Here is a 138,931-nt window from a genome sequence, read left to right on the forward strand (position 1 = left end):
CTCATCGCACACGATCTCTGAACAATTAAAAGCTTTCGTAGGAATGGGTTGGGTTAACATCAACACCGGTGGCGGGGTTACCCACACAATTTGTAGGCAGCAAATATGCAAGGTATTTTTAAAAGTCGTGATACATGAAAACCTTTTAGGAGCATGCAAAATAAGTACCTAAAACACGTGAGAAAATGTTAAAATATTGTAACCAAAACAATAGCTACCAAGAGACTTCACACATATTCTCTCATTTTGGCGAAAAGCTTAGGGGGGCGGTGTTACCCCCGCTTCCCCTATTCGATACGATCTATTCAATTAACTGAATCGTTTGATTAACCCGCGCCCCGTAGGGGGGGGGGGCCGAAACGGCCCCTCCCTGTCCTTTTCGGTCGATATCTCCTAAACGGCTGGAGATATCGCCACCAAACTTTCAGGACCCCTCCGGACATCAATTTTACACATTGTGACCAAAAATTTTTCCAGAGGCTATGATACGTTGGCCACAAATGACGTCAGAGTGACGTCATGTTCTGTCATTTTCGACCGAAAAAAGACCTTCGCGAGAAGACCTGTCAGGACTACAGCTTTGAAGATACAGAAAAATGATCAAGACATAAAAGGTGTAGAATTGACAGGGCTACAAAACTGCTATCTCGAATTTTTGAAATTTTTGAGTTTTGGCCCCTAAAAATCAAAAAAGCATTTTTTTGGATATATTCGCCAAAAAATCCAAAAAGTTTTTTGAGTTTCGAAAAAACCGGAATATATGTGATAGTGCCTACCGTCTTCTATCTACATACCAAATTTCAGATCGATACCTCGTTTTTTGGCCAAGTTATAGCGAAAAAACTGTTCAAAAATGATGACGTCAAATTTTCAAACTCAATTTTTGGCAATTCTAGAACTCGTAGAGCAAAACGAAGACCACCATTAGACTCCCCGTGACGAGCTGAATCGAATCGATGCCCATTTTATGCAAAAATATCAACTTTGAAATTTGACCTAATTTGACCTGACCTTGACCTGACCTTCACCAAAACGTGACCTAGGCTGGCCCCAAAGGCTGCCTAACCCACATAATCGCATTTGTCATGTAAAATGGACCATAAAACAGGTATCACACGACACATTCATATTGTGACCCCCGGTGACCTGACCTCGCTGTGACCTGACCTGGTATCAGTGACCTCAGATAGCAAAGTATGTGTTTGACGAACAATGTACCATCGATGGTTTTCAATAAATTATCAATTTACTCGCTTTCACAGCACATTTCTTGAATTGCCTGTGAACGGTGAAAATCTGACCTTTGACCTGACCTGTGACGTCATCGGTTTGACCTAGGTCAATGAAATTTGGTCACAAGGTAGTTCCCGGGTGGGGCTATCGAACGCCGTTTGAATTTTGAAAATCGGCCGGTAACTTTCCGAGATCTTAGGGGGGGGGGGCCGAAACGGCCCCCCCCCCCCCTACGGGTGGTAGGGTCCGCCGGTAGCCCTACGGGGCGCGGGTTAAACGTGAACCTTTTTTGCCAAAAACACTTCTGTAAACATATTAGCCGTTTTCACGACGGGCTATCCGGCGAATGCACCTGATTTGACCAAATCTGCACCTAATTTCTTTTACAGCAAATATCTTCATTTTATGAATTTATTTCAGTGTTTTAATCGATGATGCTCTCTGATAATATGACAAAGCAGGCATATAAGCAATTAGTGCAACCCTAGCTGATAGCTGCTAAGAGACACACTGAGCCTGATTTGACCAAATCTGCACCTAATCTGTACCAGATGTGCAGGTGCACCAAATGTGTACCAGATGGCCGTCGTGAAAACGGCTATTAGGTACGGTTCTCCAGGGTATTAGTCGTTGGTCGCTCGGCGAGCGGGAGGGCAACCAGTTCCGCCCCTGTATAGCGTGCCCCTTGCTCCGCCCAGTTACGCACGAGCGTACTCCACGCCGCGTAGTAGCGTGGGGAGGGGAGCGTTAGAATGGTGGCATGTGTAGAGGCTAGAACCGGTTTCCACCGCCATGCTACCGCCCAGCGACATGGAGCGGGGTCAGTGACCAGGGCGCAGGGAAAGGTCAAAGGTCAGCTATAACGTAGAGCTTTGTGTCTCCCTCCCCTCGCGTGTAACGACCGCACGACAGCGGCCGGCCGCCAATCAGGCTTGACATGTCAAGGTCACCCGCAGTCAACGGGCTCGGAGGGTTGGTCGAGTGCGCGTCCGTGGCTGGCGACAGTCTCGACCATGTGCTATGGTGCCGATTAGTGATGTCAATTACGGAAAATCGGAATACCGATACCAAACCAAATACCAACCAAAACCGTGGAGAAATACCGAAACCAAACCAACTTGGGAACATGAGGAAAATACCAACTTTTTACCGATTTCTTAGCCTCCTAAACATTAGCAAGGGTTCATGATACCAACAAAATACCAAACACATTAGCATTGAAATACCAAATACCGAGTTGGTATCGGTTTGGCATCGGTATACCAAAAAGTTTGTATCCGATTGACATCTCTAGTGCCAATAGACTAGGGTGGGTTATAAGCTTTTGTTCAGTGCATATGGCTGCTCGGGTGCGTCATCTGATATGATGCTTTGTAATGTGTATGATACGTTGAAAACCTCGCTGGCAGTGGCCGAGAGGAGAAGAGGGGGCGGGGAGACGGGTGCCGCCTCCACATGTCTATTTGCTGCGAGAGCTGAAATTTTGCAAACCTGACCTTTGATTCCAGCCGAATTTGTATGACAGCCGCTGTATTTTAACCCTCGCTCATATTGGTGTTTTGCCAGCGTCTAGCATAAAGGGGAGGGGGTCCGTTGGACCCCTTTGCCGTTCAGACCCTGATCGAGCTAGAGCTTCGCGGAAAAAGAGCGTGTTGCCCGTGACGAGAGGAGGCCGTTGATACACAATTTTGAGGTCCTAGGTCATTTGTTGATATGTCAATATATACTCAAAAGTCGGGAAAATCGGGACCTGTTAGAGCTTCTTAAAGTGAGGCTGTTATAAGGTTTTGCGGGGGTGCTGATCACGAATTTCAAGTTAACTTTTATCACAGATGATGTTTTCGTGCATCTAGTCCAGGTCGGGTCAGGTCACATGTTACGAGGGAACCAAAACTACTTCGTAAATGCTCAAACGGTTTCTGAATGCGAAATCAACTCCAAAATCTACCCTAAAAACATGTAGAACTCGAAGCAGTGAACTAAGGTCATCAAAGGTCAGTGACCTGACTGACCTTCACGTGACCTTGATACCCACTAGAATCCATGGGATCAACATCCTTTCACATGTTTGATCGCTTAAAGCCACAAAAAGACAATAAACGCGCTCATAATGTGAGCCGAAATACGCTAAATCGCGATTCCGGCCAAGCATGGTCTCGGAAAACAGGTCACAAGTCAAAGGTCTTTTGAGTCAGGGTCATAAGAATTTTAAGGGTAGGCGTAATATTGATTAACTTGAGGGTACTGAAAGTTTCGTCGCGAACAGCCGCTTTTTGCGCGAGTTATTTGCGAAAAACTGAGAGTCTGTTCGACACCCTCTTACAAGTGCGAAGGTTAAGGTCAGGCCGTTGACCAATGACGTCAAAAGTGAACCTCTGTTAGGTCCCAAAATGTTGCGACGTCGCAACACCCTTCGTGTCAGGGGACCTTTCACTGGGTAATGAAGCTTATATGATCTACATAATACTATCTCCTAGAGGCCTCACAACTTGAATGAAGTTATCTCGTATTTTTCTTAAGAGTCACCTGAAGTCAGGTCGGTCACGCAACTTCACGATTAGGGTAACTGTGGGGAAAACGCACCCCTGGGTTAAACGCCTCCCCTAGAAAAATCGTATTTCTTATCGACGGATAGGCGTTTTATCCTGTCTTTCAGAACAGTCAGCTGCTTGTTTACGTAGGTCTCTATTTCCGGTTCTGCGTCTTGAGGAGCAGCGTGGGTAGGTGCTGATGTTGGTTTTGGGTGTTGTTTTTGTTGTTTTTACAGAAGATTCCTAAGATTTTGATGCCCTCTTTATATCACAAAATTTGCTATTGTGCACATCACTAAAAACTGCGTTTTATTGCCATTCTGTTGAATTTATTATGCTACGGCGTTAGTGGCGCGTTTTTTGTCAATATTTTGTTGACCGGAAATGGAGTGGATGGGGAAAGACGCCTCCTCGATGCATGGGGCAAGACGCCCCCAGTTTTCTGAAAGGGGGGCGTTTTGCACGGTGGTGAGAGTGCAGGGTAGCGCCCTGTAGGTGGGTGCCGAAAAGGCCTCTCCCCGTCCTTTTTTGCTGATATATCCTAAACGACTGCAGATATCGTCACCAAACTTTCAGGACTCCTCCGGGCATCCATTTTACACATTGCAACAAAATTTTATTCCAAAGGCTATGATAGGTTGACCACAAATGACGTCAGAATGACGTCAAGTTCTGCCATGTTCATCATTTTCTGTTGCTGGATGGGGTGGGGGCGCTTTGCACATGGGTGTGGGCGTATTACCCAGGGTGTGGGGCAAAACGCCCTTTTGTAAGGGTATGCGAAAACCTTTTTGGGGGGTTAAATACCACACGCAGGTGTCTTTTCTTGGTCTCAAAGCGTAGTAAAAAGAATGAGCTACATGATGGTGCCCAAAGGTTTGAGTAATCTGTGTTGGGTTGAGTGTCAGAAGGTTTCGCGCTTAATGGGGGCGTTTTTGACCTATTCACCCTATTAATCAATGGGGAAATATGAAAACTGTTATTTTGGCGCCGGGAGCCGTCTAGAGCTATCTCAAGCGCATTAATTCGTGATATTATTCAATCTTTACGAGCCCCAACATTTACTTTTGCATTCTTGATCTTAGGCGACTTCATGTATGACGTCACTAAGGTCACAGGAGTTTTCACCAAAAAAGTCCCGATCAAATTGAGCTAGCGAGTAGGGAAGCCACCAAAGGACTTGTGAGGACCTACCGAATCAAATAAGCGATACGACCTCCTTGGGCCAGCTTCGTGGACTGAGTGGCTCTGCCCTGATCATGACCTGAGGTGAACACCTTAAATTGACCTCAACAAAAACAAAGCGTATACTATTCGACGCGCTTGAGCATGCAAAACTCGATGGTGCCATTACCTTGGCTCTGTATCCACTATGGTGAAGTTGTTTACCAAAAACCGATCCCGCGACTTGGAGCACTTATTCTGACCTCAGAGTTTATCGTTTGACCTGAGACATTCAACTCGGGCACCAGCTGCTGCATCTCTTACGACACACGCGCTCAGTTTTATCCGGAAGGCGCTAGCTCAATTAGGGGCGAAAAGACGGAGAGGGGTCGTAATCGCCCCCCCCCCCCCGGCCTGGGTATATGCAGAAAACCCAAAAGTCTGTTGAGGGTTAAGCACTGAAGTGCTATATTATGATATGAGAAGATATAGGTCAAAACAAGTATGCACACGAGCGGGTGTGAATAAAATTGTATTTAAGGTGCCTGCCTTTTTAATTATACGTTCGATTTGCTTTAGTTATTGGTAAGAACAGAGGCAACCAGGAAGAGCGCCCCTGAAGAAAAGGTGGCGCACTTGACGGGTGCGATTTTAAGGTCTAAGGTCAGTCGGGGACCTCTAAGTTCGGGTCAAGCGCTCCATGTTAGGGGTAAAAGAATGGGGGCAAAAAAGCATCCCGATTTTGGCAGCATCGTCTTCGTCATGCTGTGTCACGGCACCTATCCACTTCCTCGCCCGAAATATAGTTCCCTTTTTGTATCAGTTCTGGCATAATCCCGCACACTATGCTGCATGTTGTTTGTCATGAAAAACAATGCATGTTCAGCTACGTTCTACGCAGTACGCACTAACCTAACCACCATCTCACCATCCATCACTAACCACCATCCCGTTCTGTGCTCCCTTCCACCCCACACGAATCAGCCGAGATACTAGTCAGTCGGGCTAGCGCTATCCTCCCCTCCCTCCCTGACTGCACAGCGCTGAAACCTAGAGCCGAGACTTCCCGACTCCCGAGCGCGACCTCTGACCCCACGCAGTCCGAAGGGCCAGCCGTTGCCTAAGGGCGCGCCGCCCGCCGGCCACCCGGATAGCCTCTGCTGAGTCTCCCTTTCATACACCGTTTACTACGCGCTCGATTCATTCATGATTCTGTGTTTCCGCGTTCCTCTCGTTAGATGGCTCTACTGATGTCATAGGCGATCCCAGGCAGATTGCGGCCAGAATACCCCAAACGGCAGAAAATGAGGTTTTTGGTGAATATCTCGGAAAGTATTTGGCATACAAGGATGCAATTTTACAGTCTAGTGGTAAATGTGCATACACACAATTCGGGTTCATACTTATGCATTTGAACATAATATAGGACCAGATATATCCAAAAAAGCAAAACCAACAAGACTTTTACTGGAGAACCGTACCTAATGGTCCTCCGTCCTCGGCCCGAAACAGGCATCTGCGGCGAGTTCAAAAGACACGAATAATGTGCGAGATATCATCATATATTTAACATTCAACTTCCCAACTCGGTTGGTTCGATGTAAATTCACTAGTCTACCGAATGCCGATGCATTGTTTCCGTGCACAGTGTTCACCACACAAAGTGCACATGGTACACATTATACGTTCATGTGGTAACTTTACAGAGCAGCAGCACAAAACATAGACCTCTGCATACCTGGGCATACACAGGTCCATGCCTCGAATATGAACAAACATTACACATTGCATACAATATCAAACAAATAGCCTTAGGTATAGTGGTATGAGCTTTTGCGATGTCGCCTTTGAAAACATTGTGCTTGGTAGGGAATGTCATTCATTCATCACAAATGCTTCATTCATTTTAGCGGTTTGAGCGCCTTTCGTTGCAGACCCATTTGGAACGGCTACCTCGCTTTCCGGCCCTGGCTTTGAACCTGAGCTAGACGCATCCTGCTCTGGCTTTGCAGTTGACTCGGGCACGACCGGCTTCGGTTTTGCGGCCGCTCCCTTTGACGCCTGCGGGAAAATCAGCTTCTCCAGTGAGATCATCGGTGACTCGAACGCTAGGGAGAAGATAGCTGCGACTGTGAATATGACCGGCACAGAGCCGATGAAAATATACACCAGAGTGAGCTGATCCAGATACAGTGGAGACTTATTGGTGTAGTAATAGTAGAGCTGAACGTCGATCGAGACCAGATACGACGTGTACGTCAGTCGGCTCAGCGGAATGAACGCCTTCCACGAGAGCAGGCTGTCGACGACTCCTCCGTGCCCGGTGACGCAGGCGAACACCACCCAGGCCACGGCCACGCTCCAGGCCGTGCGGCTGAGCATGGCGTAGATGACGCTGGTGGCCTCCGGCGGCACGGTGGGCTGGTCGTACAGTCCGTACACGATCAGACAGCCGGTGAGCGAGGCCGTCAGCCAGCCAATGGCCACCACCGGGGCCGGAAGGACGATCTTGCGACCGCGGATTTTGTGTAGCACCCAGCCCATGTAGAGGCCGACCAGGTACGGCCCGAAGCGCGTCCACGGCTTCTCGTAACGCATGTTTGAGTCGCCGTCGGTGCCGGGTAGCGCGCCGGTCGGGCCGAGGTTCTCGGTGACTGTCACCATGGCGTTGATGCCGGTGAAGAAACAGACTAGGAAGATGAGCCACAGTTGGCCGAGCACCGGCCAGTGGAAGAGCGGCAGCAGCACCAGCGGCGAGAACAGGAACATCTGCATGTCGTTCGCGAGATACCACGTCTGGCCCAGACACTGCTCCTCCAGGCCGTCGATGTTGTTGACATACAGCATGTTCATCCACCACTTCTGCTGGCAGAGCAGAGGGTTACTCTGGCTGGCGACGCCCCAGAAGGGGCCCGTACCGAGGTGGAGGTAGAGAGTCGAGACGAAGCCGATCACCATCATCATAACGGGAGTCAGACGGATGTAGCGGTGCACGTAGAACATCAATATGTTGAACTTGCCGTTGGTTTTATCAAGTGAACGCATTACAGAGTAGCTAACAAGAAGACCACTCAACAGGAAAAACGTGTCCACGGACACCGTGGCATCGGTGATCGTGAGAAAGCCAAGGTTGCCGAAGAATGACAACAGCTTGGTGATATTCTGGTGTTTGAAAGGTACGAGAAAGAAATACGTGTGGCCGAGAATAACCCAGGTATTTGAGAAGAAGCGGATACCGTGAAGGCAGCCTAGCGTATCCCTCGTAGACGACGTGTCAAGGAGCTTTTTGCCGTTTGTGTAAACTGAAAACGCCAAGAACACCTGACGCAGCGTTCCCGGAAGAACCTCGCGTTCATTCACAGTAGCCAACCAAGACTCTGGCTTTTTCGCGGCTTGTACTGCCACAACATCGATAACCGTTCCCACAATCATCAGCAGGGCCGTGAGGGAACATATGACAATCATGACAATGTCTCCTGCGGTGAATGTGGTCTCCTCGTCCTGCGTATAGCACAGATAGTCCGGTACTGAGACTGTGACCCCGGAGAGGGCGGCGTTCAGGCCCGCGGCCAGCTCGCTGCCGCTGCAGGTCGACGGGATACACATCCCGACGTAGGCGTTCTGGTAAGGAAGGACCGGTAGGATGGGCGCCAGGTCCACGGCGGCCGACTTTACGTTGAGATCAGGGGGTGAGTGGGTCTTCCCATCCGCCTTGGACATGATGGCCAGACAGTATTTACCGGCGAATGAGGCTTGCCTCGACACAGTGTCGGGCTCCAGACGAGTGGTGTAATACCCGGTCGTGTTCAAACATTCATCCCAGTTTCCGAATGGGTTCACGTTGCCCAGCAGCACACCGTCAGGCAGTTTTCCGGTGGCGTCAAACATCTTCAGCGCCCAGATCTCCTTGAAGATGTTGCGCAGGTAGGACAAGCTGCTGGCCTGACACGCCAGACTGGCGTGCTCGTTGGCCACGGGGGTGATGAAGGGCCCGATGGCACGCGCTATGGCCTCGTCCCTTCGCTGGCGGTACTGGACAGAGGTGGAGTCGGATGGCGCCTCCGAACGGGCGACCTCCAGCTCCATGGTCCGTGGCACTCCTGAAATCAGAGCGAGGAGTCTGCTGTTGATTTTGCGGATCTTATACGCTCTAAACAAAAAAAAAAAACAGCGCACGCAGATACCGGGCTCCCAGGTCACGGACACATGAAAATGCTCTATATATGTATAAACGAAAAGTTAATTACCAAACTGTTACAAAGCAAACAACTAATTTGAAACGTCGGCTTCGGAAGACAATGGAGAGCGCACCACAGCATCACTCATGAGCCATAACATTATTCGTCAGCCAGTCATTACCACCGTCAGGACACATCTGAAAATTGAGACCGATTCTTCACTTACGAGCTCTCAACTCACCAGGTCTTTGTGTGGCGTTACGGATCACATCCAGGGGACTCTCCTCGAGCACATTCTTCCTGTCAAACTCCCTCCGAACTTTCAGAACCGTTCCCCAGTGATCCAGCACTCTCCAGTCATCTATACTACCATACTGCAACTCGGAGCTGACCTGAGCGCACCCCAAACCCACCACCAAACATAGGGCGGTGAGGAGAGCGCCTTTCGGACCCATGGCTGCTCCGCGCTGCCGCAGGAGAGGAAGTGAGACACTGCCGGCCGGCGTGCCTTGAACTACCGCCGCCTATCGTGGCTGGCCTATCAGTGTGTGTGGTGACCGCTGCGTGAGATATAATGGCGTGTAAGGTCCGAGCGCGCGTCCGTGAGAGTGGACAAAGGTCCGAACAGTGACGCCATCCGGTTTTAGGCGGAACGCGACGTGACCTGTTGAGTGAGCTAAAAATGGAATTACGACTCAGGACATTGAATACATTGAGCACGTACAGCACAGCCCGCCAGCGAAAAAACAAACAGCTGAATGGCTTTGGTCTTTCCCTAATTACAATGTCTGAACAGAATGCTACCCAGGGTCAGCGGGTCAAGACAGCGAATCAGCTTAGCACATAGCCTAACTGCATCCTTCGCCACTGCATCTACCATCATATCCCCAGCCCGAGGACCGTAGGGTTAGTACTTGTCACAATCGCCCGCCATGGCTGTAAAACAGCGCCGACTGCGCCGTAGGCAAATATTCCTGTCTGCTGGCCACTGATTATGCTAAAAACCGGCTCAAATATACACAGTCTTAAACCTGTACAATCTTTACTGCTGCTGGATCGACAGGTGAGAGTTTTTTTCCACGAATGTCGAAGATAACCGGGAAAAACTCCGTGTGACGTGCAACATGTATTGAAAAGATAGAAAATAACCTTACTTCTACATACATTCTGATCGCGATCAGACAACTACGGGCAAGAGCCTCCAACCACGGAATCATCACATTAGTGGACGGCAATATCAAGTAGAATAATCATTCATATCACAATCAATTAGTCTACTGGCGTGCCACTCTACAGGCCTGCGCAGACGATATATTCGGAAATAGCGGCCATCAATGTGAGCGACAGAAAATTGGGAAAAGGCACTCGTCAAGGCACAAAACAGATGTCAGACTGCAGCCAGGTTCCCAGAAGCAGCAAGCTACTTGGTCGATTGACTAAGATCAGGGGAAAGCTAATCAAACAAATCAGCGAACGATATGTAATAATACTGGGAAAGAATGAGTACACTGAGCTATCACACACCCTAACGCAAGTGCAGGCGGTTATAGTACATTACAAAGTACAAAGTTACAGTGCACACACACAAAACTGTGATAGGACGAGCAGACACGATTATTATGGCATGTTCCAGAATTGAACTGAAGCAAAAATGCTAGAGAATTGAGATACCGGCTTCACACTTTATGCTTACAATAGGACATGGATAAATCACGGAACCTTTAAACGTTTAATCATCCTATAAAAGCAACAGATTTAGAACAAAGTCTAAGCGTAACGTTTCCTTGCAATACAACTATACCTTAAGCAAATTTGCGAGCATATCGATAGTGTCATCTCGATTGCAAATGTTCATGATTTTTTTTTTTTTGTTCAGCTGCGGCCTATTTGAGCATAATCGAAATCAGCCTTTCTTAGTTACATGACGTCAATTGCGTTGATTTAAAATAATTCGATGGCAAATGATAAGGAACAACGTAAAAAGAGGAATCAAACAGTTGTTCAAACAATAAGGCCCTAAAAGTTGAGCGCGTTATTCCGAAGTATCCTGATGTAAACGCGATTTCAATTACCGCCAAGCCATTACAAGGCACTCAAGAAATGCGAAACGTGCCTCATGCCTCAAACTAACGAGGATGCCGTCAATAATGCATAATTAACATTGTGCTTTCCTTCATATCTAACGTGTCATTAACTAAATCAGTAGCCCAATCACTAAGTGCGGACGCGCAAATTTAGAAACCACAAAAACTACGCTGATATAAAAAGTAATACAGACGAGGAACTGATGACTTTCAAGAGCCATGCCAATCAAATCGAACCTCAACTCAGGCGATAAAGCCAGTGAAACACCAATGTGATAGTTTCAGTGGGATGTGACAGCATCAGTACCTACCCCAGCCTATACATCTTGAGCGACCTAGACAAAAAAAAAAACTCTTGACAAGCAATAATTGTAAGTAGCACTAGACTTAAAGCATATACCCTGCATATCGCGTCTAGGCAAAATAGAGCAGCTTTTTAGCTCAGCATCTAGTGATTGGCAAACCACAGGCCTGTTAAAGTTACTGGTTACAAAGCAATCATAAAATCACCTCTCGCGAAACATCCAAATGCCATATTCCGATCACAACCGTTAATTTGTTTGACGGTCTAACGATTGATAACCCGTGCTCGATCAAGTATCTCTGCGTAACATAATATCACTACCTAGTGTCGCCTATAACACTCTCACTACGACCGAAGCAAAGTGTGTAGATGCGCTGACCCACCACCGTTCTCAGAAGTCGACGCCGAAGGCTGCGATGCCGCCTCCCAAGAACCTCCGCTGAAGCATCACCAGGAAGAGGACGACAAACGGCCGGATAGCCAGGCCGAGGGTGCTGTCCCACATCAGGGTACTGCCCGGCACGGGCCGGCACCTCGCCGGACGTCTGAAAACCGGCCACGGGTACCGTTATACCGACACCGGGTACCCTCACAGGAGGGGCCAGTCCAGCCGCTGTAGCCAGATGGTAAACGGTTTAAGGAACTGAAGGCAATTCGCTAGAAAATCACAAGCCGATTGTTGACGACATTATTTGATATCACGAAGACATAATACGAAATAATGCATTTTTATAATTCAGCCGCCTACATTTTTGTTGTCAACGGTATTGAAAATTATGTAGAGGCATATCGGTATAGGTAATAGGTATATGACACAGCCAAGTGCAAATAGGAAAAGCCATCCCATACCAATAAACACAGCACGACTTGTCTTCAACATTTAGTAGCCGCGTGTTAAGCGCACTCCCCACCTGGCGACAACCCATTGCGAGCAGCACACCCCGTGCGTCCCGGGCACCCCGCCGGTTCACTCACCCTAGCAGGCAGCCTCCACCGAGCCAGGGGTGTGTTTGGTGACCGACAGACGTCAGCCGCCGCTGAACGGACGGCAGAGAGCCACGACAGGTCACTAAGACTCCACGACGGGGCATGCGCACAGCGGTGAGGACGGGACGGGTCCCAAGCGCGGGGTGGTGCACCGACAAGCGAGGCGTGTGTAAGAAGGATATACAATATACATTCACTACGCCCTGAGCAGACGACAAAGATAGCTGCAAAACGTTGAGTGGATCGCCAACTTGCTTGCTTAATGCTTATGAATGTGAAATACCCCTATAGCCGAGACGTTGTGCAATCACGAGTGGTGTCAGTGAGGAAGTAGGAAAGCAGCAGTAGGTGCAGGGGAGTCCAATGAGAATAATATGCTTTGTGACGATTACAGGAACGTGTTCGAAGATTGAAGTGTACCTAACTATAAAGCGAGTCAATGTAGCAGAACGATATTGTACTACAGCCACATTCTAAGAATGTAGAAAAACTCACGAGGGAACACATACAACAAAAACAAAAGCTGGCTTTTTAGATACAACACTCACAATCACATAAGCCCAGGACAATCACATCGGCATAAAAACTGTCCCAAAAGGCTTTTAATGATGAATTACCGTTTTCAAAGACCGACACGTTTTTTTGTGGTTCAAAACAAAAGCAAATGCTGATTAAAAACAACGCCGAATTCCTCTAGCATTATCGTGTACGATAAGAGTTGTGGAAATGAATATCTGTCACTTCCAAAGGCTGCCTTGTCATTTCCTTAGCACGGCGACAACGTATCAAAACGCCCAGCCAGCGCGAAAACAAGCCGAACCCCGCATTACTGCCTCTCACAGACCACCCTCGCGACTGTAACCCACCACCTTGACCGCGCTCACTCAGCTGTGCCATGCAGAGCTGTCTGTACAGAGAAATACACCCCTCCGACTCCCTCCTACTCACCGTTTTCCGATCCGCTCCAGATCAGTGGGACTGAGCGCGCCCGGGCGGAGGGCGTACAGCGTCTCGAGCGCCCTCAGCCGGCCGGTGATGACAGCGCCGCACATATAGCCGGGCCACTTGCTGGCAATGTCCGCACCGCAGAACGATACGCTGGAGGAAGAGAAGAGAATATAAGCGTTTAGTGTAAGTAACCGAGATCAAAATTAAACGAAATTGGCGCATCTTTATGATGGTACTGACACAATGGGATACAGCACATTGTTCAAGTTTGCGGCAATTAAATAATGTTTTACCAAACGGTGACACTAGTTCAGTTTTCAGTACATTGTCGACGAAGAGGTGATGTTATATTATGCTACCAGGTAATGCACAGTAAGCTTGATCTTCCCAGGGAAAACTTCTTTGCTGAGCCGGGAGCCCACATGTAGAATTACAAGAGGTCATCCACTCAAGGTCGCAAAGCCCCATGCCCAATCGAAGGCAAGAAGCAATCACTGGAGCATACGAGTCATTAATGACTGGAATTCTCTACCTGCAGAGGTTGTAATGGCCCCATCACTGAACGAGTTTAAATCATTGTTAGACAAGCTATGGGCAAGAGAAAAATACAGGCATCCTCAGTTCAAGCAATGAATTAGCTTGCCTGATGCATCGTCAAAATCAGCCACAAAGTTGATATTCAACCAAACGAAGGAATATCGTGGAGAGAAAGTAAAAGTGAAAGCGAGGAAGTCACAGGCCCTTTGCAGAGGCCTCTTTCCATGGACAGCTTCAACTTCAACTTCAACTAAGATTAAGAAATTCAAGCAAAGAGCGAGCAAAACAGGTGTGAACACATCAAGCAGCTCGTATTCTACAAGGTACAAGGTACAAGGAATTCTACAGAGCAAAGTCTACCGTTTATCATACACGATTTACCACCATCTAGCCACCATCTCAGCGCCAGCAGCAGCCGTCTAGTCTACCGTCCAGCTTCCACCACCGATCATCCACTGTTGGCTCACCTTCCGTGCGGCTTCGTCAGCTCTGGCATCAGGCTGGTGAGACCGGGTCCGAAGGAGCAGCCGGGCGCGCCGCCCCCGTACCGCTCCTCCGACCACACCTGCCGGGCGACAGACCAACGGTCAGAGACAGACAGACAGACAGAGAGACAGATAGAGACAGACAGGGAGACAGAGAGGTGGTCAGGGACCGAGTCCGTAGGAGCAGCCGGGCGCGCCGCCCCCGTACCGTTCCTCCGACCACACCTGCCGGGCGACAGACCAACGGTCACTGAGACAGACAGAGAGGTGATCAGAGACAGAGAGACAGACTGAGAGGTGATCAGAGACAGAGAGACAGACAGAGACCGGGTCCAAACTCCAAAGGAGCAGCCGGGCACCCCGTCTCTCTACCGACCACACCTACAGAACAGACCGGTCAGAGAGACAATGGAGGGAGTCAAACGAGACCGACCAACCAGAGAGTAGCGGCGGTCGGAGAATAGCGGTCAGAGAGGCGACCAGAGAAGCAGCCAGAGAGGCGACGAAGGGGGTCAACGAGCGAGAGCGCTTAGTGGGAGGGTGAAGGGATGGTCGTGTGAGTGGGAGAAGATAATAAAAGGCCCGGTCAGACTTAGTTTGCGAGCGGTGATCGTCTATAGGATACGGGACTGTTCTGAAGAGACCCATAAGTGATGTTGACAAAAAAAATCGCACAGCTGTTGTGCACTGACCGAGAAGTAGACAACTGAATGAAAGAGGCACAATGACCATTGTAATGAGTTTCCCAGTCCCGGTCGGGAATATCTATTCCCGGAAAATCACGACTTCATCGCGTCGTTACCTTTTCTTGGTACTCGATGTAGTGGTTGACGTCCTGCCCAAAGAACGCCACCAGGTGCGCAATCACAGCGTTCTCCCGCTCCTCTTTCTGCAAACGGTGCAAGAAAAATAAGAAAACGCCACATATTCAGCTACTCCGTACATTTCTACACAAAAAGGAAAGCAAGAAGGACTTGTACTAAAAAGCTCGCCTTCTCACTCATGGTACGTCGCAAGCTAAAATTACATCCTCTTGCTTTATTGTACCCCGCCGATCGGGACTGTCTCAATCAATGCCGGCCCACAAGAAAGTTCCTCCACATCAGCTACACAGAATTCGTACATATTCGCTATCCCGTTCGTACAGTTCGTACTCGCCCCCCCCCCCATCCATAACTTACAGTCGCAAATCCATCCACGTCGCCATGCGTACCCACTTCCCTATACGAATCCCTCACCCAATCCCTACCGTGCGAGACTGCCAGTGGAGGCTGAAGCGTCCGGAGATGAAGCCGACCAGTGCCGGGCTGCCTTTGTAGGTGGTGGCGTCCACGACAGCCGAGACGGGTCCCTCCGGCTGTCCGCCGCCGCTGGAGATAGTGGCGCCCGACAGGCCCGACTCGCGCCAAAACGCCTGGCGGTGATGGCGGGAGGAGGGACGCAGGGAGTTAGGGATGGGAGAGTACCTTCGGGAGACGGGAGTGCAGGTGGCGATGTTTTGGGATTTGATAACGACTCAGCTACTCAAGCTATTCAACATCCAAAAACTGTACGATATATTTCGGCATAACACCATAGAACGACAAGACACACCATCAAGGTCACATACAGTTACTTCTCTAGGCCGTGCCAACGTAGTTACGTTTCTAAGGGTGCGAGTTACGTCTCTAAATTCACCTTCCCCTCTCACCTGCTCGAATGTGACGATGAATTTGATGAGGTGTCCAGTGTTGGCGCTCCTGATGATCTCCCGTTTGGGCGGGCTCAGAGGCGGGTCGAATCGGATCCAGGGCAGCTGCACCACCGGTATCGCACAGATCACACGCTGGCCTGGATGGGAAGGAGACGGGGTCAACACTCTGTACCACGGGGAGCTAATGTGGAGACACTGTGGTAAGATACTAACAAGACTATTGTCTGATCTGGTGCTTGTCAAAGACTGCACTTACAGCACCCTCAGATCTAATACGAATTGATCTAATCCGCCATATTTAGCATACGAGACATGTACATTGTAGAACATTGCACAAACAACAACAGTCATGACTAGTCACGCATCCGAGCGCACGGATTCGTCATCCCTCCCCAGTCCCCACGGCCAGGGTTCCGGCGCATCTGCTCACAGTGGAAGAGGTTGCCGGCGGCGGTGGTGACGCTGATGCCGCCGTCCTGCCTCTCGGTGATGCCGGTGACGGGATGATGCAGGTACAGACGGTGGCGGCCAATCCGGTCCGCCAGCAGTTCGCTGATCTGCTGCGTGCCGCCCTACGGGGTTACACAAACACCGTCTTGGGGATAGGTACAGTACATACAACAAGACAGTAACACACCGTCTTAAGGGATAGCTATAGCCACGGTAAAATACTATCCTGCGCGTTACAGAAACGATAAAACACCGCACTGGGGGTTAAAGAAACGGTAAAACACCACCCTGGGGGATTTGGTATAGTCACAGTAAAACACTACCCTACGCAGTACAGAAACGGTAAAACACCGCACTGGGGGATACAGAAACGGTAAAACATCGCACTGGGGGTTAAAGAACCGATCCAACACCGCACTGGGGAATACAGTCACGGTAAAATGCCGCCCTGGGGAATACAGAAACGATAAAATACCACCCTGTGGGATTCAGTAACGGTGAAACACCGCCCTGCGGGATTCAGTGACCGTAAAATGCCGTTCTGAGGTATGTTTAACTATTAGCTGGCATCGTATTCACTATTCAGGATTCATTATTCGAAAGTTGTAGTTCTGACATAGGAATCAGCATAAAGTTGCGCGTATCTTTCTCAGCGTCTAAAATACATCACACACCAGCCTAACTTTCGCAACAACTCCCTATTATCTGACTCGCTGCTACATATTCTCAACTCTATCGCTGACTCGATCTCGACTCTGAGCCCGTGACCCGTTCCCACTGACCTTGACCTTCAGCTCCTGCGCGCCCATCGTTCCTGACAGACCACCGGCGCTCTGGGTCTCCGACAGAAACTCGACGAGACCGACACGGCTGGCCTCACAGCCTGCCAACGAGATGCCGTGGTTGTCACCTCTGTGGTGTGTGTAACGCAGGCAGTTGTACTTGTAACACAGGGCGACGATACGGAGAGAACGTAGCCCTCGAACAGTTCGCTAGGGCACTGGCGATGTGAGTATGAACTGAAAATCTGCTACCAGCCAGGCAGCTGAGAGAGAAGGAACCTCCCCGCTCACCTAACTCGGTTCTGCACAGAGTGGTGACGAGCTCCAGGACGGGCCCCTCGCTCAGGTACTGTCGAGCGTACGCCTCCAGGGTGAAGGAGTTCAGTTCCCGCTCCACGCGCTCCCGGGACGAGCTGCCCGGCGCGCACTGTTCGGCCAGACTGTTGATCTGACCGACAGAGAGAAAGGGATGGATGTAAGACGTTACATGGGGATGCAGACGAGGGAGTGTGGGAGCTGTGCAGGAAATAGTCCCGAACGAAGGGATACTAATAGCACAACAGTTAGAAAATGATGGAATCAGCACTGCAGAAAACACCTTGTGGCATATGACGCTGCAGTCACACCTCCGAAAATAAAACAAGTTCATACGCAAGACATCTTACAGGTTGGTTGACGCCGTGACGGTTCCGGTGCACCGGTCAGTTTTGAAATACACGCCAGCGCCCAGCGGTACGGCTGTCCAGCCCGCCCATCCCCCTGGCGTCGACTGACCTTCCTGTAGAGGCGCGCCAGCTGGACCACGCCCCACCAGGAGCCGATGCTTGGGAGGGAGCCGATCCGCCGCACCCGAGGGCCACTCAGCTGCACCTGTGCCGCGCCCTGCCAGAGAAATCACATAACAACATACACAGGGAGCACTGATAGATGGACTAACGAGGAGAGAAGAAATGCCTTCTCTACAATAATCAACCCTCGCACTTTTAGGGTTGGCGAGTGGGGTCGGATATTGGTTCACTAGTTAGGCTTTTCGTGAATAACTCGCGATAAAGACCGGGGATGACGACGAGTAGTCCCCATCTTCCCGACGTTTGAGTCATTGACATGACCTGGAATGTCAAACAATTTAGGATTTTAAAATTTGGCATCATCGGCTTCCTCTGTTCACGGGAAACCCACTCGCTTTTTCTGCGAAAGTTAAGCTCGAATAGAGAGCAAACGGCTGGGGGCGGGTCCGATCAACTCTCCCTCTATACAAGTATATACGTTAGCGGCTGCGAAAACGCTAATACAGCCCAGCATTTCTGTGAAGTCTTTTCGACCCCTGCCACACTTTGAAGCAGCTGAGCAGCTGCATGCTAATTCCGGTTGCACCAGGCGATCTGTTACAAAAAATGTGACATCTGTTGCAATCATCATCTACCCAGTAATCAGAAAAGATCACTCAGAATGGACGTGAGCCAGTGAATGTCACCCACCTGCATATTGTCGGGGTACACCTCCAGCCCGAGCTCAGAGAGGGTTTCCATAATCTCCTTTTGGGCATGGGCCACCCACTGCCCACCGAGGTCAAACGTGTCAGTGGCACCATCCCTGACACGCATCTGAGTGGCCAGAGTGCGACCGCCAACGCGATCTGGAAAGTAAGACATAATTTCAAACAATTTTCACTTCGACCCAACATTCTGAAAAATGTTATTTTAGGTGAATATTTTCAAAAACAGAAAACTTTGGCTGACCTTCTCGGACTCCACGTTTAAGTGGCTTTGAATCACCAAATCCAACATTATGATGCAGACAAAGTACCATAACACAGCACTTGCCATTGGCCTCAATAACACAGACATTGATGTTTGGATCCCGTTTGAGCAGTTCATGAGCAGCAGTGAGCCCGGCTACTCCAGCGCCGATGATGAGCACCTCACAGCTGACGTCCCCCGGTCCACCAGGCACCTCGGGCCGAGCCGATGCCAGCACCTCTTTGGGGAGGAAGCTGAGTGATGGCTCCCGAGAGCCGACGTGGCTATCACCTGCACTCAGATCCATCACAGCTACTGAAACAGAGATGGGCACAAATATCATTTTCTATTAGGTCTTTTTACATTTGAGAGGATGTGGATGACATTGGTCCAGCAATACAGGCTAATAGTTTATATCCCTTGCTTGAATCCCCTTCCTTGGTAGGTATGGGATGTTGACCAGGTGAGTTGACCAGGGCCCAATCTTACCAATGCCGTAAATGTGATTTGGCAGCACTGGCCGGAGTTTACGGCACTGATATAAATTATATCCTTTTTATTTACAACCAGCTAATGTTGTCCAATGATTTTGATAGCGTGAATGATTATGAATGTTGCCCGAACGAATGAATAAATGAATGTTGAATAGTTTTGAATGTTACCAAATGCTGTGAATGCGCATTCACAGAATTTGATAAGATTGGGCCCGGGTGAGTGCAGAAAATCACTCGACAGTAATATATGCATAAGTTAATTACTGCAAAACAGATTGACACATTGGCATTACGGTACAACCTTACAGGTATTTATATACATAAGGTCCGATCGCCAAAGTGATTATAACAAACATACCACACGATGTATTTTGGCCTCCTGATTTCATATCTGATAGTTATTCATGGCGCAACTAAGTTTTAAAGCACCTGTAAAATATTTACCGTCACCACCGGCCACTACCGCACTCCACCAGCCGTTTGCACCACGTGGAAAGGATCGAATGAATAAACTCCGAGGTTGAGTGAAAACATTACGCTATTCGATTTTGTTACGAAAGTGACGTCATAATAATACTCGTGGCGGAGCAGTGCAGTGCCGAAGGCGATGCCTTAGGAGAGATTACAGACAAGAGTAAATCAAATATTTTTAGGTTAAGTGGTTATGTATCTGGCTTCAGGCCGAAGGCCTGAAGCCTGATGCATGACCACTTAACCTAAAAATATTTGATTTACTCTTGCCTGCAATCTATTCCTGCAAGTAACTTTTTCCCTATCCCCGGTAGGCAAAAATCAGTAGGTTAGGTTAGGTTAGGTTAGGTTAGGTTAGGTTAGGTTAGTTTATGATTTTTATCATTTTTTTCGTCTTTTGTTATTTTGACGTCACTTTCATTGATTATCGTATTTGATTCCCTCCCCACCCATAAACCCCGGTTCCCAACATTTCCCCGAAAATGGCAGCAAAAAACTTCATATGGCAGCGCTGAAACGGCGGCGTTTTTCCCTCGTCGCATTCATTCACGTCGTCGGTGCGTGCACGTGGGTATGTATCGTGTTATGAAGGGGTGTAACAGGTTGTTATTTTTTTGTTTTTTTGATTTTTCCGCCGCACGTAAGCATGATATCTGGATTCAGAATGTCAAATAATGTAAGAATATGCAAAATTTATGCTTGAACAGTCAATCGGACCTTATGTAAATATTTACCACCTTACAATTAGTCAGTGTAACGATTTATACATTGTCATCTACTGAAGTGCGCCTAGCTTTTCAACTGCTACAGTTTGAGTTGACAATAGTCAACGAGACCAAGACTGAGACCGCAAATCAGAACTATAAGGCCTACAGGGCCAGCCGCAATGCATCTTACCTCGTCCTACCTCAACCTCACCAATACTTTAAAATCATCTCCTGCCTGCACCACTCCTGACATAACCACCTGACATATTCCAAAAACCGGTTCACCTTGGGTTCAACAACATTCTCGCGCGTCATGCTGACCAAGGCTATATGCAAAATATAAACAATCCACGGGTCATATCAAAATTACTTCACCTGCTGGATTTTTTTCTCTAAATCTTCACAAAAATTGGAACATTTAAACTTCAACGATGGAAATTTATTTCAAATTCTTTTTATCTTTAGTATAGATTTAACAGAAAATGTTTGAATTCTCATGGTAAGCAAGATAACCCCTGTTCCTTTTTGTGAATGATGGCCAGCAAAAACTTTGATAGAAAATTCCTTCAGTGGCAAAGTTGTGATACCATATTTTTGTTCCAATGATGCATCGAAAAGTTTTGATAGACTTTTGACGTCATTAGAATCTGTCATTTTTATTTTGTTCTTTATAAAACAAGGTTTAAAAAGTTGTCAAACCAATAGTTTTTATTCCAAAAGTGTTAAAACTGAAAATTGTACCGTCGACCTCCTTAAATAATTGATTATACCCAAGATTATACCTATATTTTATTCAAAGGTATGCTGTAAAAAGAATCTTTACACATTACGTAATAGGATTTGATTCAGCACATTTGGACTATTATTGACCAGCCTTAGCTTGAAGCTGGGACAAAAGCCAAACAAGACACAGTTTTCGTGTCGCCGGGGACGAGTGAGGAGGGGTGGGACCACGCGTGCGGATTTTGTGTGTTTCCGACCAGCAGTCTGAGCGGTGTAAATTGAAATCGGAGGGTTACTGGCAAATATCGTATCGTCGGTATCGTCATTCTTCGGTTGTGTGAAGTGTGTTCAAGGGGAGCAAGGCTTTGTGCAAAATGCCTGTGTTCCACACAAAAACGATCGAGAGCATCCTTGAGCCTGTTGCGCAGCAGGTTAGTTATTTTCAGCATTAATTATCGTACCGAATTGGAAATAGCTTTCAGCGTAACTGAATCAAAATCATTATTAAATTTTTAATATGATCTAGTGTTGTAATAATCACAGAGATATAGCTAATGCCTAGTTTTATACTTTTACTTGACCAGCCCAAAGTTGCCTTTCACTTTGCTTTTGTTATAAGTAATTTTTGTAAGTAAGTAAATTTGCTTTTGTTATTTATAAGTATTTGATAAGTAACTTTATCAGTAATGAGTTGAATCATGTAATCATTTATTTTGTTACTCATCATTTTTCAGACTTTGTGACTGGTAAACATTATGGTTATGACAGATGCTGACCTGCCCTGCCTTTTGTACCTCAGGTCTCGCGGTTGGTTATTCTCCATGAGGAGGCTGAAGATGGAAATGCCATGCCTGATCTGGAGCGGCCAGTGCTGGCTGTCTCACGTGCTGTCAACAACCTGGTCAAGGTTAGTGTCCTTCTTCCAAGGGATCCATGGACCATGACCTGATCACACTAAAACTCCTTGCTCCTGGAGGTCATTCACCTGATCCAGGTCAGTCTGATTGGGGTCAGTGGCCAGGTCATGGTCAGTTGCCCCTGGTTGAGGATCTGGTCAATGCTGGTCTCTTGGGTTAATAATCTGGTCAGTGTTAGCCTCCTGGATCCAAATGCCTGGCCAATGTCAGTCTCCTGGGGTCTGTAAGCTGGTCAGTGTCTCTTCTTGGGCTGAGTAGTATGGTCAAGTTGGCAAGGTCAGAGTCCTGGTTACCTACCAGTACCAATAATTGGTCAGTCCTCTGCCTACCAATAATCTGGTCAAGGTCAGTACTGGGGATAGTGGGGTGGGAGTACCTACTTCAAGTAGAATCTTCGTCGTCCGTGTGACATCCAACGGCATTTTCGGCCCGGGTGGCGAAGAATCTTCGTGATGCGTATATTGCGTATAGTTTTCGCCGTCCACGGGACTCCGAATCCGGCCTGTTCTGTCGGCTTGTGACTTATAAAACCGACGTCCTGTGGGAATGCGAATCTCAACTCGCAAAAGCGCAGAAGGCTTTGTTACGAACAGCCGGCAGTCACAACTTAGAGAGCTGCAGGCCGGATCCGACCCGTGGGCCGCAGACTGCCGGCCTCCGATGTAGATTAATTATTGCTTTTTTTTACCTTTTACGATCCCTTTTACAGGACTACACCATCCCTTGACATGGGTGCCATCAATAGCAGGACAGTCTCTTTGTCGTTGACACGTAATGCCACGCCATCGGTTCAGATAGTGGGGTTGTTACTCGCAGCGATTATCAGCGTCAGCTGAAAAGCACACTGCTTCTTCCTTCTCTCATTTGTCTTCGTTAGAATTGGTATCGTCCCGTCGCATTGTATCTAACACACACGTGTCATCCATGCGTTCAATGCCTTTTTTGTCCGTCTTCTCCCGTTACTGCATGGTTCTCTTCCATCAAGGCTCGCTCCTCTGACCCGTGGCCCCGCCGCCCCTCCGGCCTCCCCCTCCCCTACCCTGCCCATTTCTCTCCTGGTCCGTGCCGTCATCTCATATTGCCCCGGTCTGCCTCGCCTCCGGTTTCATTTTCCACTGCGTCCACTAGCGCTAACGGACGTATCGCCGTGCGCTGTAGCCAGATGGTGTGCACTGTGCAGTGTGCAGCCGCCCCCGCCCCCGCCCGCCCGGCGCCCCAGCTCACGCGTGCTCGGCCGGCGCGACTGCCGGGGCGGCGGCTGCGAGTGGGGAGGCCTGGGGTCGCCATATAAGGCTGCCCCGGGCGGTGCCGGCCGGTCGGCGGCTGCGGCAGCTGTGACCGGCCGAGCCGAGCCGGCCACGACCTGATCGGAGCCGGGTTTCGGCCGCCGATACCGGTCCGCCCCGGTCGGTCGGGCTCGGTCACACTGTCGGCCGCCGGCGCACCTGAACGAGCCGACACCCACGACCGGGCGGGCCGCGCGGCGCCCGACGCACTCACGCAGGCGATACGGCGAGCGTCGGCGGTGCTCGGGCGGGTTCTCGGTATGGAGTATGGCCCTGTCACGGCGGCGCTAGTGGGCCGGTGGCTTCCGGCGATAGCGCCGGTGATGACTTCTTGTGAGAGATGACGGATCCCTGCACCTTGGTCCTGGTGTCCATTGATTTTGGTTTGGTTGTGTTTAGGTCACAGGTGCGGTCATGGAGACTGATTTGCCCGATCGAGAGACACGGGTCGAGTTCCCGTAGAGTGTGAGCTTTAGCGGCGCTCCCAGTCGCCCACGGTGCTGAGTGGTCGACCGGTGCGCTGCATGCCAACAGGGGGCGGGCCAGACAGCGGCCATTCGCCCCGGTCTGCACTGCCCCCCTCCCCATACAAACCCCGTCACTGACTAGAGAGGGGCCATTCACCGCAGTCTGCACTGACCCCCCCCCTTCCCAATGCTGACACCGACGGCAAAGGTTATGGGTCGAACACAACCAGCAACACTCTGGGAACACATGTTCACTGCTCATACCATTCAGTGCTCCTTTCAGAGAGGTATCTGTGCACTCGTAGAGAGGTATCTGGCAATTATTCGTAATGAAAAGTACCTAGGTAAATAAGCTACATCGTTCCCTGATGTATGCCGCTGATTTGTTGCATTCCCTCATGCATTGCATATTTCTCTCAGAAGTGTTTTAAAATTACATTTCTCTGTCTTTCTCATCGTTAATCGACCTCCGTCGCGGAGGGATACATGCATACCTACCTGCAGCGTTGCGCCGACTGCGGTCAGCCAGCGCGTGCCACCGCCGCCGCCGATGTGCTCTGGGGTCGTGGACTCGTGACCTTGCCCGTGACCTCGGGCATCGCCTTCCGTCGCTGTGAGTTGCACCCCGCGCGCAGTGACTGAAGGTTTTATGAGGTGCGAACAAGCTGCGGAAATGTTCTGTGGTATTGTCTCGATGTTTCCGAAGACGAAAGTTACACTGATGGGGCTGATATATTACAATTACAGCACGGCTTACCGCGAATTGGTGATGACTTGTGCCCAGGGGTGTATACCTAAAATGCGACACCCACTACGCTCTCCCACCAGCCGGGCAAGGTGGGCACTGGGCATGCCTGAATATCTGGCAGCAGTATCTAACGAATAGCGTTGGCTATATCAAACAACCTGCGGTTACTAACCACTTGGACACCGTCCCAGTAAGCCCGTTTACCTTGTCTTAGTTGTCTTCTCCCTCGCCTTTCCTTTTCCAGCCTCCTGGGGGAGACCAAACAGTGAACAGAGGCCCCATTCAGTGGCGAATGCTGTTTATGAGTCGCTATCGGCCCCGGGATATGCCGAGTGATCGAAACAGGCTGTCATTTGTGGAATGGAATGTTCATGTGATTCAGCGGCCTAAATTATTTACTGTTGGAGGCCTTCTAATACGATAATGACTTTGTGAGTTACGCGTACGACCCTATTTCCTCGCCGTAAACCACGTTAGCCTTTCATGTCAACACACTGCGCGCCTTATTGTACTAAGGTTACATCCAGTTCCACTCTCCCTGTAACACACCTCTCCCTCTCGTTTGTCAGGTGGGCCGAGAGACCATCAACTCGAGCGACGACCCGCTACTGCGTCAGGACATGCCGGCCTCGCTGACACGGGTCGACGACGCCAGCAAACAGCTCGAGGATGCGTCGCACATGCTCAAAATGGACCCGTACTCGCAGCCCGCCAGGTAAGATCCGTGTGGGCTGGGCGATCAGGAATTATCAGGAGGTGTGAAGGGGATGGAGAGGGTGCGTGGATGAATGAGGGGTAGGGGTGGAAAGGACTGGAGGGGGAGGATACAAAGGGCTGAAGTGAGTTTGACCGCGTTTGTGTGGTGACGGGTTTCGCTGACAGTTGGCTGTTCCCACCATTATCTGTACCTACGAGATTCTGCAAAAACGCACCGTGGTGTTTTGTCTTAGATGGCCATTATTGCGTTTCTCTGTATGCACTTTTTCGTTGCCATACAGCACACTAAGAAGAAAGAACGTGAAAGGCCAAAGGCCAAATAATCTCTGAGATGTTAATGGCTTCTTTGTTCTGTCAGCCGCTCCTCTCCTCCGCTGTTTTTCTTTCTTTCTTTCTTCTTTTACGGAACGCTCGGCAAAAGCTCAGCGGTAAAGCGGATATTTTGTTGGCTGCTATTGCTGAGAATATTCCCACAAGGAAAGCCTCGATCATGTGCATCAACTGCACCACCAAGTTTGTATGTAGGTCCTTGCATGTCCCCGTATCTCCCTAGAGGCCTTACCTCACCATTTGGTCGTTGCATAGGCGTAGGAACGTTTTCGAAAGTGGGGGGGCCAGGCTCCCAGAGGTCTAAAACCTAACCTACCCCCAAAATCCAATTTCTCCTCGGATTTCGGCCACTTTGTTTTCGCAAACATGCTCAGAGGTAAAGAAAAAAATCGAGACAAATACAAAAATAAAATTGGTTAAATTTCAGGGAGACTCCCGTCCATAAACTCAAACTGATGAACGCGTTCCCCTGTCCTCCGCAGCCGTTGGCACCCATGCAAATTCCATAGGCATCCAGCAACTTTTTATTACGAGCAAGCGTGAAATGTGTAAAGCGAGTCTTTTCAATATACCTATAAAAATTAGCATGAACGGCCCAGCTAAGCTCAGCCAGGCCTGTAACGTTTTTAAGAGATTTTATATTAGCGACCACTGCAACTGGGCTGATTGACTGTCAGAGGCCGGTGTGGGACTTTTACAGGCCGGTCTGGGCCCTCAGAGGCCAGTTTAACCCTCGCCGGCCCGTACCTATAAGTTTTCTACATACGCGCCGGCCGAGGGGGCGGGGAGCAGGTACGACCCCTCTCGCCATTTCGCCACAGGTGGAGATAGCGCGTCGCGGAAAAACGAGCGTGTGCGCCGTTACGAGACGCAGAGATCGATACCCGATTTTAAGGTCCTAGGTCAACCGGTGACCTGAGGTCAAGTCAAGTGCCTCAAGGCACGGTTCCGTTTTTTGGTGAATAGTTTCGCAAAAAACGGCCGCAGAGCCGCGATTTTGCCAGCATCGTGTTCGCCTCTCTCAGGCTCGTCGAATGATATGCTTTTTGTTTGGGTGAGGTAAACTTAGGGTGTTGACCTCGGGTCACGGTCAGGTCAGCGCCCCCAGGTCACGAAATTGGTCGAATGAGGTCATGTCTCATAGCATTCGATTCGGAAGGTCTTCTTGAGTCCATTGGTGGCTTTTCCGACTCGCTAGCTCAATTTGATCGGTAGTTATTGACGAAAAACTAATATGACCCTTATAAGGTCATAAATGACGTCGCGCAAGGTCAACATTGCAAAAGTGACGGATCAAACCTTGCAAGGAGTGCATGAAATCACGATTCGGTGTGCTTGAGATAGTTGGAGATCGTTCCCGGCGCCAGAAAAAGTTTTCAGTTTATCCCCATTGACTTATACCTAATGGTGAGGTCACGAAAATGACCTGACCTCATATGACCTATAGGAAAATCCGAGACGTACAAGTTGTGAGACTCCTAATGGATACTAGGTCCTGCAAGGTTCATTTCCCTGTGAAATCTCCTCTGGCAGCAAGGGCGTTGCGAAGTTGCGACATCTGAAGACCGTGCAGAGGTTCACTTATGACCTCATAGGTCAGTGACCTGATCTGACCCGAAAATGCGGTTGGTGTCAAAAGATCCGGCTTGATTCAAAGGTCAGATATGCCAAGCTTCAGCTCTCTATCGCCGGCGTGTTCGGAGCTATCGCAAAAAAAAAAAACTATGGAGGGGCGGCACCTCCCCCCCCCCTCGGCCGGCGAGGGTTAAGGCCATCAGAGACCCCAGTACAGGGCCTGCAAAGAGCAGTTTGAGACCTTTAGATGCCGACTTGGGCCATCAGAGGCTAATGTGGGTCCCTACAGGCCAGCATGGGTCCTCAGAGGTCAGTATGGGACCCTAAAATGCCGACATGGGCCGGCGTTGGTCCCCAGAGGCCAGCATAAGGCCCTCAAAAACCAAGATGGGCCTCTGAGGCCAGCATCGGTCTTCAGAATCCAGTGCAAGGACCTCAGAGGCTAATGTGGGTCCTTACAGGCCAGCATGGGCCCTTAGAGGTCAGTGTGGGGCCGTAACAGACCGGCGTGGGCCGGCGTTGGACCCCTAAGGCCAAGATGGACCCTCAGAGGCCGATGCGGACTCTTAGAGACCGGCATCGGGTCTCCAGAATTCAGTGCGGGGCCCTCAGAGGCACCTAAAGGTTAGTCTTGGGACCCCAGAGACAGAAATGAGGCCACCAGAGGCCGATGTGAGGCCCTCAGACGCCGGCTGGGCCCTTGAGGCCGGTTTAGGGGCCCTCAAATGCCGCCAGTGGAGGACCCTCAGAGGTCAATGTGGGTTCTCAGTGGTCAATGTGGGCGCTTGACCGCCACTGAAGGGCCCTCCGAGATCAGTGTAGGACCCTCAAAGGCTGATTTGGGAGCTGTTAATAGCTGGCGTTGGATTCTTGAGCCTCGTGGCAATCGAATAAGTGCCAGAGCCCCATACGCCCATGGGGGCCCATTGTTTGTTTGGGGGGGGGGGGGCAAATGGAGGGGCAGACACAGACATTGCTGGCCCCCAGCCTGTTTGAACCGAGGCGGGGGCACGGTCACCCTGGCCCCCAGCTAGTACGCCTTTGACGAACTATGCCGACCCCAAGCAGATCTGGTCAAGCGTTGGTCGTTTGTATACGCATTCTCCTGCACCGTGCTAGTATTGTCTTATACCTTTTCAGTGCTCTCTGTCCCGCGCATCATTATCAACAAAATGCTGCGGCACTAGGACTCACAGTCTTGTCTCTGATATGGTTTTCTTCATTTAGTGAAGGCAATTGCGGTCAATAACGCTGTAGAAACAAAAGGGAATCTTCACTAAAGGGCAAGCTGAATAGTTGTCAAGTTCTGGTGTTTAGGGTACCGGGTGGTAGGTACAGACAGACACTTAAGTCAGCAAAAAGTGGGGGGGGGGCCAGTTAACATTGCTGGCCCCCCCACCTCCGAAAGTGGGGGGGCCATGGCCCCCCCGGCCCCCCCTGTTCCTACGCCTATGGGTCGTTGCACTGTCTGAGGACGAGCCACCCTATTCCCGAGCGGCGTGTTATTGTAACGGTCGACCGGCGCTACCGCCAGTGACCATTAGGGCGTCTGTAAACAACTGGTCAGCCTTATACGGACGGGGCGGAATGCCGCCAGCCGACCGGCCGAGTGGACCTGCTCTCACCGTGACCTGGCGGCGCCGGCCGGCGGCGGCTTTTTTGGCCCGCCGACCTACTAGTGGCCCGACGTGAGGGCGTGACTGGGGCGGCTATTTTACGGACGGATGTTGTTCTCTTTTCTGCTTGTGCGTCGTTTGTCGTATTGTAATAAGTGTGCGGATTTGAGATTTTTCCGAAGGATGTTGGGTTTCTTGGTGTAGTGTATCGTATGGCCTCATATCCAGTGCTCATTCGTAGAACATACAGTGTCAGAGAGATAAATTGATCGATAATGCTTCGTCATTGTTTAAATATTCAGTCAATTTGTCTATGATCGATGTTTTTGTTTGTTTGTGAATACGATAACCATAATAGACAAATGAGTGGTGAATTATGATTGGAAATTGAGCGCACAGACTATGATAAATCTCCCTGAATTGGCAGTTTGTTCCGAAACATTCAAAATATCATCAAGCTGTGAGCAGTACCGTAAAGTGGGGCTATTTGAGACAGTGGGGCTATTTGAGACAGTATTTAAAATCGCTATAAAATGAAGATCGTTTGATTTTTGTGTGACAATTTTGCTCAGGGAGGTGTGGAATCGAGCAGTTAATCGCCTGAGCAAAAATTAAGCATAAATTTCAAACGGTTTTTATTTTATAACAAATTTAAATAACTACTGTCTCAAATAGCCCCACCTTACGGTAATTTCTTGACCATCTAATAGAATAGTGTATAATGTAAACCCGTAGTAAGAAGACTCGCTAGTTAGGGGCCAGACAATCCCCTGGCGAAATCCCGCTTTGTCTCAACGTGACTGGAACGGTAGCCTCACCCATCTACTCGTGACGTCACTCGAATGGAAGTACTGGCCTCCGGGGTGGAAAAACTCTGAAGTCTGAACAGTCCCCTAGTGCCGCAAATAAATGTATTGTTGAGACTTGAGAACGAGCAAGGGTTGCAACGGAAGCGCCTGTTCTGGGCTCATCTGCCGCTGTTTTGCGGAGGGCAGCGACAGGCGACGTTTCGTTAGCGGCTGTTTACTGTATGTAGTCCGACTCCGATGAGTCACTGACTGGGAGTGCTGGTGACTCGCACCCGTGGCCGATGACTCGCCCCGCTCGGAATCCCTGCCAGGGTGTATGATGAAGGACCAGTAACGCAACTTTTCCCAACGATGGGATAAGTCGAACGTTTGCCATTTTTCACTTACAGAGTTTACAGAGTTTATTGTCGCTGATATAGCGGACGATCTTTTATTGTCAATCGCTGACCTTTCTATCTATCTCATTTCCAGGCGGAAGCTGATCGAGGGCTCGCGTGGTATCCTTCAGGGCACTTCCACTCTGCTCCTCTGTTTCGATGAGTCCGAGGTGCGCAAGATCATCCGCGAGTGCAAAAAGGTGCTCGACTACTTGGCAGTGGCCGAGGTCATCGAGAGCATGGGTGACCTGGTGCAGTTCGTCAAGGACCTCAGCCCCTGTCTGACCAAGGTGAGTCGGCTGCGCTGAACGGACGATCGGGCGAGCTACGCACACCGGCGCGACACTCTCTCCCTCCCACGCGTCTGTCAGATCGTTAACGGTCCGTGGGGGCGTAATGACGCAGCCAGCCGGCTGTCCCAGACCCACGCGATGAACAAAAACGGGACAGTGATGGTGTGCGTGTGCGCGTTTAGCGCGGAGGGATTGAATGCATGCATACGATTAGGCTGTTGTTGGGGTACGTTTTCAGTCGTACAGGTTGGTCTACATTCTTTTTAACACTTAGATTGGTTTATATAATAAGCACTCGAAACGTTATCGATACGATCGCGGAAAACTAAAAGCAGTCTGCCCCATCGTCTGAACCAAACAGGTGGATGGTGTGAGACTTCCAATCACCATAACTTTCTTAACAAAGGCGTGTGCCTTTCCTGACACTGCCGGCCATCTCATTTCCGTTCTCGGAATCGCTGTCATTCTTCCGAGCCTCTCTCGTCGCTCTCTCCTCTAAAAACGACGGGCACGGGTGCTCTCCGGCCGCCAGACACCTCCTCCGCCGCGCCGGGAGGAGCCGGGCTGTGAGCGGCCCTGACGGGGCGATAACCGGTCGTAAAGGAGACTCCATGAGGTCACTGGCATCGCAGCTGGGCACGGAACGCTGGGCGGGGAATGATAATGGTCGGTGCTGGAGAGTGGGGGGAGTTCGGTGTTAGGGAGAATTATGGGGTGTGCTAACTTGAATGATCTGCCGGTGAAGTGATGAACTTTACTAGAGTAGCAATACGGGACTCTTGCCTCCCTTCGTTACCATTTACTCTTCCCTTTATCATACGCCTCCTCTGAGCACCGCCCATCGGTCGGTCTGACCACCCGCCCGTCTGTTCCTCCCTCCCTCCGTCCGTCCGTTCCGTGCAGTCTGGGCCAGGTGTGCCGGAGCCGGCTGCGACCGCCCGGTCTGTTTGTATCTCCACATTCCTGCCCGGCCGCCCGGCCGACCGATGGGCACGCCCCTCCGCCCGCTGTGCTGCCGCTGTGGTGACGTCACCGGCCGCGGGATGACGTCACCGACCGGGTGATGACGTGGTACTGGTGTGGGCGGCTGCTGCAGGTGGGCCAGATATGCGATTTTAGGGGATTTTCTCCCCCTCCTGAGCAGCCTGGGTTGGACTTCTATTCCATGCGCCCTCCTCCTGACTGGCCCAAACAATGGAAGTTGGCCATTGAACGGCCGGTTTGGAATTGACGGCCCAGCTGTAGCGCCTGTGGTGCTGGGGGCAGCGGTGGCTGTGGTGCCCTCCGGTGGTCCTGGTGACTCCACCGTACTGCGTTCCACCACTGAGCGCCGATCGGCCCCCGGCGCGGTGGTGTGGTGTGGGCGGCGGCTCACTGGGCCAGCAGCACAGACCACCGCTGTAGGCTGCTCAGCGTTGGGGCTCCACAGGCACATGGCAGGGGATGAAGAGTTGTGGGTTGCGATGGGCGAATAGATGAAGGAAATACTCTAAAACTGGCTGATTATAGTAGTGGACTGACTAACTCAGGTGTTGCCATCGAAATGTAGAAGAAAATGAACGGCTGGATGTCTTTCCAACCAACAGGTGCCAATTACTTCATGTGTTCCTTTTTGCCTTTGGCCCTTGATGCTCGGCATGCCCTCCGCTATATTCCCGATCTATGCCAACGCTTATGCCATGTATTGTCGCCGATGTCGTCATCTCGTTGACGTCACATCCCGCCGGGCTCCCAGTGACGTTAGCGTCGTCACGTTTGAGTCGCCTTCTTATCGTCACTTCCTGACAGTTCGCGCAACTCCCAGTCACGTTACGGGCTACCGTGGCGTTATCGCTGTGAAGACCGGACGTGGGTGAGGGAGGAAACGTGCCTGATGGTGGGCTCCAGTCGTCTCTACGACACCTGTTGCATGTTAGGAAGTTTGCGGGCCTTGAAAATAAAGCTGCATGTAAGTTGGTTACATGTGGCTGGTGATGACACTGCTGGTATTCCGATGGGTGTTTTTTGGGTCGCGCCAGGACACAGCTGTCGCTAGTCATTCACCTGTTGCATCTAATCGACGTAATGCATCTGTCACAACTGTTTTACTAGCATCATCACCGCTAGAGTGGTCCGCTGCCTCCGTTACACATGTTACAGCACCACCTGTCCACCGGCCACACCTGTTACGTCCGTTACCCGTCACACCTGTTACGATCCGTCACCCCGGCACCTGTCACACCTGGTTACGTCTGTTACGTCCGTCACACCTGTTACGATCCATCACCGCGGCACCTGTCACACCTGACACTGTCAGTCCGCCCGCCGGTCATCCAGCCTTCTGTCATCTGACGGGCTTCTACCGACTCGGACAGATGCCTTCGATGGCCCGAGTCTCTCCCACTTTCCGAGCCCACAGACTGAAAGACTCTGAAGTCATGGAGATTGGCATCACGCGCCGCCGCCGCCCGTGCTGCCGCTCGTGCCCACTCGCTTTCCGTGTCTACTAGCGGGCCGGATTGGCCCACACAAATGCCAACTTGCTAGCTCAAGGCCCACTCAAGTTCTAAGTGGTCGGTGTGAGTGGGCCACTTCACTTCAGAATTACTGATGGGCACGACTCACGCATTTGCCAATTTACCGGCGCACAGCTCACTCAGTTCAAACTCATCGCTTCATGATACGTTCCAAGTCAAAGTAATGGGGGAGAGGTGTGTCAAACAAAGTCCACCGTAGCAGCGGCGGGAGCGATCATTGCAGCACCAGGCCTCTATCAGACCGTGATGGTGATAGGTATTAGTGATGTCAATTACGGAAAATTGTGATACCGATACCAAACCAAATACCAACAATATCCACTGAAAAATACCGAAACCAAACCGACTTGGGAATATGAGGAAAATACCAACTTTTTACCAAATACTCAGCCTCTTGTACATTAGTGAGGATTCATCATACCAACAAAATACCAAATGCACTCGCCTTGAAATACCAAATACCAAGTTGGTAATTATCGGTTTGGTATCGGTATACCAAAAATTTGGTATCTGATTGACATCTCTAATAGGTATAGGGCGGGATATCAATGCAAGCTCAGCCTCACGAAGCATGGGCAGAAGGGAGCGGAGTTTCTTGAGAGTCCAGCAGGGTGGGAAGTCAGCACCTCCTTCTCGTGCTGAATATCTTAGACTGAATGGACTCTGAGCCATCACGTGATGCTAGAATGATGAGCGAAGAGTCACGTGAGATGACGAAAGAAAAGGGAGTGGAGGATTTATCCGACCCTACGAGGGTCGCGTGATCGTGAGACGGCAGAAGAATGAGAGTCACGCGGTAGGAAGATACATTGACTTGACTATCTCCGATTATTTCAAAGGAGGGTCTTGCGAAGTGACAGTGAGATGGTGTTGACCCCGGTGTTCTGTAAAGCGCACAGCACATACTTTACAGCACATACTTTGCTTTACATACTTCACAACACACACAGAATGATTATGTTGTCAGTAATTTGAAGGCTGCATGCAGTTCGCTGATCCTACGCTAGACAATCAAAATAACAGCGCCAGATGTCTGTCTGCTCCACTGAGCAACGTTCCTTCCCTGTGGACCTTGCCCTCTCGTCTGTGCCTCCACCGTTCGCTACAGTTGCCGAGCGGGCCGGTAGCAGTTGGCAGAGTGCCAGCTCTGGACAGAAATCGCCTGCAGCTGTCTCAGTCATAAATCGCCGGTGACATTCTTGGCTCTGCCGTGAGCACGGAGTAGACAGTGGCGGGCGTTCAGGGCCCGATTATTTATCCCGCCATGTCTATCGGCAAGCTCCGGTGGAGACCTCTGCTTACGTTAGCGGTGGAATTTGAATCGCACCGGCCGCTGTTCACTGCTGACCGCTGCTATCTTGCTGGAGTGGGTGTGAATGTGGGTCTCAGTTGCCAACCGTCACCTTTGGGGATCGGGGACTTCACAGAGGATTAGTTGAACAAAGGAATGCTTTAGTGTCAATGGTGACCGTCCTTATATAACGTCGTGTTTGCACACTGAGCGATGCATATCAACCAGCGAGGATCCTCTAACTACTGCGAAAACGTGTATCGTGGTGTTCGGCCACCTCGGTGATGGTATGGCCGAGACCATCAGCGGGCGCCCATCACCGAGGGATGGGCGCCGGTGTTTCTAATTCCCACCTCCATTCAATTCTGCGGACGTATGAATTGTACAGGGTGTCCCATAAGTTCGTTCTCACCTAAATTTTACGTTTTTAGGCTCTCTTGCTTAAAGGCACGCTGAAATTGGTTCGTTACTGGGCTTACGTGGTTGCCATGGCTGGTAGAAATATGCTCCACAGTAACTAATTTCTGTAGACAAAATAGTTTTTGCTAGAGAGCCCGTTTCCTACACAGACGGCTAACGCCGCAGCATAGAGGTCTCCAATACGGGTACGTCTCGGTATTTAGTCAGCACGTGACCATTCGCGACGATTGAGGGTGATTGAGGCCTACCAGTCTGTAGACAATGTCCATCGCTAACTGGACGCACAGTCAGCAAGTGACACCGATGATTTGTCGGGAGTCAATCATTGCAAAGTTTATCATCTTTTTTGTCAGCTCTCAGGAGTGAGCCATGTGGTCAAAACTGTGTGGCGCCAAAGTGGCCATCAAAAAGGTCAAAGGGTTAGAAAGTTGGTAAGCATACTTTTCAGGATGGATTACCAGCTGTCTAAGAGTGTTCTTTCGGGGTACATAACCGAAGGTTTGTTGTCAATAGTTAAAACACTATTCTTTAGAATTGTGTTTTTAACCGCAGGTTGTTTGAAAAAGACAAACACTATTCGTTAGAATTGTGTTTTTCTATTGAAAAACAACCGGAGCGGTCGTTCTCCGGGCTATGTTTTGCAAGTCTGTCTATTGAAAAACAAATCTGAGTTCCCTGACAATTTGGCAAAAGCTGCCTGAGATCAGTACAACTTGATGCTCTTGAAAACGGCTGGTCCAAATATTCTGATTTTTTCAGGATTTCTAGTGGGCCAGGTGATCTACGTTCTGGTATGGGTCTCCCCTCCGCGGACCATCTGGTGCACGTGCCACGTGACTTTAAAAATTCCCGTGTTAAGCCAATGGGGAAAATAAAAAAATGCGTTCCACGGCAGATTGCTCGAAAACGATCCAAACGACCCCCCATTTTCTTACATGCAGATCAACCACCATTCGGTGCACTACCCATGGGTATGTCGCAAAGTGGCCGGAAAAGTCCAGAACCACGTGCCACGTGCCGTTGAAAATGACCCTGCACACCGGAAATTGGGACTTTTGGTCATTTCGGCGCACCCATGATGCATACTATGGCGTGGGTGACCAAACAATGGGTGTCATCCGGTCGGCAACTGTTTAAGGTGTCGTCCAGTGGGCCAAAGTGGTAGTTTCAAACTTTTGGGATCCACCACTCTGGGGATTCTTTTTGACAATATACTTACGTTTCTTGGCGCAATGTTCATTCCACCCAGCCGGTCGTCAATGCGTTAGATGACCCAAATGACGATTGACCTGAAGGAAGTTGGGGGCGAGGAACACGCACGTGCCATCCGTTTTTTACTCGGGCGCTTTCATCTAGGAGATTTTTGCAGATACGTCAATGCGTTAGATGACCCAAATGACGATTGACCTGAAGGAAGTTGGGGGCGAGGAACACGCACGTGCCATCCGTTTTTTAATCGGGCGCTTTCATCTAGGAGATTTTTGCAGATATCTTTTTGATTTGTGAAAATGACCAGCCTAGCGGTATGCCAGCCGCTGATAAATTATTATCTTGCTGCGGCCGGGCGCTTATTTGCGGTGTTTGCGTTTGGCGGCTGGCGGGCGACTTTTAGTCGTTTTCGGTTAGCAGTTAGCGTCGGTGCGGTGCGGGCGGTTTTATTTTTTTCGGCGTTTCGGCGTTTTTTTCTGTGTGGTTTGCGGCGGTCGGGTGATTTTTTGCCGTTTGCGTTGGCTTTTCGGGCGTGCGTTTTACACGTTTTGCGGTGTTTACGTTTTGCGGCGGGCGGGCGTTTTGTGTTTTTTGCGGTGTTTGTCTTTGGCGGCGGGCGGGCGGGCGGGCGGGCGATGCGGGCGGTTTTCTTTTTTTTTGCGTCGTTTGCGGTGTTAAATTTGTTTGCGGTTGGCGGGCGGTTTTATTGTTTTGCGGCGTTTTTGCGTTTTTTATTTGCGGTTTGCGGCGGGCGGGCGTTTGTTTATTTTTTGCGACGTTTGCGTTGGCGTTTCGGGCGTGCGTTTTGCGCGTTTTGCGGTGTTTGCGTTTTCCGGCGGGCGGGCGTTTTTCACAATTCAAAGTCCAAACCTTCGGGCCACAGCGCTCCTCGAATAACTCAAGGTGACTTAAGCTTTGCTTACCGGAGGGCTCAAAACAGTCAAAAACGTCTTAAAATGGCCAAACATGAGTTTCGTTATGCCTGAGGCTAAAAAAAAAAACTAAAGGGCTGAGGACATCAACCAGGTCATCTGGACTAACTAGTCCACGTTCGAGATGAAACACCCGTCTAAACCCGAAAGGCGAAAACAACCCCATAAGGGCGAAGGAGGAGGCCTCCGTTTCGTCCCGTTATGTTCCTATGCGAAAGGCCAAGGTCACGGTATTGTGGGGTTATAGGCGTCCAGACGCTGACCAGGTTGTGATTGGTGTCCCAGAAACAGCTTTGGGAAGCATAATGCTTTTCTAAGAACATCTGGGAGGAGTTTCAACCCTCAAGCTGAACTCGAACCGCGAGTATGAACACATTTATAGAGGAGAAAATGGCATCCGAAAGGTCGTAGGCCCATCTTCAGGCAAGACAGTGCATCAGTGCACAGGTCAAGCAAAGCTTAAAAGCGGTGCAAGGAGACTGTGACAGGCGTTTTTGGCAAGACCACATGCCAGGCACCTCATCGGATCAAAATTTCATAAAAATTTGTTGGTTATGCTGAAAATTAGGCTCGTCGAAGCGTAGCGCATTTCCAGCCTCGAGGAGCTCACGACACATGTCAAGTCAGTCTGGATTAACTTAAAGCCTGCTATGCAGCCAAACATGCCGGTTAGCATGCCGCAGCATGTGTTTATGTGTTTGCCTATTAACCCTCGCCCGCACATGCCATTTTCCCATCCTAGAACGCACATGGGGGGGGGGGGGGGTTGCAACCCCCCGCGCCATTTCGTTCCTGTTGGAGATAGAGCTTAGCGGTAAAGACCAAAAAGATTCTGTGGGAAGAGACGAATCCAATGATACCCAGTTTTACCTTCCCAGGTCAGTCATTGACCTTCCAGGTCAGGTCAAACTAAAAAATGTTGCTGTTTTGGGTCACCGTTGGATATCAAGTGCGCTGCTTATCATATACCGATGACGATGCCGTTTTCTGGTGCCAAGCCAGCTAGAACCTCTTTGTCACACTACCCGACCAGAAATTTGCTGCTGAGGTCATTTCAGGTCAAGCTAGGTCAAGGTCAATTATATGTGTTTGTATGTCTGTGTGTGTCTGTGTGTATACTGATGTGTACAACGATTGTTTATGTGTCCATATTACATGAAATCATGATCTGAGAAGCTTTTACCAAAAATGCAGTCAAAAAACTTCACAAAAAGTAAATTCAGCTTGCCTAAAACGCAATTATCTTAGATGACCTAGGTTGACCTTGACCCTGACCTTGACACCTGTACATCGTCGAACAACATGTTCCATGATAGGTGGGAGGTAAGACTGGCAAAAAAGGCCGAAATCAAGGTGTCAAAAGCTCACAAGGCCCATAGCAAACGCAAGATGTTGAGAATTGGCCATTTGGGTCATGACATGACCTGAAAAACAAGGTCATATCTCCGAAACCAAAAATCACAGAAACTTGAAATTTTCAGTGGACATCAAGAAAGGATAGAGGAGCAGCTATACGAAAAATCAGCCTTCTAGCTCTAAAAATGTCGAGTGCAGAGCAGAAAGACTACCTGGGGGGGGGGGGTGGCAACCACCCCCCCCCCCATGTGCGGGCGAGGGTTAACCCTATTAGTGGCAGGGGGGGGGGTTGTTTTTATCCACCCCTCAGGTTTTTCGGGAATATCTCCGAAACCGCTGAAGCTACGATGCTGAAATTTTCTGACTTTTCCTAAAACTAAATTGGGCACATTCCCTGAAAATTTCAAGTTCATAACTTTACCAGGGGCGGCTCCAGAGCACTGGGAATTGGGGGGTCCTATTCGTGAAGCGAGTCATTTGGGCGAAGATCACGATGCTGCACCAGTTTTATGAACAGTGAATGAAAGGTATTATGTGATAACATATACAGTTATTGTTCATCCTCTTTTGACACGTTTTTGCTATAATAGGCGGATCCAGGCGTCCAAAAAGGGGGGTTATGTTTTACCTCCCAACATAGGTGCCCTGACACCGCCTATGCATGACCAATACAATTGTAGTCGTTCTCTCATAAGAAAATTGTAACATAACAAGACCATTACCACCCTTTTTAGAAACAGTACCAACAAAAACCTTATTTACTATACTTTTTGTGTACCCCCAATCTCAATGATCTGTATCCGCCTATGATTTTTGAAAATGCATATTTTTAGAATCCATGTGAATTCCTGGTTCATTCTCTATCGATCGGCAAAAGTTGCGTTAAGATTGGTTCAGAAACCTGGCCGTGATAAACAGTCTAAAATGTATCTGCAATTTGCCCGTTTTTACCCCCCTCTACCCCCCTATTGACATTTTTTAATTTTTATTTTTCAGAAATGTAGATCACGTTGAGCGAAATCGAATGCCGTTTGAATTTTGAAAATCGGCCCGTTAGATCTCGAGATATCAAGGGGGGTCGTAAACAGCCCCCCCCCCCCTGCCACTAATAGGGGTAGCCAGGAGCCTGCCACTAATAGGGTTAAATGGGGAGCACATTGAGGGGTCACAAATATATCAAGACGCAATGTACTCTGTTTCACATGCAAATATAATGTGAGAACGAACTTATGAGACACCCTGTACTACTTACTGCACCATTTACTTTCAGCGTTCGAATATCTCAACCGGGACTCCTGTTGTACTGTTAGATTCTTAGATTCGCATCAAAGCAATGAGAGTTGACGATCCCTCATATCGATAACTCTCCCTTTCACCCTCTGCCTGCCACACTTTATCTACCACGTGACCGGTGACCATACTTTGCCCACGTTCCCGGCAGGTGTCACGTGACGTGGACGCCCGAGAGAAGGAGCTCACCCACCAGGTTCACCGGGAGATGCTGATGCGCTGTCTGGAACAGGTCAAAACGCTGGCACCCATCCTCATCTGCAGCATGAAGATTTTCATACAGATCATCACACAGTCGTCCGGTAGGTGATGGGAGCGGGGAGAACGATATGGGACCGGATTCGAGGGTTATAATGGGGGGCGGGAACAGGAACAGTCCCGCCTATGAATGGAACAGAACAGGACAGAACGATACAAGACGAGACGACACGAACGATTCCTGATAGCACATGACAGGACGAGGTGAGAAACAATATGCTTCTGGTGAAATGACGACGAATAAAGAACAAAGAGCATTAGGAGGCGAACGAAATGCCCTATGGGCTGGCGACTTGCTTAGTTGTATGCGTCGTGTGACTGAATCAGGTACTGGAAATAAATTTGACAACAACTTCAGTACCACTAACTACAGTCTTTACACGCAGCTACTACAGGCCCACACGTGTCTAACATTGTAGGTGCAAGATGCTTAGTGTAGTCATCACTGTTCAAAACCCACACGCCTACACGCCTCTCAACCTGAGCAAATCCATCTGCACCTCGCCGCGACCGGGCCGGCTGCTGCGTGTGGCGTGTGGTCCCCGCCCAGGTGTGTTTGTAGAGCGAGAGAGTGGCCCGGAGACTGGCACCTCTGCTAGACCGACCGAGACCGCCCGACCGACCGACCGACCGACGTGTTTGCCTTTCTCCGGCCGGAGCCCTGTTTTTGTTGGCCTGCCCGGTGACGGTCTCTCCCCTCGCTCCCCGCCTCTTTCCGCCGCCTCACACCCTCTGCCGTCCGAGCGAGCGACTTGTGGGGTCATTACACGCGACAGCCGGGATGGTTTTCATTAGTGGTGTCAGCGATGGGTTGTTGTGTGATGTTACTGTTAGTGGGCTGAGGCTGTCTTATTTTGACGTTTGGGTCATTGGGAAAGGGGAATGCCCTCTACGGAACGATGCACATTGCGCAGTGCACACCGTAATGGAAAGTAATTCTGCGGGGAATACTTTTTACGGACTTTGTCATTGCACGCTTTCCGTTTTTTGGCTTAAGTTCAATGGTGATATGAAATGCGGAAATCGTTAATGCGTTTTTTTTTTCTTACCTAAGCCAGTTGTTAACTAAGTGGTGTACTTGCCATTCCTAGACCCTATCGCCTATCTGGTGGTTATAATTGATGTCCTCTTTATCCCACGATCTGCCCACCTGTTCCGATCGTCTGATTGCCTGTTCTGGCTCACAGGGAAGGGCGCTGACGAGGCAGCCGAGAACCGCAACTACCTCTCGGGCCGGATGAGTGACGAGATCACCGAGATCATCCGCGTGCTGCAGCTGACCACCTACGACGAGGATGAATGGGAGGCCGACCTGCTGACCGTGCTGAAAAAGGCCGAGAACGCCATCGGACCGAAACTGCAGGCGGCCAACGACTGGCTGCAGGATCCCCAGGTCGGTGCGCAGATAGTTGTAGCGATAGTTTGCGAGTAGTAATTGAGACATAGTTGGATAGTGATGTCTAATTGCGCTGTCTTCTGCGAGTGAAAGTTTGAGTAAATGTCGATACTGCAGCGAGCCGAAAGGTGTCTACTGCGTACGCTGTCTGGTTTGAAACGTGATGTAGGTAAATAAAGTAAATATAATGAAGAGTGAGAGCCGTAATGGCCGTAAGTGTGTAATGAGTATACTGGCTTCTTGCGAAACGAATACCATGAGAAATACGAGGGAGCCCCTAATTTGATTGATTTATTGATGTGCGTGCAACGTGCAGGCTAGATCATAAGATGTTGCCCTCGGTCTGACTTTCCAGTTTTGCGTTTGCCCCATGTAACATTTTTGTCTCTTTCGTCTTCAGAATCGCTGCTTCTCATGTGTTCACTTCTCCCTGCTCCCCGATCTAACCTTGAGCATTCTAAGGAAAAGGACAAAAAAGAACATTCTAACCCTCCTTCTCGTTCCCCTCAGGCGGTGCGTGGTGGGGTCGGTGAGAAGTCACTCCGTAACGTCCTGGAGCTGGCCGGCCGCGTGGCGGACCGCGTGGCGCCCCAGGACCGGGACGCCATCCACAAAATGACCGGCGACATCGGCGCCATGACCGACGCCCTCTGCGAACTGCGGCAGAACGGACAGGTTAGAAAGAGATGGATAGAGCGTGACTGGGGTTTGTAAGGGGCTCCTGCTGCTGTGATGGTGGGTCGAGGATTTGGGAAAGAGGCTGATTTCAGCGCTGAGAGCTGCATTTTGGATTCTGATGTTGGAGTGTTGGCTGTGTCTAGAGTAATGATTTCTAGCTTCGGAGCGCTGAATTGTATTTGCGTTTTAATAGAGACCGTACGTTGCTTTAACGAGTGTTCTACATAAATGTTTCCGAGTTTTGAGGGATACATTATCGTTGCTTACGTCGTCTGACCTTCCTACCCCTACCCCACCTAATCCCTCCCTCCCTATTATCCACAGGGTGCCACTCCGCAGGCTCAGACGCTGGCCCGCAGCGTGCAGTCGCAGCTGGCGGCGCTCCAGGACCGCGTGCACGCCGCTGTGGCCAACGTGGAGCGTTCGGGCGTCCAGCAGCCGGCGCACACGCTCTCCGGCCGACTGGAGCAGGCGCGCCGCTGGCTGGCCGAGCCGGCCGCCGCCGAGCCGGCCGCGGCGGCGCTCGGTCAGCGAGCCATCCAGCTAGTGGTGGACGAGGGACGCCGCGCGGCCGACAGCCTGGCCGGGCCGCAGCGGCGCCACCTGCAGACGCTCTGTGATGACGCCGACATGCTGTCCCGACAGCTGGGAGACATGGTGCGCCGCGGCGAGGGAGACTCGCCGCAGGCGCAGGCCGTCGCCAGGTGAGAGGAATGCGGAGAGGAAGAGTACAGAGTGGGAGTAGCGGAGAGATAAAGTGTTGGGCTGGGAAGGGCGAGAGAGGATATTGGGGCTAACCGGGCCGACGTACCATGCTGTAGGTACAAGTGTGTCCCCACCTGATGGTTTCGAGGTAAAACTTCAATTCGTGTAGGTCCCAGTCTGGTGTCTGAGATAGCCCAGTATCGCTGAAAGAAATCTGCCAACTTACGAACATACTAGGGTTGACTATTAAGTAATGGAAGTGCCTTAAGCAATTTAACGTTTTTGCACGTGCACATGTTTTCTTGGTGTCATTTCATGCGCCGATGTTTTTTCTATCCAATGGTGAAGACCACATGTCCTTAGCTACTTCTTGCTCCAAGCTATCGTCGTTTTCCCAAGAGACCACCCGAACCTGCGGCGCACCATGAAAAAGGAGTCTGGCAATGGCCAAAATCGCGCGCCAAGCGCCAGCGCGAGGTCATCAGAGCTTATTGGCTTATTGTTATGGCTACACAATGGACAATTTCTATATTTTCATCAAAACAATACACATTGGCACGATAAATGACAGCATACACTACTCCAAATAATCGCCTTCAAGCATCACACACCATTCCAGCCTCTTCTTGACCCACTCCTGGAACGCCGCCAGAAGACTGATCGGCGCTTTCTTTCTCAAACCGATGAAACCACCGACATATCGTCTGTGGGGAGGCTGCGTCGCTCCATACTAGAAAATAAATTTTCTGATATTGGTAGGCCTTTTCCCTACGACAAACTGAGCTCTAATGACCTTGCACTCGGCGCTGGCGCGCGGCTTTGGCCATTACCAGGTGGTGCGCCACAGGTTCGGGAGGTCTCTTGGGAAAACGACGATAGCTTATAGCAAAAAGTAGCTAGGGACATGTGGTCTTCACCATTGGATAGAAAAAAGATCGGCGCATAAAATGACACCTAAATAATGTGTGCACGTGCAAACCCGTTTAATTGCTTAAGGCACTTCCATTACTTAATAGTCAACGGACGCCATTTAATTGCGTCCCAGAAAAGCTATTTCTGGCACCTAAAAGCTGACTCGCCCCAAAATTGGTCCTCAGCACCTATTTGGTGGATACCAGCACCAATCATGGAAAATGACCTTAATTAGCTGTTTCTGGCACCTATTCATCGGTACGCCTTACTCTTTTTTCGGAATCTGGCACCTAAATGCTGAGCGTAGCACCAATCTAGAAGGAAAATGAACTACTGGCTGGTAGAATCATGTTGTTCTGGTATAATGACCCCTGGAGTCTAGCCTAAGGGTTGCCAGTGCAGCTACACTCTAAGACAGCCCCGTAGTGATCTCAGCATTGTATATGACGTTTAAGTAAGCAAATAATATTAATTTGTTTGAAAAAAACAATGTCATTTAAATATTTAAAAGTATTTATTTGTAATGCTTAAAGGGAAACATTTTTGTGAGTAATTGTCTCGATTTTGACCATTAAAACGGGTATTGTATTTTTTGACGTCATCAAATAGCTCCCAAAAAGAAATGTAATGTTTTCATTTCGTTCAAGGCCGCTGAAGAAACGCGGGATCTTGCGTGGGACATTGTCCGTTGTTTGCCGCGCAGAGTTGTGCCGTGGTTGTGCCTTTTTCATCCGTTTCTTACGTATGGCATATGTGTGCATGAAGCTTTGATTTTGTTTTTGGTTATTGTGTGGCCGGTGAGTCAAACGCCCCTGTAGAAACCGGATGCTGCCTTTGATCGAGATGGAGTCAGACGATGATTGCAAAGCTAATAATATTGAATAGAGGGCCGGTTGCGTGGCATGTCTGTTCAGAGTTGACATTTTGCTTTACTCCAGTTTATGACCTGAGAGCCTGGCTGGAAGTGACGGATCCAAACTTTTCACGTTAAAATGGCTGAGGGTGCAATAATCTCTTAGTCTCTACATAGCGGGCTGGTATAGGAGCGTCTTGCTACGCTGCACCATAGCTGGCTAGTGATTCTCTTTTGGCTAGAAATGGCATTAATCATTATCTCCACTGGCGAAAATGGCACTTGACATCACCGAATGCAACGTTCATGTTGTTAGGATACATAAAATCAGGAAGATTACGCGAATTAGGTAGGCAAACGTGGAATAAAATAGGTGCTGGATGTTTTGGTTTTGGTGCTGAATCAGCAAACAGCAAATACGGAGTTCAACTAGACGATCTGGCAACTTTAGGCTGTGTGGAAGCAATTAGGTGTCAGATTCAGATATTAGGGTCGAATAAGCATTTTGGGGCTGATCAGCAATTAGGTGCCAGAAACAGCTTTTTAGGGACCAGAAACAAATATTCCCCATAGTCAACCCTAGTATCACATAATACCCTCACCTTTCGGCGACGCTAAGGGTGGATACATTTGCCTCATCCATTGGTAGAAATTATAGTGAGCACGCTTTTTTCCAGGCTCATTGGTAAATCATGCTCGTTGTCACGCCCGTCGTCTAACCTCGCTCGTTCCGCCCGTCCCCAGGCAACTGGCTGATAAGCTGACCCAGCTCAAGGACCAGATCCACGGAGCCCTCGTCGATCGGGTGGTGGAGGACTTTGTCGACATCGTGACGCCGCTCAAACAGTTCAGCGAGGCCACCCTGGCGCCAGAGGTAAGCCGCTGGGAGTTCTGGTTTCATTCAGGGTAGGGACGGCAATAGGGCCCGCGCTAGTCTGAGCAAAGTGTTGAGCTTTACTAAGGGACAAGATGAGGGTTAGTGAGAAGTCCGCCGATGCTGTAGGGTTGGTCGCTATGGCGCCAGAGAGAAGCTCGTACTGGATTAGGCTTGAGGGTTACGACTGCCGGTATTTTATGTTCATATAACCGTCCTTACCTCATTTCGATAGGGCTATGAAACAATGCAATGAGTACCTCGTATGTCTGATATCTTCCCCTGAACACCAACAACCGCCGCCTCACGTGGTGACCTCTTTTCGTCGCCGCAGGGCACGCCGGGCCGCCAGGAGGCGTTCACCGACAAGGCCGACAAGCTGCAGCGGTTCAGCACGCAGGCGGCCCGAACCGGGAGAATGGTGGCCACCGCCGGGGCCTCCGGCAACAAGAAACTCTCCGAGGCACTACAGTCGTCGGCCACTGAGGTGAGTAACGGTGGACTATTTAGTCGCTCTGGGTCTGATAGGGACATGGGTGTCCAACGTAGACTATCAGAACGAGCTGTCGCCCCCACTAGGGGCGGCCGATGGAGTATGTAGTATTGAGGTGAATTGGGTAGTAAACACCCATTCCCAGCGAGTGAACTGTTGGTCTTATGGTGATTTTGATTGTGATTTACCCTACCGCCCAGGTGGAAAGTCTCCATCCGCTGCAGGTAAACCACTGGTCTTTTACCTTGCTGTCGTTTGACCCTGCTTCACGTCCTCCCGCAGGTGGAGAGTCTGCACCCGCAGCTGGTGAACGCAGGCAGTATCCGCCTCCAGTACCCGGAGAACAAGGCCGCCGACGAGCACTTTGAGAACCTGCGCCGCCAGTACGCCGAGACCATCAGCCGCGTCCGCGATCTCAGCGATGAGGCCATCGACGCGGCCCAGTTCGTCAGACAGTCTGGTTAGTCTTCAGGGAGAGGTCGAATGCAGGGGGAGGGGGGGGGGCTGCTGGGAAGGGTAAAGGCTGTTGTGCTACCCGATTGTTGGTAGCTACTGTGTTGTGGCCCTCCGGGTGCGCCGACTTTTCATTGCTCGCTCCGGCCCGCAGAAGAGATAATTTAACAGCTGAGACCGCTGTCCTGTGACCTGACCTGTGACCTGACCTGTGACCTGACTTGTCCCCAGAGGAGCTGATCAAGCAGCACGCGGACCGTTGTGAGGTGGCCGTTCAGAGGCGCCAGCCACAGGAGGTGGTCGAGAACACGTCTGGAATCGCCAGGTGAGTGCGTCCGCCGGCAATGAGAACCTACTGCTGTACCGGCCCTGAACTCTGGCCGCCGTTACGGTATAACTGTTCAGCTGTGGATGCCTATAGTATCGCTGATGCGTGGAGGCGCTGCTGGTAGGCAGGGAAAATAAAGGGAAGTTGCTGCGTTCAGAGGTAATTTGAATTTGGGGTGGTTCATTTATCAGGGATAGATGCCTACGTCGTCTTGGTTTTGGCGTTAGACGCCGTGATTGGTGACGCATCTTGGCTAGTTTGTCCGCCATCGGCGTTCGTACCAAATTGGCGTGGCATGTCATCGCCCATCACCTCCTTTCCACTCCTCTCTAGCTTCCAACTCCTGTTCTCCCTTCTCTCCTGTATTTTCGTATTGCTCTTCTTGTATTTTGCTATCTCAATGTCTCAGTCCTGCCGCCACCTCCCTCTCCGCGTCCCCCCCCTGGTGTCTTTTTCCTCTGCTCATCGTCTCCCTTCGAATGCCCCAGACCGACTCAGACGACCTTGCCCAAGCCTGTCGGAGTTGACGGATTCCCAGTCTCGACATCTATCACCCCCTCCTTCCCCACCGCCCACCGCCCGCTGCCCGCTGCCGTCACCACGGCCCGCCCCCGTCGCCACCGATGGTGACAGCCGCCGCCGCTGACGACACCGACGCTCCGTCCCGACCCGCCGTCGACTTTGGTAGGGTGCCAGCCCGGTGGATAGCCGACTGGGGGCGGCAGTAGGGTAGGTCAAGCTCACGGGGACGATATGAGGAAAGCGGCGGGTGGTTTGAAGGTTTGAAGCTAGATATAAATGTAGTTGTCATTCGTTATTATCGTGGAGTTACTTGCTCCCTTCATGTTTCTGTTAGTCTCGTTTTATTAGTCATTTTCGTTGGTTTCTCTTTCACAAGAATATTCGCAGGCAGGGACTCACGAATTTTATAGACTCTGTGCTGAATTTTGTTGATGCTTTTCCCACAATGAGACGTCACCAATATATTTGTGTGACGGCACAAAATCGCTTGTATGACGTCACCGATATTTGTGTCGTCACTCGGCCAATCATGGGGGACAGTTTGCGGACGGAATGTCATGGTCGACCGCGGTGTGGCGGTCGCCCAAAGCCCGATTTAGCCTGGCTCTACTGCTCCGCCGACACTCCGACCGACTGACCGACAGGACACAGGGAGAGAGAGGGAACAGTGTGGTCACTGTCACACAGTGTGGTGGGCTGGCTGGTGGGTCAGTTGGAGGTGCAGTGGTCGGTGGCGAGGGAGGTGGATTGTACTGCGGTGCGGTGTAGACTGTGAAAGGCTACTGGGGTGAAACTGAAGCCCCATTAATTTGTATTTCGAACTCATTTACTACTTGAGTTCGATTCTCTCTTTCTCTCCCCCTTCCCTTTTCCTGTGTATCACACATGCCGTGTTTGCCTACCCTCACTTCCCTTTCTTATTCTGCTGCACGTCCTTTAACGTAAAAATCGGCCGAGCTTCCATTCGTTTCCCGCTGAACTTTCCCTTGTGAACATCAGTGCTCTAGTGTTGTACCGACTGACTTCCCGTCCCCGCTCCCCCGCCAGACTGGCCAACCGTGTGTTGATGGTGGCAAAGAAGGAGTCGGACAACTCTGAGGACCAGCGCTTTATCGCCGAGATCACAGCCGCCAGCGACAGACTGCAGAGAGGTCAGTGGATGACTATAGACTGCAGAGAGGCCTGGGTTATGGTGTCCAAGTGACTCCGGTCGTTGACAGCTTTGCATATTCAGACTGGTGACTTCTTTGGGACTTGGCAGCTTGAGCTCCACTCGAAATGTTACCCATTATGCAGGCCACCCATTACGTAAAATTGAGGCGCCATGTGCTTAATTTCCTTGTTTTTCACAATTGTAACAAGAACTGCTCGTATGGCCTGTATTTGACCTATGACCTTTGACCTGTCCGCGCCCCCAGGAGTGACCCCGATGGTTCAGAGCGCCAAGGAGGTGGCCATCAACCCGGCTGACCCGGGGTCGGTCGAGCGCTGGCGATCTGCCAACCGGGAGGTGAGAGAACCTGGGAGTGGCAGTCAGGGCGCCCCCTAAACCCAAGCACTATCATGTAGCTATCGGGGATTTGCTTGTGTTTGTTAGGCCAAAGGCAGCGTCTCCATTTGGTAGGTGTATTGGAGCTTCCACAAGCAATAGCGGCAGCAGCAGCAGCACAGTAGCACCCGCGCGTGGCGGCTCCCCGGCTCCGAATGACCGCCGCCCCCGGCTGCGGCCGTGACCCCACGCCGCCGGTGGCAGCGGCGCGCCCAGCGGGAGGCGGCCCGCAGAGGCGCACCCAGCAGCGCGCCGAGAGGGACGCCTCACCCCGGCCACGCAGCGCATAACACAGCCAAACATAACAATACATAACCCAACACATCTCCCCCCTAAATAAATAGCGCCTTAGGCTGTAATTGTACACATGGAGGTGTCACTTCAGCGACAGCATGTTGGTGATGATGTCCACCACGCTGGCGAACCCCGCGCCGTCGGCGTATGCGACGCCGTGCGCGCAGGCGGCGGCGTCGAGAATCGAGCGCCGTCTGCGGTGTCGGAAAACGAGCGTCTTCAACGTGCGAGCATCGCCTCGAACTTCTCGGTGGCCTCCCAGCGACGTATGCCTGTCGGTAACGATCAGTTCAGGGCAAACCATACGGGTGACGATAATAACTAACTCACATACATTTATCAAATTTATGCCTGTTAAGGGAGATCTCACAATCTGGAGACTATTCGAACGACATGAGGACTTTCATAATGTTTTTTTTTTTACGGGTCAGGGTATCTAGCCGGTGGCCTGGAAATCCGTCCATATCGTGTCACGTATGGACGGTTAGCGGGCATGTACGGTTGTTCCGTGACAGTTTCACCAGAACTCCAAACGAAATCAGGGAGCGGGGAACTGCTCTCAGATATAATGTTTGGGTCCTGACTCTGAGTGGTGTGCCCGTCGTCTGTCCGCCGCTCTCGCCGTTGGGGCGTAGCCGCGCGGTCCTCATCGTCATCCCGGCCTCGCAGCTTCACAGGTTTCAGGTGGTCATGGTGTATCCTGATAACCTTCCCACCAGGCATACTGACCTTATACGTGACTCCTTCCTCAGTTGGACCTTGTTTCTCTATCACAGTCCCTGGTCCCTTGTAGTGCAATGCCAGCTTGCGTTTGCCTCCAGGACAAGTGGTGTGGTCCCTCACCCAGACCTTCTGACCCGGCATGTACGGTGTCTCTCGTGCTGACTGGTCGCGGGAATCCTTCATGTTGGCCGCTGCTTGCTCGATTTTTTCACGGACTTCTTCATGTGCATGGCGTAGCTGACGAAGCTTGTGTTCTAGGTAGGTGTCGACCATCGAAACCTCCTGACGTGTTCTGAATAGCTCATCGACGGGAAGGCGAGCTTCACGTCCGTGCACCAGAAAGAAAGGCGTGAAACCGGTCACCGAGTGCCTGGACGTGTTGTAGGCGAATGTGAGGGACGCCAAACGATCGTCCCAGTCGGACCCACATGGCTTGATGTATTTTGATGACATGTCTTTGAGCGTCCGATTGAATCGCTCTACCATTCCGTCGCTTTCTGGCCGATAAGGTGATGTGCGAGTCTTTTCTATGCCCATTCGCTTACAGAGTGATTGGAAGACGGCCGATTCGAACTGTCGGCCTTGGTCGCTGTGGAGGCGCTCCGGTACCCCGTGGTGCAGTACCAAATCGAACATGCACTCGGAAACTGATTCAGCCGTTTGATTTGGCATGGCATATGTGGTCACATACTTGGTAAAATAATCCATAATGACTAGGGCGTATTTGTTTCCACGTGCGGATACTGGCATCTCGGTTATATCGACGGCCACTCTTTCGAATGGTCTCGAGTATGTCTCTGTTTGGATTGGTGCTTGCATTTTTGGCGTTGGTTCGTTCCTCCTCTGACACAATTCGCATGTTTCGCAGTGCTGGTTAACATCCTTGCTCATCCCTGTCCAAAAGAATCTAGCCGCCACTTTTTCCAAAGTGCGCGTCTTTCCCAAATGGCCTGAAGTCTCGTCGTCGTGCAACATCTCCAAAACCACCTTGCGATACGTTTTGGGGAGGAGCGTCACCGAATCGCTGTCGCTGCCCGATCTCTTTAGTTTCATGATGCCCTTATCTATGAACAGCTGGTCGAAAAAACGAGCCATCGTTCGTAGAGAGCTACTCTTTTTCTTGAGCTCCTTCCTTGGGGGTAGCTTCCCCGCTGCCAACCAGTTCTTGACTTCATTCAGGACGGGGTCCAGATCCTGTTCCAGCTCTAGCTTCCCGAGGGTAATTTCTTCCCGAGAGGCTTTGTGGTTGGCGGTTAAGAGCTCGCTGACTCCTGCATCAACTGTTGGATCGGTGAAGTCGGTGACAGGCCTCGACAGAGCATCGGCATTGCCGTTGTCACTACCCTTTCGGTACTCAACGACGAAGTCGTACGTGCTGAGCTCAACGGCCCATCGACCTCTCCTCCCAGTGGCATCGCCGTCAACGTTGATGGATTTCGGGATGTTTTTTAGGGGTTTGTGGTCGGACGTGATGGTGAATTTAGTGGCCGCGAGGTAGTGACGAAAATGTCTTATGGCCCACACGATCGCCCACAGCTCCTTGTCGTACGCTGGCCATCGTCGTTCGCTTTTGTTTAGCACTTTGCTGGCATACGCGACGACTCTCTCTTCGTCATCGACCATCTCTGTGAGAACAGCTCCCACCGCAGTGTTTGAGGCGTCAGTTGCGAGCCTGAACTCTCCTTTAAATGTCGGCAGGGTCAGGATTGGAGGAGACGTCAGCTGTGTCTTGATGTTATCGAAGCTTTCTCTGAGCTCGTCAGTCCACTCGAGGTCACCTTTCTTTTCTGCGGCTTCTCGGATTGGACGCACCAGGTCGGAATAGTTTGGAACGAACCTGGAGTAGTATCCTGCCAGTCCCAGGAAGCTCTTTAGATCTTCTGCTTTTCGCGGTCTAGTCCAGTTGCGCACCTTCTCTATGTTGGCTGGGTCTGGTTCGACGCCTCTCCTTCCCACCTTGTGTCCGAGGAACACCACCTCGTCTCGAGCCAAGCAGCACTTCCTTGGCTTTAGCTTCATTCCTGCTGCTCTTATCCTTTGAAATACTTCCTCCAGGTTCTTTAGATGTTCTCGTTCGCTCTCTCCAAAAACGATTATGTCGTCGATATAGACGAGGCAGCTCTTGGAGTCCATTCCAGCCAGCACCAGCTCCATCAGCCGCTGGAACGTCGCTCCTGCGTTCTTCAGGCCGAACGGCATCGCTCGGAAGTGGTGGAGACCTTTTCCTGTGCTGAAGGCAGTCTTCTCCCTGTCCTTCTCGGCGACGTCAACCTGCCAGTAACCTGACGCCATGTCGAGAGTTGAGAAAAATTTTGCTTCGGCGAGGCTGTCGAGGCTCTCGTCCACCCTCGGCAAGGGGACTGGCAAGCTTTGTGTGACGGAGTTCACTGCTCGGAGATCGATGCAGAACCTGAAACTGCCGTCTTTCTTTTTCGCCAGGACAATTGGTGAGCACCAAGGGCTGGAACTTTCTTCAATGATCCCTTCTTCAAGCATCTTTTCCAAATTTCAGGTCGTAGGCTAAGAGCTCATCTATCGTAAATCGATAGCATAAGAGCTGCTAAAACGGTTATTGTTTAAATAAGCATAACTCAAAAGTAGGGAGCGTAAATGAGCTTACCTTGACCGCGCCAATGTTAGGCCAAAGGCAGCGTCTCCATTTGGTAGGTGTATTGGAGCTTCCACAAGCAATAGCGGCAGCAGCAGCAGCACAGTAGCACCCGCGCGTGGCGGCTCCCCGGCTCCGAATGACCGCCGCCCCCGGCTGCGGCCGTGACCCCACGCCGCCGGTGGCAGCGGCGCGCCCAGCGGGAGGCGGCCCGCAGAGGCGCACCCAGCAGCGCGCCGAGAGGGACGCCTCACCCCGGCCACGCAGCGCATAACACAGCCAAACATAACAATACATAACCCAACATGTTTTTATAATTATTGAGATTGCATTCTGTCGTTTCGCGCAGCATTGCACCTACCGTTCTCTGCAGATATTCATTGGTTTACCTGGGGCCCTCCCATCCTGTCTCTTGTTGTCTCATTGTTCTTGCCTTTGTCACTCATATTGTCTCTTATCTCCTATCTGTCTCTTGCTGTTGTTCCGGCCTTGGTTCCTTCCTGTCCCTTTTTGTCGTGCTCCTCCATCCTCCACAGACCTTGCACTGACCTGACCTGCCCGACCGACTCTCTCCCACGACCCTAACCGTCCCTCTCCGCTCACAGCTGCTGGGAGCCGTGGCCCAGGTCCGGCGGGCCATCGGACCCGGCGTGGATCTGTCCGCCGGAGTGGCCCAGATGCAGCTCAATGGTAAGGAGCCTGCGTATTCTCGCTGAGGAGTAGACGCCGCTGTCTCACTTTTGAGACCGTCGAGAGACTGAGATGGACACTGTAAATAGCGATCGATCTCGCGAGTCTAATAGCTATTTGTTATTGCCAGTTTTAGGCACTGTCTCTGCCTCTCTTTGCTTTTCAAAGTGACATGCCTCTTCTGTGCCATATCACCTCTGCTAAATGTTGCTTTATCGTCACCGCTTAATGGTCATGCGTGTAAAAGATCACTAGCTCTTACTGCTGACCAGATGCTTTACACGTCTTTACAGTGTACACACTACACTGCAGTCGCTTTGTGTTGACCTGCTTGATGGGGGAGAATGATTGAGTGCTTGAGTGAGTGAGTGAGTGAGTGAGTGAGTGAGTGAGTGAGTGAGTGAGTGAGTGAGTGAGTGAGTGAGTGAGTGAGTGAGTGAGTGAGTGAGTGAGTGAGTGAGTGAGTGAGTGAGTGAAAAAGAAGAGTGAGTGAGTGACTAGTGAGTGAGCTGATATTTTGAAAATGAATGGATCCTGCTTGAAGATAATGGATGTCCAATGCCCATATACTGAGTTGTAAATCGACTTGTTGCAAAGTACGTTAAAAAATTGTCGGCAAAATGTCAAGGTCATATACATACATAGTCGCCCTTGAAGTTCGATGGAGGGCATTTGCAGGCTAGATATCATGAACAGCGATGTTTTACCTCTCCAGTTGCATTTACATACCTTCATCACATTTTCGAGTAATTGTGGACAATTTTGAGCCAGTTTAGTCTTTGCTCCACCCAAAGCGTCCATCATCATCCAGCAAACGTCCGTCCGTTTTCTGAGCACAGCTGCTTTGCTTTCACGCTGTCCGGTGTCTGTCCGGCCGCTGACGGCTCCGGCCGCTCCGGCTCCCCTCTGACCGACCGCTGGTCGACCTGTGCCCCCCCAGGTGGCGCCCCCTCCCGGCCGCCGCCGCCGGCCGCTCTGGCGTCTCACTACACTGCCGCAGGTGACTGGCGCCGCCCCCCCCCCCCGCAACCGTCCCCAGCGGGAGGGGCAGGATACGGCATATCTTACGCATCTCTCGGAACTTTCAATATTGCCGGTGCTTACTGCTGTATGATAATGTTCACGCTTTGGCTTTTCAATGCACATTTCACACTCTTTTTGCATCTCGAACGATTAAATTTAAGCATTGTTTTACGCGTGTTTATTGACCATCACTAACAGTCATGGACGAGTTTGAATGGAAATGTGCGCGTGTTCTTGGTGGTCTGGCCTTTCCTGTCTTGTCCAACGTATATGTGGTCTGTCTACGTCTACTTGGGTTTGTTAGCGTCTCTGTGCGTCTGTGTGTGTGTCTCAGTCTCTGTACGTCTCTCCGTGCTCCGCGTATACCGCTGTTCCTCCGTCTCCGCGCGTCCACCGTCGCCGGGCGGTGCTGACGGGTTCGCTGTGGCCGACAGGCGAGCCGCCCCTGTACTCACAGCCGTGGGCGGTGTCAGCAGAGGAGGAAGGTAAACCCCGGCCTCTGTCCGGCTCCTCCCCGCTCTCTCTACGGGTGCGACCCTTCCCCTGCACGGCTGGAAATGCCAGTAGCCGTGTGATGTGCCCCAAGGTGGTACGAGACGGTTGTTTGTTTGTTTGGGGCAGTGAATTCATAGATGTGGCTGTAGCGGATAGCTATAGATGGAGCAGCTGCTAGGTTTCGGATGTGAGGCTGGGCTGGTTAACTATGACTGCCTGTGCCCTGGACTTGGTTGTCGCAATACCTGCTCACTGTCTCGAAGGGTCGTTGCAGATGGCTGACTGCATGCTACCTCCGTGAATTTCAGCAGGTCAGCTAGTCAGGCTAGAGACTTCAGTTCAAGCTCCTTTGGTGTCGGAGTGGTTGTATTATCATGCATGGTCCTCCAGTCATGTTGTTCGGTGGTTAGTTTTAGAGGTGCCGGCCCCTCGATGTTCTAACTTGATGCATTTGGTTTTAGCGCCCATCCTACCCTTGACTCAGCATGGTTGGTATAAGAGGAAATATTGTCGTGAATTTTACAGGCTGCTGGTACATGATTGAAGCTCATAGCTGGTCGGTTTTCATGCACTAGATCTGCCTGGATCTGCCGATGTGCTTTTGCCCGAGGGAATGATGACAAGTAAAAGCCTGGGAGCCTGTGGCATGAAGGATGATGTTGTGGTGCATGATCGGGCAGTGACAACCTGTGTGGACCAGCGGGATGCCTCTTTAGTGATTGATGTCAGCTTATGTGTTCTACGCCAGGTAATCAGACTGGATCATGTCACCTCAGCTGTCTCTCTGGACGTCTGTCAGGTCCGTCGCCGCCCAGTGCAAGGCTCCTCAGCGTCTCTTCTCCATCGCCCTTATTAGTTCCCTCGCTGTAAATGTCCCTGATCCTATTCCCGTCCCTAAACCCTGGCTGTTAGCTCCCTCGCTGTCTCTGTCCCTGATCCGGATCCTGATCCGGATCCTGATCCTGATCCTGATCCTACTCCTGTCCCTAAACTCTGACTCTTTAGCTCCCTCCCTGCCACTGTTCCTGACCCTATCCTTGTCCCTAAATCCTGACTGCACGCCACTCCGTGGTCGGGGGTTTCATCTTACCCTTTCCCTCTCCTCTCTCTTTCCCATCTCTCTGTCTCTCTGTCTCTCTCTCTCTCTCTCTCTCTCTCTCTCTCTCTCTCTCTCTCTCTCTCTCTCTCTCTCTCTCTCTCTCTCTCTCTCTCTCTCTCTCTCTCTCCTCCTCTCCTTCCTCTCTCCCCTCTCCCCACTGTGTCTGACCTCCCACCCCCCGGCTGTGACGCAGAGTCTGCGCCGCCGCGGCCGCCGCCGCCGTCCGGTGACCAGCCGCCGCCCCGCCCGCCGCCGCCGGCCGAGACTGATGACGAGGAGGACAGCCAGCTGTTCCGGCACGCGCCGCCCGCCAATCAGCCCATCATGGCCGCCGCGCACGGACTTCATCAGGAGGTGGGAGGACGGGAGAGTAGAGGAGAGGGAGGGAGCGAGGGTGGATGCGGGATGAAGATTAGGGTAGAATTGTATTAAAATACCATGCGAGCTCGTCTAATTTTAGGTTATGTTTGTGATTGTAGCTCTGCAGCAATAAGGATAGATTATTCACGTTCATGGATAGCTTGGTGATTGTGAACGTTTTTGACGCTACTGAATCGTATTGTATTGTGTTGTTGGACCTGAGTATGTATGCCGCTTTGCTGAACAATCACAGTTGTCCAACCGAACCTACCACCCAATATTCCCTCCCGCCCTATACTAACCGGTGCCTTCCTCACCCCCACCCCTCCCTCCCCAGGTAGCTCAGTGGAGCAGCAAGGACAACGACATTATCGCGGCCGCCAAGCGTATGGCCCAGCTGATGGCTCAGCTCAGTCAGCTGGTTCGCGGCGAGGGCGGCGGGAACAAGAGGGACCTGATTGCCTGCGCCAAGGCCATCGCCGAAGCGTCCGAGGAGGTTACACGGCTGGCCAAGGAGCTGGCGCACGAGTGTACCGATAAGAGGATGAGGACGGTGAGTCGGGGGGGGGGGGAAGGAAGGGTGGGGTGGAGTAGGAATGGGTGAATGATAGGCTGGGAGGATGTGGGATTATTTTTTGTGGAGGGATTTTCGTATTTGCCGGAATGCATTACGCTTGGAGCTCATTAATTATGAATCGTGGTCTCACGGACAGCAATGAAGAAAGAGTAGCCTGTACCTGCCAGGCCCTCGTTTGAATGGCATATAGAACTTAATATATCCATTGCCTTTTTGTGTTAAAAGTAAGTTATGCGAAAGTGATGAATCATGAACTCGAATGTCAAATTTAAGTCATTTTTATTCGGCCGTGATGTTTCCTAGGATAAAAAGCATATTGTTCTGAATATCACGCGGAGCCCAATCGTATGCTTCTTTTACCCGGTATGTTCCCCTGTTCCCCTTCCGTCCCCCGTCTGACCCTCCCCCCACCTGTCTCCACAGCAACTGCTCCAGGTGTGCGAGCGTATTCCGACGATCGGCACCCAGCTGAAGATCCTCTCCACCGTCAAGGCCACCATGCTGGGTGCACAGGGTGAGTGCCAGATGCCGCGACCGGACTGGCACGGGAAGGCTGGGGAGGGTGTGCTGTATAATAAGTGTATATAGTGTAAGGAAGGAGGGATGGAAGGGCTGTGGATGGATTAAAAAGAGAGTTAAGTTTTGTTGGATGGGTGGGGACAGAGAGGCGAACTGATTGCGACGATAATTTATCGTAAAATTGAAGAATTATGGAGTTGGTTATGCACTTTGTTTCAATAACGATCGATGATCTGACCCAAGGCGGCTGCTGGGCTGTGTTGTGGTCGTGTCTGTCCCTCGGGAGGTTCTGTCCGTCGCGCCGTGCGTGATCTCTCTGTTCTGTGACCGTTTTTAGGCGAGGACGCAACGTTTGAGCTGCGAGAAGACGGCATAGTGACCAGCGGTAAACCGACTCCCCCCCTCCCGGCTAACCCCTCCCCCCAGCATCGTGCGCGGGGTAGCGCCCACTGACCGCCTGAACTCGACCCCTCTCTCTGCTCTCTCACTCTACCTCACAGTTTCTGACAGGAGTTACTGACTGAATGTTGATAGTTGTTTGAAGTGGCAGCTCACTTTGGGGCACTAACTTATCTAGATGCGATGATGTTTGAGACAATTTTGCTCGCCCTTAGCTGCCTTTTCGTCCCGATTATCCAGAGCGTTGCTTTTAGAGAAGATGGACTTGTGGAGACAACAGGATCTAGCGCTTTTCTTCTCTTTTTGCTATCTGCTTTAAGCTTCGTTAGGGAAGACTGCATTGATAGTTATTGGCTCCTCATTGAAGTACCTAGTGTGAAGTTCTTTAGTTATTAGCACCCATTGCTGGAGCTTTTTAAGCACCCATAGTTTGCAGGTCGCGCCTGGGCCTGTGCAGCATCAGTTCTGTTATTTCCCTGCCCAGCTTTCCTTGGAGACCCAAGTTCTGACCTTCTCCTGAGCCTGGCAGCGGCGACAGTGATTGACAGCTCGCCGACCGCCGCGCTGCCCTTGAATGATGTCTAACCCGGGACTGACATTAACAGCTCTGTTGCGGCGCGCTTCGTGCCGACTGTGTGCCCGTGTGAACGGTAGTTAACTCATGATAGACCAGTGTGAACCTTAGCCAACTAGACAGCCTGCCGGCATTATGAGGAGCGGCTGCTGCGGCGGAGCAGCTGTGATTGCTCCTCCTCTGGCGAGTCTGTGGTCTCAGCTGCAGCGAACCGAGTGTGCTGATGCCTGATGCTTCGAGTACCTAATTGGGGTTTAGCACGCTTCCAGCTTCTAGCGTTTGAATCGTGTTTTAGGCATTGAGTGAATGGAGTGACTGATAACTGGCTGAATGTTGTTATTGTAGTGAAGATGTACCGAGGAAATTTTCGAGAGTGATGGCTTGTGTCATCTTTAGGTAATCTTGCCCCAAGATTTATTCGCGGCCGGTCCACTTGCAGTGTTATGTACCCTTGAAATGATCCTATTTCATTATCGTTTTTATAATTGAGGAAGATTCGGGTGTCGGATGTCTTTTGAAATGGATGTCTGCTAACTTATCGTTAGAACTTGAAACGACTTACTTTTTACGTAGTAGTTCGTAGAAACGTTGAACATATAACTCGTGACTGATTCATGCTATTCATTGGCGTGGTTCATATTAACTTCGAATAACAAGCACAAAGTAGTTTGTGTGGATCTCAAACATAGGTACTAATGATATCCTGCGTTTTGCCAGTACGCTGTTTGTGTAGAATTGATGACGTAAAAAGCCTACATTTTATTTAGCATTATTGGTTACCATAGTGCCCACCAACCTTGTCTAGACAGCACAAATTTTTACGTCGCAACCACACTATTCTCCAGCTATATTTTAATCTATACCATACATTCCGATGGTGCAGCCTAGCCCTCTACCATAAAGGACCTTGCAGCGGCGGCTTTTCTGCTCCCGTTACCGACGTCATCGTGCCTCCACTGACGTCACGTGTGTCCGCCAGGCACGGAGGAGGACCAGGAGGCCACCGACATGCTGGTCGGTAACGCCCAGAACTTGATGCAGTCGGTGAAGGAGACGGTGCGCGCCACAGAGGCGGCCAGCATCAAGATGAGGACGGACGCGGGCATCCAGTTGCGCTGGGTGCGCCGCTCACCCTGGTACCAGTAGGGGAGAGCAGTTCTGGTCGGAGGAGGTGGTCACAGAGCCTGTGGCGGGGATGGACCGGGACTGGCCCGAGAGGACCGGCCTCTCAGTGTCGGGAGTAAGTTTTGGTAGTTGACAAGGTCATTCGGTCTGGTATTTGGATAAATCTGGTGCGGATACTTGGATAACTCCGGCACTGGTGAGAAAGAACTGATACCTGTGTCACTCCGATACTGGAACTGCGGTAGCGGGCCCGGCCCAATACCCGGCGCCCGTTGCGGGGCCAGGGTTCGGTGCTCACTTGAGCTGACACCAACGTTAGGCAAATAGTGGCCCTGGATGATTCGCATGGCTCCTACCTAATGCCAAACTAGCTGTAGCATTGGAAAAAACAGTCCGGTATTTTCTCCTAAACTGGCCATCGGACGCACTGGAACTGGAGTGACGTGCCGGAAACACGTATAACTGCTATTTTAGCTGCAGTTGGTGCCTCTAGTACATGTGCTGAGCAGCCATGAGCATTTTTTTTTTTTTGCACTAGCTTTGGGTCTGACTGGAAATCGTCAGTCCATCAGAAGCATGTCTCGGATGCAGTATAAAAACTTAACTTGGCAGCATCGCTAGGGACGAATGTGTCATCCTGCGTCGTCTGACTGGTCTGCTATTAAACGTTATATTATTAACATTCAATAAGTATGTATGTCGCTATGTAAGGTTACCAACGAATTACGGTGGTTTTGTGAATGTTGCTTGGCATTTGTAAGCTCTTTTTGCATGTTTTGGAACTGTTGTTTTTTATCTCATTTTGTAGTTTTCGTTTTTGGATTTTTGGATTTTTTTCTTTTGATGCATAACTATGGTGAAAGGAATCTATTTTTGAGAACTTTTCTCAGCGGAAAAAAGTATTAATGAAGATTTTACAGGTGAAACCAGGTGCCTTGCTGAACTCTGGGCAATGAATGTATTCGGTGGGTGTTTTTCTTATGTTTTTGGAGGCGTCTAAGGCGTCTTTATTGCTGGCATTTTGTCTTCCCGAGATGGTTTTAGTGGTACATTTAGCATAGGCGCGTGTGAGTCAGAGCCCGAGTAGGCGAGCTTGAGAAATGTCTTAATTTTACTCTGCCTAATGCAATACTTTTGTCCCGTAATTGCTGTGAAACAGCCTCAGAACGTGCGTCTCTCTACGTTTGTGGACTTTGAGATCGTAATCCCGTCGTTTTTGTCTGCTTATAGTGTGTCTGATTCTGTGATCCGATTTAGGATCACGGTTATTGTGCGACAAGTTGCGTGCGTGCGTATACTGATCGATGATTGGTCCGATGCTTCGCCGTCCGGTCGGCGATTGGCCGCCGTCGCGCCTTGGCGGCTGCTGATTGGTCGTTGCACATCCGTCGCAGCCCGTGATTGGTCGTTGTAAGGTCGTCGCATTCACTGATTGGTCGCGGCTGTCTAACTCGACACGTGCGCGTCTTGTTGGCGGCGCCTCGCATTCAGGAGATCCGACGACACTAGCCTAACCGAAACGCTGTGAAGTTGCCAACTAACAATAACTGGAATATAAACAATGGCTTGGTACCTCGCGCGTCTGATTGGATGGTCCAACCGTCCGGCCGTCCAACCGGAGTTTAGTGTCTGTCAAGTGTAGAGCGCACGGGGTTGTTTTCCATGTTACAATGTCGTGTGCGTCATGACATGGTGAAAATGGGCTGCAGAATGTTTGCCGCTGGACACTCGAATGGTACACAGTCAGGCAAATCTTCCTATAGTCCTATAGTCTGTTCCATATCAAGCTTGCAGTCGGAGTTTCTTCGGCAGATCGCTCCTCCGCTCAAGAATTTGCGTCTTCAATGTAAGAGCTGTATATATATAAATCACGCACTGCTTTTAGCAGGGCACTTCGGCTGCAAACTTGAAACTCAACAGAGTATAATATCAGCCGAAATTAATTTATTTGCTCTGCGCCCGAGCGGACTGGAGCGAATACAACATTGGTATTGAACTTGCGTTCTCGTACCGTGAGGCGCTATCTCCTGTCGAGGAAAGCTTTAGTGACACAAAACATTTGAGCTGTGCCGTACGCGAGCAGTGCACATTGCGTGTTCTTAACCCATTAGTGCCCAATGTTCCCATTTGGGAACATTGACAATTTTGGCTCTAGGCTCTGATCCTAGGATCGCACAGCGATTATGAATATTGGTTCTGGTATCTGAAGCCCTGAACAAAATTTAGCAGCCTAAAAACTCGAATTTCACCCTTATAAAGCACCTCTCTTGATTTTCGAAATAGCCCTTTTTTGCTACACTGTACCTTCATCAAGAAAATAATTTCCTTAAAATCGATTTCTTGATAGATTTCCTTATAATTTCCAGTAATGCTTCAACAATAAGTTCCAATTCTACGGGAGAAATCTCAAAAGAAATGCTTCACCACAAAAGCGTCGGGGGCTTCCAAAATTTGGATGTTCCCAAATGGGAACATTGGGCACATCCACTGGTAGGTCAGCTCATAATGGACTGACATTGGAAGGCGAAAGCGAAGCTCTTTTTCTCTCTCCTCGCGCTCTCTCTCTCTCTCTCTCTCTCTCTCTCTCTCTCTCTCTCTCTCTCTCTCTCTCTCTCTCTCTCTCTCTCTCTCTCTCTCTCTCTCTCTCTCTCTCTCTCTCTCTCTCTCTCTCTCTCTCTCTCTCTCTCTCTCTCTCTCTCTCTCTCTCCATCTCCCATTTCTTCCCTCCCTCTCTTTCTCTCACTCTCACTTGTTCTCAATTTCCACTGACTCAATTTGCACGTCCTCTCTGGCTGGTTCTGCTCTCACGCTAGGTCTTACACCCGGTGTGTCAAGTGACAGTATCGCTCACGTTACTGATGCTCGGATGATAGAGCGTCGTCTCGTCCAGCAGTGTCCTATCCGTCGGCGCCAATGTCAGCGAATGGAGTAGGGTCGTTGGTATCGACACTCAACACACCTCGGGTGCCCGAGACAGAAGCTCTCAGTCTGCCAAGTGCGTTCGGGGAGTGATGCACAGCAGAGGTGACGGGTGGTGACTTATCGTCCTGACCATGGCGCGTAGATCTGTGCGCCTGCTGAGTGAGGCAATCGCTGCTGTTGCCAGTGATGACCACGATGAAGGGCTGGACTTGGTAATACTGCCACCGGAAGGTGGCGATCAGCAAGTGTCCGACACAGAGTTCGGAGATGAGGACAATTTGGAATCAATCCAATCCCTACCGACAGAAACAGCCGGTACGCTGGAGATTCACACGGCTGCTGACGTAGACGACAGTCCCGCCGGTCCATCGGGTGCCGGTCCATCGAAACTGACGGGCCGTCCGTCTGCACGTACTACAAGGGCTTCAGATGTGCCGAGATGGAGAGCCCGCCCAGAAATCGAGCCAATGGAAAGCCAGGAGCTGCCTGCTTTTCCCACCGGTCACCCAGAATTGCAGAGCAAAACACCAATCGAAGTATTTCGAATGTACTGGGGTGATCAACTATGCAACATGATTATCACAGAAACAAATCGATACGCCAGACAGAACAACGATCAAGTCTTCCAGCTAACAAGAGAGGAGCTTGACCAGTTCCTCGGCATCATGTTCCTTACGGGATATGTATCTCTACCTCGGCAACGCATGTACTGGGAAAAAGGTGAAGATGTCACTGCAGATGCATATGCAGTATGCACTGATGCTCTGACACTGCTGACTAATCCCGAGCAACGGGCACTGTGCGCGACACAGGCTTGAGATGATGTCTCGCTTCGACAGGTGAGATACTTTGGTGATGAATGGAAAACTGGTATCGCTGGCTTGTGATTCATCGTTCTAAATGTCTCGCTCTTCCGTAAGAGTAGAATAAAACGACTTTGGGTGTCAAAAATGTGTGTTGACAAGGGTCGATCAGTGAAGTGAGACCACAATCTCATTGTTGATAGTGACAAGGTCAAAAAGAAGAAAAAGCCCTTCTTTAAAACGTTGTCTAATATGTGTTTCTACTGTTGCTTTTTTCTTTTCTATCCGCATAATGCCTACGCCTCTTACCCCCATTTGTGCCCAATGTTCCCAAATGGGAACATAATTTTTCACCAAGTTCGAAATTTTTTAGGGTAAAACCAATGTCACAGCTGGAATCAGGGACGTCGAAAACCATCGGAACACCATTCGAAACATCAAATATCGCCGTATTTATATGCTTGGTCATTAATGGGTTAACTTGCCGACTATCGGTGCTGCTGGCTATCGTCACACAATGTCGAGTAGTCGATCAACAAACGACTCCCAGGAGACATGATTCGCCAGAATCGGGTATGAGTAATGTAAACAGCTGTCGGTCGAAGCTCGTGCCGACGATATTGATATCAGCCGTGTCGCGCTAAAGGCATGTCCGACATCAAACCGTACAGACGACCGCACATAAGAGCTCCCCGAGTAGAAAAATTATTACAAATAACAGAGAGTCATAAAAGAGAAACGAAACATGCGTCTACATTGCGCCCTATATTAGCTCCAAAGCTCGTCTTCGGGACTGAGTGGGCAGCCTGCGGGACCATAATACCAACTCGATCTATCACAAACCAAGGGGTGCTGTGGTCTACCCCTGACAATTCTGACCAAGCTGCATCACTCAGCCCGGCCCCGAGGTCGGTGCAGTCGCATCCCAGCCTAGCTCCTGCGAGTTCATACCCAACACACAGCGTCCGCCCGCATCGGCCCGTTGCCGGTCGGCCGGCCGATGCCGCCAGCGTCCACAGCCGTGCCGCGCGCCGGCACGCCGCGCTGTGCCCTGCAGTCGAAACACAGCCACCTGGTGCGTCTCGCGCCACTGCGCACATTTCCCGCCATCACGCGCGCACTCGAACGATTCCATACACTACCAATAGAAATCATAATGGGTAACACATAGTTAAAGCTGAGTTGCACGATACATATGACATTCGTTCTGAAAAGAAGTTTCAAAACGAGTGCGAATTGGCCTACATGTACAGCCTTGGTTATCTAGATGCCCATACTCGGTGTATCTAGATGATTTAATGATCACCACATGAATCACGATGATGAGCTAAAGCCGTGACAAATGAAAGCACATATGATAAATAATGAAATCTAACAAGCAAACAACAGATGCAGGTGAACCCAGGATCGTCCCACGAACAATTTGCAAACATTGCCACAGTCGTAATATCCCGGCCATAGAAATTCATATCACTTGTTTTAATACCTGCCGCTGCATATCACCATATCGTATGATATACAGAAGTCATACATCGTGCAGAGATATAAGTAGAAAAGAAACGAATTTTCTCCATGCAATTCACATGCAACAGCTCCCGAATAGGTAAGTAAACTCTACTACAAAAGTCCCTAACATATCCTCAAGCGCAGCCATAAACCACCTAGCATCCCGCCGGAAAATGTCTCTAGAGCACCCCTCACCTGACAGTCAGACAGTACAGCCCGTACCCGACAGCAGGTATGAAAAGTCCTACTTCCCCCACCATAATCGTCAGGCTACCAGCTATCCACCGCGGGTACTATTGGATGTCAGTTACAGAAAATTGGGACGCCGATACCGGAGGGAAATGCGAATACAAACCAAACCACGTAAAACACAAAACAAAAATTGGCCAACCTGGGAAATTGAGAGAAATAGTTACCGATATTCAGAGAGTTTTATATTAATTTGAGAAGGGGAAAACTAACAAAATGTCAAAACATAAGGCTGGGTGGGCAATGGGCATTAGGTATTGGTAGGCCAAAGTATGGGTATCTGACTGACATCCAATGGAAATAGCACCCCCTCCCGCCTCTCCGCCGAGCTCTCAGCAGCGCGCGCGCGAGAACGGCTGATTGCAGCGCACCAGGGGTATATCCTCGAGGAAGGCAACCAGTCCCTCTGGATGCAGCCGGCGCAGGCAGTCGGCGGCAGTCAGCGAGTCGTGCTCCGATATGCCGTCCTTTCGGTCGAGTTGGTCGTGCAGCTGACTGCCGAGGCGGATGGAGCGGCACGGGTCCAGGAGGGCGGACGGGCCGGCCGGTGAGGCGCCGGCAGACAGCCAGCCGGCAGGGGACGCAGGGGCGGCCGGTGAGGCGCCGGCGGAGAGCCAGCCGGCAGGGGACGCAGGGCCGGCCCCCTGCAGAGAGTCCACACAGTCCGCAGACGCCCTGAGGAGGAGAAGGGGTCCCGGTCATATCCCCGCGGTACACCGACTAGACGAACATGTTGTGTTGCATGTCATGTTGCATGTGCAACATAACGTCATCAATTTTTCAGCCAATAGTGTGAGTGATTCTCGGCTGACAACAGCACAGCAGCTGAATGTGTACAGGCCTCTAATCACACTGTTGAGTGTTGATGCTCTTCAAATCATACTAAGACAGTAGTTCGGCTAATGCTCGACAAAGACTGGCTTCCAACTAGAGGGCATGCTGGAGTGGCAAGATGCGACAAGAAACCTGCAGGAAAGAAACTTAACGAAGTGGCCGTGGTACAGTTCGCTGACATCAAACTAAGTTAACTGAGCTTGAAGACAAGAATGACAACCAAACTGACCATAAATACCAGAAAGGAAAAAGAACGTTGACACGAAAAAGCAAATAACAATGCATAGGAAGAAAGGAGACAAGTCTCGTACATGCAAGATAGATACACCTGACGCCAGTGGCTGCCGGCTGTGCGGCAGGTGCCACCCACCTACCGTCCGGCGGTGCATGTTCCGGTGTCCCGGTGCCTACCCTGGGTCCGCGCGCGGGCTCATCGCCAGCATTTTCAGGTGTTTGGTCCCGCCCAGGTGCTGCCTCAGACTCTCCGGGCCGGTGCAGTCTATTTGACACACGTGACACCGGTACCCGCCTCCGATCACACCGACGAAGGCCGGTGTGGCCGGGCCTCTGGCCGGCGTGGCGCGGCCGCTGCTGAGGCCAGAGGCCGGCGTCGATCGGCCGCTGGCGGAGCTACCAGCCAGCGGGATGAGCGCCTCCCCCGCGCCGGTAACGGCCGATCTGTGGACGACACAGCCGCGTCAGATGAGAGACATGGAAATCAGTACTCTGAAGGCTAGAGGCAAGCAGGATGATATCACACTCATCTGGAACATTTGTCGAAGCACCATCAGCCCCCCCCCCTTCTGTTGTAGCACCTCACCTCTCGGAGGGTGTCGATGGGACCCACTCCCAGTCCCGCGGGGCCGGCGACGGGACGCCAGACCCGTCCCCCGCCGCCGCCGACGCAGAAGACGCCGACGGCGGGTCGCTGAAAGACGCAGACGACGCCGACGGCGGATCGGTGGAAGACGCAGCGACGTCCGAGACAGCCGAAAACGGGTCCTTGGAAGACGCAGCTCCGTCCGAGACAGCCGAGGGCCTGAGAGACAGCGGCATGGTGCCGGTGATAACGGCGAGGGAAAGGGGCCATGGGAGGCTTATTTGCTGGCAGAGAGCAGTCTGTTTGTCTAAAATGTCCCCACATAAACACAATTTGCGATGATTGCAGGTTTTCAATATCAGACATGCAGCCTAGGATGACCCGAGTAGCTAAAGCTCAGCAAGTGAAGCATATATCTGTTTGCAAGGTATCCAGAAAGTACTTCACAGCTTCAATATCATCAGTGTGAGCACTGTCAAAAAAAGTTCAACACTCTGTCATACCCATGATCTTCGATGCATCACTCACCCAGCCCCCATCACTCACACATATCCCACCTGCAGCGCCCCAACCCTCCACCCTCCCACCCAACGGCCACTCACAAGAAGGGGTTGAACGGGTTGGTGCTCGGCCACGGTAGGGCCTCTGCTGTTTCCATAGAGGAAGAGCTGCTGGATACCTCACTCATGGTGACCGATTCCGGCTCCGGAACTAACTCCGGCTCCGGCCCCGGCTCCGGCTCCGGCCCCGGGGCCGGGGCAGACGCGCAGTGGTCGGCCGCCATTTTGATGTGCTTGGCGCTCTGCACGTGCTGTTTGTAGGGCTCGGGCCCGGAGCAGCCGACCCGGCACAGTTCACAGTAGTACTGGCGGCCCGGGAGGCTGGCCGGGGTGGAGCGGCTGGACGGCTGAGACGGCGGAGCAGCAGAGTCCGACAGAACGACGAAACTGCTCTCACTGCTGGCCAAAGACAAACTGAAAACAGGCGGGAATCAGATTCAATGCACTTAGTTGTATGTGTATGCTATTTACAAAGCATATGACAGCCTTCGGTTCGCATAATGAACAAATTTGACTTTCATGATGGGCTACTACTGTTTTACTTACCATTCATTGGAAAAGAGCCGCTAACACCACGTCATTTCATTATGATAGGTCCTGAGTTGAATTTACATGACCGTGAATTTTTCATAAGGCGGCAAGGGACCATTTCAATCAAATCACAATATGAACGAAGACCCAGAACAGATCAAAGTGAGAATGCAAGTCGAGCAGGACCATTCGGCATCCCAAACAATTGTGGAAAGTCACCACTCTCCGACACGCAAAAGCCGGAAGACAGAGAGGTAGTAGGTAGGTACTCTGTTCAACAGAGTCACTCACAAACTCTAACGTTTAGAAGAAGTATCTCACTTTCACTCTGCCCCTACAAGACACACTTCAGCAAATATTCTTCCCAGACGAAAAACAAATGCGTAAACACTTGACGACTAACTGACAGCACTAACCTGCGTTGTAGCTCCTGAGAGGCCGCCTGTCCAGTCTCCGCCGCCGTTTTGATGTGCTTGGCGCTCTGCACGTGCTGTTTGTAGGGCTCGGGCCCGGAGCAGCCGACCCGGCACAGTTCACAGTAGTACTGGCGGCCCGGCAGGCTGGCCGGGGTGGAGCGGCCGGACGGCTGCGGCGAGTCGGACACCGCCTGCGAGCCCCCACCAATCTCCCTCCGAGCGGCCTCGGCCGTCAGCTTCAGGTGTCTGCCGCTCTCCGTGTGCTGCCGCCACGGCTCGGCGCCGTAGCAGGTGATGCTGCAGGCGGCGCAGTGGAAGGAGTGGTCGACCGGCTGCGGAACGGCGGCCGGCGCCGAGTCGGAGGCCACAGACGGGCTCTGCCGATCGTCCACGGGGTCCGCAGAGGGAGGGCTGCGGGAAACACAGACTGTGTTCAGAGGGAGGGCAGCGGAATACACATTACACAGACTGTGGTCCGAGGGAGGGCTAGGGGAAACAGGCTGTGGTCAGAGGGAGGGCTAGGAGAAACAGGTTGTGGTCAGAGGGAGGTGCAGGAAGCACAGGCAGGCGGCTTAGAGGGACCCCTGTATCTGCGTAAAGCAGGGGAGGAACATTGTGATGAATTGTGTAAGGCTATGTGTATTGTATTGCGTTACATACATAATATTAATGCTAGGGGCTGCCTTTGCTGTTTTGATAGGTATACAGTTGAGAAAACGCAGTGCACCAACCAAGACGAAAAACACGCGGCTCTAATCGCCACACACATGTGTGCACGCATTCACAGCCCCCACGCACCTTTGTGCGCTCGACTTCACCCTCTTTCCATCGTCATCCCCACCGTACGAATCACTCCCCTACCCCTCGATCCATCCCACACATCGCTCACCTCCAGAACCCGGCCGCCTCGGCCTGCGCCTTCTTCTTCAGATGTTTGGCGCTGTTTTCGTGCTGTCTCCACGGTTCACGGCCCGAGCAGCTGAGTCGGCAGTACTGGCAGTAGAAGCTACCGCCGCTGCCTCCCGCAGATGGAGCGGAGGGCAGAGCTGGGGATCCGCCAGAGCCGAGGATGTGCTCCACGCTGGAAACATGAGGCTTTGGAGTCATACGGCTTGTCGGGCACGGTTCGTTGCCGATTAACAAATCAAATATTTACGCAGTTTCAGTGTTAATGACACCTTGAACCCACAATGGACACATGGCTTGGAGGGCCTTGGACTTGGAGCGGTCTTAATAAAATATGTAAAGTAAAACGAAATGTCAGGTATGACGTGCTTAATTGCATAACCACCTTTGCGCTTCCAATAACTTGCGTTACCAGCTGTGCAATATCCAGGTCTCTGTGACAAGCCTCTGACCTCAGACCGTCTGCGCACCTCTGCTGGCCGGTGGCCACTCCGCCGGCCGCCTGCTCCAGGCTCGACCTCTTCAGGTGTTTGGCGCTCTGCAGGTGCTGCCTCCAGGGCTCGGGTCCCGAGCAGCCCAGCTGGCACGCCTCACAGAAGAACGGCCTCGCCTCGGCGCCAGGGGGCCGCCGACTCGGGCTGGGAGTCGGGGAGTCAGAGTCGGAGACGGCCAGCGGCGAGCCGGGGTTGGCAGGGGACCTGCATAACGGAGACGGACGTCAGTTAAAGCCTCAGCGCGGACAGTGTCGGGGGGGGGGGGGGGGGTGGTAGAGCATGATGCATAAGTATGCATGACACACAGTTGTCAGAGCAGCATGAATCATGGTTAATGCACAAACAAGTTGTTTGCTAGTGAATATAACCAACAACACACCGCAACGGACCCATGACTGGTCCACAGTGCACACGGGCCGCTAGCGGTACTACGTCAGCAGCCCGTGTATTATTGGAACCCGCTATCTGAGGTTAATACCCTAGATAGTCCTATCAGCGCTGCACGCAGGGTCGATCAGGCCACCCAATGCCGAACGGCCGTGACCGGTCACCACAGAATCAGCCGTGAGGGATAGATGGTGCCGGGGGTTGTGAGGATAGAAACCGCATCGGGGAATAGGACTGGTGAGAGAAACTACGTACTGTTCGGTAATTTACACCAACATCTCCCCGGATATGATTGTCCAAAGCCGCTAACGCGTCTCCCGGTTGAAGACCGATTCAGAGTGTCTCTCACCGACTAGCGTCGCATCTCACATAAAGTAGGCGTCTGTCACCGAGTGGAGCGCTTCTCACCCACGGCCCGGGACGTCTCGTGGCGCGCTCACCCGTCCGCCGCGCCGGCCGCGCCCCGCGCGCGCAGGTCCCTCTCCAGTTTCATATGGCGCGCGCTGTCAATGTGCTGGCGCCACGGCTCCGGTCCCGAGCAGTGCAGTCGGCAGATCTTGCAGAAGTAGCCTCGCGCCGGGCCCGCCACCGTCGTCGGCCCGCCCGGAGACGCTGTCCGAGGCCAAAACGCCGGTGGCGGCGACCTGGCATCGCCCGGCCGCATCCTGAGAGGTCGACGTCAGATCAGGTCAGGCCAGCGTCGAGGTCAGCACAGGTCAACAGTCGAAGGACAACTGTGGTCTAGTAAAATCGGCGGCGCTCGGAATCAGGAACCGTGCTTCTATACAGAGCGCAAGGTTTACAGCGAGCCACACGTCGGAGTTTGGAAATAAGCTGATCACAAACGATGGTATAAATTGATAACGCTGGCGCAGCTTTCAGCAGCCACGCGCCGGCTGTGGTTACACTTCGCCACAGAGGGAGTAGCCAGCTGATCCGTGGTGGGCTGGCATTTCCGTCACGTGACCAATGTATTTCCACACCGTGATTACCCGTACACCAACGAGCAGACGTCTCGTGACTATTGACTAGACGACACATGTCAAGTGATTGACGTGCCCCACCCCGGCTACACCGGGGTAACATGGCTGCCGGCTTGAGGTCATCTTTGAACTGTGGACCCAACGGCCGTAGTCTGAACTCCGTTTGTTTGTTTTTTGTTTTGTTGGGTTAGGCCCTTTCGGTCCAATTAGACCATTTCAGGGCCGGAAGGATGATAGGAATTAGGGGGAGACATTGGTCTGGGCAGGCACCCTAGTGAGTCACCGGGGCTGAGCCCATCCCGAAGGACAGGCCGACCAGCCCCAAGGTACTCACTGCACCCGGCTACGGGGTGCGCTCCCTCGGGAGCAGCGGTGCCGCTCCAAGGGAGCAGCCCGCATGAGATAAAGTTGCCTGTCCAGCCCGGAGGGGAGTTGCGGCGTGGAGAAGGATTTCAGTATCCTGAGGATAGAAGCACGGAACGGTGCTGAACTCCGTAACCTGCTCCAACAAATGGTCATACTCCACCAGACCAACGGCGGCCGTAACACTCCCGAACAAACGGCCGTACGTACAGTGCGAGACCAAGCGGACATATACTGGCAGACAGACGACCTGGCGCCGGTGACCCGACAGGCGACAGCGGTATCATACTGGGCCCCGTCGGGCCCGTCTTCACCTGGACAAACACATACTTTAGTGCAGAGGACCATCACACCAGTCGGTGGTCAAGCAGGCCTGGAGTCAGGACCTGATCATCAAACCCGGATTAATTAAATCAGTACCGGTGGAAGACCCAGAACAGACATCAGACTGGCCAGACAGACACGACCCTGCCAGCCGCCTCCCGGTCCCGGGACCCGAACGTAAGTCCGAACATGCACCGCGCACAAAACACCACAACCACAACCTGAACCACCGCCGGTCGCAAGACCGGAGAGAGCCTTCTTGATGACGCCTGTCTCTGCACGGCGTATTTACAAATTGCAACCGAGCTCCGCCGTGGGGTAAGGTGGGCAGGGGTTTTCGCACTACGGCTGCGGTTGAACTACCGTCTGTGGTAGAAACTTCAGGACGATGGCGCGTTTCATACGAAATCTGGCGCAATGTTTGTTTGCTTCTGTACTTGTACTGTTATTTGCTGTGAATTCTTGAAGTGGGAGTGTTTCAATAACAATTTATGGATTATTTGAGTTTCTTTATATAAACATAATACTGATATGATCAATTACTTAGTTTGGGAATTGATACACATTTTGTAGAGATTTGTCTGGCAAATGGTGTAACAAACCTCAAGCCTATCATGATCTGAAGCCGTTATAGGTAACATCAAAATTGCTTCAATGTTACCTTGTACCTTGTTGGAAAGACTGGAGCATGGTTCAAGATGATGCGTAAAAATTCAAGATTTGTGCGAAAGCTTGTGACTGAAGAACGAAAACAGTTTGATATGATGGCTCAATCAAACGTGGAAATGGACGACAAAAGTAGAGTTTCAACATTCCAGCATGTGAGAATAACTTCAGAAATTCATAGTTCTTGTAGTATTGCATTCTTCTTATGTACAGTTAATAGGTTTTGTTAGGGTATTTCAAATTCATTGTGTCAGTTGTGAGTTGAGACATAGATGGATTGCGGAAAGTTTTTTAGAATCATTGTATGGTACCTAGCTAGGTACCTACTTGTTCGGTAAAAAGGTATGTGCTGAATGCCATGAGAAGGTTTTTTATGATTTAATATATGGTCGTTGTTGTAACTACAAAAATGCAAGCTTACTAGCAACTAGTTTCTGAATCAAATCGAAAGTACCTATTTGCCATGAATGTAAATATGTACCTGCAAAGTATGTCAATAAATTTGTGTGATATTGACCAGAGAGTTTTATCATCTGGGCATTTATGTCGCTTCCTACATTAGGTGTTAAGCATAGTAATTACGGATGAACTTTGTGCCAATATCTTCAATGCACATTGCACAATGTATTAGCATGTCTACAACCCTCACTGATCCTGCTATAGCTATAGGCATTTGGCACCAGCTTGACCAAGGGCATGAACTTCACAGTTGCACAACCTTTTGTTTTGTCATGTACCACCATTTTTTTTTTGTGCACCAGTCACTTTTTTGTGCACATAGCAGTGCACACAACAATGTGCAGAGGGCCTACACAAAAACAACATGATTAGTGTGCACTATGCACAGCATTGTACCCTGATTATTTGAATATTTTGACCACTCAACAGTCAACAGTCAGGAGATAATTATTTAATATCACATTTATTATACATCACTTGTCAAACAATAGCATGATGACACACATTTTGACAAGCATTCATGGTAGTATTCCAATAAGTTGGACAGTCACCTCCCTGGGCGTCATTTTTCCGGGAAGGTACCTCTGCAGTGTTGTGGTAGGCTAGGTTGAATTGGGTTAAGTTAGGCGAAGTAAGGTGGTTAGGACCAGGTCAGACCGTAAGGCCTGGTCAGGTTGATTTTAATCTTTCATTCTAATTTGACATAGATACCTATTCCCTATGTTTTTGCTCCAGCCTGAATTTCATTAGGTAATGAGTTAATTTTGCTTTGTTTTTATCTGTCTTGTTTTGTGTTTTTGTCCCTTATATTTTGCCCCATAGGCAAGGGTGGATCTTTTCCAGGAAAGGTGGTGGAGCATGATTGGAGGCGCTCAACCAGACGGCATAGGAGGGCACGATTTCTGAACGCGCACTGATGCCTGATTCAAGCCACGCTGTCTTCATGCGGGGCGGCGCGCTACTTAAAAGTCCCTAAAAGAACGGGAAATGATGCCGATAGAACCTTCAATCATTCTGGGCTAACGCTTATGACTGGGAAAAAGTCGCGATCCCAATTCAATCGAAAACCTGTGGGCTCTTGTTCAGCAGGAGGTGTATGAAGAGCCACCCGCCATAAGCACTGCTCAACCGCAGGCACAGGTTTAGACGGCGTTGGTCCGCATCAAAGCCAGTGTGCTGGAGAATTCATTGGCTGAAATGCTCCAGAACGTTCACCACTGTGTTTTTATGAAAGGTGGCTACAAGCTCAGTTAAAAGAAAAAGTACCAGATTGTTTTGCTTTTTAATTACAGCGGGAAGAAAGGTGTCCGGATAATTTCGTTACACCCCCTGTAATGTTCAAATCCTGATCCTCCTCCTATAATTGGGACAACACAAGAGCCCGTTGGAGGGAGGCCTGAATAAAAAAATAGTTGCTAAATTCGAAATCAGCTCCAAAAACTAGCCTAGAAACATGTAAAACTCGAAAAAGGAACCGAGGTCATCAAAGGTCATTGAGCTGACCTGACCTTCAGGTGACCTTGACACCCACCCTAATGCATGGGACCAGCATCATATCACATGTTTCAACGCTTGAAACCACGTGAAGACTGCAACCGCGCGGCTAATGCGATCCGGCATACGCCGAATCGCGATTCGGGCCAAACATGGTCTCGAGAAATAGGTCACAGGTCAAAGGTCATTTAGGTCAGGGTCATGAAATTTTCAGGGTAGGTGTAAAATTGATAAAATCGGGGGCATTGAAATTTTCGTCGCGATCGGACGGTTTTTACACGAGTTACTCACGAAAAACCGATAAAGCGCACCCAAAAAGGCAGAAATATGCACATGCGATATCCTATACTGCAAAAAAAGTGCATCATTTTTTAACGTCGCCGACAAATTGTAATTACCCTAAGCTCAGGCAGATGTATGGTAGAAAATGCCCCAAGTGAAATACACTACGGCGGAAATAAAATACCCTACGGCGGAGCTCGGTTGCAATTTGTAAATACGCCTCTGCACGGTCGGTTAACCCTCGCATGTGTGCGGCGTTTTCCAGCTTCTAATGTGTAGGGGGGGGGGGGGGTCGGTTGGACCCCCCCTTGCCGTTTGGCCCCTGATCGAGCTAGAGCTTCGCGGAAAAAACGAGCGTGTTGCCCGTGACGAGAGGAAGCCGATGATACCCAATTTTAAGGTCCTAGGTCATTGGTTGACCTTCCAGGTCAGGTCAATGACCCAAAGTCGGGAAAATCGGGACCTGTTAGAAAGTCGTAAAGTGTGGCTGCTAAGGGGTTTTTCGGGGTGCTGATCACGAATATCGTGTTAGTTTTGATCACAGATGATGTCTTGAAGCATTTAGACCAGGTCGGGTCAGGTCAGGTCAGGTCAACCAGTAGGCGTCGTGACGGGTATTCGTAGTACGTGTCAACCGCCTCTGACAGCTTCGTAACATGTTACGAAGTCACCAAAACTACTTCGTAAATGTTCAAATGGTTGCCAAATTCGAATTCAGCTCCAAAAACTAGCCTAGAAACATGTAAAACTCGAAAAAGTGACCCGAGGTCACCCGAGGTCACCAAAGGTCAATGACCTGACCTGACCTTCAGGTGACCTTGACACACACGGGAGTAACATCAAATCACATGTTTGAACGTTTGAAACCACGAAAAGCTTGCAAACACGCGGCTAGTGCGAGCCGACATACGCGAAATCGCGATTCCGGCCAAACATGGTCTCGGTAAAGAGGTCACAGGTCAAAGGTCATTTGGGTCAGGGTCATGAAATTTTCAGGGAAAGTTTCGTCGCGATCGGCCGCTTTTTACGCGAGTTATTCGCGAAAAACCATGGGGGGGTCCATCCGACCCCCCCCCCCCCTACACATGCGAGGGTTAAACTAAGGTCCTTTCCATCCAGCATCTTGGCTAGTCACAGCTCACCTGACCAGCGGAAGGTTGTTGTTGTTGCTGTTGTTTTGTTGGTGAATTAGGGCACGCAGATCCTAGGCTCTAGCTGGCAGTGGAGGTCGCTCGCCGCTGACTTTGATTGATCCTCTTGACTCGGCTGCCTCTCCGACCAACCAATCTCGACCCGCAGCTTCACTGACACTGACCCTTGTCCGCCGCTCTGGCCTGCGCGCTGAGCTCGATTCGCGCCGACCGCGCCGCCGCCGCTGACGGTACTCCCTCACGACGGGCCGTCAGCCGAGACTGCAGAGAAGTGACGTCACACGACGGAGCGATGACGTCACATTGCAATCGTGACGTCACAGACTGGAGTGGACTGTCGGTGCCGACGCAAACTCCACTTTCCCAGCACAGCGTCCGCTGCGGCTGATTCTGATCGTTCTCAGCCGACGAATCAGAATGGCTTGACGAATGGGAACTGGGTCGGTTCGGCGAATCGCTGGGGTGGGCGGGAAGCGCCGCAGGGGACATGTCGGGTATTCCCCGACCTGACGCCACCTCCCCCCCCCCCCTCCCCTCCGCCGCCCGCCCCGGCTGGCAGTCTGCCAGGTGAGGGAGGGGTCGACGGCGCGGACGCATCGCGTCGGCCGATAGGACCGAGGCCGCCGGCCCGGCCCTGCCCCACAGCGGCCTAAGTCGCGAACCGAAGACGTGAGTCAGTGGTCATTGAACACTGAGAGGCGCGCTGCAAACCTGATAAGTGATTGAGATCAGATAGTGGCCTTATGTGATATGTCTCAGTCTGAGATCAGATATCGCCTTAGAGTCTGCTATTTGAATTGATACTGAGATTGAGATAGATCGCGTGGCATATTGACGGTTTTACGGAGTTGATGACATTGACATGAGGAGATCAAGATAAGCCAAAATTTCAAGTAAATCACAGAAGTTGTTTCGTGGCTTTCGGGCATATTTGATACTTGGCTTCATTTTTGCGGTTATCATTATTTACACAAACAAAAATAAATGCTTACCACTTAGCAGCTGCCACGGTTTCCTATCTCGTCCACGCGCTGCTTTCTTTTTCCACCGTTGATGTTGATGTAAACAAAAAATAAGGAATCAAGCTCGTCACAAATGCGCCGTATATGGAAACCAAAGTTGCTACCATATTTAAGGTTGTTGAAGTATTTCCTTATTTCCCTTCATATTTTCTTTATCGAGTTTGTTTTCTTTTTCAGTCGCTGTCATCTCACATCTGTCCAAGCGAAGGCACGAATATTGCAAGCGAAAAAAATGCTATACCCGACGCAAACTAGTAAGTCCCCGGCTTCCCAATCCCATCACCTCCCACATTCATCCCTCTTTGGTGCCCTGATTCATTCTTTCCCGTGGCCGCTTCAGCTTATCGACAGAGTTGACCTGTAGTCATTTGCCCTGGCCTATCCGCTATTGTTCTGAGCTTGTCTTTTGCCAGGCAGGTAATGCCACAGGTTTCTGTATGTACTATGGGGCGCTTTCTTTCGAAGCTGAATCTCTCATAGTCCGCCGTCATTCTGTTTTTACCGGCACCATACATCTCGCACAAGACCAAACCAGCGGCAATTTCACGTGTATTCCTCGAATCCGTATGGCATGAGACAAACAAACAAACACAACGTTCTACAACAAACGAATATGCTACGAGACACAATAACACAAATTGACCAGTCTTGAGCCACTAAAATCCTTCACGGTCGCAAGTCATGTCCTTCCGAAACCCTAATGGAATGGTCAAAGCTACCCCCGAAGCTCAATGTTGACCACAGTGAGCCGCTAGTTGAATCACACGTAACGACTGGTCTCAAATCAATAAACTGCACCACAATTCGTAATCTCAGGCCAGACTGATGTGAGCTTGCAGCAGGGATCCACTATTCTCTCCCCACATGCCCAGCTGCGGTAATCGTAGGTACCGTGACACCGTCCCGCCGCGCCCCGTCCCTCCATCCCACCGCGCCGCGCCCCGTCACCGCCCTGGAGCCCGTCCCCGTACTGGGCATCCCTGGTCAGATACATACCAGAGGTATATTTTACCACTCCCTCCTTCAATTTCCAACCATCCACTACTCTACGCATCAACCTTTCTCTCGTTGTTCTCTCCTCTCTCAATGCAGTTTATGAGTGTATCTCTGCTACTGTCTATGTCTTAGTCTCCATCTCCGTCTCCGACTCCATCTCTCTTTGTCGCCGTCTGTCTCGGTCTGTCACAGTCTCCGTCACCGTCTCCTCTGTCTCTCCGTCTGTCTTCTCAGTCTGTAGTCTGGTCTCCATCTCTATCTCTCCCCTATCTCCGGCGGCCGTCTGCTCAGAGCAGGCCGGGGAGGATGGCCTTCCGTCCGCGCGGGTACTCGGGGAACTCCTTCTTGTAGTTGCGGTGCTTGCCCAGCGCCCAGACGGTCATCTGGTACATCCCGGCGGCGGTGAACAGGCCCGCCGGCACACACTGCGTCATCACCGTGAAGCCCAGCCAGCTGACAAACTCGTACGTGTAGTTGGGACACGAGACGGCCGAGAAGAGGGCCGTGAACGGGTTCACGGTGGGCTGGGGGATGCGGCGCACGCGGCTGCCGGCCGGCCGCAGCTGACGCAACGCCCAGTGGATGCTCAGGTTACCGAGCTCGCCCAGCTGCGGACGGAGGGGGGGGGGGGTGGGGGGGGGGTGTCGGGTCAGCAAGAGCTCATCTTTCGAACAGACTGCACACTGCAGAGTACATCTGAGGCACTGCCAGATTTTAGTTCGCTGTAGACTTATGCTGAAAGCAAACGAAAGAATCCAGAAATGGATGTCGAAAAACCAGCCGTCACAACATTTATCATTCTTCCCCGCAACACGATCTTAGCGACATCTACGTTTTGCGCATATTGCACTGAATTAGGGAAGATACGACACAAAATTATACAAATTCAACCGGTCTATGAATTATAGAGAGTTATAAACATTTTAAGTAAACGCCCAACTCAACGTCAGCCTTCCCTCAACTCGCAGCGAACCTCCGTTCAACTCAACGTGAGGTGTGAATCTCCATCCAACTCACCGTGAGTTTCCGCCCAACTCCCCCTGAGTTTCCACCCTAATCACTGTGTGTTTCTTCCCTCCCAACTCGCTGTGAGTTTCCGCCCAACTCACCGTGAGTTTCCGCCCAACTCACCGTGAGTTTCCGCCCAACTCACCGTGAGTTTCCGCCCAACCCACCGTGAGTTTCCGCCCAACTCACCGTGAAGAGTACCACGCCGGTGATGAAGAGCGGCCGAGCCGGCGGCGTGAACAGCGGATGGTTCACGTGATACGCCACAAACACCGTGAAGCCCCAGTAGTACGAGCAGTTCTTGAACAGGTTCGACAGCGGCATCGTGGCGTGCGAGAACCGGTGCACAAAGAGCGTCTCCAGCAGCCGCTTGGCGTAGTGGATCGTCCAGCAGGCGCAGGCCACCCTGAGGGCGGAGGGTCGGTCACATATCAGGTTCGTCCCGCGTAGTCAGAAAGTGGGAATGGCAAACCACAGAGATAACCAAGATTCCCAAAGACCAAAAAACATTTGTAATCCATGTTTACGCTTATGCTGTATTATCTTAGCAGGATAATAATTTTTACATATCATACACAGCCATTTACAGTGTCTAAAATCATATTATACCTAAATCGTGTAAAATGTAGTCCCTCCAGAGCACAGTTACCAGTGCTGACACCTGGCGGATCCCACATCAAACCACCAGTACCCTCCCCCCTCATCCTCACTTGGCGGCGGTGGTGACGGGCTTGGCAGCGGCTCCGGCATCATACAGGGGCCAGGGCCGGGTGAAGCACCACAGGTAGAGCACCAGGGGTCCGGCGTACTCAGCCAGGAACACCGTCACCCAGCCGATCTGCGGTCCCAGGTCCTTCAGGTAGAGCTTGGTGCCCGCGTGCAGACCCAGCGAGGCCAGAGTGTCCGAGTCGGCGTAACCTGCCGGGAAGTAGGGGGGGGGGGGTGGAGTCAGAGTCCAGAGACGAGTCGAGGGAGGGAAGGATTACGAGAGCCAAAGCAGTGTGAACCACTTGGTGTAACCAGCCCGAAAAGTGCCGTGATCTGCATTAAATTGAATTACGAGAGGCGAGGACATAATCCAAATACTCAGGAGTCAGGACCCACACATAGTCTGGGAACCTATTTCTTCCTCGCGATCCCCTCTCCCCATCTCTAGTCAGATATAGAGGCGGGCATCTGGCGGGAAAAGGAGTCGCCGTGTCCTAGCATAGCTAACCATTGAGCTATCGGGTTCTCAGCTTCCCCAGCTCGAGTTGACGTACCTTTTCCGCGCTGTTTGGGCCTCAGGTCCACCCTGCCCGGGTACAGGCCCTTCCGCTTCTCACACACCTGATTCTTCAGCTCCAGAATGGAGGTGGACGGCGCGGCCTGCGGGTCAGTGGCGGCGGACGGTCAGAGTGGATTGTGGCCAACACGCCGCGGGTGAATGACGTAACTGGGTGGACTGAGAGGAGTTATTACTTACTAGAGATTCCGTTTTATAAATGGATTTAGGCAATACATGGCGGAAACATTTACTGATGTAAGTCTATTGTTTTGAAAGCAAAACGATGACGCGAACAATTAAGACGTTACTAGTTGTCGTAGATTTAGAGCGGCTTTCAAACAATGCTACCGTGGATGCATACTTTATTTGATGCCTACTGTAAACGACCCGAGGGTAGGGTTTCAGAGTAACTGGATAGCAATGGTCATCAGCGAAAACGTAAACGTTCACCTGTGAACGTAAATGAGTGTAGGTAGCAATCTGCATGAATTCGATTTAAAGCAAACGCAGCTCATCCAATGTAATACATTACAAATCCAAAAGCTCCATACGGTACACAAAATACACTATTCTGTGACAGCACACGCCATTAGACGGTGACCTTTAATCCCAGCGCTGCCCACCCTGATATTTGTTTATGCTACCAGGAAGTGTCATGTCAGCACTCCGCGGGCGGGATACTGTTTCGTGCCAGATCATACAAATTAACCAGTCTGGTGGCAGACCTCCAGACAAATTGCCGATAAATCGGTTCGCCATGAGACGCCTGGTAGCTAAGCGGGCACGTATGTTAATCGTCTCAGCATTGGCGGAGTTCAACATGTTTTGTATCAACAAATCGCCCTCAATGAAACCTAAGCCAGCAGATGTTTATATGAACTCCTGGACCCAACACCTACAAAAAGGTGCATGAGATGGGCCTTTTGTTTAGCCTGACACGCAATTCGCACATAAGCTTATTCCTCAAGGGTGAATAAATGTCACTATTATGTCAATCTTCGTATCACTCCCGAGTCGCCTCTAAAACCCAGCGAGCAGACGCATGTTGACTCCAACGTGCGATGATTTCACGCAGCGCTGGTGTCTGCGGCCGGTTCCCAGTGTCCGGTATTCAGGATTAGTTCTGTACTCCGGACACGTGAGCGGACCAGCTCAGGACCTCCTCGCGCCGCGCCCGGCGCCGGGAGCGGCGGCGGCGCAACCTGCCGTACCGGTCCTCAGCATCAGGAATGTACGGTGGATCGCGCAAAAACCGGCCGGCCGGCCGGTCGACCAACGAGAGGGCAAGCATCGCGACTGGGCCGGCCGGCCGGACAGGTCAACCACCCGGGTCAGGAACTGGACCGCCGGGGTGGCACCGAATGAGATGACGGTCCGAGCCAAATCTGCGGCTGTAACTGGCGCGAGGCAGTAGTCTGCGTTTCAGTTTTCCAATACGGGACAAAATAATGCTGTATAGTCCTGTTAAACTAAGTCAAATTACAGATACTGTTCAGATATAGATATAGAGATGGAGAATAGAGAGATACCTACTCAAGGAGAAATAATGTTGAACATTTCGACACTAGGTACAGCACTGCATGGCTTCATACGTTCGCGGCACACGCCCATATTTGCCTGATTGGATTCCCTGTAAAGTTTAGCAGAAGTGAATATATGTTGATGTAAACCGCTGGTAGAAACCCGACATAGATAAGCTGGACGTTATGAAAGGTACTTACATTTAGAGTGAAGAGGCTCTTCCCAGAACCGGCATGTAGAATTTCAACCTGAAAAAATCAAATAAATTAAACATGTACCAAGCTCAGAGGGAGTGTACAAAGGTGCGGCACACACAGACAAGATAATAGCATGTGATCTTTTAAGAGGTAGGTACACAAATTATCAAACCGTGACAGTTGCATAAATGTGGTCACACATTGTCATGTGGGCATGGATTTCAGGAGAGATAGTCTCATAAACATATACTATTAACGACGAGCAGGCGTTTATTTTTTTGCGATGTTTGCGTTGGCGTTTCGGGCGTGCGTTTTGCGCGTTTTGCGGCGGGCGGGCGTTTTTCACAATTCAAAGTCTCAACCTTTGGGCCGCAGCGCTCCTCGAAAAGCGCTGCCCTCGAGTTTGCGAAACGACGTCGGAGAAGAAGGGAAATGCTTTGGTAATTTTGTATATAAATCTGGCTGGAATTTTTGAATGGATGTATTGAGAGCCGGAGTTCACGCTAAGCAGAGCTTGTTGCATAGACCCCGACGCGATCCCTACCGTCTGATCGAGCATTTCCAGGCAACGGGAGAATTTAGATACCAAAGTTTAATGTGCCCCTCAAAGCCAGACATGGCCTGTCCCACTCAACTGACTTGAACTGGCTGTGGCTGCTCCCACCAACCGCAGACTATCTATGTCAGGACACTCATCACATATCGAGCACCGGAGCGACTCGAACCCGGGTTCTCACTACCGGGAGTCCAATACTCCAACAACTGTATGGGACAGGCACTTTTACATTATTTCAGAGTTTTGCAAAGTTGTCATCTCCAACATGGAAGCCTATGGGTGGCTGGCTCTGACATCACACTCAGGTTATCTAGCACCTCTGATGTCACTACCATAGGTATATTTTGCACTTTGAAGATGTTGAGAAGGTATTTCCCTGAAATGTTGCCGACTATAATGCTATATGAATGAGCTGCTGAACGGAATAATATTCTATATGGCCACCCATAAGCTATTTCCTAGTTGACCAGCTTTGATATAAATTTAACCTGAACCAAAATCAAAACAACAAGATCCAAACCAAGTTGATCCTGCAAAAGAAAGAGCATATCACCTGACAATTGGGCAGTGTCCCAAAATTGTAGGTATTTAGTTTGTGTGTCAGAGGGAAAATTCCGGTCAGGGTAAGGGAAATAACTACAACAAAGTTCATTTCATTCCTATATACATGATTTGATAGAAGACCTTCTCAGAAAGTGTGTCATGAATAAAAGCTAATCCTATCCATATTTATATCCAATATTATCATAATAATTATGATCACCACAATTCACCCATTAGCATTTAACAATGAGGAGTTATTTAGGAACCATTTTTGATTTAACAAGAAAAAATGCAGCCAGAAAAGCAAGTCGGCGTGTGACGCCTGCCCCCGGCCCAGCATACCCTGAAATCTTACCTTGGACATCTTAGTTTTCTTTTCCGTTCACGTTTGACTCGCTGGAAAATGTTCAAGTATTGCCTTCCACTATGCAGCTGAATGAGGCCTTGAGTAGGGAAAATATTCAACCAGTCGTTAGAACCCGAGAGCGGCTCTCTCTATCGCCTGGATAAAAATAGGCCCCGCCCATCCCAATCAGCTGCTGCATGACGAGTTGATGACGACAACCACTACTTACCAGCAACCAATCTAGGGATAGCGTACGTGACAGTAATGGTGCAGCGGTTGCAAAATATTACATTGTTATCACTGAGCTCATTGTTATTCAAACGGTTTTTGCTTTTAGGGCCTTGTTAGATGAGGATGAGGTTAGATTAGATGAAGTGTTGATGAAGGCAGGTATTTTTTTTTTAATATTTTTTTGACAATTTTTTGCCCTTGTTTTACTTAATAGCTGAACCTGGGACCACCTGAAGTCTAAACCTTATTTTATATAACATGTCAATGCTGATGCTGTCTTGAAATGTGAAATTTAGACAATGGTAATAGGAATAATGCATATCAATTTCACCAACAACATTTTAATCTCTAGGAAGTGCAATTAAAATTAAAATCACTGTCTGCCACACTGCTCCATCCTGGTCATGGTCATGCAACCAACGTTCATGGGTGGTGTTTCACGGCAGAGCACGCAATGCAGTGCTCAGCACTGCAGTGCGCTGCGTGTGTCAGAGCATTGAGTTTCCATGGCAGTGTCAACAAACTTCACTGTGACGCTAAGCTATGACAGCATCCCAGAACGCTAGCATGCTGCGGTACCAGCACCAGCAGCATGCTAGCAGTATTTGAACTCAAACCTCTGTTCTTGGTACGGTTTTTCAGAACCTCTCACTCTGTTCCAAACGCGATTGATCATAAACTAAGAGATCACATGCAACGTCATTTGAGTGATGCTATGGTATGCCGTAGCTACCAGTGCACACAGTGTCTGGATGGTGAAACAGGGCCATTATTAATCACATTTGCTTTGCTTTGTTTCAGCAGAAACCTGTCTGCACATGGGAGGAGCGCAACAAAAGCCCATCAAGTTCATGCATGGCAGTGGATCTCAACAGGAGAAAACCAGAAAGAACATGGATGTTTGTAGATTGCAGTTGTACACTGCTGTTATCACCTGATGTGTGTGGCTGGCATTGCTCCTGGCAAGAACCACCTGCAACTGATGAGATGGTGCCTCAGTCGTTGAGTGTGCTGCAGTGTGAGAGGCGCCCTGATCTCTACTTTGTGATGGGTTTCCATTGGAGGTTCAACTGAGAAGTGAGAACTGACTGTGACCATGCTTGAGCATGCCAGTGGAGCTTTACATGCTTAGGGCAGCTTTTGAACAGATGCTGACCATGGCATGTCCCATCCAGTTATCACGTGCACAGAATGGTGGGGGGAGGGCAACTCTGGGCTCTTGAGTCAGCCCTACTGCACAGGGGGTACAGATGGCCGCTTACGTTTGGTGTGTCCTGCACTGCATTATCAAGCCCAGTCTGCGCCACAGGCAATGGGTCGGGCTGCACTATATTAAAGGCAGACTATCTTGCAAAGGAGGCTGGCATCCTCTCCCATAATGACACACCAATTGGCAATCATCGCTGCGATGATCACGAGGGTGTCTGCTTATCTAACATGGTGAGGTGGAGAGCCAGTTCAAGCTGGCCTGAGGGATGGTTTTACTTCATCTGAGGCCCCCTTTCCCCGCCTGCCAGGCCCGGTCAAACGACCGCTTCACAGTGAACGACTTGCAGTGGATGCCGTCCCACAGCGCAACGAGCGCGCCGACCAGAGGCGGCTGATTGGCCAAGAGGCGGCCGCGCTGGACGGTCCCGGTGGACGTCGGCAACGCCCACCGCGCGACCATCAGATCGGCTCGCGACAGCGCCGTCGCCGACTGACCGCATGACTGGTATCTGTTCTTGATGTGGGACCGACTGCCACCGCCGGTCGCGGAAGGGCATCGCTCATCGGCCATCGACGTCCGCCAGCTTCGCGTGGGTCACTGTTCGGGCTGCCACCAATACACCGAATCGGATGGAACCCTGTCGGCGAATGCCGGCGGTGCCCCGACATCGACTGCGCGGCGGCCAGTGCATCGCGTGCCGGGAGGAGGCTGGCACCCCCGATCGGTCATTGGTCACAAACCGTGTCCCAGCTCATGACTGCATCCAGCGCAGCTCTGTGAGATGTTCTGCAGCTGCTGCAGTCTGCCGCGTGTGTTGAAAGAAGAATGAACATGAGAAAACCTCAAAACTTTATGCCTATTCGTAATTGACCAGTATTGGAATAAGTTTGGATTTTGAGAATTTGTGTCCCTGTGCTTGTGCCTGTGTGGAAAGGCATGCTTTACGGTGTACCATCTCAATGTCAAATCCCGGCTGCGCTGTGCGGATTTGTGCGGCTGCTGACAGGCCACCTGGGTGCCAACGTATGTGCGAATCCGCGAATACGTTGTGTTTCGTCAGTCAGTATCGTTCTGAAAATATTGACTGCAATAGGCTATATAGCGTATGACGGTTCAGCCCAGCAGTAATAACTGACCATTGATTGGGCGATTTTTGGGTGGTGGTTCGCTAATACATAACCTAAAGAGTGTTTTGCCGGAATCGTTTAGTAGCAGAACTGACCGGAATATAAGTAGAATGCAACGGTTTGACTAATCGTTAATTTGTTGAAACGATTGCTCTCTGAGACCACTGTGTAACTTTTGACCTGAGAATCACCAATTATAACGACAATGGGGAAGCAGTAGGCTGTACTGTAGAGTGTAGGCAACACTATATAGTTGGCACACTTACGGAAGCACACGACTTACGCAGTGGACATCTGCATCATGCATGTTAAGGTTTACTGGGAAGAGTGAGAAATTAGTCAGAATATAACTGACTAAGGAAAATAGGCGACATTTCCTATTGAGCTGGGGCGGAGAGGGGGAGGGGGCGTGTGGTCAGCTATGCCAATAATTCATTCTCTTTATGCAGCTGTGTAAAAGGGCGTCCGTTTTTGGGTGAGACCTTCCCCATCGGCCATTTCCAAGTTAAATCGTGGTGGAGAGTCTGGAGACCTCAGCCTCGGTAGTCGGTACCCTACGCGCTGCGCCACCTTGCGAAACATAAAGCAGCAGTCCTGACATCTACAGGCGTGACTTTTCATGAAAGCGCGGATGTGTTCGCGCTTATGCGAAGAAAATTCTTCCGAGTATGGTTGATAATGAGATTAATTGTTGTCATTTATTTATTAATTCATTGGCAAAAGTACCCTAATAAATCGGTAAAATAGCTTGAACTGTATCGTATTTCCTTGGGAAAAAATGACGAACTCATCCTAAGACATCCAGATTATTGGATGCGTTCGTCAGTTGTAAGTAGTTCAAGTTTTTGGGAAAATTTGCTTGTGGAAAATCATAATATTTCAAAGATATGCCTATTTTCGAATAATTTATGCATTTATCTGCATTGAAAAATGATTGTAAAGCAAAAGTGCAAAAGATTATTGTCAACTTATTTTCTCAAATCACGATTTACGAACGCACAAAACTCCAGCTTTTAATTTAGTGCGTGTGCGAATTGCGGTCAAGAAAAAATATTTAAACTGTCTATGTTCCTCTTAAAACAATGAAGGATGAATGAGGAAAACGCTGTTTTGAACAATTGTATATTTTTTTTTCTTAATTAAGCAAAAGTACAAAATTTTCAACTATTATTACATTTGCTCTCACAAAACCCATCACTTTTTAGCATGACGTCATGTCAGCCAAATTTACTAGCGCCATCTCTGGAGAGCATCTTTCGAAACCTCCAGACGATAGAGAGAGCCCCGAGAGCGGCTTCTCCTCTCCTCACACGAACCAACATGAACCGGCAACGCAAACACAACAAACAAATGCGCCTGGCGCACGCCGCCCACTTACATCCAAGCTTACATCCCTTGATATCAAGGTTCTACACAAAGCATTTATTTAAAAAAAAACTTGTGACATCATTGGTCTCAGCAGAAATATGGAAAGTAACACGTATTTTATAACATTTTTTATCGATTAGGTGGTATCTTAAACTGCAATCATTACGAATAAGAGATATATATAAAAAATGCACAATAATCATGTGTAATTTGACAAACAAGGGTATTATATACATTACAATCTGCTTTCCAGTACTAGAGACGTCATTTATTTTAAGTGATTTGTAAATACATATATCAAATAATATATCAGTGAATATTTACATTTCTGGCGCAGTAGTTACTTTCTCAGATTGACACAAAATTAAGAGTTTTCTGATGACATTAAAAAAATTGTTTTCGATAACTGAAAGTTTTTGATATTTGGTTTAGTATTATGAAATAATACAATTTATTCAATGCAATAAATTTATCAAAAATGATGTTAAAAGAAAAAAAGGCAGTGTCGTGTAAAATTATTGCTGATGACGTAATTTAGCTTTAATTCTTTCTAGAAAGTCAGCTGATATGAGTAAATGTTATTTTCAGCCCTCTCTCTTCCCTGCCGCCCCCTCACACATACACAGGCAAAATTGCTGGATTTTTTAAAGAATAATTATTGGTTTTTCAGCGCATTTTCCTATTGTTTTGCTACGGTAGTGTGTTGTTTGATTTTTACCCATATGGTCGATTTTTCACTTGTAGACATTCATTAAAAAGAGGTGGTGGTGTCAATTTTGAAATATTGAAAGTATAGTATTTCCCCAACTTTTGAAGCTAGTTTGTTGATTGAAAAAAATGAATGGCAAAAATCAAATTGGGTGATCAAGTTGTTCAATCATTACCTGTAGTCTTGCTGTCAGCCAGATTTCATTTCATGATTTGTCATCCTTGGAATTACAATTATGATAGTTTGGTCCGAGGCTATATCCTAGGTTTCCATAGGGACGCCGGTGAAAACAGGGTGCCGGAGGGCATATTAGTCACGTGATATTTGGAACTTCTCCCCTCCTTGGGCCTTCTACATGCTAAACGTCACATGTGAATTTCACGAACCTTGATCAAATGGCCCCAGGCGCCCTGCTTTCACCGTCGTCCTTCCATAGGCCTGTAGTTAGCGAATTTCTATCTTTTTGCTAGCTCTTGCTGGATATTTTACATTCATTCACTTTTAAGAATTATGCAATACCAAATAAGAGTAGAGGTATTGACTTTTCATCATTAATCATTGCTTATTTTAATGTTAATGCTTTATTTTGCTTGATTTTTTCATGCATATAATGCCATGATACGTTTTCATAAAGATGGTGAAGTGCATTATGCAAATAATGGAAAACATAACAGTAAATTGCATTTGTCAAATAGGTACATGTACATGTCATATGGACACAGAACTCCCAAACCTATGCACAGCACAGGTTTCAGCTTAGCTTAGCACTCCTGTATCTGAAATGCTTACTTGTTTTGCTTTATCTTCTGACACATTAATTTAAGCATACCTTATTACTATCCATTATTATCCATGTGTTATTGCATGTGTTTTGTTGTCATTAGGTGCAATCTTAAAAGAGAATTACAGAACTCTCTTTTCCAGTTTTGTAGCTGTTTGAGTATTATAATGAGTTGTTGCAAGCAGTAATATTTTTTTTGAATGGTATTTTCATGACTTTTTATCTTTCATGACCTTAATTGTCTCCTTTTGTCTGTATTTTTATAATGATAGTATGATAGTATGCATTTCAAAGTTCACTTTTAATTACATTCTGTCTTATCATTTTATCAACAAAAGGAAATTGGCAATGAGCTGTCCTGTCTCATTTTCACAATCTCTCTACAGGATAAGGTAGTCAGCTAAAACACCTTAGCTGAATAACATACATCATGTTCAGAGCTGCAAATCATGTGTCAAGGAAGGTTTTATCCAGGGTAAGTCTTTAATCTTGTAAGCTCACAAAAGTGTAAAATGTGTCATGTAACGTTGTATATATATTTTTTTAATTGTTGGATGGTATTGCTTGTTTTTCTACACTTTGCATTGTTCACAGTACTGAAAATTGATCAGCATAGTTTATGATTCACTTGTTTGGCATACCCACATTTCATCATGTTTGCTCTTCTTCCCAGAGAGTAAGCTGATGATGGTAACGGTGCTATATGCTCTGTTTGATAGGTGGGATCCACCAACCCTGCACTGCCAGGCCAGCTCAGCTCCAGGTCCCAGACTACAGCGCCCAAGAAAAAGTGAGTGCACACTGCTGTCACACTGACAGTCAGACATAGGACTGCAGCTGGCCTTTCAATGTGATGCTACTGCCCAGGCTTATTCTGCTGTTAATTGTGTTTTGGTGGCATGCTGGCAGGAAGTCTTTTAGTGTGTCGAATCATTGTGGGAAAAGAAAGCAATGGTTACTATTGCCAGCTTAGTTTTAATAGAATTTGGCTAAAAGAACCCAAAGCACAAAATTTGCCTTCCAATGTGTTGTCTGTGGATGTGTGTGTCTGTGTGAAGTGTGAACAGTGATGAGTGAGCACTGAGCAATTGTATCATTTATATCAATCTTAGTCTTCCTGGGATAAGTGGGAGCAAATGATCTTGCAATCGATATGTCCAAAAACACAAGTGAACAAAATTTGGTCATCTGCTCGTGGTTCTGTGAGGCTGTCATTGTCTAGCAATACCATCAGCGAATTTATCGTCCGACCAGGACGTGTCTCGCCTGCCCGGTTCTGTCCGGTTCCAGGGGTGGTGTCTGACCGTCTGACCTGGGCTCTGGTCAAGTCCTCCAGGGTCCTTCGCTCCAGGGTCTGACCATCTGTCCGGCTCTCTCCAGTTGCGGCGTCCCGGGTGACTGACCTTGGCTGCGGCGCCCCTCCAGTGTCCCCCCAGGGGTGGTGTCCCGGCTGACTGACTTTCGCTGCGGCGCCTCTCCAGTGTCCCAGTCTCGTCTGACCGCCCGTCCGTCTCCCCCCAGGGGCGGTGTCTCGGCGGTGACGGTCGGCGCCGGTGTCGTCTCTCTTGCGCTCGGCGGCACCGTCGGGTACGCCTGGCTCGACCCGGCGTTCCGTGACACACTGGAGGCGTCGGTGCCCTACTCGAAGGAGGCCCTGGCGGCGGTGCTCGGGGAGCGCGCGCCGCCCCCGCCCCCGCCCGAGGAGGTGCCCTCCAAACTGCGTATGTGAGTCCGAGTAGGATGGGAGGTCCGAGAAATGTCCCAAGATGACGAGTAAGAGGACGAGTTTTCTAAAACGTTACGCACGATTCAGTTACTTTCAACCATATCTTGATATAAAGCTTGTCCTGCTCAGGTGATCATTATGCTAGAGCAGCATTCATATGCTATGTGGGTTACATCAACATTCCCACATTTTGTTTTCAGTAAAAAGCCCGCTCAGAAGTCGGAACCAAAGAAGGAGGTGGCCAGCGACTCTGCGCCTGCTAAATCCACCGACAAGTCAGAAGGTGGGTTGCTAGCGCTCTAACGTCTGTCACTTGCAACTCATGTTTATGCCTCAGTTATCGATGCCGATGTCATTTCCTGTTCCCGTCTAACTCCTGCCAGTGTGTCCCTGCGTCTTTCAGCGGTGGAGCCGGCGCCAGACGCCAAGGCCTCCCCGCCAGCGGAGGCGGTCGAACAGTCCTCAGAGGCGGCGCCCGTGGAGACCAAGAGCTCGGCGGAGGAAGGTGGGTGCAGCTAGTGCTACTGTTATTAGTGTGCGAGGGATTCGCAAATGCGATACTTGCTGCGTGTTTGATTTAGACGTTTTTTGGCCAAGCTTCGCTTTGTAATGTCCACTGATCCTGTCTGTTTGGCTGAAGGCTTCTTATGATTTTACGTTCTTTAATGACCAAGTGTAGACTTCAGATCGCCATATACTCGATGTTATCACGTTCTGTTTGATTGTTATAACTTTCTTTCTTCAATTAATTGATGAAAGGTAGGGGAGGAGGGATAGGCATCGTCATGGACTTCAATTTTTTAATCTATCCGATGTCTTGATGCAGTCGTAGCGAATTCGAGTGGCTCACCATGCCATCCCCTTAACGCCACCAGTGGTCTGAACCCCTCCCGCCCTCCGTGCCGTCAGATGCGGCGCGCGCCGCCGAGGAGCGCGCCCGCGCCCTGGAGGCCGACCACGCCGTGGAGAACCTGGCGCTGGAGAACCTGCTCAAGGAGCTGAGCCAGCAGGCGCAGATGGCGCTCGACGTGGCCGTCGACGCCCAGCAGCGCGCTGCCTCCGCCGTCGTCGGTGCGTTGAACGGGGGGGGGGGGGGGTCGGACGGCAGCTGAGGGTTATCAGCGTGACGTGTCTAGACGGATGAGTTTATTACATGGAGGCACAGGGTGTTTTTCGTAGCTAAGTTTCACGTTATTGTTAGCGGTCCATAGAAGTAACACTTTGAAATGCTTTGAGAGTTGGAAATCAAATTCTTTGTTAATTTCTGACATTTGAAAAGCGAGTCGAATTTATGGATGTCATGATTCGCCTGGTTATTTGCCAATCCTAGACTAGACGAGTCCGTCGTTTGGATGTGAGGACCCTCTCTTAGTCGTTACTTTCGCCTCCGGTATTGTTAGATTAGGTGACTCTGTGTATCCGCCGTGCCGCAGGTCACGTGGAGCAGGTTATATCGAGTTGATATATCAGGTGACGCTGTGTATCCGCCGTGCCGCAGGTCACGTGGAGCGGGTTATATCGAGTTGATATGTCACGTGACGCGGTGTATCCGCCGTGCCGCAGGTCACGTGGAGCAGGTTATATCGAGTTGATATGTCACGTGACGCTGTGTATCCGCCGGGAGGCAGGTCACGTGTAGCGGATTATACCGAGTTGTTATATCACGTGACTCTGTGTGTCTGCTGTGCCGCAGGTCACGTGGAGCGGGTGTTCCGCAGCCTGGACGACGCCACGGAGGCCGACTGGTCCGAGGTGAAGGACTCGGCAGACATTAAGGCGCAGATCTGCAAGAAGGCAGACGAGCTGGCTGAGAACGCACGGTGAGCGAGCGAGAGCAGGAGGGGGAGACGAGACATGACATGAGTTGACGGGAGCTGGAAGACTATATGGGCGCCGTGTATATTCTGGACACAGGCTGCCTGACGATGGTTAGGAGTGTAAATAAATCGTATAGCTGTGGAGTTTTACGATTCATGGTTGCGATTCAGACAGTTACGTGTGCTGTTAGTGTGTCACTCTGAGTGAATGTAACTGACTCGATATGACTGAATGGAAGTGACTGACTGTGACTGTGACCGAATGTGACTGACTGTCCCTGTGTTTGTGACTGACTTTGACTGATTGTCGCCGGTCCATCAGGGAGTATCTGGACAAGCTGTCCTCTGTCGTGGAGGATTCCCGCCGGAACAAGGTGACAGCCACCAACGACCAGCTGACGCCCGTCCAGGAGGCGCTGGCCGCCGCCTACTACCGGCTGGAGACGGCCAAAAACAAGGTCAGGCGACAGGACAGCACGGCCGGGATGTCGGGAGGGATCGATCGAGAGCCTGGATGTCGACGTGGCATGAACCAACAGACATTTGGTGCCTGTTCTTTTTAAAAGTAAAGCTGCATTTTAAAGATGATTTTAGGAGTTACGTGAATTTAAAAAAGTTAATCAATAAACTCAGTATTTTGCGTGGTTTTGCGCTGTTGGTCGCTGTTTCTCTAATCATTCCACGCATTTTTTTTTCAAAACTTTGGTTTGGGTTGATTTCCCAAAAGGATACCGGTTGTAGCAACCCAACATTATTCCATGATATGTCGCGGCCGCTGAGTTTCCGTTTTGGTGGTCGTCGCGCAGGTGGCGGCGGCGCTGAGCGAGGCGCGCGTGATGGACGAGTTCCGACAGCTGGTGGACGAGTCGCGCGCCAAATTCCAGCAGGAGATGTCCAGCATCGTCCCGGGCGTGGTGCTCGGAGAGAAGAACACGAAACTCTCCGAGGAGGAGCTGAACGTGCTGCTCGTGCACGCCTACAGGAAGGTGCTCTACCTGCAGAAGGAGCTCGCCAGGATGCTGGTGAGTCGCAGGATGGCGAGAAGAGCGAGTAGCGTTACGACTGTATGGTCTAGAGCACTTGAGTGCTCGATAGTGCAGGTTAGGTCAAACTGCCGCAATATGTGCAATCATATTTTTGGTAAACCATGCTAGCGTATCACATATCGATGAGGCTGCATTTTTATGTTCACGATCTAAGTTTGCTTATTTTCCTTGACAATGCTGTTTCCAATGACAATGGAGTTAAAAAAGGTACGGAGGTATGAATATGAAGTCAACTATCACATCGATTCTCGGTCATCGTGCATATCGCATCACCTGATCACAGTTGTCCAGTTTCAGCCCTAACTCTCCCCGCTCCCCTGCAGACTGTGGAGCAGCAGAAGTTCAGCTCGGCGCTGGAGCGGCAGCGCCAGGAGCTGGACGCGGTGCTGGAGGAGCGGCTGTCGACGGAGCTGAGCCGCCAGCACCGGCAGGTGGAGCTGCACCACCGGCAGCAGCTGGAGGCGCTGCAGACCGAGCTGGAGAACGAGATGCGACAGCAGCTGCGACGCCAGGCGGCCGCACACTCGGACCACCTCCAGGTCAGACTTCAGAGGAAAGGGTACGGCTTAGCGGGACCGCTCGGACTAGAGGTGGCAAAAGATGAAAATTTTGGGAACAAGACTCGAACCAGACCCGGCTGGACATTTCTGGAACCATGAGTCGGACCCGGTCTTAGTTGGAATCGGAACCAGTTGGGCCCGTTTCCCAAAAGTCAATTAATACAAGCTACTTGTAGGTATCATTAGTTGCATCATATAAAACAGCCTATTTCCCACTGGGAATACTCATGAGCTATAGTGCAACAACACATTCACTTCATTCACTTCACATTTTGCAATAATGTGTAGTGTGCAAGATGTATAGTTTATGGTAGGACCCGGTTGGACCCGTCAGAAAATTTCCAGGAACCGGTCTGGACCCATATGGGTCCAGACTGGTTCTTTGGACCGGGTCCTCGGGTCTACATTTTGCCACCTCTAGCTCGGACCATATCCAAGTCGGAGGTGCCAGGCGGGGAAATCGGGGCTGATCCAGCGTTTTCAGTCTGGGTGCTGTTCGCGGCATTACGGTGTGTCCTAGTCAGGGCTGGTTGGTACTGGCCCTGCTCGTCGACTGGTCGATGGCGATGAAGGTAATGAATTTCTGGATCGTGTTCCATAATCCCTCACCTCATGTTTATAACTTTTCCCGCTGACCGGAGACATCTCTGCCCTGTCAGGACGTGCTGTCAGTCCAGGAGCGCGAGCTGAAGCTGCGGTTCGAGATGGCACACGAGGACCGCCTGCGCGACGAGCGACAACAGTATCAGTCAGAGCTGGCTGTGGTGATGGGAGAGCTTAAGGGCCTCAAGGACGCCATCACAGGTGTGTACGTGGGGGAGACGCCGACGTAGACCTTAGCGGATCGTCGTCATCGAACGAGCAGGACAGGGCCTTGCATGAGAGGGGTTATGCTGACCAGAGAGGAGACAGCGTGTTTGCAGTGTTCCCTGTGATTGGTCGCTTCGGCCGATTGCGGCGCTGGGTAGTTAGGAAAGAGTGGTCGACACCACAATGTTTGACGTTATTTTGTTAGAAGTGATCAGTATACTTTCTTGAATTTCTCTGGGTGCTGTTTGCAAATCGGTTCTCGCTCCCTGCCTCTAAATATCGATGTGTGCAGCTGTCAGACTGTTATTATCTGTTTCATCGGACCTCTTTCTCACCCCGCTCCCCTCCGTCAGCGCGCGCCGACCTGGACCGGGCGGCGCACCACGCTCAGGAGATGTGGGTCTCGTGCCAGGCGCTCAAGCAGGCCATCCGCACGGGCCAGCTGGGCGCTGCCTCGTGGCAGCAGCAGCTAAAACCGCTGCGGGACGAGGCGGCCGCCATCCGACAGGTGGCAGGTATGTGGGGAAGAGGGAGAGTGAAGGACCGGCCGGAGAGAGGGCTGGTGGGCTAAGAGGAAGGGGTGATAGTGCTTGTAGTTTCAGGTAAAAACCTCATCGGATTAGTGTTCCTTGATTCCTAATGACGAATACCAATCCGTAGCTGACGCCTATTTCGCGACATCTTAGTTTTATTTATTTTTTCTTTGGTTCATTTATAAAATCGTTCCTAGGCATTTTTTTTTATAAATTTAGTCCGAACCTTTTGATGGGAAGGATTCACAAGGACAGAACCACCGCTAAGCGAAGCTTGTTGCGATGACCCTGCCCTCTACCCTCCGATCGCGCAATTCCGATTCTATGGCAGAATTTAGAGTCCAAAGTTTAACGTGCGCACAAAGCCGCGCACGGCCGGTCCCCTCACTGACTTCGCCTGGCTACGGCCTGCCACCAACCGCAACCATACCTGTCAGGAGGCTCATAAATGTCGAGCGCCCGTCGCGCTTCGAACCCGGACTGTCATAACCGGGAACGCGTGCTCTCACCACGCGGAGTCCAACGCTCTAACCAACTGAGCTACGGGACCGGCTCTATATAATTTTTGTCCGAGTTATAGTCCTCTATATAGTCGGGCAATAGTCCTCTATATAATTTTTGTGTGGATGAGATAGCCCGGTTTACACCAAGATCCAATTATTATCAGACTTTCTGCACACTGCGACCGTCATCACTGTCTTTATGGTTCATACACCAATGTCGTCTGGATCGGACGATATTCCACCAACCCAAACCAGTTATGCTGAGCCACTGCTAACTCGTGATTGCTGACCGGCCTGTACTGCTAAGCCGTTGCGATTGCTGACCCTGTGTGCCCCCCCCCCCCCAGGCGAGTCGAACCGTTTCGTGAGCGCGGTGCTGGATAACCTGCCGGAGGTGGTGCTGGAGCGCGGCGTCTACACGGAGGACGCCCTCCGAGAGCGCTTCTGCAAGGTGGAGCGGCTCTGCAAGCGGGTCAGCATGATCGACGACGAGGGCGGCAGTCTGTTCAAGTACGCCCTCAGCTACCTGCAGTCGCTGCTGGTGAGTTTAGAGCGCCGGGGGAGGGGGAGGGGGTTAGTGGGTGGCTGTTTATTTGGGTGAGATGTGAGCCAATGCGGTGCAGGGAGCTCGGTGTATTCTGTTCGTTGGCCTCCGATCGTTATCCCTGGTCCGATCGTTATCTGATCGTCCGTAAGAGAGACATCGGCATTTATTTGTACAGACATTAATTATCGACATTTACTCCCGTCATTTGGTACAATAAAGCCTTGAGAGCTGTCCTGTCTGCAGTTTACTCTCTCGACATGAATCCTGTTGACTATGTCAGTACCGTGATCGCTGGTCTGTCTGCGCAGGTGGTCGATGCCTTTGAGCGACTCCCCAGCAAAGAGCAGCGCGATGAACCAATCAACCCCAAGCAGCTCAACACGTACGAGATCATTGCACGCGCCAGGTAAGGAACACTTTCATCCGGAACTTTGGAAATGAAATTGTATTTTTATCTCGAGCTTATCTTGGGTCAAAAATAATCGCGGATGTCATTCGTCGTTATGGATTATTTGGCTAGCCGAGCGGTTCTTAGCATGCTGTGTTTACACTGTGATTGCTTCGTTTTTTTTGGGGGGGTTAGGCCCTTTCGGCCTGACAAGACCATTTCAGAGCCGGAAGGATGATGGGAATTAGGGGGAAACATTGGTCTGGGCAGACACCCTAAAGAGTCGCCGGGACTGAGCCCGTCCGAATGGACAGGCCGACCAGCCCCCCAAGCACTCTGCACCCGGCTACGGGGTGCGCTCCCTCGGGAGCAGCGGTGCCGCTCCAAGGGAGCAGACCGCATGAGATAAAGGTGCCTGCCCAGCCCGGAGCGGGGGTTGCGGCGTGGAGGAGCAGGATTTCAGTATCCTGAGGATAGAAGCGACGGAACGGAGCTTCGGCTTATTTGGCTTTCAATGTATATGCTTTTATCGACCTTGTGCTGTATGCACCTCAGAACATAACGCAAGCCATCTCTGTTCCATGCAATAAAACGATTCCCTTGTCCGTTTTCCCGGCCTCAGGTACTGTATCGACAAGGACGACCTGATCCAGGCGGTCAAGTACATGGGCCTGCTGCGCGGCGAGCCCCGCCTGGTGGCCTCCGACTGGATCCGCGAGACCCGGCTCCTGCTGGAGGCCCGGCAGGCCGCCGACGCCCTGCTGGCGCACGCGGCCGCCACCGGCCTACAGGCGCTCTAGGGAAGCTTTAGTTGCGGTGCTCGACGCTAGATGACAGTACGCGCGCGGCGCGACTGGCGGGATGTTTGAAATTGGCTGCTGCTGTGGTGGCTCGCCCGCGAAGGCGAGGCGCCGAACAAGTGAGTGAGGCGGGCGATCGAGAACGGCTTGTGATTGTCCGTGGCGCTGGAAAGGCGGCCACGGGCGAGGTTACGGGAGTGCGGGAGGAACCTCAGAAAGAGAGCGTAGGGCTGTACCCTGCAGTTTCCAAACAGATGAAGATCACTATTGTTCGATATTGTTTGTACATAGCGCGAGTGGTGCCTGTTGCTCTGTGTGCCGGGGCGCGGTGGAGCGGCACTCGTTCAGGGTGTGCCACAGGGTCCTGCTGCCCACCGTGAACACCGGACGCCGGACCGACCGCGGCGCGTCTTTATGAGAGCCGTATGTGAGAGTGGTACGGTCAGACAACTGCCAGTAATACATACTGGATGTGCAGCTGTCTCGATTTGGTCCGGTTTGGTGGCAGTGGCGCGATACGCTGATTTCATGAAGGGTCAGTTTACAATCTGTCATACTTCACAGGCATTTGATGAATATTTTCAACTGAGCTAGAAATTTCACCATTAACTATTTTAGAAACAAATCTTCTCTACCTACTTATTTATAATTCATAAAGAGGTTCATTTTCAGTTAATTTTAAACTCATATTCTACCGCAGCGGAAAACACGATCCTATCAGTTTACAGTTACCATGGCGCCGCAGCTCGGAGGCGCTACCGCTTTTATGCTGTCGTTTATGACCTGCCTAAAACCTATAGGTATCTTCTTTTCGCCTCAGAGTGCTGATCTCTGAAAGAAGTGCACTCATCGGCCGAATCGTGATCTTGATAAGTGATTATGCTGTGGCCGAGAAGTGCTCTTTTTGTGCTCTGCCGACAATGTGTCGAAGTCATTTCCCCGCAGAGAAGCTTCGCGAAGTCGATTTACAAGCTCGCAGACTTAGGGGGAAAGAACCCAAAATTTCCAAGCAACCTAATCACGGCAAGCAAATCTGCTGAGCGGATGACGTGCGACGGCACAGTATAAAATATCGGGGTAAGCATTGCGGCGCAGCCTACCTTCAGGCGCCGACGGTGCTACCATCTATTGAGTACGGTATGAAACATGGCGTGCACTGCGGCACAGCCTACCGTCAGGCGTTGATGCTGCTGCCATCTAGCGAGAGAAGTATGAAGCACATGCTTTGCACTCTACTTCTGCACATTATCAATCTTTGATTGAAAGAGATACAAAACGCAAACGTCTTTCAGAGGGACATTGTCAGTTATTATGATGTGCAATAGGACAACCAACCATTGTTGGTCGTCTGACTCGGTCGCCTGTTTCTGTCTTATCGCAAGTTCACCGAACCCGCGATGTTTGCCGTGCTTACAACTCAAACACACCTTATCGGCTGGAGCGCCCACATCCGTCCACCAAGCGGCGTCCCGTCAGTTCCGCCGTACGCGTCATTTTTTCACCACTCTGCCCACTGCTTTGTCAGCGCATCGCCCAGAACGTTGGCCCGAAAAACCCTGTTTATGCTTTATGGCGGTGGCGTTTTTCACACAATCTCTGTTGAATCAGCTAAACATTTTAACCGCATAAGACCGCCACCACTCCACTGTGCGGCGGAGGGGTCGATAAGGGGTGTTACCACCGCGTCCGCGGCTCCCCGGACGACGGCGCACCAGTGCCGGCCCGGACAGGGACGGTGCCGGGTGCAGTACGTGGCCGTTCTCTGCCGTAGCAACGCCCGCCCTCCACTATAGCGTATCGGTGACCTTCAGACTGCACAGCGAGTGGTGTGCGATCGGGTGACTCTGCCGGGCTACTGCGTCATTCATGAGAGACCGCTGTTGGCTGTGAGTTTGCAATAAGCCTTTGATCGAGTGGTGAGGACCATCAGACTGGGTGTTGGTTAAGTTGAGTGGAAATCATTTGAACATGCCATTTCCCGTGTGTGTATACGGGAGGGGGCTGGTGGTGGCATTTTTGACTCTCATCACCGTCGTTACCGTCTCCAGCGCCGCCGATGCCGGTCCCTCCCAGCCTCCCAACATTGTGCTGATCGTGGCCGACGATCTGGGCTGGAACGACGTGCCGTGGCACAACTCGCTGGTGCGCGCGCCGACGCTGGCGCGGCTGGCGGCCGACGGAGTGACGCTCGAGCAGGCGTACGTGCAGCCCATCTGCACGCCGTCTCGGTCCGCGCTGCTCACGGGGAGGTACCCGTTCACCTTGGGCCGGCAGCACGACGTGCTCTGGCCGCTGCAGCCCACCGGCCTGACCCTGGACACGCCGCTGCTCTCGGAGAAACTCCGCTCCGCCGGCTACCGCACACACGCCGTCGGCAAGTGGCACCTGGGCTTCTGCCGGCGGGCGTACACGCCCACAGAGCGCGGCTTCCAGTCGTTCCTGGGCTTCTGGACGGGCTCGGAGAACTACTACACGCACTGGCGCGGTCTGGACGAGGGCGGCAGCGGGCTCGACTTCCGGCGCAACATGAGCGTAGCGCGCGAGTTCGAGGGCCGCTACTCGTCGGAGGTGTTCGCCGCAGAGGCGGAGCGGGTGATCGAGACGCACCCGGCCGACCGGCCGCTGTTCCTCTATCTGGCCTTCCAGAGCGTGCACGCGCCGCTGCAGGTGCCGCGCCGCTACTGGGACCTGTACCCGGGCGTGCGCGACAAGAGCCGGCGCACCTTCCTCGGCATGGTCTCAGCGCTGGACGACGCCGTGCAGCGCGTGGAGAGCGCTCTGCGCGGCGCTGGACTCTACGACAACACGGTCATCATCTTCACCGCAGACAATGGCGGTCAGGTGCTGGCCGGAGGGAACAACTACCCGCTGCGGGGTAACAAAGTCACCCTGTGGGAGGGCGGCACGCGCGCCGCCTCGTTCGTCCACTCGCCGCTGCTGGAGCGGCCGCGACGGGCCAGTCGTGCGCTCATCCACGTCACCGACTGGTTCCCGACCGTGCTGCGGCTGGCCGGAGCGCCCCAGCCCACTCCGGAGGACCGGCTCGACGGCGTGGACCAGTGGGACGCCATCTCGCGAGGCGAGCCGAGCACGCGCTCCGAGGTCGTCTACAACATCGACGTCGAGAAGAAACCGGGCGCGGCGATCCGCGTCGGCGACTTCAAGCTGATCTGGGGCTATCCGGGCAGCAAGAACGACTGGTACCCGGAGCCGGGCATCACCGAACTGTGGCCGCTGGTGCCGACCGAGCTGGCGCCGGCCCGCTACACAGAGGTCGGCGAGCACCGCTGGTCCGGCAGCAACACCACCTGGCTGTTCGACCTGGCCTCCGACCCGACCGAGCACGTCAACCTGGCCGCGCAGCGACCGGCGCTGGTGGCCGAGCTGAAACACCGTCTGCTGCGGCACCGACGTCGGCTGGTGCCGGCCGACTGCCCGCCCGATGACCCGCGCGGCAGCCCGGATAACTTTGGTCACGTTTTTGTCACCGGCTGGTGTGAGCCAGGCGTGCCGGCGAAGACCCAGTTGGACAGCTTTTATAATTTCCTTGTCTGAGGTAGTGATTTAACATGTGACATAATGCCTGATTATCTCGGTCTGGTGGAATGAGAATTGGGAATAATAAAAAGGCTAAACGATACCATTTTTTTCAGTTGTGAATAAAGAACGCCCATCAAACTTGATGCCGAGCGCGGCAGCTGATTCGCTTAGAACTAATGACGTCACTAGTAATCCTTCAGCACAAGTCTTTTGCAAAGTTATTTATTCACTGAAAAGCTGACGTAAACAAACCGCTGCGACGAGGAGTGAAGATTGGAAAACTGTCATTCGCTCCGGAACTGTAATATTTATTGTTAATAATGGTGCTTTCGCATTTTTTGTGACTGAATTATAAAGTTTTTCTGTCACATGGAATGAGCAAATGAGGGCTTTGGTCGATTTCTATCCAATTTACCTGGCTTTACCCCTGCGCCGCAATTGTCGCAATTCAAACGTGCTTGTCGTATGCTATGCTTAGGTGCTTATTTAACATGAAATATTTTGCCTTGCATGAAGCGCTCACATAAACCTATTTGCTTTTGCTATTTGCTTTTATTGAAATTGAATATTCTGATCAGTTTAGTACTTAACCCGGCAGTTGCTGGGGTATTTCGCCACCCACCGTTTGCTGGGGGGGGGGGGGGGGGCCCGACTGGAAAAAATGCACGCTTTTGTCGAGAACTCGAGCGTAGTTGGGCGTTTGCGCCGAAAATTTTCGGCGTACTTCGGCGTAAATCGACGGCTTGCGCCGAAATTTTCGGCGTACTTCGGCGTAAATCGCGAAAAAAAACGTCCGGGGGGTGGCACCAACCCCCCCTCGGCCGGCGAGGGTTAAATGTCTTCGGGAGTTAAACATCTTAAATATCACTTATCTTGTCTCGTGTTCGTCTCAGGGTATTTAAGTCATGTTCAGTGAACCTGATTGCGACTCTCCCACGGCGGGAACAGTTCACCGATCCAGAGTGAGGTTATGGATTGTCGGATTCCCTAGTTCAGATAACGTATGCTATCGTGTGCGTATTGACCGTTGTGATTCCTGTATCTCCGGCGTGTGGTTTGTGAGCGGACGCTGGCAATCGGTCCCGCGTGGCCTGGGCCCTGGTATCTGCCCGATCCCATCGGCCGTGCTTGCACCACGCCTGTTGAAGGCCCCGTCAGGCGTCAGTCACCGGCTGGGCACTACTGCTGATCAGAGCCGGGCAACAAAATAAAGGTTACGTTATGGAACACGCCAGTGAGTTTGTGAGTCAGGAGATTTTGTGATAGCGAACCCTGGTGCTCGGTCCCGCATGGCCTGCTGATGTCTTTTGTCTGCCCGATTCCGTCGACCGTGCCAACAACCGTCTGTAGATAGTAGTCACTGGAAGACAGTCACACACACACGCCAGCCCCCCCCCTCGACGAAAAGTGCGTGGCTACAGCCTGCAGCCATCAGTAAGCCTTGAAAATTTTCGGCGCATGAAGCATGGCTTGGTAAAATAATTTCGGCGCATAAACCCTTGCGCCGAAATTTCGGAGCATCACCTCCGCCGAGAACTTCAGCGTAGTGGAGGCATTTTTTCCAGTCGGGGGGGGGGGTTAAACGCCCCCAGCCGATAACTCGAGAACCAATAGGCGCAGCGAAACGCACGAGGCGGCAAACGAAAGAACGCGACAAGACGCTTCTGATGAGTACTTTAAAGTTGAATTTTGAGGTCACAGGTCGGGTCAAGGTCAGGTCAACACCTGAAATCGGGCTTTCAGTAGCATGGACCTCAGGACTTCGCAATGGGCGCCTCTCGTCAGAAACTCTGTCAAAACGGTGCACAATCCATCATATAAGGCCATCATATAAGACAAGAGTGTCAGTTCCATGTAGGGGTCAGTCAAGCATAGGTCAGGGTCAAGGTCAGGTCAACCGGTTAGGCACATATCCCCGAAAATCAAAACTGATATTCGCATCCTAGGACACATGTTTTATGGGTAATTTGGGCCGTAGAACACGATGGTGACATTCATTTTATCATATGTGAACGAGTTTGGCTCAAAAAGTTCAATTTAAGAAATTCATGTATCATGGTCGCGAAGTAGTCACGAGAAATTGTCAAGATTCAGTTAAGATTTTGGAAAATGTGGAAGGATAAGCAATAATCGAAGATAGCCATTTGATTGTTCATGGTATTGGCATTCTAATGGCGTTTACGGCATGTCTGTATGTATATTCTGTGATTTTATATGATTTTTTGATCATATGCCGTTTTTGGTCAAAACTTCAGAAATCATGACGTCACTAAAACCTCGATATCTCAAAAATTTTCCGACCAATTTTTTGAAATTTTGTCACAATAAACTTCAATCAATTCCCTACAGGTACCCAAAATTTGGCGTGCCTGCGGCGCGCCATTTTTTATGCTATGGCCCAGCGAAAAAAGTGGGGGCGTTTAACGCCCCCCCCCCAGCAACTCGCGGGTTAAAACAGCAAGGAGAAGTGGGATTATCTCGGAAGAAAGCTTCAGATAGTTGAAATGAGAAAACCATAAATTGTAAATGTGTGGTTCTCTACAGCATCAGCCATGGATTGTCTGGTACTGTAATTTTTTTATAGATTTTAAGAATTGGTTCAACACTTAACATCTTACAAAAAATCAAGGTGAAACTGAAATGGATTTGCATCACGTCTGTAAATGATAAATGGCCTGCTCAGTTGAGGCCCTTTTCACTCCATCTCTGAATGCTTTCCAGGCATGATTTAATGCTAACTGGTGCACTGTCAACCATTACATTTTCTTAAGTCACACAGGCTTAGCAAAGCTAGAAATTAGGAGCTTGCCTAGGTTGGACTTCCACCGGCTGTACACTTCATGGCCGTAAAATACTGTTATCTTTAGGTAAGGCAAGGCTAGACGTCAGGCTAGAAATGCTAGAAATTAGTAGATAAGTGTTAATCTGCACCCATACCTAGGTAAGTAGTTACCTGATAAGTAGTTTGGTACCGGAGTGAGTAGGTATCTGGTAAGTGGTAAGAATGCTAGCAAGGTATCTGGTCTTTTATAGTCAGTGGGCTGTCTCTGATGCATCATCAACTTGGTAAGGACTCAGTCTAGTTCTGCAGCTCCACATAGCACCATGGATTGCTCTGCTCCACACAGGCACCGACTACACAAAATACCCCATGGAAAGTAGTAATTATCACTAGGAATCATTTGAATAAGGGTCAATGATTACATTAATTACACCAAGTCATGACTCTGATTCTTCTTCCAGGTGCTTAAAACTTGTGCAAGCAACTGAAAACAATCATGCTGAAGGCAGTCATCCTCATTGGTGGACCACAAAAAGGTATGTAAATTTTGTAATGGCAGTTTCAGACTGTGGTTATGTGATCATTCAGTGCCCAGTGGTATGATTTTACAATGAGCCTGTCTACTAAATCCTCTCATCTAAAGTATGTGTGTCTGTCGGCAGGCACCCGGTTCCGGCCGCTGTCGCTGCAGGTGCCCAAGCCGCTGTTCCCGGTAGCTGGCCGGCCGGTGATCCAGCACCACATCGAGGCGTGCGCGGCCGTGGCCGGGCTGCGCGAGGTGCTCATCCTGGGCGCGTACCCTGCGCAGGAGCTGCAGCAGTTCGCTGCCGAGATGGCCGCCCGGTACGGGGTGGCCGTGCGCTACCTGCAGGAGTACGCGGCGCTGGGCACCGCCGGCGGCCTCTACCAGTTCCGCGACCAGATCCGCGCCGGCGGCCCAGACGCCTTCTTTGTGCTGAACGGGGACGTGTGCGGCGACTTCCGGCTGGACCGACTGCTGGCGTTCCACCGCGAGCGGCCAGCCGACGCGCTGCTCACCGTCATGGCCACCGAGGCCACGCGCCAGCAGTCGGTCAACTTTGGCTGTATCGCCGAGGACCGCGCCACGCACGCGGTGCTGCATTACGCCGAGAAGCCCGAGACGTTCGTGTCGACGCTGATCAACACGGGGATCTACATATGCAGCAGTGATATTTTCCAGCAGATCGGCACCGTGTTCAAACGGAAACAGGAGGAAATTTACAGGTGGGTGGAGCGCTGCTGTTTTACGGGCGGCATTGTTAGGAATATGACATCGCGTGTGCGCAACTTGTGTTGAGGTTCTTAGAATCAATACAGTGATGGACAATTTTGAAGTTGAAAGTGCCGTTGAATTTTAATTTAACTGAATGCGCATTTCGTATAGTAAAGTTTACTGATGTTTACGTTGTGCGGTGTTACGGAATTGTCAGTACGAGATGCTGGTTGACGTCTCACATCATTATGTGAACATATTGCTGCAGCATATGCGCTTCTTGGTACTAACTCCCATATCTAACCGTTATTCCCCCTGCCTGCCGCAGCGCCGATTTTGAGGAGGGCCCTCCGTCCGAGACCATCAGTCTGGAGGTGGACATCCTGGCGCCGCTGGCCGGCTCCGGCAGGGTGTTTGTCTACCAGACCTCGCGCTGGTGGAGTCAGATAAAGACGGCCTCGGCAGCGCTCTACAGTAACCGGCACTACCTGAAACTCTACCGGGAGAACGGGGTGAGTGCGCGGGAACGGGCGCCAGAGCAGTCGATACCGCTTTAACTCTCAGATAGAGTGTGAGGGAATATTGGATGCGACATTTGACTGAGATCTTAGGTCATATGATATATCGCAAATTAACGCCGAGTTATCAATGAGTGGAAGCACACATAACGGTGTGCCTTGCTTTGCATGACGATAACATTGCCCACAAGTATTTCACTGACCTTGTGACCTTGATTTGGTGGATAATGCTGAAGATAAACACCGTCCTCTGTCAATCAGTCCGTGTGTCTCCCACTATCTGTTCCTGGGCGCAAAATGACCTTGTAGTCGGCGCGCCCTTAAGCCCCAATGAACAAACAACAGCACTATCTGTTCCCGTGTCTGACCCTCGGCCTCATGCCGCGCTCACCAGGCTCCGCTGGCAGAGGACGGTAAGCCGTGCACCATCATTGGTGACGTGTGGATACACCCGACGGCCACCATCCACCCGACTGCCGTGGTGAGTGGAACGGGACGGTGCCGGTGGTAACCGGCCGGAGCGGGGCAAAGACATGTGGGTTAACTTACGATGCTGTTGACTGGGGAAGACTTTCTACTCGAGTGAAACATTTATTGTATATTGGGTTATACGGATAGACTTATACAGACAGTGAGTTGTCATGGCTCAATCAATCCTGTTAAATAGAGTATGGTGCAGCTTTCCTCTGGATTATTTCTAATATTTCTCCACCGTCCCTTCCCAGCTGGGCCCCAACGTCAGTGTGGGCCGGAACGCCGAGGTGGGCGAGGGGGTGCGCGTCCGAGAGTCCATCGTGCTCGGCGGCGCGCGCATCCGCGAACACTCCCTGGTCCTGCACTCTATCCTCGGCTGGGACAGCGTGGTCGGAGCGTGGTCACGCATCGAGGGCACCCCGTGCGACCCGGACCCGAACAAGCCGTTCGCCAAGATGGATAATGTGCCGCTGTTCAATGGGGACGGCAAATTGAACCCCTCCATCACCATACTCGGTACGTGCTTACATAGGATGGTGTGGGTTTGCAAGGGTTGATTTTCTAGGGTCCGTCGTGTTTGTCGACGATGCTTGTTGCTAACTGTTCATATTTGAGCTGCAGCAAGCTTAATTTCCGCCTGATAGCTGACCGGCGGTGATCTGATCTATGTTCGGGCGCATTACCCTCGCCCGCACATGGGGGGGGGGGGGGGTGGTTGCCACCGCCCAGGTAGTCTTTCTGCTCTGCACTCAACATTTTTAGAGCTAGAAGGCTGATTTTTCGTATAGCTGCTCCTCTATCCTTTCTTGATGTCCACTAAAAATTTCAAGTTTCTGTGACTTTTGGTTTCGGAGATATGACCTTGTTTTTCAGGTCATGTCATGACCCAAATGGCCAATTCTCGACATCTTGCGTTGGCTATGGGCCTTGTGAGCTTTTGACACCTTGATTTCGGCCTTTTTTACCAGTCTTACCTCCCACCTATCATGGAACATGTTGTTCGACGATGTACAGATGTCAAGGTCAAGGTCAAGGTCAACCTAGGTCATCTAAGATAATTGCGTTTTAGGCAAGCGGAGTTTACTTTTTGTGAAGTTTTTTGACTGCATTTTTGGTAAAAGCTTCTCAGATCATGATTTCATGTAATATGGACACAAACAATCGGTGCACACATCAGTATACACACAGACACACACAGACATACAAACACATATAATTGACCTTGACCTAACTTGACCTGAAATGACCTCAGCAGCAAAAACCTGGTCGGGTAGTGTGAGAAAGAGGTTCTAGCTGGCTTGGCACCAGAAAACGGCATCGTCATCGGTATATGATAAGCAGCGCACTTGATATCAAATAGAGTTGCAAAGTTTTCCCAATGGGCTGCTACCGGCACCGCCCCGCCCCACAAAAATTTTCTGGGATACCGGCATGCTACCACGCCCCAAGCAAAAAAACCGCCAATTTACCGGCATACCGGTAATTTGGCGGTATGAATTTTAATACGGCATATGGAACTTTTACCACAAAATGTATTTTGCAGTGGCTAAGATTGCTGTTATTACAATTCAATAGCCTCTTAGTGTCCAAAGTTTGAATCATATGCTGATAATTTTTTTGTGTGCAAAATCAAAAACACCGGCATGCTACCGGCAAGACATGCCAGATACCACGAAAAAACCTGCGGTAGTGAAAAATTACCGGCATGCCGGTAGTGCGGTAGGGAAATTTTGCAACTCTAATATCAAACGGTGACCCAAAACAGCAACATTTTTTAGTTTGACCTGACCTGAAAGGTCAATGACTGACCTGAGAAGGTAAAACTGGGTAATGGGTATCATTGGATTCGTCTCTTCCCTAAGAATCTTTTTGGTCTTTACCGCTAAGCTCTATCTCCAACAGGAACGAAATGTCGCGGGGGGGGGGGGTGGCACCATGTGCGTTCTAGGATGGGAAAATGGCATGTGCGGGCGAGGGTTAATGTTAACCCAATTTCAGATCTGCTGTGTCACAATTCGTTTTTTTTTTACTACTGTAACCTCTTGATTCCTCTGAAACCCAATTTCACTTCTCTCCGGCCCGCACAGGGTGTAACGTGAACGTGGCCTCAGAGAAGATCGTCCTCAATTGCATCATCCTGCCGCACAAGGATCTGATGCGCAGCTACAAGAACGAGATCCTCCTCTAGCCACCGCGCGGACCTGTCGTCGGCTCGGGGTTACAATGGAGGCCCGTCTTAGAGTTGGTGGGGAACAGGGTGTGATACGAATTGCTACAATACAGCCGGTGCCGCAGCCTCATGAGCGGCTAGTGAACGAGTGGGGTGTTGGTGCCGGCAAGGCAAGAACTGATTGTGGTGAGGTTGTGATGCTGATTAGCGATTTAGTTTTTCATGAGACAAAGGTTCACAATCACCACAAACAGTACGTAAAAGACATGCCGCGTGCCATTGGATGGATGGTGGTGCGACGTGGCAGTGTCCTGGCCGCAATTTTCGCGGCGTGAATGGGCATCTAGGTTTCCCAGCTTTGTTATAACGCTGAACCGAGTAAAGTAGTACGATGAGAGACTGTCGGTCAGTCTGTGCATCATCTACGCTGTTTTCCTGAATTTACCTGTGGTCAGTAAAGTTTGTTAGTTTCTGGCCGTCCAGTCGGCTCTTGAATTTCTTCGTACTAAGAGAAGTGGTATACGGTGAGGATTCAGCGCTGAGCCGTGATCTGTCCTGAGTTTAAATAGAGTATCGTCTGTGCCGCGCCAGTTGAGAAGATTTGGAGTCTGAAGGGGGTAAACGACGCATGAATTTAGGCGGGAGACTTCGGGATTTCTGAGTTTGTTGTTAGCTGGCCTTAGATCAAGTGGCGGACCTTATCGTGCGTTGGACGTCCTTTTTTGTAGACACGGAGCTGATAGGGTTGTAAGCGGTGTGGCGCACAGTGTGGCGAAGTATGCCGTCCATCCGGGGGTGGGGAACAGTGGTGACCCTAGGGGGAGGGAAGCAGCATGAGGGTTCTGCGGGACAAGTGTGAAACTATGGCCGCTGTTTCTCGATGTTACGTGCTGGTGCTTGGTGGCTGGTGACTCCTCAGTGCTCTCATTTTACCTATATATTTCGCCGGCGGTTTGGCCCGCTGTATCATCGTCATTCATCTATCTCACAGTGCAATGATGAGTTGTGCCTGAATACAGAGTGTGCTTGGTAAGATATGTCTGTATTTGCTGTACGAAGATACAATGCCGATCGGAGCACAATCGTTCACTCGAACACATCTACAACTGCGAGGGTTTCCACCCCCACAGGCCGTTTGGTATCGTGATCCCTGCAACTGCACACGCTCGGCGCAGACACTGAGGCAGCGAAGTCGGCGGCGGGTCGCGCGAAAATGAGGCGAATTATCGGTGAGATCGGGACGGGTCGGTCCGTTCGACAGTCGACCGGAGAAGCGGTTCGCGTCAGTCGGCTGTGAGTTAAAGTTAGCTTGTCACTCGTGATTAATCATGCCCAGAATCGCTACGTGGTATGCCCTCTTATCGGCTACAACAGCAAACATGTTTTGCCGGTCTGAGCAGATACAAACCCGCAAACACTTCACAGCCAACGGCGGGCGGGTCCGTCTCGCTCGCACAGCCGCAACTGTTCACCCGGCGGGATAATTGGTAAACCTCGCTATATAGCCTTCCCACAATATCATCAGCATTGAACACAAAGAAGCACACCAATGCAAAGCGGGTGGTGCGAGCGATTGCTAACCGCCGCAGAAACACAAACACGTAGAGAAGGCAAGACACGGCGCGAACTCGGCTATAATATCAGAATGTGTCGCTCACTCCTCCACTTGGCCGCTGTGCTGGCGATGGTTCAACTGCTGGCAGGTGCAACAGAACAGTCGAGGCGGCTCGATGGTTCACTGGGGGATGGTCCAGGTCCAGTCCCGGGTCGCCACAGCAACTACTGGGCCCAGCCACCACCGACGGATGGCGACAGGTCCCTCCGATCTGTCCGCCCCGCCCCGTACCAGTTACGGCCGGGTCTTGCACTCATCCACAGGCCGGTCGACTATGTTCGGTGGTCCAGTTGGACCCATCCGAGAAACACCGTAGGCGCACAGTCGTACGGTTCCGTCAAGCCGTAGACGCTTCGATAGGTTCGGTCCAGCTCACTTGAGAAGCCGGTGATAGTCTCGACATCTGCGTCAACTTCTCCGGAGCACTGCAGCCAACAGTTCATCTCGGTGAGCCATATCACAGCCGGTGGGAATTCCAGCCCCGTAGGACGCCCTCGCAGCCGTTCGGGCGCCTTTCAAATCTACAGCACTCCCTCGCAGTCGTCCAGCCCTACAGCACTCCCTCGCCGCCGTCCAGCCCTACAGCACTCCCTCGCAGCCGATGGCAGCTCCGTTGGTGACGGCGTGCACCACTAAATGCCGCCAGTGCTCGTCGGCAGCCAGGAGCTCCGGGTTTCCGATGACGATCAGCAGACACTTGGCTCGCGTGATGGCCACGTTGAACCGACGAGGGCTCTGTAAGCGAGAGAGGGGCAATGTCAGCGGCTAGGACCGGGAAAATTAACGGCGAACTACGACAGCCAATGTGGACAATGCTCTTGGGTAGAATACATAACCTGTTGACAGCCGCAGGTCTTCATGAAACACTCAATACAAAGAAACATTGCATCAGATAAGAATAGCGATAAGGTAATCAGGGCATTTTTTGACAACCTCAGATTCAGTCTCGATTCTCGATCAAAAGCCACAAACAGGCGAGAAGCGTCTAGCACAGGCCAGCCGACCGCCGCGCCCACCTGCATGAACCCGAGCCGGTAGATGACGTCGTGCTGCAGTGTGACGGAGGACGAGCGGACCGTGGTGAGCACAATCACCTCGCGCTCCTGGCCCTGGAATTCCTCCACCGAGCCCACCTGCACAGACAAGACACGGGAGCGCCGGGGAGAGGTGGCAGTCACGACCAGTGGAGTCGGGAGGCGGCGCTGAGGCCTGGGGGAAAGGTGTCGATTTCGGGATGATTATACCGCAATTTAGTTGGTTACTGGTTACCAGTTACAAGGATTTAAATTGTCCCTACATTTTAGTGCATATGCTGCACAAGTTCTGTGGAGATCGAGTCATAGCAAAATAGCTTGGAAACGACATTCGGGCGCTTCTGACTGGTGACAGTGGTCCAATGACGTCACTAATTCTCCCAGTCAACTACGGGCCGACCAGCGAATAGACCGGTCTGCCACGTACTGCGGCGTGAATCCGCTCCGAGGCCGGTGAAATGACAGGTAATAAATCACCCAAAACGGTCAGGAGACGCGACTCTGAAGACTTGTTAGAACAGGTTTATCCGGGTTAACTCTGGTAGCACACAGTCAGAAGAAAATTGCGCATAATCAAACTAACACCAGCCAGTAAATTCAATCCCAGGACCCAGATGAGAACAGCATTGCCAAAGTACGTGTATATGTCGACCAGTGGATACGGGGCTGCTCTCGAGTTAGGTAAGCTCTCGACCACTTACCTTGACCGTGGGCAGTCCGAATGTCGTCATGAGCTCCCTGATTTTCTCCGTCTGTTTTCTGTAGGGTGAGATGACGCCCACCTCGTCCCAGTCGACCCCGGCCGAGCCCAGTTTCTGCAGGTAGCGGATCACCTGACGTGGACGAACATAGAGAGTCAGATGCGGACATTCCCCTCATAACCGGAAAGAGTCTCATAACCCGTTTCATATCCATGCTGCTTTCAACTGTTCTATCTGATAATCAGGAAATAAATAAAACTGCTCTGATAAAGACAAAGTTTAAGATGCACGTAGAAGCGTACCATTTTGTTGTTAAACCAAATATGATGGGACATAAGATTTAAAATGAGACTAGCCAAAAATTGGCCAGCTCCGTTCATCGAATACACAAAACACTCCCGTAAACCACTTTTGAGTTCTGAACCTCGATTGACGACTAAAGAAAAGGCCAACCCCTTGCAAAAAGTTTGTTTGCTCCCAGTCCAGCTAAACTTTTACCGATCACGAGTCCCCCGATCTCGCGGCTGCCCCCCCCCCCCCCCACTGTATTCGGCCGGGCGTTATCCGTACCTGGAAGGCCTCTGTGGGGTTGAACCACGAGGGGCTGTCTCCCTCCTGGATGTTCTCCCCACGCACGCCGTGGAACAACATCGGGAACCCGGGCCGGGGCAGGAACGGCAGGCGGCACCACCTGTAGGTCAGACGGGTCATCGAGCGTCAGAGGAGGTCACCTAGGGTCAGGGGTCACAAAGGATGTCATGGTAGCAATGTAAGAGGAAGCTAATAGAAAGATCATCTCCAAGTGGTCAGATGACAGACGATACTACTAGATGGTCAGCAAGTGTGGAAAGGACGTGAAGTCAGCCGTCAGGGGTCATCCGCGAGGGGTCACACATCACCCCCTGACCTGTCATAGGTCAGCGTGGGCGCCCCGAGGTCTGGGGACCGTCAAGAGACCAGCGAGGACCAGACACTCGCAGACGGATGTCCGTCACAGACCAAACCGTATCGATCGGCGCGGCGGGTGGAAGCTGACCGATACTAGATCCGATGTTCGGGCCTCTGGCGAGTTTATTGCAGGGGCGCGGGAACTACTTTCCGACTGGGGGGGCACACCATAATAGAGATTAACCTAGGGTACCCCCAAATCTAGTTTTCTCACCGGTTTTAGGCCACTTATTTTTCACCCCTCGGCTTTTTCAACAAAAAAAGAAAACATTTGCAAAAAAAAGTGTGGAATTCCGTCTCAAAGCTGTGGGGGCACCGCCCCCACGGCCCCAGAGTTGGGGGGGCAGGCTGCCCCCACTGCCCCCCCGGCTCCCGCGCCTATGGTTTATTGATCCGCCGACCGTAATCTTCACAACAGAGGATGCCCTAACAACACCGCTATCTGGTTCTTATTGTAAAAGGCCACACCCTCGCACGCGCGCCGCCTTAGCTCAGTGGTAGAGCACTGGTCTCGTAAACCAGGGGTCGTGAGTTCAAACCTCACAGGCGGCAACGGTTTTTGGAACGAACGGGGTAAACCCCTTCCGAGCGGGCCGTTCCATAACGGAAGCAGGCCGGGAGACTCGGTAAACATTCCGGCTGTAGTTCTCAAATGCGGATCAATCGTCTTTGCAAGACAAAAATTGAGCACGCATCTTCCCGCCCCTTCCATCTCCCGTCCTCACTTGTTGGCCGTCTCCGAGTCGACGCAGGGCACCAGCTCGGAGTCGTAGAACAGCCGGGAGGGCACCGTCAGCAGCTCCCGGTGAGAGCGGTAGTTGTTCACCAGCTTGGTGACCTGGCAGGAGGAGAGAGGTTACCCCGTCAGAAGGGACAAGTTGCAACTCGAACTTATAACGCGGGTTGGGTCAAGCGATGAGCCTTCAGATTGTCATAGTCTCATTTTGTTAGCCAGAGAAAACTACCGGCCACAACTCAATACACAGCAATCAGGCACATGATATAACGGCTTCGTAATTGAAGTAACGAGTGATGGCCGAAAGCCCTAAACAATCAATCTCGAACAGCTCCGACGGCCCACAATTAGCGAAAATCACGTGTCTCTCATAAAAAGCTTATGCTATTTGAACTCCTCATAGCGAGCATTTTTCTCACCAGCAGTGGGTTGTAGCAGCCGTGGTCGGCGAATTTCTCAGTGTCCCGTCCGTACAGCTGCCTCAGCGACAGGCGCTCCAGCATCGAGGTCTGCCGGCGGGGCACAGAAGCACTCGGTGAGCGGACGGGTAAGTGAATAACAACACGAATACCAACGGTTACCACTAACATGGCGGAAACGGTTGATGGGTCACATTATACCTCAGTGTCTTTACCTTCAACTGAAAGAAATACTTGACTGAAGGCATTCACGAGAACCGGGCCGTGAATCAATCCATGGAGCGTCAAGTTAACATGGGGCCCCCAATTACTCCCCGGCTCCGGCCCGCCCGTCTCTCTGACCTGGAGTCCCCAGGCGGCGGCGTAGCGGCTCTGCAGCACGGGTCCCAGCTGCCGCGGGTCGCCGGCCAGCACTGCCTGGCCGTCCAGTGCCGAGACCAGCCCCAGCGGCACCAGAGTCTCCGGCTCCGTCATATGACCGGCCTCGTCCACAAACACGTGCGTGAAGTGGCCCTGGCGCAGACCGAGCCGGTACAGATTGCCGAGCGTGGCGGCCGTGCCGACGACAATGCGGCGCCGGGCGGCCGCCTCCAGACTGTCCCCGGACATGACGTACGGCTGTACCACCTCCGGGCAGCTGTCCTCCGACCTGCAGACATCGGGAGGGCGCCGTGAGCGCGCGGAGCGGACGCGACGCGGACAAGGTACGGCCAGGGGGGACGTACGGACACATCTAATGTTAAGTGCGGAAGTCATACGGATTCATGCGAAATATTACCGATTACTACTAGGCCAGACGTTAATACTATGGAGGATGGGGAGCGAGACACAACAAAGACGTTCACCTTTCATCGTCCTTTTATAACCGAAAAATTACTGACGACAATATCGAGAGAGCGGAGCTGTCGGAATCACCGCTCGACTCATTAGATCAAAGCACTAAATGTTACCATTCATCCACCTTTCAGATATTCGAGACCGAGAATGCCACTATTCCCACCCTCCCCGGTCCCTGAACTGAAGGGCTTCCCCGGATCTCGGTACCCTCAGACTTCTGCCTCACCTGTTGAACGATGTCAGCCGCGCCAGGGCGGCGCGGTGGACGGCCCCGCTCGCGTGCAGTCGCTCCGTGATGAGGTCGGCCGCGCTGTTGGAGGGCGTGGCCACCAGCAGGCGACTGTCCGCGCACATGGTGTACGTCTGAAGGATGCACTCCACCATAGTCACCGTCTTGCCCGTGCCCGGCGGGCCGTAGATGATGTAAGGCAGCGGACGGGCCATCCCCTTCAGCACGCGTCTCACTGCTGACTTTTGACGTTCGTTCAGACCTCGATTGAAAAACCGCAGCACCCGCACTCCCGTCTTCTCCGCAGCTGCCGGCGCGGGCGACATCCGCGGCACGCAGAACCCCACCGCTGCTGCGCCGCCGTCTCCCCCTCCCACCGGGTCAGCTCTGGCTGCTGCTGCTGCCCCGGCGGCGGCCGGGGCGGGGGAGAAGCGAGGCAGGACGAACGGAGCGCGCTGGCCGGTCGGGACGGCCGACAGAGCACGCAGTCGGCCTGAGGCGGCCGCGTACGACCGCGGCGGGGTCTTGAGCGGGGAGGTGAGCGGCGGGGCAGAGGTAGCGGTCGCTGCGGCGGGGGAAGCTGGAGGGCCGGTCGCTGGAGCCGCAGTGGTGGTGGCGGGTCGGACGTCCGAAGAAGGCGGGAGCACTGAGGGTGATGAGCGGGCGACTGGGGATTTCACTGAAGAATCAAGTCCATTCACTGGCTGGCCATTAACCTCTCTACCTTCAGTCCTCACGACACTCTGAGCAGCTGATGCGTTTCCCTGCGATCGATCTACGCTTTCTGACGAGCCGTTGCACTTCGCCTTCCCCGCTGTCACTGCTGTCGTCACTGACGGGCTATCGGTCGCCGCTGTCGCCGCCGCCGACTGCGCGGACGCCGCGGTAGATGGTGACCGGAACAGCCTGTCGACGACGGGCACCCGCCGACTGCGACGGGGCCGCCTCGCGTTACCACCGGCCGACGGGGTGCGGGAGAGAGACTCATCCACAGAGCCGTCAGCAGAGACGAATGAGACGTCCGAGTCCGACTGGGAGGGCGTGTCCTCGGCCGGGGCGGGGCCTGGAGCGGCAGAGGGCGTGGTCAGAGCGGCAGAGCTACCGGAGCTGCTGGCGCCGTGAGGGTGAGTATTATCCTGCCGGTGAAGTTGACCGTTGGTGAGTGGCGTTACCGATGTGACTGATCCAGACCGGTCCGCGCGGTGTGAGTCTCCATTCGTGATGGGCTCAGAGCTGTCACTCGTAGGCATACTCCCAGAAGGTAATACACTTATCACAGCGGCACCGTTTGAGAGTCCTGAGCTTCCATTGGCGCGAGGGGTGAGCTCTGAGTCCCGCGACTCCGAGGGACCGTCTGTAGCCACAGCCCCGTTCCTTTCAATGTCACCGTTCCGTATGTCACCCTTTCCTTCACCGTCACTGGACGCCGCCCGGGGAGTCAGCTCCGGATCAGCGGAGTCCGACGGGCCGTCAGCGGCCGACCCACCGGGCCCTGAGGCCGCCTCCTCTCCGGTCGGAGACGGCGGCATCTTCTGAGAGTCCGTGTCCAGATCAAACGACACCCGTTTGGTGTGAGAGCACACGGAGCGTTCCGACGTCCAGCCCGCCTCCTCCACAAAGTTCACCTGTAACGCGGACAGAACGTGGTGATCAGAATCGGACTGGGTTGCAACAATTGGGTGGGGTTTTTAGGGCGCCCGGACTACAGTGGTCATCGGCGGGGTTGCAGCAATCGCCTCACCAAAGCCGCTGTAATGTTGAAAGAGTTCAGTACTTTGGCAACCCTATATTATATACCCCAATATTGCCGTTATGACAAAACACACTCCAAGAACGGAAGGATTTCACCTTGGTGTTGTCACTGCACCCAAGAAGCTTGAATGTCTGAGCTAAGAAATATCCGCAACGCACGCAACCAAACTATTAGAAGCTAAGAGATAGCCACTAATTCCCACCACTCCTCCATATCCCCTTCCTTCCCAGCGATTCCTACCTGCGGCAGTCTGGCGGTGGCTGTAGTGGGGAACAGGACCCCGGCGCCGAGCCGCGCCAGCGCCGTCTCGACGGCCCGGTGCAGCTGCCGCAGCTGGCTGCGGCTGAACTCGAACGACGCGTTGTACTCCTTGCCCGTGTAACTCTGCTGAAAGTCCGGGTGGAACATGATGTTGAGCGCCGAGTGACGCACCTGATGCACGTACCCCTCGTACTTGAGACCTGCCGGGCCGGGAGAGCGGGCGAAACATTGTCAGTAGGCCCCGTAGGGTAGAAGGGGTAGAATGCTTGTCATTAATACCTCATGGGTCGCGGGACAGAGACGTACATTGACTTCAGAGCGGGGGTACGAAAACTGTCCGCCAATACCTCTATAGATTTGGAGTTGTTGGAAGCTCTGCTCTTTCCACCAAGCACCACGAGCAACATCTTTCACACAGAGCAATAAGAACCACTACCTTGCCCCACAGTACCTACGCGCCACTCACCCCTCTCCAACACAAACACCACTCACCCGACTCCTCGTACGGGTGCGAGAGCAGCACCTTGTCGCCGACGACGAGCGAGGGTCGGCTCTCGGCCAGTCCGGGCACGGCCAGCTGCAGGAACTCCCCGGCCCGACCCAGCACCACACCGTCCATGTCAAACTGGCGGATCTGGCGCAGCATCTCCACCTGACAAGGGCGAGGAGGCGGGTGTCAGATACGTGGAGGGAGTGTCAGACACGGGCGGGAGGGGTGTCAGACCTGCAGCGGGGAGCGAGGGGTGTCAGACACGGGCGGGGAGGAGAGTCAGACCAGGGCGGGGAGGGAGAGATGGATAACTCGTGGGGAGATAAGGGTATGAGACCAAGCAGGGCAAGGTGGTTAACCCTCGCGGGCCCGGGGGGGGGCGTTTTTCGCCCCCCCCCCCCTGGCGAATATTTGCGATAACTCCCGAACGCTTAGGGATAGGAAGGCGAAACTTTCAGTACCTTTTCTCCCATCAATTTGACATCTTCTGAAGTGAAAAATTTGGACCTAGCCCCCTTGATGACGTCACAAGGTCCATTTTTCTAGACCCCTGCACGGCAAACTTCGGCGTCACAGACGCAAACTTCAAATAGCTGCTAAAAATAGAGTTTTAGAGATAAAGACAAATTACGAGCACGGCTGTGTAGCGTTTGACCTAGCGAAAAATAGAAAAATAGTTTTGGTGACCTGAGGTCAGAGGTCAGGTCAACGACCCCGAAATGTGGTTTTAGTTTTTCGCAAATAACTTCGACAAAAATGGTCCTAGAGCTACGGCAGTGGTACCATCGCATTCGCCTTGTCAAGCCGCGTCGAATGATATATATTTTGTTCGGAAAAGGTCAAGTTTCATGTTGACCTCATGTGACCTCGAATGACCTCTGGTTGACCTTGACACATGAAAGGTCATTTATGATGGATTTGTACCCGCTGATCACGAATCTGGCATCTATTTTCCTCTAAGCCTTCATTTAGAGCTTCCGGCTAGCAAAATTGTCTTATTTATTATTACTAACTTGAATCAGTGAAATAGCCTCTAGCAGGGATACTCTTCTGTGACCTTGACCTTTGAGCAGCCTTGTATCGTAAGATGAACCACAAATAGGGAACTGATAAGCCTCAAAACATTTCAAAACATCTTGGAAGTTAGCACGCAAGATGTGCGAAAAAGTGCCAAGTTTGAGGTCAATTTTGAGCGTGACCTTGACCTTGACCTTTGATTTGGAGCACATTTTCAGAATCCTCAGATTCTCTTCTTTCGTTTGACACCCAATTTTGCCGGTTTGATGCAGCCTGCCGTCCTCTAAAAGGCTTACTTTGAGATCACTACACATGTGCCGGTTTTGGCCTTTGACCTTGACCTCTGACCTTGAAAATTGACCTGAGGTCAACAATTTTAGGTGCATTAGAATCGTCTCGTAAGGGGGACATTCCACGTCAAATCAAACACCGAAATCCGTCATCCCCTTCGATTTTTCTGAAAATTTGTAGGCAGACTGGGCATGGTTCAAAACTGAGTTACGTATAATATTTTCGAAATTTGATAACGTATCGCTGAGATATAGGTCATCGAATATAGCGAAAAATGCCACACATCAATTTTTTAAATGGCTATAACTCTGGTTCCTTTTCTGGTATCAAAATGATATTAACAGGGTCTTATAGGCAATTGATAAGGCTTCGATTTTTAATTATAAAATTAAATTGAAGTGACCTTGAAATGCTTTTGACCTTGAATTAAAACAGAAAAATTTAAATAGCAAAAAACACGTCACCTTCGATTTGGCTAATTTTTACATATTATGTCCGTCACAATGTTCCTAACCATCTGTGAAAAAATTGGAGTGGGCCATTCATAACTTTCGCGGCAAACGCCGTTTTCATGCATCAACATCACGCAACCGCGCGTGACCTTGAAAGACAGAGTCAAGACATGCTTGCTTGTGTACACTTTCTGAAATGAATGATTGCTGATTAGTGATATCCCAAACTCTGCGAGCATGAAAATGCATAGTCATCGTAGTCAAGCATTCACGTTCCATTGTAAAAGTGTCTCAGGCAAACGGTACCTATTTTGCGGTGAATTTTGAGCCGTGTGGAAATGCATCATGAAGTAAATTCAACGAAAACATTATCACGCAACGATATCTTCACGTCTTTTGATCTTCACTATACGAAAGAACATACATTTTTTAGTATGTATGGGGAATTTCTAGTTAATCCAATAATAAATATGGCAATTGGCAGTTAAAGGCCTGCTAAGAGTAACATGTCGCCGGCTGCAAGGCGGGCTCGGCCGATGCGGGAAACGCAGCAATCACAATTTTGTGTTTACACGTTCATATTTCAATTGTTTACCAACCGATTTTCAAACTTCTTTCACCATAAGATTGCCTGTACATTTCTTAGTCTTCTCACAAAATTGGACGCGAATCGAACGTAATCAGCGGTAGGGAGCGCGATATAAAGACGGAACCGTTCCGTTCCGTCCCGGCACAGTCTACAATTCAGGCGGCGCGTAGCGGTCGGCGCCGGCTGCCGAGTCGCCGCGTCGCTGCGGCGACAGGATGTTCACTTTACACCGCTATTACTAGAACAGTTGTGAACCGATTTTCTTATTGCTTGCACGATGAGATGTCCAATTCAATTCTTGATAGGTAGCCATAATTAATTTCGCATTAATCTTATGAGATATTGGCGAAAAACAGGAGGGGTGGGCGAAATTCGCTCTTCCTCCTCCACTGCGCGTGCTAACATACGTTTGCATATGTGCAATTTTCTTCAAAACTTATGAATGGCCCACTCTAATTTTTTCACAGGTTGTTAAGAATATGGTAGGCAATAAAATATATGAAAATGAGCCAAATCGAAGGTGACGTGTTTTTTGCTATTTCGATATTTGTACTTAAGAACAGAGTTAAGCAAATTTCAAGGTCATATATTTAAGTAGGTGCAATTCTAAACAAATGCTTAAGAAATTACCTAAACAGTAAGGGTTATTTCATTCAAATCAAACAAGTACAACCAAAGTTATGGTCGTTCAAAAATATAAAGATGCAACATTTTGTAAAAATTTGATGCCCTATATTTAGAAGACCTGTGGTCAGAATGTGCAAAAAACATCAATGTAATGTCCGGGGCCACACAGGAACTCGCTCACAAATTTATAATGAAATCGCTGATGGTAAGGTGCAAAACAGCCGATTTTTGTTCGATTTGACGTGGAATGCCCCGAGGACCTTTCGTTTGGTATCGCTTTTGTTTCCGTAGCTCCCTTATTTACGGAGTTAGACAGGGGGGGGGGGGGCGAAAAACGCCCCCCCCCGGGCTGCGGTGGTTGGGATTACCCCCCGGGCCCGGCCGGGTTAAGGTAACTTAGGTCAGCTAGATAATATGTTGCAGCTTAAGAATGTCGATGGTATGTGATAAGGTAAATTTAGTGCCGGTGGTAAGGACGATGGGACAAAAAAAAACAAGAAATAAGTTTCAAAACATCAGCCTCTTCTATTCCATTCAACGACCTCTCACTAACTCTTTCACGGTCTACAAAAATCCGCAAAAAATATAATACATTGCAGCAAGTGTAGCACAGTTATGCTCTTATCGATAGCTCCTAGCCTGTACGCCATCTGTCACGCTCCCGTCCCTTCCCTCTCCACGGGTATGCCGCACTCGCCCCGCGCCCATCCCCACCGCTCACCTCCTCGATAAAGAGCAGCAGCGTCAGCCTCTGTTTGTAGTTGTCCGGGCCGAGCTCGGAGGCCAGGCACGGGTAGTTGGCCAACAGCCGGTCCCCGTCCATCGACAGCAGCCGCGTCGGCAGAGGGTACGGCGGCAGGCGGGCGCTCACGAACGGCGCCGGCTTGAAGGCCGGCTGTCCGGGCACCACCACACAGCTCTGCCGAGCGTCCAGCGAGTCAGAGTCATAGCCGACGGCAGCGCGCGCCCGGCGGCGGCTCGGCGCCGGGGCCGACAGCAGCGCCGCGGACGGGTCCTCCACGGTCACACCCAGCCAGCGGCCGATACGGAACGCGCCAAAATCGAGCAGGCAGAGCGCGCGCGCGGCGCCCAGCAGCTCTGCGCGGCACTCGACCGTCACGGCCCCGCTGCCGCCGGCGGGGATCTCGGCACAGTCAGGCGGTGTCACAGAGAACTGACCGCCCGCGTTCGAGAGCAGCCGCGCCGCCGCCAGCGTCACAGGAGCGCCACTCGCGTTACGGACTACCAGCGTCGTGCGCCGCTGCTCGCCGCACTTCAGCTGTCCGAACTCGCCGTCGCCCGTCACAGACACACCCTGTTTGTCGTCTAGAAGGTCGGCGGAGAAGGAGGCCGACGCGGCGGGCGGCGGCGCGGCGGCCGGCGGCGGTCGCAGCCAGGCACGCGCCTCCAGTGCCGCCACTCGCACGGCCCGCCAGTTGAGCGTCAGGCCGCGAGGCGTCGACTGGGAGCTCTCGACGGCGGAGCAGCGCACGCGGTCCCCGCGGCGCGGCAGACGCGCCAGACTCCACGCCGACGGCAGGAAGTAGATCTGGGAAAGCGGGTAGTGGGGCGGTTAGCGAGGTGTTGACTGTTGATACGTCAATTGAATGATAGCGATGCATGATTAATTTAGACCGCAATAGCAGCGTCCCTAGGTAGAGCCAAAACCAGCAAATACATCATTAGAAAAAATCGATAATATTTACGACTGAATCAAACATACAAAGTTCTATGAGAATGTCATATATCAAACTCTGATCATGTTTGACATGTAGCTGTCCAGGAATTGCCTAAGCCTCGAAGCAGGAAACTGAACATAACATAATATAAACATAACGCTAAGGCTTTAAATCGATGACATGGGACGGGCCCATGGTTGCATTCAATGTCAGCATTTCACAAGTCTACAGCTATGACACCCATATTCCCCGATGGCAGAGATCTGATTAGCGCTACACACCTGATTATCGACGAGTCCGAACATGGGCTGCTCGTGGGCGACCAGGGTAACCTCGCCATCCACCTCCCAGCGGCGCAGGGGGCGGACCCGCACCTTCTGACCGCCGGTGACCTCACGGGGGATCGGGTCATCACTCTCCAGCTCCAGCCAGTCTCCTGTCGATGGCGGGAGGGGAGAGGGCAGAGTGAACGTGCGGAGTAGAGGAGAATGGAAAGAGTAAGGAGGGAGAGCTACTAAAAAGGAGACGTGCTAGAAATCGTAAGCAATGAAGACAAAATGAAAACCCTTAAAAACATTTAGTTTTGAGCCAAATGGTAAATTTCCCGGTAGAACAATAGCATGAATACTAGGGCAGAGCACACGTTCGTTCTCCTTAGTGCTATGGACCATTTCTGATACCTAACATGCAAAAAAAGAAACGGAAGGGAAAATAAGTCCTTTCTGAGCATGATTTTTCAGAAATAACAGGAGAGTTATATGGTATTCCGTATTTCATTCAGCAAGAAAAGAGGACGGACAAAGGCCTAGTCGCACCACGCAGACATCGCTCAGCCCTGTATTCAAATCCCGACCGGACGGCCTCTCCTCCCCTGCGCGGTTCAGTACGGTACGGTACAGTACGGTATGGTACGGTACGATACGGTACGGTACGGTACAGTACGGTACGATACGGTACGGTACAGTACGATACGATACGGTACGATACGGTACGATACGGTACGATATGGTACGGTACGATACGATACGGTACGATACGGTACGGCACGGTGCGGTACGGTATGATACGGTACGATACGGTACGGTGCGGTACGGTACAGTATGGTACGGTACAGTACGGTACGGTACGGTACGCACCTTCTGCGGGCAGGAAGTCGACCTCGGCGTCGGCCTGGCGCAGCCGGTACTCGTCGTCACGGTCCGCCAGCACCAGCACGTCCCCCTCGAACCGGCGCACCTGCCCCACCACTCTGTTCTCGGCCGGCGCCTCCTCCGCGGCCGTCCCCCAGTCGTCGTCACACACCTCCACGTGGATGGCCAGCCAGGCGTGCTCCTCGTCTCGGCGGCGCGCCTCCCCGCGGACGCGCTCGCCGACCTCCGGCTGGCGGGGGCCGCGCACGGCCGCCGGCTCGAACCACACGTCGCCGGAGACGGTGCCGCCCTCGGGCGACACGCTCAGCACCGAGCCCTCGAACCAGCGGCGCGCGTCCGTCGGCCGCGGCTCGTCGGCCGGGAAGAACTGGTGCAGCTCGGGGCGCGGCGCCGCCGACTCCGGCGCCGGCGCGCCCCACAGCCACGCGCGCAGCGTCGACAGCATGGCGCGCGGCTAGAACGGCTTGGTGGCGTACTTCCAGTCCGTCTCGGAGAGGTAGTCCAGCTCCTTTTTGAGTCGCTTCAACCGCTTCTGGTGGTCCTCCTGACGAGTATCCGACACCTGCTTCTCCAACTGTTGGGACGGACAGATGCGCAGCACTCAGCACAGACTTGTGACAGGCGGTGTCAGCTATTGTGCACCTTATATTAAGCTGTCCAAAAACAGTTTCAAACAAAAAATCGCGTGCAAACATCTGTGATAAGTTATCTACAGATAATGTAAATAATAAACCAAATTATTACAAATGCATTCAAATATATTCAAAAAGACACACAAAGCTTTCGGTTCATGGAACCTTGATCACTGTGCATTTTTGCACAGTGATCAAGGTTCCATGAACCGAAAGCTTTGTGTGTCTTTTTGAATATATTTGAATGCATTTGTAATAATTTGGTTTATTATTTACATCATCATCCAACCTGTCATGGATACTCAATATCTACAGACATAAAAGTCGAACTATAATCACCCATTCCCAAGACACTTGGGGACAACTACCCCCCCCCCCCCCCCCACACACACCGAAAATGGAGCTGCAAAAATGGAGCACGTAGGAACTGCAGGAGATTTAATCCCCTACAGTTCCTACGTGTCGTAACACTAGACTTACCTCCTGCTCAAAAGAGTGCCGCGACTGCACAGCTGCTGCGTCTGAACGCTCCTGCGACCTCTGCTCCGCCTGCTGGGCCGGCGACGACAGCAGCAACTTCCGTGGAGCCAAGTGGTCACTGTCCATTGTCACCTGCAACCATCAGAGCCACAGGCCTGCAATCAATTACCAAAACCGTCGGGCATTCAGATGTAATCAATCAGCGTGTGTTGGGGTTGCCGTTAACCCAACGGGGAAGATTATCCCGCGCCCCACTGGGACTCCTGGACTTCCACGCCCTGTGGGAGGGGGGGGACGGGGTTTGAACACCCCTTTTCTAACTTGGCCCCTGGGACACGTAGCGACATACTGTAAGCAGCGTTCGAAAGGCCGTTAAAATAGTGACGAAATTACATTGGTAAATTTAGGTCAGGTCAAGGGTCAGGTCATCAGAGGTCACCGTAGGCCAAATTTCGCCGATTTTCAGGGCAAATGTCGACAATTTTCAACAAACCGGCGCATAACTCGGAAACGAATAGAGCTACCCCGGAAAAGCACATTTGATAGCCCGATTAACACTCTTTCTGATTAACTTCTCAGATTTAACCTAAAGTCAACGGTTTTGTCTGCAGGGGAGAAAAAAACTGCCAAAATAAACGAATTTAGCGGAAACTGTTTTCTGCCGTAACTTTTGACCCAAACCTAGCACGAGTTTACTTTTACCGGCATCGTGTTCCTCAGTCCTCTAGTCAGGTCGCGTCGAATAAACTATACTTTGACCTTAGGTCAATTAGAAAACTTGACCTCAGGTCAAGGTGAAGATCTGACCGGGAAGTTCGTTGTTTGTTTGTTGGGGGTAAGTGGCGTGCCGACTGCAAGGTCATTTTGCGCCCATAACAGAGATTTTAAATACGTCTTTACTTACTTGCTTACTTACTTATGTTTTATGCTTAGGAAAGGAAAGTAACGGTGAAATTGGCTGCGCGGATAAAGGAAAATATGCTACCGTTATGGATCCAGCGCGAGTTATCTGAGAGAAGATCTAAGCGAGTCACTGTGGGCGCAAGATGCCAGAGGTGCCAGGTGGTGTGACCGCATCCGGCGGCACGTCAGCAGCACGTGGGCCACTGTGAGTTGCTCCCCACAGTGGATGCAGTCGTGTGACGTGCTGTATATCGGTCGATCCGTGTCGTCGAGCTAGACACATCTAAGGTGGTTTCATTGCTTTAGAATGCCCCTATCAAAAGTTTTTAGCAAAAACTGCTGCATACCTTTCCTAACCTGACTTGACCTCATGAACATCACGGATGTCATTTTCCAGTTCAGTGTGTCATGTTTACATGTACCTTACAAAACGATCTATCATTCATTGTAGCTATGGCAAACATGGGAACTTTTTCCGAGGTGAGGTTACTTGAAGTGACCTAGAGTGAGCCTGGACCTCACCTTGAAAGACATTTGTCTCAAATTTTCGTACCATGTGCAAAAGCGATGCATGATAAGGTGTGCTAAAATAGGCGGCCCTCCGTTCCACAGCTATTGAGATATTTGCAAAAAAAAAAAAACAGAGTGGGTGTTCAAACACCCCCAGCAGGGTGCTGGTTAGCAGAGCAGGTACGAGGGCTTACGTAGGTATTGGTGATTTTTATTGCCTTCATTAGTTTTATCACAATTTAATGAAATTGATGGTGTTTTTACTATGTTATTACTTACTTAGTGTACAGGGTGATTTTTTTTACTTGTTAAAAAGTAATGAGGTTTAGTGGCGTCAAAATGCAAATATATATTGTAAAATTATATACCAGCATGACGAGCATTCTGGGACATTTTGATTTCATGCAGACACGATGTGAAGGAACGTCCATCGTGTATTTTACTTGTGCTTGAAGTTACCCCCTCTCTCACCGACACGAATCAGCCCGCCTGAGCACGTGTTGAACAGCACCATGGACTCCCATGCTCATTAGGCGGACTGAAAAGGTTCCTATCACCCATTTTCAGCTCTGCCAGATATTTCCAATATTTTCTTGTTATATCTGCCATACCTGGGTCCAAAAACTAGAAGTATAGAAAGGGCAGGTCGAGGATTTTGCTACTGGCGGCCCTGGTGGTGTCTGATTCGCTGTTTTTGTTTCTCCCTGAAGACTGATTCTTCAGAGGATGCACATACGCCAGATGGACCGTTTGAAGGTTATTTATGACTACAAGCTTGTTCGTGCATTATTTAACGTCTTTCTGAGGTATCCCCTTGATGATCGTATGCTTCGAACTGCCTCAATGCTTCAAAATCATCGTTTTGTGTCGTTCCTTACTGAACGGCGGTGGACCATGCGTGCCCGATTGGTGGGGCATTTTCAGGCTCCACTGGGGCCGAGGCCTTCGGTTAAAAGGGACAAATCATGACACCATACAAAATGTCCCAGATTTATCTATCACGTGCATTGCTTTTTTGCACAAGATTTTTCGATTTAGGGACCACCATTGACGTTTACTTTTTAACAGTTAAAAAAAAAATCACCCTGTACTTACTTATGATGTACAGGAATTTTCATGACATCAATGCCACGATCAATGACATCCATGACAATATTATTGCATCAGTCATTGGAGTCATCAGTCATTGTAAAAAATGGAAAAGAAATTAATCATTTACATGTCACCTATAGATTACCTATCTTAGCCAATAAAGTCAAAAAATCAAGAATGGGGTTTATAAGATCGTCAGATTCTTGTCAGAATCTGTCAATGCCTTAGCGGGAAAAGCTCATTCACCAGACTGGAAAACATCCTTAAACTACGCCGGACGCCCGTGAGAGCCTCATGCGCTGAAATTCTGAGTAAGCGATTTTGCGCTGAAATTTTTGCATGATTTGCGCCCAAAGTTGGGTGCCTATTTGTGCCAAAATTAAGCCACTTTAATTTAAAGCATTTGTGCACGTCTGCCGTCCAAGGCTATATCAACCAGACAGGGCGACGAGCGTTCCGGGGCCTTGGACGCTTTCCCATGTTTGAGTGTCTGAATTAGTTGATCCAATACCACAATATGTACGTGTAGCGCACTGTCACTGTAGCATTGTGCCGTGGAACAAGGCCCGGGCCGAAAGTTCTAAGGGCTGTTCACGGGCCCTGTGTGCGGTCGGACCGCACACAGCCTCGAAGTTCCGCCCACTTCGTCCCTACGTCAGCCTTCCGTCACCGCACACAGCGATCGCTGTGGCCGGTCGGGACCGGCCACAGCGGACCGTCCACCGCACGCAGCCGTGACGTCAGAACCGCCTACCCATCCCCTACCCCCACGCCTGCTGGACGCACCTCACACACCGCACGCAGCAGTGTGCGGTGCCCGTGAACACCTCTCTGGTGCCACAAAAATCGGCGGAGGGTGTGTTCGAGGCTGGTCGGTGCGAGGACAGACCCCTGCGGCAGGCCAGCTCGGAATGGGCGGTTCCGGCTCCGTGCCCCGTTGACATCCGCGCGAGCGCGTCGGTCTCGGAGAAAGTGGTGAATCCACGTGACAGTGGCGAATCTTCCTGTACGCCGATGACACCCCAACACTGTGTTCCGGCGGTACGAGAGCGGAGGCCAGGGACCGGGCTCAACAGGCGGCGGACGCCATGGCGAAGTGGACCCGCGACTGGAAGATGCGGCTGGCAGGAAGCAAGACGCAAGTTTTAGCCCTGTCGCCGCACTACGTCGATGCCCGTGACTTGTACATCCACGCAGACGGGGCGCGAGTGGACGCTGGGAGACACCTTCACCTTCTCGGTGTAACCATGGATCGGCAACTTCCCATGGGTGAGCACTTCACGCGCGTCCGGAAGAAGACTAAGCCAGGGATTGCACATCTCTGCAAGATGACCGGGCGCTCCTGGGGTCTGCGGGAGCCACAGCTGCGAGTAGTAGCCAATGGCTACGTCCGCGATGCCTTGGAATACGCGGCGGCTGCATAGCTCCCTGCTGCGTCCGAGTCCCACCGCCCACGTGGAGCTACTTGAGATGGAGATGCGCGCGGCAGCCCGCGTTATCATCGGGTGCCCGTGAGCACGCCGAGGGATCCGCTCCTCGCGGAAGCCGTTTCGGTCCCCGTGAGAGCACGCCGGGACCTGCTCGCTGCCAGACTGAGCTGCCTGGCAGTCTCACAAAGAAGCGGCGACCCACTGCGCGCGGTGGCCGAAGCAACGGCCCCACGGCGGCTCCGCACCACCACCGGCTGGCGCGACACGGGGGCGCGCGCCCTGGTGAGCGCGGGCGTGCGAGATGTACCTGTGGAGGAACGATTGCACGTCACCATCTCGCCGTGGATCGATGACACCAGGGTCCAAATAAGACTCGACATCGGCAGCCACATCAGCCGCACAGCACCACCCGACGTCCGGCGGGCGAGAGCGGAGGAGCACTTGGCCGCCCTCCCAGACGACGCCGTATGGGTATGGAGCGACGGCTCGGCGGAGGGAGGTGTCCGGAGGGAGTGGAGCGCTGATAATCCTCCCCTCGGCCCTCAGGCGAGGAACACGAGCTCCGGCCTCCGAGCCCCTGCAGGCAAGATATGCAGCAGAACCCGCGCCGACGGCCCGAACTGGTGGCGATCCGCGGGGCATTGGAGATGCTGCTGCAACTGGAGGGCGGCCCGGCGGTGAGCCCGGTCATCGTCTGCGCCGACAGGCAGGCGGCGCTGGCCACGCTGGCGAGTGGGGCTGGGGCCTGGGAGCCAGGCGACAGCACTCGGCGCCGCCGTATGGCAACTGCTCCTGACGCTCACGGACGGAGGACGCCGAGTCTTCATGCAGTGGATCCCAGCGCACTGCAGAATACCCGGCGATGAGAGACTGCGGACGTGCTGGCTAAAGAGGCATCCAGCCTGTCGCAAGACACCGTCCCAACGGACGTCCGCTCTATCGTGAAGGCCGTCGGCCGCTCCGCCACCAAGGCATGGCGTCGTAGCTGGCCAGACGGCCTCTTCAAGATAATAATGGGAGACCGGATGCCGATGCCGGTGCTCCTGGAGTCTCGGGACGAGGCGGTTAACGACCACCAGCTGCGGGCGGGACACTGGAGCCGCTCGAAGAGTTATCTGCACAGGATCGGACGCCGCCCCGAGCGCGGCTGTCGTCAGTGCAGCGACCTGGCCCGCCCAGCGGCGCGCTGCCTGGTGTGCCGCGAGGGCCCGGACACGCCAGAGCACGTGCTGCTGAGGTGCCCGTACTTGGCTGGCGCGGGGCTCCGCCTATTCGGCAACATTAGACCGGGCCCTACGCAGCTTCGGGACGGCGGGGCCGTGGCGGCCTTGAGCCGCGGCTACCTCAGTCACCGAGAGCCGCTGGGCTACGGTCGGCCGTGAGCCGACCCGAGGAGAATAACAACAGCAACAACAACAACAACAGGCTGGCAGGCGCCAGCGAGGGCCGGGCACCGGAGTCGCACGTGCTCTGGCACTTCTTCTTCACTTCTTCGTGTGCCTCTTCTCGGCACACGAAGCAAAGCGCAGCGGGGCACCGCTTGTCCGGTCACTGCTGGCACTCCGCGCATATGAACCGCCCGGGTCAGCGAGCGGACATCCGAGGACAGGGAGGCCGCTTGTTTTGCCAGGCCATCAGCGCTCTCATTTCCCTCGATCCCGCACTCCGCAGTGGACAGGAACTTAGGCAGGAACCCACTGCAGGATTACTTCACAAGGCTCGACGATGTTCAATAAGCTCCTCCATTATACCTACCTATTTCCACGCTGAGCATGGAGGCCCCCTGGCCCTGGGCGTTTGCCACTCCGCTGAGTAAACTCAGGGCGACTCATGAGTCATGAGTCGAGGCATTCGACAATTGGGGTGGGGGACGTCTCATCCCTAACCTTTCCAGAGCAGAGCCACCCGCAGGGCAATTCCGCTGCTAGATTGACCAGAGTGCAATAAAACTAAAATTTGGTGACTGTCATTCGCTGAAGATTACACAGCCGCCCTGCCCTGCATGCCAAGAACTTTCAGCGACCACGATGCGCTTAATTCAGTGCATACATGGTTACGCCAGACATGCCCAGAAATCTTTGGTCAAATCCCACTACTATGCCGGGCATATTTGGCACAGCTTGTAAGTTTCCACTCAATCTGACCTTCAGATAACTACCTATTTCCCTCCTATTTTGCTTTCTCACAAATGAGATTAGTATCATACTGGTAGTAATATTCAAATCGGAAATATTCCGCTTATTATTACCCAATTATTATTCATCGCATGAAATTGAAATGGCAGCGCCACCACTGCGGCGGGGTGCCCTCCTAGCAGAATTCAGAACTCTAGCACTTTCTAAACATATCCCATTAAATTTACACATCATTCAAAAGAGCACTTCATTATGAAGATCAATTGACTGTATAATTAACGTTAAGTAATCACAGCTTACCAAATAAAATTTCCCCCAACAACCTACCGCGCCGTTTTCGTAACCCCTCCCTCCGATGTGTACAACATCAACATTCAGTGGTCTACAAGCTGCCTTGTTTACCGTTATTTTGACGTAATAAGTACTTGTTCGTGGTATATAAATGTTCAGAGTTTGAGGTTAAATGCTTTTTTAGGCTTATTAAGTAGTTTCAGGTGAGGTTAAAATGATAATGTTGAGGTTTAAGGGAGGATTTCATAATGTTTTGTACAAAAATAAAACTACAAATGCGTCATAGAACAGCTGCGAAAATACTTTTTATGACGTCTACAGCCAGAAATGTCACATGATTTCATTCGCACCTTGATTCTCACCAAAGCCCACCCAAAGCGCCCTATTTGTGTTGATAGGTGTTTTTTTTATTGATATTGATATAGGGGGATCGGGTGTCGTTACGGTCGGAAATATTTAATATTTTAATTTTGCTGCTATGCTGCTGCTTTCAGAGGTAAGTGGACTATGCCCTGTGACTTCTTTTCTGCCCGAATTAATACAGGTACATCAACATGCCGCATCAGTCGGGGAAACTGGTAAAATCTGCTATTTTTAGCAGTCTGCTATTTTTAGCAGAAATCTGCTAAAAATGGGTACGCATGTGACGTCATCGTACCCAAATGTAGCAGATTTGGGTACGGCCCCATACAAAAGCAGATCTGCACCCTAATTGAAGCAAATGCGCATCAAATGCCTGGCAGATTCATGATTAGAATAGTGCTAAGAATGTCCTCTGATATTTTTGTTCAGATCCGACTATTTTCAAATAATGAATTTGAAAATAGTCGGATCTGAACAAAAATAGCAGAGATCACTCTCAGCACTATTCTCATCATGAGTCTGCCAGGCATTTGATGCGCATTTGCTTCAATTAGGGTGCAGATCTGCTTTTGTATGGGGCCGTACCCAAATCTGCTATATTTGGGTACGATGACGTCACATGCGTACCCATTTTTAGCAGATTTCTGCTATAAATAGCAGACTGCTAAAAATAGCAGATTTTACCATAGTTTCCCCGACTGGCATCCGCCTGAAATAAAATGTGGAGGCAGTGGAGGCTATTTCCTGTTATTTATAATTTCAATGTTACCGTAGCATAGGAGCAAGGCTATACATGGGAGGTACATATGCAGATATTAAAGTGAGATAGTTCTGGAAAGGTTAGGTGGTATCGGTAACCCTGGCGTCACCGGTAGCTTTTTCGTTTGAGGCTAAAGTTTCCTGTATCAGGCCGCCGTGCCAGGCCAAAGCATGCTGTGCCTGTGACGTCACTGGGTAAGAGAAGATAACGTAAAGAAGGACTCAGGCAGACTCAAATCGACTCAGGCAGACTCAAACTGACTTGACCGACTCAAACTGAGTCTGATTCAGATCTACTCAGTCTTAGACTGACTCAAACTAACTCAGACCGACTCAATTGACTCAAATCGATTGACTCAAAATGATTCCGATCGACTCAGACAGACTCAGAACGACTCAGGCAGACTCCAACCGACTCAGGCAGACTCAGACCGACTCAGATAGACACAGAATGACTCAAACTGACTCAGGCCCACTCAACCGACTCAAATCGATTCCGATCGACTCAGACAGACTCAGAACGACTCAGACAGACTCAGGCAGACTGAAACCGGCTCAGGCAGACTCAGACCGATTCATATCGACTCAGATAGACTCAGAACGACTGAAACTGACTCAGACCCACTCAACCGACTCAAATCGATTCCGATCGACTCAGACAAACTCAGAACGACTCAGACAGCCTCAGACAGACTCAAGCCGACTCAGGCACACTCAAACTGACTCGACCGCTCGAACCGATTCAGGTCTGATGATTCAGGTCAAACCGATGGGTCTGTCTGAGTCGGTCTAAATCGGTTTGAGTCGGTTGTGTCGGTTTGAGTCTGCCTGAGTCTGTCTGAGTTGTTCTGAGTCTGTCTGAGTCGATCGGAATCGATTTGAGTCGGTTAAGTCGATCTGAGTCAGTTTGAGTCGTTCTGAGTCTATCTGAGTCGGTCTGAGTCGATTTGAATCGGTTTGAGTCGGTCGAGTCAGTTTGAGTCTGCCTGAGTCTGTTTGAGTCGTTCTGAGTCTGTCTGCGTCGATCAGAATCAATATGAGTCGGTCTGAGTCAGTCTGAGTCGTTCTGAGTCTATCTGAGTCGATCTGTGTCGATCTGAATCGGTTTGAGTCGGTCGAGTCAGTTTGAGTCTGCCTGAGTCGGTTTGAGTCGTTCTGAGTCTGTCTGAGTCGATCGGAATCGATTTGAGCCGGTTGAGTCGATCCGAGTCAGTCTGAGTCGTTCTGAGTCTATCTGAGTCGGTCTGAGTCGATCTGAATCGGTTTGAGTCGGCCAACCCTGAACGAAAACATTGCCGGTGACGCCAGGGTTTTTGCACCCCCCTAAGGTTTTTCGCGAATTACTCGCGCAAAAAGCGGCCGATCGCGACGAAACTTTCAGCACCCTCGCATTGATCAAGTTTACACCTAACCTGAAAATTTCATGACCCTGACTCAAATAACCTTTGATCTGTGACCTTGTTTCTGAGACCATGTCTGGCCGGAATCGTGATTCGGCATGTGTCGGTCGCCATTAGCCGCGCATTTGCAAGCTTTTCGTGGTTTCAAACGTTCAAACATGTGATTTGATGTTGCTCCCATGCATTAGAGTGAAGGTCAATTTCACCTGAAGGTTAGGTCAGGTCATTCATCTTTGGTGACCTCGGTTCACTTTTCGAGTTTTACATGTTTCTAGGCTAGTTGTTGGAGCTGAATTCGAATTTAGCAACCATTTGAACATTTACGAAGTAGTTTTGGTGTCTTCGTAACATGTTACGAAGCTGTCGGAGGCAGTTGACACATACTACGAATACCCGTCACGACCCCTACTGGTTGACCTGACCTGACCCAACCTGGTCAAAGTACTTAAAGGCATCATCTGTGAAAAAAATAACACGATATTCGTAATCAGCAACCCGAAAAACCTCATAGCAGCCACACTTTACGACTTTCTAACAGGTCCCGATTTTCCCGACTTTTGGGTCATTGACCTGACCTGGAAGGTCAACCGATGACCTAGGACCTTAAAATTGGGTATCATCAGCTTCCTCTCGTGACGGGCAACACGCTCGTTTTTTTTTTTTCGCGAAGCTCTAGCTCTATCAGGGGCCAAACGCGAGGGGAGGGGGTTGTACCAACCAACCAACCCCCCACCCCCTTGTGCCGTCGAAAAACGCAAAATGGCCTGTGCCGGCGAGGGTTAAGGACCTAGGTCATTGGCTGACCTTACTGATCAGGTCAATGACCCGAAATTCGGGAAAATCAGGACCTGTTGTAACATTGTAAAGTGGGGTTGCTATGTTTTTTTTCGGGGTGCTGGTTACAAATTTCATATTATTTTTATCACAGATGATGTCCATGTATTTAGGCCAGGTCGGGTCAGGTCAGGTCAGCCAGTAGGTAGGTGTCCTGCCAAGTGTTCATAGTAAGTGCCAACTGTCACGCACAGTTTTGTAACATCATGTTACGAAGTACCAAAACTACTTCGCTCATGTTCAAATGGTTGCTAAATTTGATATCAGCTCCCAAAACTAGCCCAGAAACATATAAAGCTCGAAAAAGTCAACCGAAGTCGTCAAGGTCTGTGACCTGACCTGACCTGACCTTCAGGTGACCTTGACACCCACCATAATGCATGGGACCAACACCATGTCACATGTTCGAACGCTTGAAACCACCACAAAAAATATCTGCATGTGCGCGGCTTATGCGAGCCGACATACGTTGAATCGCGATTCCGGCCAAACATAGTCTCGAAAAATAGGTGATTTGGTTCAGGGTCATAAAACTTTCAGGGAAGGTGTAAAATTGAAAAAAAAAACTCTGAGGTACTGAATGTTTCGTCGCGATCAGCCGCTTTGTAGGCGAGTTATTCGCGAAAAACAGAGAGGGGGTCCGTTCGACCCCCTCCTCCATATAGGGGCGAGGGTTTGATTAATCACTGTTCACCTGGGCATTGGTTACATATAAAGATCAAGCTTATTACAAACTTGGCTTTTCCACGAGCTTGGATGCTAAGTTGCTGGAGTATGAGTGGCTAAGTTCTCTAACTAATAGCTCTACAAAAGGTACACAAGTTAACCACTCTATATTTTGCTTTCAGAATGAATATCACGAAGTGAAGGGCAAGGGTGGCCATTCTTATATCCTATGTGAAAGGATGGGAATGTTCCCGAACATCCATAAGGTTAGTGTGAAACTGTTGTTTACATTTTGATTCTTTTTTTTTTTAATTTTTATTATCATGACCATCACGACCATCATAATCGCCACACCACACGATCAACATCATTCCCACCATCAGTTCCGCGACCGCACAGAACCACGTCTGTTCCATCAGTACACACGGTGAGACCAGTCCATCTTCGTTCGATATCATCAACAGACGTCACATCACCGGGCGACGCAGGCACTTTGTGCGCACATCACGGACGTCAGGCGCCTCTTACGGACCGCCCGCTGGACTGACGCGGCGCAGTATGTGACGACGTCACACGCGCGAGATTCCCGCACGTGACTCGCGAGACTGCCAGCAACAAACTTATGGAAGATGGAATGATAACATCTTCGTACGATAGTCTACCGGCACTGCCCCTTGTCCGCAACCGGTGACTGTGTCCTTATAAATACCATGCCTGCTGACACAGAGGGCAGTCGTGGGCTAAACCGCCCTCAGCGGCATTCAGCTCTGCTCCCTCCTTACAGGCGCATGTACCTAGGTCTACCAGCGTACACCTAAGCCCAAAAGAGTACATCTAAGCCTACAAGCGTACATCTAAGCCTTAGCTGACACAAATCAGATTGCGCAAGGATAGAGGTTACCGACAGGTGGGCGGCAGCGCGGGCCCAGCGAGGGCGGCGGCGACACGTCACCAGCGAGGGCGGCGGCAGCATAGCCCCAGCGAGGGCAGCGGCGACAACATCCCAGCGAGGGCAGCGGCGACACAGGCCCAGCGGGCTAGCTTGCGGCGGCGACGGCCACACGGGCTCGGCAGCGTCCAAGGGACGGTTACGAACACATAATGTGGGGCCGAATCAGTGGGTGAAGTGATAATATGGGCAAGGGGTGGAGGTCGGGGGGGGGGGGGGTAGGAAGAGGAGGGGAGGGGGTGATAGGTGTATGCAAGTTTTGAATTCGGGAAAATGTTGCAGGAAATCCGCTAAATTTTGCTGCTAAATTCTGATTTATTCTTCAAGAATGCCAGCTAATCTGCCCCACTTGGTCTCGTGTTTATCTAAAGTCTGCCGCCTGACGGCAGCGTTCTTCTCTACTGATGCTTCAGCTCTCAGTAGTGACAAAAATAGTGACATGCTAGGGGGGACGTTTATATACTTTGAGCGCAATATCACACGTTTAGCTAATGTTATTATCAATATCTTCAACCTATCTTCGCTCGGGAGACGAGGGAAGAACCATGTTTCTTTTTTTGCATTCAAAACAATGCTAAATGTGGATGTTAAGTGTGCTTCAACCTCTTTAATAAAGCGCTGCACCACATCGCAGCTCCACAACACATGTAAAAGAGTTTCATCTTCCATTTCACAAAAAGTGCATAATGGACTGTCCGCTTTTCCGATACGATATAAAAATGTATTCGTGGCTACTATTCGGTGCACTGTTCGGAAATGGAAGATTTGCAAATAACTATTTTTGGTTGAGAGGCGTATGTCTCTCATGGTGCCAAAGTGCATGTCTCCCACATCTCTCACCCACTTTTGTTCTACTTTAGATGGTCTCTCTCTTTGTTTCGCGTAGAGTGCCGTGACAAGGCTTTTGTAAACTATTTTCGATATCTTTGACTTTTCGGAAAGTAACGCAATTTTGAAAGGTAGAACTGGTGCCTCTATCCGTTGTTTTACGTTTTTAACGTCAGCTGGTATGCTCCTCATAAGAGAAGAGTAGCATAAGAACGTCATTTGTATATTATACATGGAGTTGATTTGTTCCCTTCTGTATAGTAAGCCCGTCTCTTTGCAAAACAAGTCCGCTATGAACCGCAGCCCTTTTCTGTCCCAATCTCTCACAAAGGTCTTTTTGTACTTAGTGTTGTCCGAAAACCATATCTTATCGGAAAGAATTTCGTCTCCATCTGGTATGTAGGCGGCAGAAAAATTTGCCCATTCTCTTACTACGTCTTTCCAAAAGTTGTTCCTCGTCCTTTTTTCTAGTTCTTTTAGCTTTGTTGATCCGAAGCATACGAGATTTTCTATTGGGGGTAGTTTTAGTTTAGCAATGTTTGCCCATGTCACCTGACTGTCGGCACAGTAGAGCCTTTTTACCCAGGTTGACTTCAGGCTGGACAAAAATGATCTAACGTCGATCATCTTTAGTCCCCCGCACTCGTAATTTTGCACAAGCCACGACCTTTTGATTTTATCTGGTCCATTATTCCAAACAAAGCGAAAAAGGATACTGTTAATTTTTCTTAGAACCTCGTCGCTGGGGTTAGGTAAGGCTGTTAGCACATGCACGAGTTTTGCAACCAACAATGACTTTACAACAGTTATTTTCCCAATTAATGTTAGGTTTCTTCTGTTCCATTGGGCTATTTCTTTACTTATCTTTGGTAGAATCGTTTCCACATTAATTGATGAAATATTTTGATTTGAATTGCTGAACAGTATACCAAGCACCTTAAGTTGGCTCACGGTGCTCAGTCCGAGATTAACTATAGCACTTGAGTCAACCTCACCAACTGGTAGGCATTTCGTTTTTTGCACGTTTATTTTCAAACCGCTCACTCTCGTGAACTCATTTAGCTCATGCAACGCACCTTCTAATGAGTTCGAATCCGGACTTGAGCAGACTATAAGGTCATCCGCATACTGAGAGATTCTTACCTCAAGACTGCCTATACGAATTCCTTCAAAGCGCGTGGAACATTTTAACTGATTTGCGAGGGGCTCCATTATTAAGTCAAACAAATAACCAGAAATTGGGTCACCTTGACGGATACCCCTACTCATAGCTATTTTTGACCCGAGGCTTCCTTCTAGTACTATCCGCGAATTCAGGTCTGGATTTAAATAGTGAACACTTATTAATTTCCGGAAGTATTGGCCGAAGTTGTACTTTTTTAAGGCCTCAGTCAAAAACTCCCAATCTACTGTATCGAATGCCGATTCAAAATCTACTGCCATGATGATGCCAGCATCTTTTGTGCTGTTTAAATGTTCAATAACATCGTACAATAAACGAGTATTTTCACCTATGAACCTGCCAGGTATATACGCTGTTTGGGTGGGCGAAACTATTGTGTGAATAACCGTTTTTAATCTGTTCGTAATTGCAGCTGAAATTATCTTGAAGTCAACGTTGAGGAGCGATATCGGTCTCCAACCTTTTGGAGAGTCTGGGGCGACGCCGGGCTTGGGAATGAGAGTTACAATGCTTTCATTATGAGTAACCAAATTTTTATTCTCTTGTAATCTTTCTAACCAAGCTCTGTACAGAAAGCAACCAATATATGACCAGAAATGTTTGAAGAAGTCGGCCGTAAAGCCGTTTGATCCTGGTGTTTTACCACTCTTCATACTTTTTAGGGCTAACTGCAGTTCATTAAAGGATATTGGTTCGTCTAACGCACGACTTTGCTCGTTTGAAAGCTTACATGTTATGTTGTTTTGTAAGTATTCATTAGGATTGGCATTGTTACTGTTCTTACTGTACTTATTTCTCAAGTTATCTGAAAAATATTTGAGTATCATTTCTTTATCAGTGATAACACCGTCGTTCGTTTTAAGAGCATTAATTGTTTTTCTCGTTGAATTTCTCTTTTCGAGTGACAAAAAGTATTTCGAGCATGTTTCGCCTTCTTCATGCCAGTTAACCCTGGATCTAGTAATGTGGCCCTGAATTTTTGGTTTACGCAGTTCTTCCAGAACCTTTTGTTTATCTTCTAAACGTTTAAGATTTTCTGGGTTCGGATAATCGTTTAGCGATTTTCGGATTGACATTATTTCATTGCAGATTTTCGTTTCCTTTTCTCTGTATTTTCGAGCCCTTTGCTTTGAATATTTCACAGTTTCCCCGCGAATTAGCATAAGTAACGTTTCATAAAAAAGATTATCATTTATTGTAAACTGAATGAATTCGAAGTTAACTGTATCAGACATGTATTTTTCCGAATAGACCGGTATTGCATACTGAGCAATTACATTCACTATTAGATCTTTGACGATTTTGTCATACGAAGCATCCGCAATCAGAGAGTCGTTAAACTTCCACAAGCCCGGGCCTCTTCTCCTTTGCGGAACATTTATGTGTAAGGTAATCATACTGTGGTCTGAACGATAGCCAGCGAGCATGGAACTCGAGACTGCAATATTTCTGAGGTGGTCGCTAATAAAAGCATTTTGATTTGATTCAAGCATCAGTACCTAGTCAGTACTCATTTATTAGTATAATCAGTGTTATTATATGAAGGCATCATCTATATTTTGATAAAGTAGCAGATTTATGGAGTGTCTTGTGTGCTACTCTTATTTTCCACCCTCTACCCCTCTGGGCTCTGCTCATTCAGTGCAGTATACAGGTTTTGTTTGTTCATTACTTCATTCTACTACTGTTTTGCAGGAGTTGTTTTCTGGCAAAGTGATTGCTGTCCGCTGTGCATCCACTGAAGCCAGTGCCAAGGAATGGCTCCGCCTGTTTGAAGAAAAAACCAAAGCATCTTTTTCTGTCATGACCACTGGGTCAGCAAGGAGTATGAATCCCTGGGTTCTTTGTTATGTATGTATGCATTAGTCTGATTATTTGACACTGTAGTAAACAGTTGCTATAACTTTACTCTAATGTTGCTGGAAATCTATTAACCCGCGCCCTACCGGGGGTGTTTGAATACCCCCATGGTTTTTCGTGGATATTTCAAAATAGCCTCGT

At 50.8% G+C, this 138,931-nt stretch overlaps 10 protein-coding genes and 1 non-coding gene across 35 annotated transcripts in view; 6 read left to right on the forward strand and 5 right to left on the reverse strand.

The window, feature by feature from the left end:
- Window positions 1–6,474: 6,474 nt before the first annotated feature.
- On the reverse strand, window positions 6,475–9,652 carry LOC122369082 (nose resistant to fluoxetine protein 6-like). The gene is made up of 2 exons (XM_043343486.1): window positions 9,348–9,652; window positions 6,475–9,028 (listed from the first exon to the last, which is right to left on the reverse strand). The coding sequence occupies exons 1-2, from the start codon at window positions 9,559–9,561 to the stop codon at window positions 6,804–6,806; spliced, it is 2,439 nt and encodes an 812-aa protein (XP_043199421.1). The 5' UTR covers window positions 9,562–9,652; the 3' UTR covers window positions 6,475–6,803.
- A 567-nt stretch (window positions 9,653–10,219) lies between these two features.
- Window positions 10,220–21,335, reverse strand: LOC122369089 (probable flavin-containing monoamine oxidase A). 5 transcript variants are annotated; one of them, XR_006254351.1, is made up of 14 exons: window positions 20,978–21,335; window positions 19,200–19,430; window positions 18,855–19,012; window positions 18,151–18,258; window positions 17,668–17,824; window positions 17,377–17,477; window positions 16,575–16,716; window positions 16,142–16,281; window positions 15,701–15,865; window positions 15,254–15,340; window positions 14,434–14,531; window positions 13,430–13,579; window positions 12,470–12,531; window positions 10,220–12,039 (listed from the first exon to the last, which is right to left on the reverse strand). XR_006254351.1 is itself a non-coding variant. In XM_043343500.1 (13 exons), the coding sequence occupies exons 2-13, from the start codon at window positions 19,420–19,422 to the stop codon at window positions 11,886–11,888; spliced, it is 1,683 nt and encodes a 560-aa protein (XP_043199435.1). In that variant the 5' UTR covers window positions 19,423–19,430; window positions 20,978–21,335; the 3' UTR covers window positions 10,220–11,885. The 5 variants fall into 5 exon arrangements, 3 of the variants coding, with proteins under 3 accessions (XP_043199435.1, XP_043199436.1, XP_043199437.1); XR_006254352.1 differs by having other exon boundaries at window positions 19,200–19,427; window positions 20,978–21,281; XM_043343500.1 differs by lacking the exon at window positions 12,470–12,531.
- Window positions 21,336–21,690: 355 nt separating this feature from the next.
- LOC122369091 (vinculin-like) lies at window positions 21,691–59,988 on the forward strand. Of its 6 annotated transcripts, XM_043343504.1 has the most exons (22): window positions 21,691–21,941; window positions 22,310–22,417; window positions 25,498–25,643; window positions 30,447–30,642; window positions 39,811–39,961; window positions 41,105–41,310; window positions 41,824–41,988; window positions 42,316–42,695; window positions 45,206–45,335; window positions 45,670–45,822; window positions 46,111–46,288; window positions 46,513–46,606; window positions 48,179–48,282; window positions 48,550–48,641; window positions 52,911–52,995; window positions 53,936–53,995; window positions 54,453–54,503; window positions 55,806–55,966; window positions 56,310–56,525; window positions 56,973–57,063; window positions 57,406–57,453; window positions 59,021–59,988. In XM_043343504.1, exons 1-22 carry the CDS (start codon window positions 21,885–21,887, stop codon window positions 59,185–59,187), a joined length of 3,039 nt encoding a protein of 1,012 aa, XP_043199439.1. In that variant the 5' UTR covers window positions 21,691–21,884; the 3' UTR covers window positions 59,188–59,988. The 6 variants fall into 6 exon arrangements, with proteins under 6 accessions (XP_043199439.1, XP_043199440.1, XP_043199441.1 ...); XM_043343505.1 differs by lacking the exon at window positions 57,406–57,453 and having other exon boundaries at window positions 21,692–21,941; XM_043343506.1 differs by lacking the exon at window positions 54,453–54,503 and having other exon boundaries at window positions 21,692–21,941.
- A 4,626-nt stretch (window positions 59,989–64,614) lies between these two features.
- Window positions 64,615–76,383, reverse strand: LOC122369092 (zinc finger RNA-binding protein-like). 6 transcript variants are annotated; one of them, XM_043343512.1, is made up of 9 exons: window positions 76,309–76,383; window positions 70,035–70,259; window positions 69,184–69,411; window positions 68,697–68,888; window positions 67,808–68,218; window positions 66,903–67,274; window positions 66,301–66,519; window positions 65,892–66,158; window positions 64,615–65,321 (listed from the first exon to the last, which is right to left on the reverse strand). In XM_043343512.1, exons 2-9 carry the CDS (start codon window positions 70,256–70,258, stop codon window positions 64,979–64,981), a joined length of 2,256 nt encoding a protein of 751 aa, XP_043199447.1. In that variant the 5' UTR covers window position 70,259; window positions 76,309–76,383; the 3' UTR covers window positions 64,615–64,978. The 6 variants fall into 6 exon arrangements, with proteins under 6 accessions (XP_043199447.1, XP_043199446.1, XP_043199448.1 ...); XM_043343511.1 differs by lacking the exon at window positions 76,309–76,383 and adding an exon at window positions 75,308–75,727; XM_043343513.1 differs by lacking the exon at window positions 76,309–76,383 and adding an exon at window positions 75,308–75,719 and having other exon boundaries at window positions 66,903–67,090; window positions 67,861–68,218.
- A 486-nt stretch (window positions 76,384–76,869) lies between these two features.
- On the reverse strand, window positions 76,870–86,656 carry LOC122369093 (very-long-chain enoyl-CoA reductase-like). The gene is made up of 7 exons (XM_043343517.1): window positions 86,637–86,656; window positions 82,782–82,917; window positions 81,331–81,378; window positions 79,605–79,710; window positions 79,053–79,260; window positions 78,532–78,748; window positions 76,870–77,942 (listed from the first exon to the last, which is right to left on the reverse strand). Exons 2-7 carry the CDS (start codon window positions 82,788–82,790, stop codon window positions 77,622–77,624), a joined length of 909 nt encoding a protein of 302 aa, XP_043199452.1. The 5' UTR covers window positions 82,791–82,917; window positions 86,637–86,656; the 3' UTR covers window positions 76,870–77,621.
- Window positions 86,657–87,285: 629 nt separating this feature from the next.
- On the forward strand, window positions 87,286–97,405 carry LOC122369095 (MICOS complex subunit MIC60-like). 4 transcript variants are annotated; one of them, XM_043343520.1, is made up of 16 exons: window positions 87,286–87,334; window positions 88,585–88,673; window positions 88,918–88,988; window positions 89,720–89,923; window positions 90,125–90,207; window positions 90,328–90,429; window positions 90,834–90,995; window positions 91,618–91,744; window positions 92,064–92,199; window positions 92,548–92,763; window positions 93,111–93,326; window positions 94,007–94,151; window positions 94,511–94,672; window positions 95,541–95,734; window positions 96,049–96,146; window positions 96,751–97,405. In XM_043343520.1, the coding sequence occupies exons 2-16, from the start codon at window positions 88,629–88,631 to the stop codon at window positions 96,926–96,928; spliced, it is 2,139 nt and encodes a 712-aa protein (XP_043199455.1). In that variant the 5' UTR covers window positions 87,286–87,334; window positions 88,585–88,628; the 3' UTR covers window positions 96,929–97,405. The 4 variants fall into 4 exon arrangements, with proteins under 4 accessions (XP_043199455.1, XP_043199456.1, XP_043199453.1 ...); XM_043343521.1 differs by having other exon boundaries at window positions 87,325–87,406; XM_043343518.1 differs by having other exon boundaries at window positions 87,328–87,403.
- A 1,085-nt stretch (window positions 97,406–98,490) lies between these two features.
- On the forward strand, window positions 98,491–100,566 carry LOC122369083 (arylsulfatase I-like). Its single transcript, XM_043343487.1, has one exon. It carries the CDS (start codon window positions 98,897–98,899, stop codon window positions 100,481–100,483), a length of 1,587 nt encoding a protein of 528 aa, XP_043199422.1. The 5' UTR covers window positions 98,491–98,896; the 3' UTR covers window positions 100,484–100,566.
- A 126-nt stretch (window positions 100,567–100,692) lies between these two features.
- On the forward strand, window positions 100,693–108,679 carry LOC122369086 (mannose-1-phosphate guanyltransferase alpha-A-like). 3 transcript variants are annotated; one of them, XM_043343491.1, is made up of 7 exons: window positions 100,693–100,769; window positions 103,712–103,786; window positions 103,913–104,495; window positions 104,813–104,996; window positions 105,397–105,483; window positions 105,728–105,992; window positions 107,564–108,679. In XM_043343491.1, the coding sequence occupies exons 2-7, from the start codon at window positions 103,747–103,749 to the stop codon at window positions 107,662–107,664; spliced, it is 1,260 nt and encodes a 419-aa protein (XP_043199426.1). In that variant the 5' UTR covers window positions 100,693–100,769; window positions 103,712–103,746; the 3' UTR covers window positions 107,665–108,679. The 3 variants fall into 3 exon arrangements, with proteins under 3 accessions (XP_043199426.1, XP_043199425.1, XP_043199427.1); XM_043343490.1 differs by having other exon boundaries at window positions 100,698–100,734; XM_043343492.1 differs by having other exon boundaries at window positions 100,711–100,791.
- LOC122369084 (RNA helicase Mov10l1-like) lies at window positions 108,672–130,020 on the reverse strand. Of its 2 annotated transcripts, none has more exons than XM_043343489.1 (15): window positions 129,985–130,020; window positions 123,588–123,719; window positions 122,461–123,049; window positions 121,606–121,760; window positions 120,367–121,194; window positions 116,672–116,831; window positions 116,159–116,379; window positions 114,163–115,790; window positions 113,442–113,748; window positions 113,100–113,189; window positions 112,670–112,782; window positions 111,567–111,687; window positions 110,997–111,128; window positions 110,278–110,394; window positions 108,672–109,996 (listed from the first exon to the last, which is right to left on the reverse strand). In XM_043343489.1, exons 3-15 carry the CDS (start codon window positions 122,918–122,920, stop codon window positions 109,841–109,843), a joined length of 4,488 nt encoding a protein of 1,495 aa, XP_043199424.1. In that variant the 5' UTR covers window positions 122,921–123,049; window positions 123,588–123,719; window positions 129,985–130,020; the 3' UTR covers window positions 108,672–109,840. The 2 variants fall into 2 exon arrangements, with proteins under 2 accessions (XP_043199424.1, XP_043199423.1); XM_043343488.1 differs by having other exon boundaries at window positions 129,958–129,990.
- Trnat-cgu lies at window positions 112,425–112,496 on the forward strand. Its single transcript has one exon. It is a non-coding gene; the product is annotated as a tRNA-Thr (tRNA).
- Window positions 130,021–130,322: 302 nt separating the features above from the next.
- LOC122369088 overlaps window positions 130,323–138,931 on the forward strand; it is a 15,005-nt gene continuing 6,396 nt past the window's right edge. For 3 of the 5 annotated variants that reach the window (XR_006254350.1, XM_043343498.1, XM_043343499.1), the window contains exons 1-2: window positions 130,323–130,444; window positions 134,153–134,236. Coding sequence is in view for 3 of the 5 variants with exons in the window: in XM_043343498.1 (XP_043199433.1) it covers window positions 130,427–130,444; window positions 134,153–134,236 (102 nt within the window). In the remaining 2 variants the exon portion in view is untranslated. Of the gene's footprint in view, window positions 130,445–134,152; window positions 134,237–138,625; window positions 138,782–138,931 lie in introns of all 5 variants that reach the window. The other 2 variants (XR_006254349.1, XM_043343496.1) reach the window with 2 other exon arrangements.

The sequence above is a fragment of the Amphibalanus amphitrite genome, unplaced genomic scaffold (genome assembly GCF_019059575.1).
Source record: "Amphibalanus amphitrite isolate SeventyFive unplaced genomic scaffold, NRLGWU_Aamphi_draft 001005F_arrow, whole genome shotgun sequence".
NCBI lineage: Eukaryota > Metazoa > Arthropoda > Thecostraca > Balanomorpha > Balanidae > Amphibalanus > Amphibalanus amphitrite.

Coding starts and splice junctions, on each gene's coding strand:
- LOC122369082 (XM_043343486.1), bottom strand. CDS start 9,561: ATGGGTCCGAAAGGCGCTCTCCTCACCGCCCTATGTTTGGTGGTGGGT. Junction 9,029..9,347: donor TAACGCCACACAAAGACCTG/GTGAGTTGAGAG, acceptor CTCTGATTTCAG/GAGTGCCACGGACCATGGAG.
- LOC122369089 (XM_043343500.1), bottom strand. CDS start 19,422: ATGGATCTGAGTGCAGGTGATAGCCACGTCGGCTCTCGGGAGCCATCA. Junction 15,866..16,141: donor TCATCGTCACATTCGAGCAG/GTGAGAGGGGAA, acceptor CATCACCGCCAG/GCGTTTTGGCGCGAGTCGGG. Junction 15,341..15,700: donor TCCACTGGCAGTCTCGCACG/GTAGGGATTGGG, acceptor CACCGTTTGCAG/AAAGAGGAGCGGGAGAACGC.
- LOC122369091 (XM_043343504.1), top strand. CDS start 21,885: ATGCCTGTGTTCCACACAAAAACGATCGAGAGCATCCTTGAGCCTGTT. Junction 30,643..39,810: donor TCAGCCCCTGTCTGACCAAG/GTGAGTCGGCTG, acceptor CGTTCCCGGCAG/GTGTCACGTGACGTGGACGC. Junction 41,311..41,823: donor ACTGGCTGCAGGATCCCCAG/GTCGGTGCGCAG, acceptor CGTTCCCCTCAG/GCGGTGCGTGGTGGGGTCGG.
- LOC122369092 (XM_043343512.1), bottom strand. CDS start 70,258: ATGCGGCCGGGCGATGCCAGGTCGCCGCCACCGGCGTTTTGGCCTCGG. Junction 69,412..70,034: donor GCGGCCGGCGCGGCGGACGG/GTGAGCGCGCCA, acceptor TCCGTTATGCAG/GTCCCCTGCCAACCCCGGCT. Junction 67,275..67,807: donor TCTCAGGAGCTACAACGCAG/GTTAGTGCTGTC, acceptor GCCTGTTTTCAG/TTTGTCTTTGGCCAGCAGTG.
- LOC122369093 (XM_043343517.1), bottom strand. Junction 78,749..79,052: donor CCCGTCACCACCGCCGCCAA/GTGAGGATGAGG, acceptor CTCCGCCCTCAG/GGTGGCCTGCGCCTGCTGGA. Junction 77,943..78,531: donor CCGGCGTGGTACTCTTCACG/GTGAGTTGGGCG, acceptor CTCCGTCCGCAG/CTGGGCGAGCTCGGTAACCT.
- LOC122369095 (XM_043343520.1), top strand. CDS start 88,629: ATGTTCAGAGCTGCAAATCATGTGTCAAGGAAGGTTTTATCCAGG. Junction 88,989..89,719: donor ACTACAGCGCCCAAGAAAAA/GTGAGTGCACAC, acceptor GTCTCCCCCCAG/GGGCGGTGTCTCGGCGGTGA. Junction 90,430..90,833: donor CAAGAGCTCGGCGGAGGAAG/GTGGGTGCAGCT, acceptor CCGTGCCGTCAG/ATGCGGCGCGCGCCGCCGAG.
- LOC122369083 (XM_043343487.1), top strand. CDS start 98,897: ATGCCATTTCCCGTGTGTGTATACGGGAGGGGGCTGGTGGTGGCATTT.
- LOC122369086 (XM_043343491.1), top strand. CDS start 103,747: ATGCTGAAGGCAGTCATCCTCATTGGTGGACCACAAAAAG. Junction 103,787..103,912: donor CATTGGTGGACCACAAAAAG/GTATGTAAATTT, acceptor GTCTGTCGGCAG/GCACCCGGTTCCGGCCGCTG. Junction 105,484..105,727: donor CCATCCACCCGACTGCCGTG/GTGAGTGGAACG, acceptor GTCCCTTCCCAG/CTGGGCCCCAACGTCAGTGT.
- LOC122369084 (XM_043343489.1), bottom strand. CDS start 122,920: ATGCTGTCGACGCTGCGCGCGTGGCTGTGGGGCGCGCCGGCGCCGGAG. Junction 121,761..122,460: donor CGACTTCCTGCCCGCAGAAG/GTGCGTACCGTA, acceptor CGCCATCGACAG/GAGACTGGCTGGAGCTGGAG. Junction 121,195..121,605: donor TCGGACTCGTCGATAATCAG/GTGTGTAGCGCT, acceptor CCGCTTTCCCAG/ATCTACTTCCTGCCGTCGGC.